The sequence below is a fragment of the Acanthopagrus latus genome, chromosome 8, assembly GCF_904848185.1.
Source record: "Acanthopagrus latus isolate v.2019 chromosome 8, fAcaLat1.1, whole genome shotgun sequence".
In the NCBI taxonomy this organism is placed as follows: Eukaryota; Metazoa; Chordata; class Actinopteri; order Spariformes; family Sparidae; genus Acanthopagrus; species Acanthopagrus latus.
This window is the reverse complement of record NC_051046.1, coordinates 26,823,270-26,953,335: the sequence shown is the minus strand read 5'-3', so window position 1 is coordinate 26,953,335 and position 130,066 is coordinate 26,823,270. Positions and strand designations below refer to the sequence as shown.

At 41.9% G+C, this 130,066-nt stretch overlaps 2 protein-coding genes and 1 long non-coding RNA gene across 5 annotated transcripts; 1 reads left to right on the top strand and 2 right to left on the bottom strand.

The window, feature by feature from the left end:
* Window positions 1-11,606: 11,606 nt before the first annotated feature.
* On the bottom strand, window positions 11,607-99,824 carry nrn1la (neuritin 1-like a). The gene is made up of 3 exons (XM_037105827.1): window positions 99,583-99,824; window positions 40,651-40,795; window positions 11,607-16,253 (listed from the first exon to the last, which is right to left on the bottom strand). Exons 1-3 carry the CDS (start codon window positions 99,638-99,640, stop codon window positions 15,956-15,958), a joined length of 501 nt encoding a protein of 166 aa, XP_036961722.1. The 5' UTR covers window positions 99,641-99,824; the 3' UTR covers window positions 11,607-15,955.
* Window positions 22,871-35,475, top strand: LOC119023725. Its single transcript, XR_005076323.1, has 3 exons — window positions 22,871-22,965; window positions 26,324-26,582; window positions 34,889-35,475. It is a non-coding gene; the product is annotated as an uncharacterized LOC119023725 (long non-coding RNA).
* Window positions 99,825-101,386: 1,562 nt separating the features above from the next.
* edc4 (enhancer of mRNA decapping 4) lies at window positions 101,387-129,342 on the bottom strand. 3 transcript variants are annotated; one of them, XM_037107688.1, is made up of 30 exons: window positions 129,095-129,341; window positions 124,310-124,472; window positions 124,035-124,146; window positions 123,408-123,507; window positions 122,857-123,043; window positions 122,436-122,583; window positions 121,792-121,896; window positions 121,398-121,510; window positions 121,154-121,237; window positions 120,619-120,714; window positions 120,322-120,421; window positions 119,859-120,039; window positions 119,234-119,300; window positions 118,877-118,968; window positions 118,243-118,427; window positions 117,083-117,162; window positions 115,955-116,087; window positions 115,563-115,858; window positions 115,190-115,420; window positions 114,818-114,919; window positions 114,482-114,625; window positions 114,150-114,186; window positions 113,688-113,835; window positions 113,269-113,424; window positions 112,532-112,647; window positions 112,266-112,431; window positions 110,499-110,685; window positions 109,422-109,641; window positions 108,455-108,618; window positions 101,387-103,900 (listed from the first exon to the last, which is right to left on the bottom strand). In XM_037107688.1, the coding sequence occupies exons 1-30, from the start codon at window positions 129,180-129,182 to the stop codon at window positions 103,717-103,719; spliced, it is 4,185 nt and encodes a 1,394-aa protein (XP_036963583.1). In that variant the 5' UTR covers window positions 129,183-129,341; the 3' UTR covers window positions 101,387-103,716. The 3 variants fall into 3 exon arrangements, with proteins under 3 accessions (XP_036963583.1, XP_036963584.1, XP_036963582.1); XM_037107689.1 differs by having other exon boundaries at window positions 118,243-118,424; XM_037107687.1 differs by having other exon boundaries at window positions 115,563-116,087; window positions 118,243-118,424; window positions 129,095-129,342.
* Window positions 129,343-130,066: the final 724 nt, after the last annotated feature.

Below are 130,066 nucleotides of genomic sequence, written 5' to 3'. Positions count from 1 at the left end.
TGAGGCATCCGGCACTAATAAAATATTCATCTGGAAAAACCATCTAAATAACTGCGAGCAACTCCTGCATAACATGCACAGTTTTCACCTGAGACTCTCCCTCACGCTCCCTCATAATATATTGTGGTGTTAGAGCGCAGAGTGGGCATGAATGAGGTCCAGAGAGATACAAACACACTCAGAGCTCGAGTTACGCTCTCACCACCAGTCTTTTTCTGTAGCCTTCTCTTGTTTTAGGCTTGCGTTTACAGCTTGAGGGCCCCCGTCTGACTGAACAGGAAAGAATCTTCAAGGACTTATAAATATATATATAAATATATAATAATAAATATAATATAACTGTACTTACAGTGTCAGGATCACAGTGATAGTTGTTATCTAATAATAATGGGCTACGTATGCTGACATATGCAAAGCAGAAATGTTTGCTTTGTACATGATGACATAATGATAGAATCACACCCATAACTTGCCAGTAATGGGGCTAATGCGCTACAAACTTCAGTAAGCATTACAGATATACTGTATATTGCTTTAAACAGACAATGGTAATGGTTACTGAACCAATAAAATTTGGTATTATTACGGTTATTATGTTATTATGAAATCTATAGTCCAACCAGATAGGGGGCAGCAATACATCAGAGTAATTGTTTAAAAAAAAAAAGGTTCAAAAAACATGTACAACTTCTGCTACAGTAACTGTAGCTGCCATTAGCTAGTTAGCCGAGTTAGCCGTGCAACTAACAGTCCTTTTATTAATACTCTGCCTGTTATGAGAGCTCAAAACTGGGGTTGGTGTTCTCACCACTAGAACAGAAGCTTTGGACAGCCAAACTTAACCTACTGGGACTGTAGACGTAACACGTAACATTGGACATAACATCAACAGTTATATCTTCACATTCTGTTGTTGGTTTCACTTAATTCAAATTTTCAAATTCAAAAAATGTCATTGACTTTTAGTTAGCAGATCAAGGAGGATGCGGATGCATGACATGATCCACTGGACACAATAATACAGTAAATTGTATTGCCTAGGTCACTGAAAAACATCTGAGAAAAGACACTGGTGCTCAGAACAAAAACGACATGTGGACGCTTAGTTACAGAGTGAGCTCCAAGAAAATACATCTCCCGAAGAACCTCTTGGTACAATAGCTTCAGAGTCAGACTCTACGTTTTTAAAATTGGTAAACTCCCATTAATGTATCAGAGAAATACTCAAGTGCAATCTATGTACAGGGAAGCTGAGAGGAGTAACCTGAAGAAACACCTGGAGAAGGTTCTCATTAACACCAACCAATGTGAGAGGAGCTGTAGCTTCTTAGCAGCTGAGCAGTGGCACTTCCCCCCGCTCTGCCCCACCCTCCATACAAGCCCATAGCTAATGTCATGTTTGGATTTGATGGTGAGCCCCCTATCGGGAGAAGTTACATAATGTAAATTTGACTGTAAGATATGGCCAAATGTTACACTGATTTATAAATACTTACATTTTAAAATGCCAGGTTGTTTTTCTGCTGTTATTTTGGTGGAAGTGACACTTAAATAGTGTTACCAGTAATGCATTACTATACACAGATAGTAATATTTTTTTCTCACTACTTTCAAATAAAGGACTGAATAATTACTATTCACTAACAAACACCACACTATTGTTGAGCGTAAAAGTCATTGTATTTGAATTGATAGAAGGCTTGATGAGGGTTGGGAGGGGGGTGGAGGTAGGTGGATGAACAGAAGGAGGGTCTTTCTAGGAACCAGGGAGGTTGAGACTCAGAGAGGGGGTACGTCTCGATGAGCGTGTCTTCATTAACCCCTGTGGTTCCTGCGCTTAAATGGCCAGGGTCTGAATCTGGACAGTGTTCTTGCTGCGAGATGGCGGTGTTGAAAGCTGGCCTGCTTATTGATCCTGTGGGGGAGGATGGAGGAGACGTAGATGGTCTTCGGGGGGGGGAGGGTTGAGAACTTGAGACGAAAGGGCGAACAACAGTCAGGCTTTCCTATATAGGTCTGCACAGGTGATTGGATTGGAATGGCACAGGTGTTGCGTTAAAGGGACCTAGGCAGGTTTGGTTAGATGACTTGGGTGGCAAATTAGCGACAGCGAGAGGTGTGGTCTAGTTCCTGAACTCTAGTTATAACAACTTTACTTTTGCTGATATCCATCTCTAGTATAAATATTTATAATTTATAATAGTTTTCTGTTTTCAAAGAGGGAAAGTTTAAATTCATTTTTTGGGTGACTTTCTTTAAATAAAAGGTAAAGTTTAGACAGGTTTTTAACATTGACCTAACCTAAACTGCTTAAAATGCACAAATTAGAAATATCAGTATTTTGGGATATTTGTCCATTTGCAGTTAAGAAAATCTCACAAGCAAGCTGCGTGGGTATATGATATGAAAATCAATATATTCCTACCCCATACAGTGAAGATGTTCTTAAATATAAATGTGCATAAGTGTAAAATGAATTATTCACACTTGCACAATTTATGCTATATCTTGAAATATATGGTATGGACATACAGTATATATAACTCACTGGAGAGACACATACACGGAGACAATGTAAATATTTATTACCTCATATATCAGATATATGTATGGGTTACACTACAGTACACATCCTCAGCTCATTGTATGCAAACAGCAGCAAAAGGTCAGGAGGTGGTGTTCCCACTTTAGCACAACGTCTCTTACCACATTAACCCAGGAGATATTTTAGGAGGCCCTGAGGGTAAAACTATCCCTGCGGTGGTTTAGCATGAACGCCAGGATCCGAGGCAGTGCGAGAGTATCCTGAATCATGTTTCACATAATGGCCATAACGTGGAAAAATAGTGTTCCTGGAAACCCACTATGAAGCCCTTACCCAAGGGAAAAACAGCAAACCTAGGAGTTATTTTCTGGAAAGAGACACATTCGTGTTTGCGTGCGACTTCTTTATGGGTTGTCGGAGAGAAATCTCATATGAGAAGATTCGATCAAAGCGATGCTGTGCGTTTCAGCGTTTGTGCTCATACCCAGCTGCTGTTACAGAGAGCAGCAGAACGTTTTCCCCTTCAGCTGGTGGGACTCGTTATTGCCAGGCACAACGCTGTACGTTCACTTCGCCAGCTTCATTCCAGACACGTTCAGCCACCGGCTCCTTGATGGTGTTTGCTGCAGTGAGACCTCAAAATGTAACCGCAAATTCTTTGCCAAAAAAAAAAAAAAAAAAAAGAATCCATCCCCAAAAACATCACGTTATTTGCACCAGACACACTTTTCATTCTTATTTCTAAGAATGAGTCGTGAATGTTCGAGCTCTTTAAACTGTGGCAGATTCTCTCTGTCATGCCCGGGATACAATTCTGCCGTTGGATGTGTTGACTTTTCTGGCCGCAGGAAATGAAGAATCAAAGTTTAAGAGTGAAGTCCAATCTGACTCCCACACAGCACAGAGGACGCCCCGTCCAGAAAAAAAAAAAAAAAACCTGCACTCAGCAATGTTAGACCTTTTCCAACTCTATGACTTTGCTCTCCTTTGGTATAAAGCATCACAGACAAGAATGTTGTTCTGCTATCTGATGTCACCTTAAAGGATTTTCGGGGAACTGAAGTTCATGAATGTTCAAACACTTATCTCTTGCTTCCATTTGGAGCTGTAAACACGCTGAGCTGCCCGGCGATCCTTTAATCTGGAGTCACGAAATGCCACGTGGGGAAAAAAAAAAAAAAAGAATCAGAACAGCTTTTCAGAGACAGGCATGTCACACATCTGTGTTTTAAATTTAAATCACGACACAGATCCTCCTCAAAAGTGAGAGGAGAGGCAGGTGTGCATTCGCATGTGAGTCAACATTTTTGGAAAAAAACATAATTGGATTACTTTCTGGCTGCGAGTTCGATGAGAAGATCAATACAACTCTCGGATGAAAGCAAATAAATGTGTTTCTTTATTCCTTGTAGTTAGAATTTAATGACAAATTAAAGTAATGTGCAAACAATTTTTTGGTGTACCTCAACAGATAAACACTTATCTGGCCGGCGCTTAGGATCATAATTAACTTTTATATTTATTATTTAATTTTTGTTTGTTTTATAAAGGGCACAGAAAAAGAAAGCCATTGGGCAATGGTAGGAAGACGCGTACCGTTCTATGAAGGTGGAAACACGAGCTACCGCTACAGCATTAGAAACACCAGCAGCGTGAGACGACCAGACAGGTTATAATTGAGATTAGATCATCTAAAACACGCCTCATTTGGACGCCAGGCTGCAAGTGTGTCCTGAGACGTGGGTTTAAAGCCCTCATTTCACAGGGATTAAACATACAATATGTAATTACTGCCGCCAGGGGTTTCTCAATCAAAACTGAAGACATTTGCCAAGTGCAGAGCAGAGTGTTGGGGGGGGCAGAGACTCCGCTCAGATGCTCAGAGTCAGAGCTGTGTACTGGGAGGACAGCTCAGAGATGTAGCTGTAGATTTAGCTTTGGGTTAGGAGAAATGGGTTTTTTTGCGTTACGTTGCAGACCCCCGGGGACTTTGCTGGCACCACCTGGTAAGTGTTTGAGTGAGAGAGGCTGCAAAGGGGCTGAAACAGTATAATAAAAATGGGACAGCACTTTGTGGCATTTGACTTTGCATTCAGATTTTGGACTTATTATTTAGCCTATTAAAAATACAGCCAAATGATACAAATAAAAACTGGGAGTCCACATAAACACACACAGAAATGTTCGTTGAAATGTTCATTGAGACATTTATGGGAAACGGTTCCACTTCAGCGGCTTATTGCTTTTTGGTTGTTTAATAAGCAGAGTGATATGAGTAGAGAATCACTTAACGTTCAGATGTCAGGTTTTGATTTAGAAAATTTCCGTTTATGAAAAATGTTGTATTAAGAATAATAAAAACAGTGGCAGTTCTAGGGGGAGGGCAACAGGGGCCAGTGCCGATGTAACTCTGAGCCCGGACCCCCCTGTGGCCCCCCTGACAGGGAGTCTGCATAAATACTACACTGACAGAATTTTTGCAAGGCGGAAATAAAGTGTCTCAGCAGTTTAGTACCCAATTAAAAATGTTGAAATTGTAAACCCTGTCTCAAGTCCCGTTTATCCCTTGTCTGAATAAAGTATTTGTCTTTTTTTCCCAGTTGTATGTGCCCCTCTAACAAAAAAGCCGGCCCCAACCTGGCCCTCTAATAAAACTGGTCTATAATTGCCACTGAATAAATATCATCCCGAGTATTGCTGTTTTTGAAAACATTTTCTGGCGTCCCTGGTAATCCCACGGTGACCCATGGTAACCCTGTGTTTAATGTTACAATGCTATGAACTGTGGGTAATTCCCTTTGGCAAAATCAGAAATGTGGAGCAGAAAGAAGAGGGAGAACCGGAGTCTGTGGTGAGTGCTGAGTTGATTTGAGGTTAACTGTAATCCACACACACACACACACACACACACACACACACACACACACACACACACACACACACATACACAGACTCCCTAGGTGCTTGCCATTGCTCACCAGCATACGGCTAATGTACGTGAAGTATTCTTAGAGAACAGAAGTAATGACAGTAAACTTGTGTATTTCTCAGGGTTTGAAAATAACATGAATACACAGCTCAACAAAAAATGTAAGAAAGGTTGTTTCAGACATTTTAATGCAGGAATCTCACATCAATCTTCAACACTGATGGATGTTTAAAACACACTGTTTTGGTTTTCTTTGACATGTGAGCTTGGCTGATGGGGGAGCTTTGTTTTCAACTCGTCCGACCTTCTGTCTTTCTTGGCTGGCTGATTTATTTTCAGCTACAGCACCACATTCCCAGATCTCAGCAATTCATGTCATTCCCAAAGTGTTGACCAAAGGTATAAACATAAAAAAAAAAAAAAAAAAAAAAAAAAAATGGAATCGTAAAAAACAAGAATAATCACTTGAATGGATAGGTGCCAGTGTTTGTTGAGTTCAAATCCCCTAATTTTACTAAGAATCTGTATACGAGAGAGCAAACTGTCAAAACCAGTGGGAACGCAGCTTCGAAGATACGGAGCAAAGCAATCTGTACGACATCACATGCATAAAAAACTGCTTTTCACCCAGGCTTAAATCTTGTATTCCAGCCCTGGTATCGCTTAAAACTTGTCCTCTCAAAATGTTGTCTCGCAGATGATTTCTGTTTGAATTTTTGGGGTGTTTTTTTTTTTTTTTTTTTTTGTCAAAGTTTGTCAATGACATCCTGTGCTTGGCCTTGTTTGTCATGATGAGGAGCTTTAGAGGAAACACACACACACACACTGAAGTAAAATGCCTGTAGAAAGGATGCGGTCCAAACAGAGCACACAACCTTGTCACGAGGAGCTCTTATTTCCTATTTTCCAATGAGCTTTTAACCATTTTCTGTCCTTTAAGCACCCATCGCTTTCACCCGAGCACTTAATCTCCCATCCAGAACCCGTCTTTGCAACCTTAGAGAGCAATATAAACACACTCCATCAGTCAGTCAGCACCAGTTTAATGATTTTCTATAAAGGTAGCAAAACCTTCTACATATGGATGAATAGAAGGATGGAAATACCTGTCAGATGAGTAGATAGCTGGGTCATTAATGGGCAAACCAAAAGGAAGGAAGGAGGGAAGAGGTACAAGTGGGAGAGAAGCAGACATCAAAATACAGCCAATGACAAAATACAGAAATTCTTCACAAAGATTTTTTTTTGGAAAGCAGAAAATGCCTGGCCTCGCGTACCGAAGTACAATACAGAGCTTTTTGTTTCTGTCCACGGGAAAAACACAGCTATGTGATCTGTATGTGCGCAGAGCCTTTGTTGTGTAGCGTCTGCTTTCATCCCGGGAAAAGTCCATCCTTCATCCATGATCCCAGATGTTTGGATCTCCATTCTGTTTGATGGGAAGCCCAAAGAAGCATGGGCCGCGCCACTTTAAAGCCACCCTGCATTTTTTATTTTTTTTTTTTCATCTCTCAGCTTTACATACTGCAGGTATATGGTTGATGTATGGGGTCGACATCTGTCACATGATCATAGATGTACACGCCGGCTTTAGTTTCTCACACAGAAAAAGGCGAAGGGAGGGCTCAGCGCTGCATGCTATCCCGACAAACCGGCAAAGTCAGTGAGCGACATTCAGATCAAAAAGCGTCCGAGAGGAGTGGTTTAATCAGTAACAACGAAGTGTACAACATGTTGTGTGTATGGACGAATGATTAATTCAACAAGCTAATTTACACCACAGTGAGATATTTGATCTCTCTCTCTCTCTCTCTCTCTCTCTCTTCCCATACACACACTTGCGCACAACCTTGACCACAGAGTACAATCACTATTTGCTGTAAAATTACAATAAAGTGAGAAAAGGACAAACACTCTACTTAAACATCTCCATGGAGTTAATGCTGAGCTGCTTTTTTTCTTCTTCTTTTATTTTCTTTTTGTACAGTCACAATACTGTGCATTTGACTAAAGGTGGCAATCAAGTGACGGGATCGACTTCCAGTGAGACTAGTCAGTTTAACAACACAGTATGTGTACTCGGTTTGGCCTATTCACCTTATTTCTAGTCCCATGATACCATGTGTGCGCTATAGAGAACCAAATCACCAGAAACCAAAGTTCTCTCCTTAAGTCATTTTTTACAATATTTTAATTGAGTTCATCTTTATGGTTGTTTGGGCGGAATTTTTCTTTTCTCTCTTGCCACAGTGTTAGGTTTACGCACAGAAACCACTTGATTAGGGTTAGAAAAAAAATAATAACTTGTTGTGGCTGACACACTCAGGCATGGAAAGTAGAATGGAAGTAGTTTTGATCAGGACAAAAACATCTCCCCAAACAAGTCTCCCCAGGAGGAGTCCTAAATACAAAAAAACATCCAGATCTCAGCTTCTGTTGTTTAAGGTAATAAATAAGCGTGTCATATGAGTGTGATATGCCTTTTGTATAAATGTCAAATCTCGGATGCACCTGTGGTTTGCAGATACTGTGACCGGGGTGGTTCTGGGCGACTGTGGAAACACACTGTAGCGTGGCAACATACTTGACTCTGTGGTGGAGAACCTGCTGCATCTGTAGACACATTTAGATCATTCACTCTAATCTAACGAAAACGCGACGATTCCTAGCAACACGCCCGTGAAAACATAATCATAATTATTATGCTCCTCCTGATGTATCCTCATAAATCACAGGATGTATCTCCACATCTTTTATTTCTCGGCGCAGAAGACCTGTCGCATATTGCTTATCCCCACAGATGGTTAAGTGGAAGGAATAATGGAACGGTTTCACCCATAACTCACGCAGGATATCATGGGCCTATGAATAACATGGACAAGACGTAAAGCACAACTAATAGAAAATGTTAAAGCTTCAAAAGTAGCACTTGCAGGGCATATATGACATTGTCTATACACATATGAAATATATTACTGCTATATACATTGATATTCATAGAGCTGTAATTATTCACACTATACACAGTGATGCAACCTAACTCAGTGTCAGTCCGTGTATTTCTTGTCGTAAATCAGTGATTTCACTTTTAATGTTTTGAAATAGCTGTGTGTGTGTGTGTGTGTGTGTGTGTGTGTGTGTGTGTGTGTGTGTGTGTGTGTGTGTGTGTGTGTGTGTGTGTTTACAGAGACTGGAGGCATTTAGATGTATTTCATTTCTCTCTTCTCCTTTCTGTTCACAGTATGTGAAGATAAAAAGGGAAAAAAAAACCTGGAATTCATTTTTCTTATTTTATCAACGCTCTCGTCAGTCTTCACAGAATGCATCTACAGGTCAGTGCCATCCTTATCTTGTACTTAACTTTCTCCTCAGGTTTTTAATTCCTCTTTTGTCTTATCAGTAATTAAAAAAAACGGAGAGGTCTCAGGTTTTGGGGATTGTGTCTGAAAACACAGCTGTACTTGCAGCCGCTTGCTGAAGGCCAGTGTATGAATCTGGATCCCAGGTGAGAGTGAGTCTGTCTGACTTGTCTCCGGTCTGATCTGTTCCACTTAAACCTCCAGTCAAAATGTCATGAATTTTTCACTGTTGCCATCTGCCACCTAACACGTGTTTGCTCTAAGTCGCCGCTCTCTCTGTTGGTTTGACCACAGCATTATGGTGACATGTTCTTCAAAGTGAACGTCAAACATTTTCTGCGGAACGGCATTCGCAGTCTTTTTGAGAGTTAAGAGTGGAAATCGACCCCGCTCCAATGTTCGAAGCTAACATCATTTACTGGATACGGCTTATACTGTAGGTCTGGTTCTAATTAATCATCTGTCTCACCTTTTGTCTTTCCTCAATCTTTTGCATGAGCCAAGAGCGATGTAGTAGGAAGACTATATCAGCTGTAGCTAATATGGACTTTACATTTGTTGCACCAAGTAAAGATAAGCCTAGTCTTAAATCAGGATAAAATCCCAGTTCCTCCCTTCAAAAAACATGAACGTGCAATGCCCGACTGCAGCGACTGCCCCATAGCTCTTGCTACAGGCCGGCTAGGCGATGTGTTAGCCGCTAGTTCACTATGTTCAACATGCTCTCTTAAAATTTTAGACTAATAAGTACATGAACAAACAAGTTTGCTAAATGCCAGATGCCACAACCATGAAAAGACAAGCAAAATGCCCCCCCCCGTACCGCAGTCTGAAAAGGCAACCAAGCGCAACAGTTACTCATGTTGGGTGCTTCATGTTTATGTTAGCTGCCAAATGTTAGTCGCTACAGGAGTGTGCTGCTGCCACAGCGGCTCTTGTACTGGGTTCAGGGGCAGTGTGCTTTGTGCTACTCGGTTAGCGGCTGAGCGACAGCCTGTCGCCATCGCCGCCGCTGCTCCCTCATTTTTTGGCTTAGTGCTACTGAGTTATCGAGCCACGGAAGAGCAGGGCTGTATCCCTGTTCATCGCAGATTATACCTGACACCCACGTCTCACTCACATCATGAACATGGTGTCAATATAGTATCGTAGAACTGGGGAATTCTGGCTACACTTTCTCTACCAATCTTGAGCCACCAGCTCCCTAATAGCTTTAGCATTGCACCTGCCTAGCCCTGTGGAAGACGTTAATGTGCGATGAGTGCAGGGAGGCAGGCATGTAGCAATGCTGCATAGGCTGACGGATAAGACGATTGGATGGCCCCATTACTGCTTTTTTTTCTTTTATTTGTCAGAGCATTTGAATTATTTATTACCATTGAAATGTTGAGATTTTCTACAAACATAACAAAATATCTAGTTTCTTGTTTAACAATCCGAGCTTTAACTACAGCCCGTCTTATTCATGAGTTTCCATGGGAATGCCCACACAATTATGGCCTAAATTTAGCCTGCACACCTGCTCCTGACCTAACTAACAGGTCCGACTTAGAGCGGCAACTTAGAACCGACTTAGCTTAAGACCAGATGAAAGCTCTTTTGGTCTAACCAACCTCTGGATTGCAAGTCAGATGTGTTGTTGCAGCTCAGCAAGACCAATAAGTCATAACAGACTGTGTCACATTGAATTTGAGGGCTTATCTTTGACAAGGAATTTCAAAGGGTTTAAATTTGATTTAAAAAAAAAGAATTAAAAAAACAAAGCCCCGGCTCTAAACACATTTATCCCCTCCACCAGAGGAAGAGTGAACAAAGTTGCAACGTCTTTGTTGTGACATGAAGCAAACGGTTTATGTAAAATCTTCTCCTAATGTGAAAGAACATTAGCACTAACAACCGCGCAATATAGAGGCTACCAGTCGTCGCTGCCATTTGTTCACAGTAATAACACCAAATATACTGGACCATTAATGTGACAATGATGCATTGGTGTTTAAGAAAGTTTCCCTTTCTCTTGTAGTCGTTTGTGTCCAATTTAACTTATTTGTCAGAGCACCAAGCTGTTGCCGGAGGCGAAGATATGTACAGTCCCAAACGCGGTGCTGGAAAATAATTCCCTGCTCTGCTCTGGTCAATAACGTTGCATTACCCTGCAGCATTATTGAAAACCAGTCTGAAATCGCATTTGTCCACCTGCCGTACATGAAAGATATTTTCTCATAAAAGAGATGTTGTGAGCTTTTTTCATGTTTTAGGGCACCTCTGCGCAAAAACACGCTTTAAAATCCAATCTGAAGCAGTTATTTTCCCATAAAACAAAGCTATCGCTGTGGCCATGATGACTTAACTCACTATATTTACACAGTCACATCCAATGTGATTTTCCTGTGAGGCCTCAAGTTTATGGTTTACTAAGATTAATACTCCAGTGACAACATCTTATACGAACTCCGTGGAGATGGTTTTCAAATTGCCGCACCTTGGTGAATCAGCCATTGAGGCCTCTAATTGCTAATTCTGTCAGTTTAATTAAAGTTCAGAACTGCAGCCACCTCTTTAAACCATCCAAGCATAACTCTGGGCTAAGTCCCTTATGTGTTAAAAAAAAAATAGCTTTGGGCTGATTAGAGTTTTTTTTTTCCTTTTGAAAGAGTGCTCTCTTTATTTCTGCTCAAGCACTTTGGCCTTACGCTTCCTCGCAGTGTATTCAACGACTGGGGTCCAATCGCTACTGGGTTTATTCTCTACACATTCCAGTGGATGAAATCCAGTGTCAAGATGTAACATTGGTCCAAGGTTTATTTTCTTTCATGTGACAGGAATAACAAAATATTTCAACCAGAAGTCTATTTTGGAAATTGAGGTCACAAGCCAAATAGGATCAATAGAACTGTCACTATTGTTCATCATAACAGTCTCATATGTATCTGTTGAATGCAGCCCTGAAGGTGTGCTTAATGAACTTGCTGCTGGCAAGGTAGAGAGGTTCAGTCAGCTGTTGAGGTGAAACGAGGTTCTGCATCAATGTCTTTGTCTAATCTACTTTTATCTACCTCTTCCTCTCTTGAAGTGTGCATTAACGTTGCAGCCTTTGAGAAATGTTTTTCGCACCTTACCACATTCGAGAGTGAGTCTTAAATGTCGGCCCTGCTTTGATTTCATTTTGGTGAAGAAAGAAACGTAAACCTGCAAACTAAAGCCCTCTGTGTAAGACACGCTCGCTTGCGAGACAGGTGGATTCAGTCTTCAATAGGCAGACCTGTGTTTGTTTTCCAGGTGTACTCATCCCTCCCTCTGTCCGTCTGTCTCTAATCTGATCGTATTCCTGATCCCGGGCCAGACAGAAACAACTGTTACCCACAGCCACTTAGAATAACAAGCAGCTTCAGCAGGCCTGCAGGGCCGAACTACGACTCCTGGAGCATGAAATACACTTGGCACGCGAGAGGATCGTGAGTGTGAGTGGAGAACATATTGGTCCCACACTGTAGGGCTGCGGCGCAGGATGCCAAGAAGAAGCCCCCGGAGGATTTCATACCTGGGCAAGCACCAGATAAAAACTACTCCAGAACACTTCGCTTCAGCTCACAAGTGGTGAAGCTGTCATGCTGTTTTTGGTTAATAAGAAATTCATGTCATTTCTGTTCATTTTATCACATAAAATAAAATGTATGTTTTATTTTATCTTATTTTTTTTTTAATCTGACTCTATTTGTTATAATTTTTTTCTCTTGGCAAATATATCAGTCGTATCTAAATCATTCATATATATCTTCTGGTTTTATATGAAGTCTAATTTTAGATTTTAGAGGGCTTCGGAGTTCGTTTCCACAACTGCAGTTGAGACTGTATGCAAATGTTTCTTTCATCATCCCTAATTTATTCAGTTTTCGAGGTCCTATATGATCCTATGGGGCAACAGTAGCCTACACGTTCAGTATGAAGACAAATTGCAGGAGCCATTATTCCCAGATGGATGACATTGATATTTCAATTCCCATGGATGATTTTTTATTTTTTATTTTTTTTCTCAAGAGCAGCTAAAAGACGATCTAGTTTTTCGTACCATCCGGAAGCATTTTTCTGCGTCCCAAAGCATTCATAGACAAATCAGTACACCTAAAGCAAATATGCAGTATGTAGAAATTATATGTACCACTTTTTGAGCTCTCAGCGATTCCTCTATTTGCAGAATTTTTTTGTGTTTCAGGGCCTTGAGCATTCTGTAGTGACCCTCCAAATGACGAGTATTTGTACACTGTATTGAGCCAGGATTCTGTGTAGAATCCTTGAATGAAGAATTGAAAACCTTGAGATTGAACTTGGAATGGCCCAGCGAAAAATATGCATGGATAAAGAGTTGTCCACAATAAATAGATAAATAAACGGCATTGGTTTAAAAAGAGCGGTTGGAGTACATTTGTCATTGTGTTGTAAAACGTTCACGAGTTCATGGATAAGAAATTGGCAAAAATTGTAAAAAAAAAAAAAACCCAAAAAGATTCAAGAATGTTAAAGAGTCATATCTACTTCATTTCTGGTGATTGTTACTAATGTGATTGAGTTTCTTTTTGGAGAAGTGATCTGAGTCAAAGGCCTTTGCTTGTCAAGTCAACCAACACACAGGGACATGCAGAGAGAGAGCATGTGTGAGATGCAAGAAAAGAGAGCAAGAAGGACTAACAGGTGAATGTGTTTGTGTGGAGGTCCGAAGGTGTACAGAGACAGTTTGGATTTGTTTGTGATAACTGACTCATTTCTTTGCCAACTAAGCAACCAATCGTGAATGAATGAAATAGGCCTAGAGTCAAGAAAGGGGATAAGCAGGCTAATGCTATCCCTCTGAATTTACAAAGTTTCACTAGAACTTTGTTGCAAACATGAAATTTCGATTATTGGAACCGCAGCAGCTTCACGTTCTACTACTATGTGCAGTTTGTTAATTGCATGTACTTTAGGGTTTAGCTTATCTGCTAAAATGCAAACATAATTTAATATATTGAATTTAAACTATGCTAACGGAGGCACCCCAGGCTCAGAATTCATCTAGTGGTGCTGGGTAACCACTAAGCTCTGTGAATATTCCCCCCTGCTGACAGATACATATGGGCTGCTGATCTTCTCTGAAGGACTTGATCACTTTGGAAAACAGGTACTGCTCCGTTTGGTTTTGTGCTCTTGCTTAAGTTTTCGGTGTCTACATTCACAAGCATCGACCTGCAGCGATTGTATTTCTGACGCATCTTTTCTTCAAGTTATCGTAGCATGATTATCGACTAGTACATAGTGTGGTTTTGGTCACTTAAAACTAAAAAGAAAAGCACAGGAAAGCTACTTAATTGGTTGCAAAATGTGAGGTTTAATAGGAAAACCTGTGATACAATACATTAGTTTATTTTTGTTAATTTTTGCCTCATAACTGAAGTAACACTCCTTTTACCTGTTCCAGGTGCGTCTCTTAATTTAGAGGTTAAGGAGCGTATTCATCAGACTAGTTCTTATATAGAGTGTTAAAGGGTCTGTAGCCTAAAACTTTCTGGTCATCATTTTTTGTTGTATCTTAGAGGTTAAAGGTTTCTAGAGTGACTCAAGATAAATAATATTAAGTTAAGCACAGTTATCTAAGTTGATTGCCACTTACACAATGCATTTTAGCTTTCTTCAAAGTTCTTGAAGAGCCATTATTATTTAACGTTCCTCTTGCTCTATGTTGCAATATTGGATCAATTTATAGATATTGTTTATTACTGTTCATATGTGAGCAGATGGTAACATGGTGTAAAAAATGAGACCCTCACCCTGGCACTCTCTCTGGCCTAGACAACCTTGTGGATGATTTGTTCAAGCTGTTTAAAGAAGCTCTATTCTTCTTTTTCATATTTTTCCTCTCCTTCTGTGTTGATTATGTCCTTGTGCATGTAAACAATGTTGAAAGTTAAATAGGTCATAGTCAGTAACAACAGAAGCTCCTCTCTCCCACAGAAAACACAGCTCCTGAAACGCCTCGCCAGCAGTCCCTCCGTGACTTTGTGACATCACACTACATCACAGAGTTGCATAATTTATGCTTGGCATGTAAGAACTGATTTAGCACAGCTGCTCTTTTGTCATTTACAGAGGTGATTCAGGCATGTGTGCGCTGACCATTCAGAGGACACTTTTATTCAGTATTCTGGAGTAGGGCCTTAAAGGTACAGGAGCTAAATATCATAGGAGCATCTTAAGCTTCGGCAATGTGAAAAAGTCCTGACTGAGATGGGAGATACATGTAGAGCATAATTTTGAGAGGGATTTCATCTAATGTGGGATTTGATTTGAAAAAGAGAATATGAGAAAGAATGGATACAAATCTCTCCGAGTTCAGCAAATTAAACTATCCACAAACTGAAGCAGACAGGTCGAATTTACTATACAATAAAAACTATTCTTAAAGTTTTAGGTCTTAGCTGACATGTTTGGACATTGAAGCGACGGGCTTCGACATAGGCTGCGCTCGGAGAACAAGCTGAAAAGAGAAATTAACGTTAAGCCAGTTGTGGACTTACTGCAGCACAGCGCACCCACTGAGACAGATTTAAAGATATCTTGCAAACCAGGTATGCTTTACGTATCCAGTGCTTCACACTGTAAAGCTGAGACGTGATTGTACTAAGCTAGTTGTGACATTGGGCTTTTTTATCACAGTTTTCAGGTTTATAAGGTTGGACCTCACCGTTTCTCTCTTAGTTCTCTCATAAAGACCGACTCCCCCCTGGAACCAGCGGATAATGTAATGTAGGGGGATAGGAGATACAGACAGATGGCACATGGCTGCTGTATGCATCTGTTTAACTATGTATGTGTTTACAGGTCTGTTTGGATCGCAGTTGTGTTTCTTGTGTGTGTCTGAGAGACTGACTGAAAGGCAGAATATGCATTAAAAGACACAGGCAGTTTAAAGATAGATTATCAAAAAGACTGCTGGGTCTCTGACATGCAGTTTAGAAATACTCAACCTCTGGCAGAGTATAGGAAAGAGAACTGTGGAAAGTCTATGGACATGTGGAGAGAAAAGAAAAAAAAAACAAAAAAAAAACACAGAGTTTATATCTATTCACACCAGTTCCATTTCTTTTGGGGTAGTTATATCCAAAACAGCAGCAGCAGCAGAGGAGACAGTAGCACGAGAAGGTGGAGGCAGCCTGCCAGATGATCAGCGCGCCCTCTTAGAGACTCCTGGTTGATCTCTTCCTGGTTGGATGAGCCACGCGGGGAAACCGAGGCCACTGGGTGGTTGTTGCGGTTGGAGCACATGTCGTAGAGGTTTCCTGAGAACTGCATCTTCTTGGATTCCTGGCGGAGAGATTCCCAGACAGCTGCCGCCTCGTCTGGACAGCCAGCCATCGCCATGTTGGCGCAGTCATGGAACTGATCCCACGACCTGGGGAAAGGAAGAGGAGGAGGAGGAGACAGATGAAGATACATAGGTTGAAATAGGACAATCCTTCAAGGGTCTGTACATCGTCAGTTGCCAGTGATAGCGTATACAACCAGATATCTCCAACATTTCCAATATGTCGTCTTCTGCCGTGGTGATTTCTCCTGCGTTACTGTGTCAGTCTTGGTATTATCACAAAGCCATTTGCCATTTCATTTGCAAGTCGTTCACATCTTCATGCTAGCATTGAAGTCACTGAATGAATAAGAACAATGCACCATTACATGGCCACGAGTGGTGTTTCATGTGCTAACATTAGCAGCGTGTGTTACTATACTGCCGCCAGTCTGCACTGATATTGCTGGAGCAGTACCAAGTCAACCAACTGCAATGCCGGAGTTCAATTTGGGGCTTCAAATGCCATCAAATGTGACTGTCCTGCACAAATGAGCCATAACAATTTAAAGTTAGCAAGCTGGCTAGTTAGCGCATGAGACAATAGGTTGTTATAAAGAAAAGGACAGAACAGAGTTCTCAAAATCCTTAATTTGAATTTTGCTTCTGAAAATCTACATTTTGGAGTTTGTAGCACTCAGTCTTTGCCCTACTTTTCTGTACCAGCAACTGGAACTGGAGGCTAGGGGTATGTTGTTGGGGCAAAAGGTGAGTTGGGATTGGGCCCAAACGCCAAAACTTATATCAAAACTAAAACCAAATGAGCAAAAAGGTGATAGTAGGTCCCAATGCCCTCGCCCCTCAGCACCTCTCTGGACTCCTTCACCCAAACACACCTGCCAGAACCTCCAGTCCTCAGACACTGGCCTGCTCTTTATTCTCCACACCAGACTCCATTACCCTCAGAGGCTTCAGAGTCTCCACCCAAACCCTCTGGATTGCTCTCATGGACAACACTACATGTCTGGACATGTTTGAAAAACTCCTCAAGCACCACCTGTTCACTACAGCCTACAACCGCTCTTCACTGTGCATCCCCGGGGGACACACATCTTTGGGACGTGTTTTATTTGTATGTTTGTCTGTAGTGTTTATTCTACTGTGTAAAGAATACTTGGCTCTTGTGAAAGGCTCTATATATATCCACACTATTTTTTTTAAATTAAATTACCAGAGGCAAAGTTTTTATGATACATGAATGTATAGAACTTGTTGACCCAAAATATGGCACCAAATAAACTTAAGATATTATTTCAGATATTTCTCACCAGCTAACTTAATTTATTTATTTATTTATTTTTGTTTAAATCTGCAGCACCACTGGCAACTTTTTATTACTTGAAATAATAAAAATATAATGACTTAAGTGGCTAGTGGTTTTCAGCTGAATATCTCGTAAACCATTGAACCAGTTAACCATTAATGGTGCGCACATTCTTTACCTCAAGAGAATAAACTGTAATGACTTTGGTGTTCTTCTGAGTTTTCATCGCACACCATCATCCGTCCAACACTTTATGGGCAAATACTTGCAAAACTGATGACATTCCTATCAGCCTCAGCTGTGCTTGGTGTCTGCTGACGCATTAAAATAGTTGCTAAACATCATGCCGAACATCAGCATATTAGCATCGTCACTTAAGTTAACATTCAACTCGCTGCTGACGTCTCTTAACTTCACTGAATTAATATCCAAAATATTTTAATTTCACACCCTAGTGTGAAGCACCGGCAGCAATAATCTCCTTCTGACACATGCTTATCCTCACTACTGTATGCTCACATGAACGATTTAAACAATAGAGCTGTGAAAATAACTGAGAAAGATTTAGTGACAGTGAAGCATTGGTTCACTGAGTAAATCAAATTCAGTGCATTTGTTTGCCCCCTTTACTACATTTTGCGGTTGCCAAGAGACCATCTGCTGATCTCCACTGCTCTGAGAGCAAAGGTCGCCCTGTGGGTTAGACTGAAATGTGGAGAAACCTTCATTAGTTCAAGGGCTGGAAACGCTATCACGGACTGGCTGTTTGTTGAACCACTGCGGCGTTACATCTATCAGAAGCAGAACTGACTTTTGAAAGACCTTCTTAGACCTGACAAGTGCAACAAAAGGAGAAAAAAGACCAGAAAGGAGTAGAGCAGGGGAAGATGATGAAGAGGAGACGGGAGGAAATGATCTTACACAGAGCTCTGGAATATAAACATCTCTTTTTCAGTGAAACACAACATTAAACTGTAGTTTAATAACCTTCATCCACACACCACATCCAAAGCTCTCTCTGTCTGAGTGTAATTGGCTGCTAATTCTCCCTCTCATCATGAATGTGTTGGCTAACTTGTCTCTGAGGTAACGAATGGCTGAGTGTTAACTAGACAGGAGCGAGGGAGGGAGGGCTGGTGGAGGAAGCGGGAACAGATGGCTCTGCTCAAAATTCGCCTGACACGAAACACTTAAAAAACACTTAAACACACAAAAAACCCCCCACAAAGGTCCGTATAAATAATACTTACCCAAATAGCATGTCCCAGTGCCACAGCAAAAGAGCTTTACACTATGTCATCCTGATACACAATACACACTGCACAATGCCTTACACTTGTGAATATCCTCGTTTACTGCATCGTGTCTACTCTGAACCTGAAGTGAACAGTCCAATGTACTCTACGTCAGATGGTCAGATAAAAAGATTGATATCAATTTATTCTCTCCATTACGAACAAAGTCTGGTCCATGACTTGTTTAGCCTGATAGCCCACTAGCTAAATATCTCCATCAACTGGCAGTCGCCCAATAAAGCTTTGCACCTATAATTTTCCCTAAAATAACTCCTGGCGAGGACTTGTTAACCCCAGTGCTTCAGTGGGACGTAGATGCAGCCATCAAGTGCATTTTTAAAACAAGTCAGCCGGAAACATTAATAAGTCAACTGGCAACAGCGTTTTAAACTGATTCATGGAGCTAATGTCAGCTTCATTATCTAGTCAGCTGCAGCTGATAAAATCTAATGGCTGCAGTTGTGAACTCAGCTGGAAGAATGGCAGGATAGAATTGAGAATGCTGATTTTATTTACTTCTGAAATCAGGAACCCAATGGTTCCAGTATTACTAAGAATTTCAAGAGATGACTCTGCCCCAGTTGATGGAAATTGCCATACGTATTAAATCACCAACTAGAATGACATTCCAAAGAGCCCCGTTTTACCTGTTGTTGCTGTATATCTGAAATTGCCTTTCCCAGTCTAACCCATGAATTCAAACAATTGTTGAACCACCATGTAGATGACCTGTAACTGCAGCTATTAACTAGAAAACACAATGGGTCCGCACCATTTAGACTTACTTGGTCCAAGTTTAGCTTAGATAACAGTATCACTGAAAGTGAACACTAAACTGAGGAAATATTCAGGCGCCTGGCTTCAGAACATCCCTTCTAGAGAGTAACAGGTGCAAAAACTCATTGTAATTCCTCCATCTTTATTAACATTAACTTTATGCATATGAAATGCATATGAAAGGTGGAACAACAACAAAAAATGCATAAAGCCACATAGATTTGCATAATTTCAAAATGTAAAACTGATACAAACTATATGTTACTAGATTTGAAATCTTATTGGCTGCATGATGCATCAGTCACCTGGGGACTGTCATTTAAGTGGCTCATCACTAATTGGCTTTTGTGTGTTCTGTGGGTGGGTGTAGAAGCTCCAATCTACTCAAATAAGCTGTCAATCAAAAGGCTGCCATCTCAGGAGCTCTCATACAGAGGAAAATGTCTTTGTCTGCCATTAGGTTACCATTTAATCATGAAATACCATATGTCTTGGACTGAATATGTCACTGAAAGTGATTTTAGTGGACATTTGGGATTAAGAGAAGACAGTTTGTGCTGGAGTTTGATGTACAACTGAAATGTTCGTACACTTTATTGGTAAATTGGCAAAAACTTTGTAAATGTTAGATTGTTAGCACATTCGTTTGTTTTTATCTTACTGTTGTGGTTTAATCTTGAAATAATTTGTATGAGTAGAATCACTTAGCTGTGTTAGCTTAGCTGTGTTGGTATTATAAGGCAAACTAGTTGGACCAATATCAAATTTTATATAATTTTGAATTTCAAACCACCAATACTGTAACTGCTTAACCAGTGTGTCCCACACATTCATTTCTTTGATAGCAACATTGGCCACCACATAATGATTTTCACATCCCGTTCTCACTCACTCAAGACAGTGCACCCGTCATTGAATGGCATGATGATACTCAGATACAGTGGATGGCGGTGTGGTTTTTAGTTTGCTGGTAAAACAACGAAGAGGAAGAGGAGGAGTATTTAATGTGGTTGGCTTGAACATAACTTCCTCTGCAAAGACAGCGGCTGGCCTCATCGTTGAGAACAAGAACAAGCTGAGCCAGGCCTTGAAGCCACTTTTCCTTGTGGTCAGAACGTGTACCTACATCGTCACGTGCTGCAAAAAGACTTCACCCCATAAGATATCACTGTGCACAAATAACTCAAGTTTATCCCCATTCGAGTTAGCTCAAGTAAGATTATCACCCAGTTAAACATGACATGATAAAACTTGAATCTGATGAAAATGAAAAACTGTATCTGCATTTATTTAGCATCTGTTTTGACAAGATCTTTCTAGTTTTATTGTTATCAATGTATGAAATGACTTTTGTTTGTGTTACCATAACGTGCTGACTAGTTAATTCATCACAGATTAAAAATGATAAGCCTTTCATGACAGAAGGCTTAAAAAACGTTCTCCAACTAAAACAGTTCAAGTAACTATCATTGAACTTTATTTTTTTTCTTTTTAACCTTATTCATACTTGTATTCATTGTAACTGTGAAATAAAGTTGTGAAAAAAATAATGACTTGCTTGCTGCAAGACACAAAATGCTGGCAGAAAGGGAAGAAACAAGAAAACTTCTCCTAATTTCGACATGATTAATCCAAGATGGCTGTTCCTCTGGTAGTCTTGCAGTGACAACAAACAATGGCCCAAAAACTACTTTTGTTGTGTCATGTTTTAGTCCACATATAAAATTAAATCAAATGTAACTGCAGTTATGACCATTTTGTCAATGGCATGTTGACACGTCTGTGCTTCTCTCCACGTTAGAGACTAAGAGACAGCCTGTGAGACATTCTTGATAGCTCTTCACTCATATTTGCCACTGCAAGGCTAACATGAGTTCTTTTCTGATTGGCTGCTTGAATTGAAGGTCTGACTCTAATTTCAAACTTCTCATCAGAGTTCAAGTTCGACTGCTGCTCAATTTCGCCAGATGTCAGGGCTGTTACTTTTAACCACGTACACGGCATGTCATTACAGAGCTAAAGGCAGCTTTGCACAGAGGTTGTCCTGATGTAAGCGTGCATTTACAGCACGCTGCACCCAGATCAAGCACGTCTTTAGTTCAGCTTGTAAGGTTCATGGGAGAGACAAGGATCTAATGCATTGTGGGTGAGTCCAGCTGCCTCTGAATGGAGCAGTTTAGCAGTTGTGATTTATTACTGCTGTTGATGAGGGATTGATTACCAGAATCTAATCCAGACAAATAAGATCAGTCATGATGGAATGGGACGCTCTCCTCCATCCTGCATTGTGATGCCCCGAAGGCTTACATCATTACCAAGTGTGGCTGTAATTCTCACCTGAAGTGAACTCCTGAGTCATAACTCTTACTAAAATCCCTTTAAAAAGAAAGAAATGACGACGTTTTCTCATTTTGAGGACATTTGCTGCTGATTAGAAGTACAAAAATGCAAGCAGTTACACAGACGCACATATTTTCTGTCTGCATCTGACAGATTCCAGGACGCATCCAGTCTGTTTGCCGTCACGTGCTGTGTACACAAATCTAATTTCTTCAGGCCCGTCTTCACCCACTCATTCAAAGAATGTTGTGACTGTCGACACAGCAAGGAAGACACACACATGAACACACCCACGGCGTTTCTACAAAATCTTCCGCCAACACCGCTGCAGGTCTGGCCCTCTTGATGACTCTGCATGTGTGTGTGTGTGTGTGTGTGTGTTTGGCCCGTGTCCAGGGCTTAAACACTCCAGTGTTTCACCTCTGACAGAACGCTGCTGGAGGAGGATGTCTGCTTACCTGCTGCTGTGGGAGAAGCTGCTGATGGAGGGGAGGAGGTTGCTGTGGGGGTACCAGCATCTGGTTATTTTCTTTGTACGTGTGTGTGTGTGTGTGTGTGTGTGTGTGTAAGAGTGTATGACAAAGTCTGAAATAGAAAGAGACGGCGTCATGTGCAGCGGTGCAGAGATTTCGGTTTGTACGGTCGGAACTTGTGTGTGTCCTCCTGCAGTGTGTATGTAGGTGTAGGTGTGTGGGTCTTGTGCTCAAGTCACAGGTGGTGCAGAGACAGCAGAAAACGCATTGAGGACACTGACAGACAACCAGCTGCTTTCACAATAATAAAACCTCCTGAGAGTACGTCTGTTCTGCAGCTAACATGCTGCTGCTGACATCCGGAAACCTCCAAACCCCAGCTCTGGGCTCGTTTTTTTTTTTGTTGTTTTTTTTTTTAAATTTAACTTGAAATATAAATGGCAATGTGGTCAACTGAGTGTTTGTGGCCCTGTGTCGCAGCATTTCCTGACATATGGGGCACATTTAGCTGAACAAAGTTGTTTCAGGAAATCGGAGAAGTGCAAGGGAGGAGAGCAGGGAAACCGCAGAGCATCATGGGACGTGGATGAGGGAACACAAGGAACTAAAAGGTACTGCGTGTTCAACTCCGATGACACAGTCTGCACCATGTACATCGGAGAATCATGAGCTAGAGCAGAGTTTTCCACTTTAGGGTCAAGAGCAAATGCATAATGACAGGAAAGATTCATTTAGATATGTGTTAGAGAGGCTAACAGCAGCTCGTACGGGTACAAAAGTGACGGAATACACAGAGGAGCTGAAAAAACCAGTAAAGTAGATGACATTGGGCAGATCATAGGACTAAAGTCTTTAGTACACTGAGTGTGTATAGAGCTACAGTTACAGAGTATAATCAATTTACATTCGATCAAGATAATTAGCTTCAGAACGCACTTAAGTCAAAGCAGAGAGCAGGATAGGCTGCTTCTAATTTGCCGTCTTGTGGAGAGTTAGATGAGAAGCCTCCCATGTCTGTACTATAAACATGAAGCTGACACCAGCAGCCGCTTAGCATAAATTAGCATAAAGAATGGAGGCAGGCGAAAACAACCAGCCTGACTCTGTTCAAAGCGTGTCCGCAATTGCCCTCCCTCAAAACTGTCACGCATCGGCACGGGTCCAAAGCTCGTACTTTTCTGAGTCTGTCTGAGTCGGAGGCAGCATATCACTAAAGTCACTGCCGACTGTAACCTGCTGACCATGACTGAAGCTTGTTCGCTCAGTTGGTCGAGCAGCTAGCCGGACTACCTAGGAGTAGTTTGTGTTCACCATGCTAGCACAGGAGCTTTGGCCTGTTGGGAGAAAGAGGTTTTCAGCCCTGGGGCTAGCTAGTTAGCATGCTAACTTAAGAAGCTCTCTGCAGCACAATGAACAGACATCTTTGCCATGATGTCAAAGCTGTTATTTCATCACATTTTGGTGATCATTTTAGTACTTTTTAAAAAACTTTTTTTTTTTTTTTTTTTTATCTAAAATTCATCCATATTGCACCTTACAGCCAGAATTACATCCGCACTACTGGTGGACAGATTCATGTTAAATCAATCAGTGCCAAATTCCCATTCCTCCTGACAGCACATCTTTCCAGTCAGGTGATAGACACAATGACTCAGGGCAACACACACCGACTGGCAATATTTGTAACGCAAAATACCCAACCTACAGGGCAACACGTTTAACCTGAAGAAAAGATAAAAAAAGAAAAGAATATACCTAAGAGCCACACAGTGGTCTGTGTTTGCCTGACAGCCAGATACCCTGCGGCAGCTAGCTGTTAGCATGCCAGCACTACATAGCTTAACTACAATTTGCTGTAACTTGCTGGTAGTTAAACTACATTTGTATTTTGTGCTGCATCAAGTAATTCAACTACTTTTTGGGTCATTTTTTGTAGTTTAACCACTGAATTTACAGGCTACAATTTTGACCAATAACATGAAATATTTTTTATTCAAAAAAGCTATAACCTATATAATAGAAATTTTATTTTTCTTTGAAAAAAGGCATGAAACACGTCGTGACATGCCAAGCCAACGCTGCCTCTAATTGGCTTGCCCTGGCAGCACTCAAATGCTTCACAGAGTGGGTGGGTCTTTGTGCCAAGGGAGGCAGTGATCATATGGCACAACCATGTCATGGACAACCCTCCTGCTACCCCAAATGTGCCCCCTAACACACCAGCCCAACCCTGGCCATATTTGAGCATGTACATGTTGGATACAGATGCATCTACAGACACGACCTACGTGTTCACATGTGAGCCCTGCAAGCCGAAAACAACAATTATTTTGACTTTTTTTTTTTTTTTACTTTTTCCTCTCGAGTTGAGAGGCAAATTTCTTCCGGCATGTGAATTTTTTGTAGGCTATTATATTTTGTTTCACACACACCATGTGTTGATTTATTTAACACTGAATTAAATGAGTATAAGTAGTTGCTAGAGCTACTTTTTTTAACAGTAGTTTTACAAACTACATTTCTCCAGGGGTAGAAATGTAGTTTGCTCTACATTCCCAACACTGCCAGCGCTGCACTTCATCATGGAGAGTTGAACAGAACAGATCTTGGTTATCACAGCCAAAATGTACTATTTACGACCAGCCGACCTCCATGCTGCTAAACATTGTCAATTAACACTGTACAATTAACATGATATAATATACATCACCATCACAGTTCCCACTTCCCTCCCATCTACACTTGCATTTCTTATTTGGTAATATTTCAATCTAAGAAAACTAGTTTAACAAGATTATTAACTAGCCCCAAACTATCTTGGAACATTCAGCAAGTTTCCCAGTCATCTTTCACAACAGAGCTGGAAATAACGCAAAATGGATTCCAAAGTGATTTTGTCGAAGTCTTCAGTAATGTGGATCTTTTTTTTTTTTTTTCACATCCTGCAGAATCCTCAGAAAGCATCGCGACTATTTTGTCCAAGGTTGTTTTACTAAAGGTTAAAAAAAAACAACCCCTGTCGCAGCCTCTCAGCTCCGGTGGGTTGCAAGAAGCAAATAAATGAAAAGAATTCAGCTATTTTTGATGAGTTTGACAAAGCTTTTATACTAAAATCATCACACTTCAGCTGCAGTGGCCTTCATCAGGGTTACCGGGTTGGCGTGCTTCAAGAAGGCTTCCTTCACCTTGTTGAAGTTGAAAAACACTTTATATTTCCCACTCACACAATGCTTGATCCATGCAGTGTCTCTGCAGTAAAGGCTTAAACAGTAAATAACTATTTTTATACATGTTAAAGAACCAATTTTATGCAGAATTTGTGAGCGGCAGACACTTTTACAGATCTGTAACCCCACTTTCTTGTATATGTGGCAGCTTTTTTGTCAAAATGAAAAGAGGAAGAACTGAAACGCCTCCTTTTTGCCCCTTTCAACCATATCTAAATCTACTCCAGAAAGCGACGCAGAACTTGGGAATATTATGGTGTCTTTGTTTGGCGTTCGGTTGAAATCCTAACTGCTGCATCCTAAATGAGCTGTAGAGCTCAAAGTGACTTCAAACTGAGGCAGGAATAGGAATAGAGACGCAGCAATGAGATGCGATGAAAGCATGAATGGCCTTATCTAAATCTGTAGAGGATAAAAATATAAAGGCAGATGGAAACACTGCTGAGTGAAGGGAGGGGGGGTAGTCTGCTGAGGGGAAGGGGTGCGGAGCTTTGTGGGCCCTGTTCGACAGTCTTTAAGTAAGTACATCATAAAATAATTGTTCATTAATACAGTAGAGAAATTAAAAAAAAGAAACATCTAGCATGTGGTTGTGAAAGCATTGTTCTTTCGTTTTTACACCTTGTGGTATACCCAACATAATCTTAGTATTAATTAATCCTATGACGGTCTACTCAACTGAGAGTTTATGGTATTTTTCTCACATGACTAATATAATAACCGTCAGTCTGTGCATCCACAGTTACTCCAGATAGCAGAGAGGAGATCTGTGTGCCAGTCGCAAGTGCTGAAAGGGTGCAAAGGCTGAAAAGAGTCGGTGGATTATTCATAAAACACCCACATCTCCGCACCGAGCACAGAGACCGGCCTCCGCCCGCTGCAGTAACCACCAAGAAACACAATGCCAAAGGAATCAGTCTTCAAAAAGGTTGTGGGATTGGAACCCACAACCTCCAAGCTGTGAGGCAACAGTGCCTGTACCCTGTGAGCTGGGTTCCAAAGTGAGTGAATCATTTTTTTCTGATAACATCCATCGCAGCGGCTGGTGGACATCCAGCTTTTGTTTGTGCGGCTGTAACCATGGAAACACAGGTTACATTTTTACCTTGCTCTTCTTTATACTTCAAAAAATACTTCAGCTGAACAGATTCTATGACGAGTTTTCTGAGTGTTGTGCTTCGGCTACATCCTGTAATTAAGGCGAGACCTTTCTTCAGACTTTGTAGAGTTAAACTTCTTAAAACGAATGGTCGTGTCCTTTCCTGGGGCTGTTTTAAATGTTTTGTTGCGGCACAGTTTGTGTATCCCGAAATTACTGATTTATTTAAATCTATGAGATTCTTGGATAAGTCTTTAATCCCTCTGATTAAGCCCATCCTATCGAGTATCCACTGTATGACTCATGGTGTCACTAATTTGTCCCTGACATGTTTAGTCAACATAATAGATCTGGGGGTTTTTATATTGTGAGTCCGCCTCATTCACACTCTTTTGTTTGTCGAGCTGAAAGACCCTGCTTAGTAAGGATAATGTGAGACGCATCAGTGACCTTTTCCTCATTGCTGTGTAGCATCAGAGTTTCTTCAGATCTCTAGCTGACCTGATAAAATCTACAGATCAGACCACATAAAAACTTGGTCTGTACTGGGGGCACTGAACCCAACTGCCTACCTTAACTGCATGGTCATAACTATCTGTCATATGATGGGGGGGCCGTATCCCTTTGCGCTTTACTGTCTTTATTATCATTGTTTTATGTTCGACATCAGTACATCAGAGCAGGATAGATGAGGGTGCTTGACATGATTCATAGGAGACAGAAAATACTCTAAATGTTATTATTGCCTCAGCCAGGAATAAAATAACTCTCTGATAACTGATACAGTTTGACTGATACGGGCCGCAACACTCACCTAGTCCCTGACGGCCCAGTCAGAGCTGCTAGCAGCACAGCTAACTGTGCTATCTCACTAGCGGCAGCTACAGTTGGCAGTGGTTAGTGGTTCCTCTGGTGATATGCTGCCCCCTCTGTGTTTTGAGGGCAGTGGTCGACTCTTGAATATTGCACCTTTACAATGTCTGATTTTAAAGAAAACTTATTCTGATGTAACTTCTTCTCCCCCTGCTCCATCATTCTTGTCTATCTGCGGGATGCCTCTTAGTTTTCTAAAGGGGGGTACACACATAAGGATTTTATAAATCTTAAGAGATTTTTTATCTGTAGCGCCCCCACATTTATCGCACTGTGTGTGGTGTGCTCCGATATTCTCAGCACAGGACACCACACACATAAAGATTATCTGTCTCACGGCCGATCTCCGAGCCAGAAATATCGCGAGATCAAACGTGATCTACAGTAACCAATGGCAACAACCCCAGCGCCACCGGGCTCTTCATAAACGGAAAAGAGCATAGACTGTATATAAAAAGAGTAAATAAACGTTTTAAAACATGAAAGATATGGCAGACACATAAGAAGGAATGTGAGCTTTTCTGACAACACACAATACTCGCATTCACCACCAGTATGACAGTTAACGGTAGCGCATAACGATTAACAGTAGCGCCGATGCTAATCCCATTAAAAACATTAAAATGGCTAATTCAAACACCCCCATAGGAAAAGTTAGCTCTCGCCTCTGTTTTTATTTAGGTCCGCTTCCGTGTTCCTCAGTCAGCTGGTTGGCTACGTTGCATTTCACGTCACATTTCACACTTTCCCCACACACATGAGGATTTTTCGTCGTAAATATTGAACAAGTTTAACATTTCCAATTGTCTGCCGCGACCCATTTCCGAGCAAATTATCGGGACAAATTGACTTTTAACAAACCACAGACCTCAGGATAATCGAATAAGATAATCTTGTAAGAGAAGATAATCTTCCATGGTCAGGAAGGGGTGAAATCGGAGCAAAATCAGCCCGATTATCATTATGTGTGTACCCCCCCCTCACTCTGTATTGATGTTAGAATGATTGATATTTGGGATTCTTTAACTGGTGCTCTCCCACATTCCCTCTATATTCACATGGAGAGCTGTTTGCTGTGTTACTCTTCTCTCTGAGTGTGCGTAACAATAACCTCTGCCTCTAACAGCAGTAGGTTTTCTGTTTTTCTCTCCAGATCCATTCCTTCATGGTGAATATCAGGTATCTGTGAGCATAAGATATGCTGTGATGCGTCATTGCACTGTGAGTCACTGGCGAGGTATGGGCTGGTTATTGATTTGCGTAAAGTGGGTGTGTGTTTATGCTTGTGGGTACCCAACGGAGGGGCATGGACCGCATCCTACTTTGTGCTTGTCCCACTAACAATAGCCTGTGTGAGTACAGGCGCAGCAGTACGGGCTGCACGATTCTTGCTAAAATGTGAATCACGATTTTTTTTCTCCCCAAGTATTTAGATCACGATTCTCTCACACAATTTCTCATTTGTCCAACAAAAAGTTTTATTGCGTTTAAGCAATAAAACTAGCTGTCTACAGGGCTTTCAACAGAAGACAAGGCATATATCAAAGTTCTGGACTGGGGACCTGAAGGATATGGCGATGCATGGTTTAATAGCGCTTTCAATCTTCCTCTGTGATCCCATTCCAATGTAATTCCTGATATTTGCAATATTAAAATCATATTTGAATTGTTAAGTCTCAGATTTAAACATATTATTTGTATTTACTATGCACGTATTCACTGTATACGCAGGCTGTGTGCAGTGGTTGTTATACGTTCTGTCCACTAGAGGGCATTTACACTTTGGAGCCGTCCACACCAGCCCGGTTAATTTTGCAACTGTGAAGTTATGTTCCCAGTTTTACTGTTCTATCCGCATGCAACCGTGCTTTTGGAACACTGACACCGTGGTCTTTTGAAACCGGGGTCCAGGGTGAGCAGGGTTTTCAGCCCATTCAAGTTTCAGTGATTGCGTGTGGAGATGACAACCGCGAATATTTCCGTTGCTTACGTCAGAGCTGAGCGCATGCCTTTGTAAATACTGTGCGTGCAGCAATATAAACACAGAGTAATGACAGTTAGAAGGTGGTTAGAGGTTGTTAACAATCTAGAACTAACCCTAGTTAACCAGCTCAGTCCATACAAACGATTCCCCCCTGCGACTCGCCATTGTTGTTATATGTTTTGGCATTTGCCGCGCTTTCCCATTCCGGTTTTAAACTATTTTGATTGGTTAAAATAGCCTTCCCGTTTTATGTTACATCACCACCTATTGCTGTGGCATATGTATTACACGTATATTGCATCAATTGGTGGCGGATTTACGGTTGCATGTGTACAAAGTTATTTTTATTACACCCGTGTGGACGCGTTTTTTTATATTTAACAAAACCTCGGTTGCAAAATTAACCGGGCTGGTGTGGACAAGGCCTAACGTAGCAACTTTAAACTAGTAGCACAAAAAGTAACACAAAAGCAGCGTGACCTGAATGCACACCTAGATAACCCACACATCCAGACTCCTTTATCTATTATCATGGAGAGTTATCACAACGGATTAGTTATTTGGTATATGATCACTTTAAACATGCAATTGCAATGCAAAATGTGTAAAGTTTTCTTTAAATGAATAACTGCATTTTGCTGTGCAATATAAATACACACCTACAGTAGCTAAATGCAAAACACTATTGCTGCCAAATTATCTGAACTATACTGAAAGTCCATAAACTGGAGATTTTAAAACATGAACAGGTTTGTTCAAACAGAGATATCTACCATTTGAGAAATTTGGCTCCTTTCTTTGTGCAACAAAAATGATCCCTTGCATGAATGTAAAACTCAATATGAAATACCACTGGAGTTACTGGCCATCTTAATTAATTTTTCTCAATGAACAGGAGATTTTTGTGGATACAGTTGTCTGGGTTGTTCAATAGTCTTTACATGTGTAGGCACTGAGGTTAACTTTCACATTGAAGTGATTGACCTCTCCAGTGTCTGATAAAGTCTGATCCAGCATTTATATTCATTCCTAAAACATTTCATTTGGCAGTTCTTCTGTTGGCATCTGCAGTGTAGTTCCTATAGGCAACGCCTATGACAAACAGGAGAGCAGTTTTTGTGCTGACTGCTATAGAGTTGTTGTGCGCGCACCAGAAGCGTTACACATGAGGGAATGACGTTTAGCTCGTCAGACATTTTCTCAATGTTGATGGACCAAAAAGGAAAAAGAGACATTGTTCTCCAGTCCCGAATCTCAAGACTGAGTCAAGTGTGTGCAACATCAGTGTGACTTCAGTCCAAGTCACAAACTCGAGTCCCCATCTCTGATGTGGGCCAGATGACGGTGTCTGGTAGTCTGTCTGGAAGTGATTTAATTGATTTGACAAATAATCATGCAGCCCTACACAGCAGGCCACACCGGTTCCTTTAACTAGCTGGAGAAAATGCCCTTATTACATACATTGGACTGGTCTCAGCTCAACTCATACACTCATGCACGAGCTTAGAGTCTTCACTGTGGCATATCATTTGATGGTATTATATGCTACTTAAATAAACAGTCCACATGGGACTCACTAAAAACGTGGTATTTGGGGACATAGTAGTGAACGCTCCAGCCCATACTCTGACTGCACATTGCTTTCCAATCATTTGTGTATTTAACTTCATCTATGTGCATTTCCTTGCTTTTCAGGACTGTTTGGGTTGCTTAATGAGAATTTTCCTGCTGGAAAACCTCTTGGAAATGTAGGTCTTGCAATAATAATAGTATAAAAGCACTCAAGAATGCATCACCTGAAATGATGCGCTGACCAAGTAGACAAAAAACTTTGCTTTTGTGTAGGTGACCACAGTTACGTGTCCCATGTGAAAGCAGTAGTAGTTGTTTTAGGTTTTAGGTATTTAAAAGGAAATTTCCAATTTTCAGGGGCAGTTTGGTTAAGTGTAGGCAGTAAAAGTACTTGGTTAGGTTTAGGTAATTAAACTACAGTAATATGTTTCCAGAAAGACTATGTTCTGGATTTAAATCAATATGTCAACATTTATAGTTGGTTTTACGCGGGACAGGGCCGGGCAGAAAAAAATCATCTCTATCTGGAGTTACAGGTGGCGAGGCACACAACACCCTGAAACACCATGTTTTTTGGGAGTCTCCAGTCGATACAGGCCAAGTAACACTTGCATTAGCAGCTTATGCTTCTTTCCTTTTGGTCACGGAATCCTTGTACTTTTTTATTTAAAGCGCCCACACACTGCTTTTAAAAATAACAAATTCAAAGGGATGATACTGACCCTGGGACTGAGACACAGTTCACTCAGTCTGTACATGTGGGAGAGCTGTATTGATAGAAAAAAGTATATGTATATATATATATAGATATAGATATATGTATAGATATATAGATATATAGATATATATATATATATATATATATATATATATATATATAGAGAGAGAGAGAGAGAGAGATAGAGAGAGAGAGAGAGAGAAAGCTTGTGTTGCCAAGTTCCTTTTTTTTTCTATTTGTGTAAGACAGGCCATTATAACTACTTAATGAAATTATTCAAAGCTGATAACAAGTGGTTTAACCATTACTAAATGCATTATTGATAACCCATAAACACTTCAGAAGTTGCCTCATTGTGTGCTTCCTTCTCTTTATCTGAGCCTCCCGTCTTCTTTTTAAAGCTGCAGCAAAAGGTTACTGTTTAAGTCTATTGTGCCTAATTCCTCTGCATCTTTAGCCCCAAATATTCCCTTTTCACCTAACCTCTTCTCGATTCACGGCGAATGATTGCAGCCGCATAATGCCTATTGTGAATATGAGGAATAAAAGCAGTGCTGCACTCCTGGGAGCACTCTGACAATGGAGCAGCCTTGGCCTAGATGCAAATCATAGCCTCTTATTCAGACTACACTGTAGCGCGCGTGTGTGTGTGTGTGTGTGTGTGTGTGTGTGTGTGTGTGTGTGTGTGTGTGTGTGTGCATGCGAACATTTGAATGTGCTTGTGGATCTTCAGAGGGGAGCGCCATGCTACCTCCTCATTAAGTGGCTCTGATAGAAGTACTAAAACCATATTCCTGAGCAGAGAGAGGAAGCTGAAAAGGAAAACAGAGAGGAGGGATGGAAGGAGGTGGAAGAGGAGAGGAGAGAGAGAGAGCAAACAAAGAGAGGAAGAGAGGCAAGTAGAGAGGGATGAGAGAGAGCAAAAATTAGGAGAAAGAAGAAGTGAGGTGAGGACACAGAGAGTGTAGATTGGAGAGAGGTGGGTATGTGGACCTTGTGTGTGTGTGTGTGTGTGTGTGTGTGTGTAGGAGTGAGAGAGAGAGGGAGCTCTTATGTCCCAGCATTAGGCAACACTCACACTAAGGTGGCTGGGTTGCAGGATTAGTAGTTTAATTGGTACCTCAAGGAATAGAAGAGACTTAACAACAGTGGAGTGGTACCACGGGTGGGCTGCAGGGCCACGGTGACACAAACACATGCGCGCGCACACACGCACACACGCACACATGCACACACACACTTCCAGAAGTTGTTATTCTCCTTGTGAGAAAATTCTCGAACCATTCTTGTGCCCTTAATTTGATCAAAACCCTGGTCCTAAAATGTTGAGCATAAGGGTACTGAACATAAATACACATGAATGCACACATCATTCTTGCATAGATGAAATAATGCAGAGAAAGGAAGAGAATGAAAGTGGGTGCACTTCATCAAAAAGTTGGATGCCCCCTTTTCCGAAACCTTTCCCACACGGAAATTGGGGGTCTCTGTTTGAATTTCCTGCAACTTATCCGAAATCAACGAGCCAGCATTCACTTCCAGTTCACGTTGTGAAAGAAGGAGCCAGGGTTTGACCTTCTCTCTCAAGTTCTCTTTTTTTCAGTCTCTGTGCAACTTCTTTTGAATAGTGAACAACTGAATGCAACACTATGGCTACAGGAGAGACTGTCTGAAAATGCATGCTGCCACCCCTGTGTCTAAACAATGCCCCCTCTCTGTAGGACAGACGGCTTTTCGTTCCACCCTCGAGTGTGGGTATTTGGACGAACTACTTATTTTCAAGGCGAAGGTTCCTTAATCTATATGGTAGTTTCTGCATGCTAATGTGTTCACAATGACAATGCTAAAGTGTTAACAGGTGTCACAGGTTAAATGCTAACATAGACCATATTAATTTTTTTTTGTTGTTTTTTTTTTTTTTTTGCTAGACCTGCCCTACTCTTTCTCTGACTGGTTGCCTTGGTTGGTTGGGTTCTTTATGCTTGGAGTCAAACTGTTAGCGAATAGTGCAGTTCTGGTTCTGGCAGTTTACGAGCTGTAGTCCGCCCGGTTATCTCGCCAATCTGGTCGATCCCTTCCTCGTCTTCTGCTGCTCCTCTTGTGTCATTCACCTCTGTGGCTGGCTGCTTGTTTTACAAAACCAAACACAGGCACAACCCATGAACACCGGACAACCACTGAATATACAGTCAGGAAACAGCACGCTAGCTGCTAATTCTGATGTCATTCAACAAGAAATTCATAGTGGCCCACTCACCATCCTCCCTCAGTGTGGTTGTCCAGCAGGTGACCAGGGCACCCAGGGGTGTGTCGGGGAGGACGGCCAAGAATAGGTCTCACTGATCTCCCTCCCTCATGTTGTCTAGTGGTCTACCAGTACCATACGAATATCTCCTTTTTTTTTGGATGTTAAGAAGGCACCTATCAGTTGTACGGTACCCTGTCATTTTTTTACACCTTCTTCCATCAGTACACTTGATGGATGTATTCATAATTGAGTACTCAAACCATATAGCTGTTGTGGCCTTCGTTATATGAAAACGATAGATGCAAGTCGATCAGAAGCTTGCAGTGGGGGCAGGTCTTGCAAGAATCACCAGCGGGATCCATAATGACGGCGCTCAGGGAGGGAGGCTCAAAACGCCAGAATACTGTTATGTTGCAGTGCTCAAGGTTGCAGGACCTACACATGTAGAGAATCAGCAACAAAAAGGATGACGGATCTGGAGTGACATTGGTCCAAACAACATATGTGATAACCATTTATCTAACGTTAGTATTCAACCAAAGCCAAGCTAACGTTGCCATTTGTTTACATACAGTTTCAATTCCAGCTTTAAATAAATGTGAATGTGAATTCAAATGTGAATTGATATTTGAGAAAAAAAACATAAGCTAGTGTATCATGTAACACTATCACATGGTAATGTTAGCTTAGAGTCGCTAATGGGTTATCAAATATGTTGTTTTACATTGAAATAGAGGTGTCCTACGAATTTTCACTATTCATTGTCTTTTGAGTGGCTGATGATTTGACATTTGTCATGCTTTTTTTCTTCAGGTACAGACTTCAACTAACCAACTGGACAGACTGCAATTTTGACCTCATGGTTGGTGCCGGATGTAAAGTCAGAGGACCACTAAAGCTATTACAAATCATCCCGAGGGAGACAAGAAAGTCTGCAGTAAATGTCATGGAAATCCATACTATAATTTATCCTCACAGGAGGATGTATTCAAAATAACTCAATTAGGTTTTCCTCAAGGACTATAGTGTCATGCTTTGTGGGCCTGTTATGTTTTGAACAAAAGGAAGATCCTCCCTGGATTCCCTGGAGTCAGTTCCACTGAGTCACACGCAGTGAGCTGAGCACCAGCACTTCCCTCTGAACTATCTAATGTCTGTAAGCTGTTTTATATAGAGCAGGTACGCTGTCACCGCCTGATCAGGCTCTTTAGTTTGCAAAAGCCTCATTCATAATGTAGTGAGAAAAGAGTGCCGGTCACAATTCCTGTTATGTTGCATTAAATAGCTACTTATCTTGTCAGCTCTGCAGTAGAGCAACTTTATTTGAGTGAAACACCTACGTTGACTTTTTTGGTTGACCTCTGCTGTTCCCAGTATCTGTGTACAGCGTGCTGTGATGAGTAAAGAGTTCGGTATGATTTTGCTACGGTACAAATTTCTCTCGACAGAAACAGCTGCACTCAGAACAGCGATCCTATTCTGAGAGCCTTCACACATTATGGCTCCTTTGCCTGGTCGAGAGGATACGACTTCTTGGGAAGATGGATGGCAGAGGCATGTATAAATAGAGTGGTGCGATGATGACAGAGAGAAAGGCGGGAAATGATGGATAGATACAGGATATAGAGAAATGGAGAGGTGAGAGGAAATCAAAGGTGGGGAGGAGAGAAGGGAAGTGAGAGATGTTCTGCATTTTTAATCAGCATCACCAGGCCTCCAGCAGAAACAATGAGAGGCTAAAAAGAGAGCTGCAGAGTGAATATATGCTGTAGAGGAGGAGGGCAGCACTGTGAGGGGCCAGGTGTTTAAATCAAACAGAATCCTATACAGAATCAGAACATCCTTGGTATGTGTTTTGACTCATATGCTAATTTGGTCAATAAAGTTTTTTTTTAAAAAAAGTTAAAGAAACCCCTCCCAACACCCAAACACACTTTCAAGTCCAGTAAAATGCTGCACTCATTCAATATTTTTTTTATTAGTCTACCACTCCAGCGTATGATGACAAACTCTGTCCAGCTGATGCAACACCAGCGTTTGCTGGGAGAGTAATCAACTGGACTCTCTCTCTTGCAGCGTGAGTCGCAGGCGGTGTGTGACTAGCATGGTAACGATACTGGTTTTCAAAGTTATCTTGATGAGTCTGCATTTTTCCACAAAGAAAGACGAGACGAAGTGAACAAGAAAACACTTGCCTGGAGTTTTTCACTTGCAGGTTAATAAAACTGGTGACCGTGTGTCACTTCTTTGGTATTTAAATGTTTCTCCTATACAGTATGTTGTGATTAAAGCTGAAAATGGAACATTAGCTGTGCCATATAACTACCAGCCTTATCTTTTAAACTATATAGTATGTCTCTTACTGAATACTAAAGCATGTAACGTTCATTACAGCTCTGTGTTAAACACACAGAGAGTAAAGCAGGGTTTCTTAAATTATGGATGATAGAAAACTACTAAAAGTCAGAATGTATTGCTTTTAGGAAGCTGTGTAGGGGCCTCGCACATTATTGTGTCCCTTATTTCTCGTTGTTACGTCTTTAACTGTTAAATAATTGAATTAGAGATTCCTATCAACTTATGTAAGTTATACGGGCTATGATTCTCACATTTTACCGCTGTCACAGGACACAACCAGCCAGAGGTCAGGAATAGTTTTATCTACTTTTGAGAGATGTAATGACTTGAGCAACAAGTTTATTACTGTTTATTTCATATTTATTTATCTTTATCTTTACACTTACAGGAAGGACTTTATACTGTAGTTTAAAAGCACTCAGCTTGAAGGTGCTGCAGTTAGCAATATTTTTTATTTTTTTTTTACATCAGTGTCAAATGAACTGTGATGGCGGTGTATACAACAAATGATGCGATGAACAAGATAAACACATTGGAAAGTGATTTCCCCTTCAGCTTCAAGAGACACCTGGCAGAGTTGTGGCAATCTAGCAGTCATGCTCCTTAAATCACCGTTATCTGTTTGTATGAATGGAGGACTCAGTAGTCCTCTCATATAATCATAGTCAGTAAAATCATTTTTTATCTTATCAGGGACTATATCACCATCCTGTGATGTGTGCCTGTCAAAGGCTCATTCTCTCACGCTCTGAATGGCAAATGAAAATTTAGTTTGCAACAATGGAGGAAGAAATATCAAGAGTCATGATGTCAGTTCGGTGCGACAGCATCTTCAGTATCCACTGTGCAGAATTCCCTTTTCCATGTCAGATGTATCATACAGACAGCTTACCTTACTGTACCAGCACTGTTCTCTTATTTATGTAGGTAATGACACTGAGGAGTCTATTTTAAACCATGTTGTAAATTTAACACCTTTAAAGCCTCCGTCCATTATTGTACACCTGTGTAAGGGATTATGCCTGATGAGGCGTTCATCATCAGGATGATGTGGAGGCCAGAACTATTCGATGTGCAGTGGAATCCAATAATTCCTGATTATAGACCCCTGGGAGGGCATTATCATGCGTATACCATGGTCACTTGCCAATGAGAAACAAGTCAATTCATTTATATTTTCAATATAAATAACTCTAACCCCAAATCTAAAGTTTTTCACAAGCGTTAACTCTGTTTATCTGGCAACAGCTGAGGGCTGGACTAATAGCTGGAACAATAACAACAATTTCAAAAGGATATGGAATAATGACGTTGTTCACTACATCAGTAAATAGGACTAACCTACACTTAGCAACAGAAGATGAAATATTCCTCTCACCTCATGGGACTGTTTGGCTCAGCTGTCACCGAGAACAGTGATTCCCAGAGTGCAGGCCTACCTAACCCTAACCCACTGGTGGGCCGTGAATGTACTGCAGGTAGGCCTCGAGAGGTCATTTACAACAGGCTGAAGAAAGAAAAAAAAAGAATCGGAACCAGGGGCGTCACTAGGAGTGTAAAACATCCAGGGCTTTAGCCCCGCAGATAGAGTCTTTTTGAACAGGGTTTCAGGGATTTCTTTCCCAGGAAATTTTGAAAGTTGGGCTGTTAAGGATGCAGTTTCTACGTAGTTTGAGAAGGAAAGGAAGGCCAATCATTGGGTCCTCATCGTCATATTTTAATCACAAATAAAGCTAATTTTCCCACACTATAGGCCTACTGAGTAATGTTTACATTAAAGATGTTATAGCCTGTAATAAGACCTGGGCTGTGTGTGTAGGCTGTTAGAGCAGGTAGCACATTCCCTGTTATAATTTCTTGGCTTCATTGTCTATCTGCATTACGCCTACAGTAGGCTTTGTAGGGTATTAAGAGAAAAAAAATTGTCATTTAACAGAGACTGCACACCCAGACTACACCCACCACCACAGCTCTGATCTGATTTACCACAGCGGGCAAAATTGGAAATTAAAATTAGAATAATTAACACATACGCCTACACGGCGTCAAGGTGAAGATATAGAGGTTGAATTCATGGCAGGACTGCTGAATCTGTGCAAGCAAGCTATCCCTGCTCCTCCTCAGGGGCTGGGGAGATGATGTCTCACTCTCCACGTCTTCTTGCTCTGGCTGCGACTTTTAATTCCAAAGAACCTCTGTATATCCAGAATAACTATAAACCTCTGTATGTCCATAATAACTAACTACTATAAACCTCCGTATGTCCATGATAAGTAACTACTATAAACCTCTGTATGTCCATAATAACTAACTACTATAAACCTCCGTATGTCCATGATAACTAACTACTATAAACCTCCGTATGTCCATAATAACTGACTACTATAAACCTCCGTATGTCCATGATAAGTAACTACTATAAACCTCCGTATGTCCATAATAACTAACTACTATAAACCTCCGTATGTCCATAATAACTAACTACTATAAACCTCTGTATGTCCATAATAACTAACTACTATAAACCTCTGTATATCCAGAATAACTAACTACTATAAACCTCCGTATGTCCATGATAAGTAACTACTATAAACCTCCGTATGTCCATAATAACTAACTACTATAAACCTCCGTATGTCCATAATAACTAACTACTATAAACCTCCGTATGTCCATAATAACTAACTACTATAAACCTCCGTATGTCCATAATAACTAACTACTATAAACCTCCGTATGTCCATAATAACTGACTACTATAAACCTCCGTATGTCCATAATAACTGACTACTATAAACCTCCGTATGTCCATAATAACTAACTACTATAAACCTCCGTATGTCCATAATAACTGACTACTATAAACCTCCGTATGTCCATAATAACTGACTACTATAAACCTCCGTATGTCCATAATAACTGACTACTATAAACCTCCGTATGTCCATAATAACTAACTACTATAAACCTCCGTATGTCCATAATAACTAACTACTATAAACCTCCGTATGTCCATAATAACTGACTACTATAAACCTCCGTATGTCCATGATAAGTAACTACTATAAACCTCCGTATGTCCATAATAACTAACTACTATAAACCTCCGTATGTCCATAATAACTAACTACTATAAACCTCTGTAAGTTCATTAACTACTATAAATGCTGCAATGGTACTAAACAGTAGGCTAATAGACGGGCTCTGGTAATATCAGTGATGCATAGAGGGGGAAATAATAACACTGATGCTGAATTTGCAACAAATTATTCTGATTCTGCCCATATATGAGCATAAGCCATAAAGAAAGCCAGGTCAGCTTCTGCAGTTTGTGCTGGTCACAATGTTGCATTTGTGGCTGCTCGCCTTTCAGTATTCAACCACATAAAAACCTCTGGGGCTATTTTCATCATTAGGCGATTATATTTCATTTTCTTTTGTAAGGGTACAGAGATCCGGGGCTATTTCTAAAACATCCAGGGCTATATCCTTGATCAGAGTTGTGATTACAACTTTGTAATTTGTAAAAATTCTAACTTCACATTGGGCTGGGTCATTCTTGAGTTTGGAAATGGCTCAGCTACTTATGTTAACAAGATTCAGTCAAAAATTTCAAAAACATTGTGCAGGCTTGAAAAATGTAATTTGACCGTACGTTTAACAAGACCTATTATTAAACATACAATAGGTCTTGTCAATATACTTCTATATACAGACCGTTTCACTGGAACTACTTGAATACTTCCATAGGTGTTTGTATATCAGGAGTTAATTGACACCCTGCAGCCAATCACAATTGAGTATTCGCCCAGTTTATAACATGTGAGCAGGTCCTGAGCAGGTCCAGTGAGGGATTAGCTAGCCACGACTTCGATCTGCGGTATTGTACAGATGTACATCCTGGATGCTCCCTATTGATATCAGATAGCAGGATGACTTGGTGGAATTGTAAAACGCTTGTCTAAACTAAAGACTTGCATACTCGGTTCCTGCTCAAAAGAGTGTGTACTGCTTTCCCTTCAAGAGCTGTCTTTGTTTTCTAAACCCTCTCTCCTAAACTGAACACACTGACTAATACTGACCCTAAACTGCCCCATGAGGTTTAGAAATGCACATTTCAATACTGAAACTTGGCAGACTTTCTGTTGAGCTGACTCAGCGCTTTGGGATTTTAATGTGTTTGATGTGGAACCGCGTGTGTGTTCGTGGACACTGACCTGCAGATGGAGTGTATCTCGTGTGTGTCTTCATCCTTGCGGGCGCTGTCCGTCAGACTGTCGCCCAGAGCCATCAGACACTGAGCGAAACCCTTATAGATGGAGTTACACTTCCTGGCTTCTGCACCAGGACACGGGCCCAGCACTGGGAAACACACACACACAACCAAACACACACACAGAAAAGATCAATTGAACGTGAATGCGCCATGTGACATGGAGTGAGAAATCATCAGAGATATCAGTGCATCATTTGACATTAAATATATTCTGTGTCTCTTTGCTAATAGCTGCAGCTGTTGGACCCGAGTGAGATAGAGACTGTCATCTTTCTGTTTCAGTGACGGACTCAGGCCCTGAGTATTATCCATCACACACACAGAGCTACAGACAGCTGCGTTTCCATCTGTAATCCTTTCCCCTCTCACTCATTCATTGTTTAAAGGCGGCCGCTGATCGATTGCTCACATCAAAGACGAGACAAGTCAGGGCTTGTTGACCAGGAAATGGGAACACAGCAGGGGAGAAAAGCCCAGTCCAACACGCATTCATCCTCAGAGATCGCGTTCACGCAGAACAATACGCACACACAGGCTGTTTCAATTCAGCCAAGACCCAATTAACCAAGTGAGTTAAAGGAACACCGCTAGAGTGAATCCGTCTGCTGCGCATCACACAAGCGCCGTAATCTGCAAAAACACATAGCGGCGAACGGCACAGACTTGACTCTGCTGCACACGAAGCTGACAGCGCCTCCTCAGTTCATGGCTGATTAGCTAACCCTCCGCTGTATTCTTTTTTGACTGCAGACATCGGCTCAGGGTGCAAAAAAGATTCCACATGTGCAGCGTGCCTCAGCCAGTTCTCAGCAACTTTATAAAATCTGACATGTGCCCAGATGTCCGCTTTTAAATACTGGGCGAGCTTTTCTTTTTAATTAGTCCGCTTGCTGCTGATCTCTGCCTCCCTCTGACATATCGCCTAGTGTAAGAAACATTAGGCCCAAATCCAACACACCCCTTGCTCCTAGCCCCAGCCCTAGGGTGTCATTCCTGTTGGGATAGAGGAGTAAGGTGGAGAGTTAAGGTATCATAACCCTCCCAGCTGAGCGTTTATGAACTCTCTTTGTCTTCTCAATGAATTAAAGTATTTTTCTTTCTAAAGAGCATAAAACGATCGCGACCATGTTTGCTCATGTCTCGGTAGCTAACATGCAGGCTCACTAAATTTAGCATTGTCATCTCTGATTTTTGCATGATAGTCCCGCATTTTTGAGGTATTTCAGTGTTGCATCCCGGCCTTGGTTGGCATATGACACCTGAAATGTAAAGTTGCTGCACTTGCTCTTTTTTATCTAATGACTCAGACTTATGTCTGAAACTTGGGGGCAGGTGATCAAGCTGCAAACACAAAATTCAAATATCATCAACTCAACTCAAACAGTTGCCTATTTACCCTTCCATCATACACAGAGCAACATTAGCATTGAATTAGAGTTTCTGTTTATGACCACCTTCATCTCTCCTTTTGGCTTTTGGCCTCATTTTCACCAGCCAGTTGTTGACTTTGTCTGGCTGCTGTTTGAACTTCAGTCAACTTGTAAATGTTGGGAAGCGTCTTTGCTGAAAACCTCTGCCAGCTGTGGCCAAAACCGACACAGCTGAGCACCATGATTGTGAAGGCCGGAATAGCAGAACAATGTCAGAAAGAAGTGAAAACAGTGAGGGGAGCTGCAGAGTTTGGTAATAATTCTGCGTGTCAATACAAACAACCCCTTTCTCATTACACAAATCTCAACACAAATGTAAATGCACTGCCTCTAAACTTTACATGCACTGCTGCGGAAACCCAAATCTGAAAAGTGACAACAAGTGTTAGGTGTCAAGCAGCTCACGCAGCATCGTGGCAGTTGTCAGCATGGATTGTCAGGACACATTATGACTGAAAACAAATGAGGTGAGGTGTTTTACTGTCAATTCTAACTACCTCTGAAGTTTAAAGTTGGAAATGACGTGCATGACAGTCTGAGTTTGGCAGGAGAGCGAGGAAGCAGAATTTGACACAAACACAAAAAAATGTCATTTCCACGAAACAGTGACTTTATGTATTTCAATCACACAACATGTTTCGAAATTTTTCAAACATCATTCACATTTTTTAAATTTATGGATTACCTAACACTAATTTAACCATAAAATGTATGTAGAAGAATTAGGTGGACATTTTATGTGTGACTGAAGACATAAGTTAAGCGTTTCAGGGAAATTATTTTTTTAGTGTATATTATAGATGCATTTCAGTGGCAGGTGTGAAATAATGGGCCTTGTTCCCCTTTAATGTTGCCTACAATAATTTCAATTTTGAGGTAACAAATCACAACATGACGGATCATTTATAAATGTAACCCCACCAAAAAATTACAGTCCAAACAGGAGCCAGACAAGAAATCTGTTGCTCATGTTGTGGAGAACTGGAGCCAGGCCCCTTCTGGTCGGCTCCATGGGACCTTTTAACTGAAAAAAAACTTTTTATGCCAGTGAATGGAGAGAGCCACATGATAATAATTGTGCCATGAATTACACATACTGTGTGATGCTTGTCAATTTAAAAGATAATTCTCCAATCAAAAAAGTCATAGTTTCTCGTAAAGAAACTAAAACATCATCTGGTTTTGTGTCTCGCATAAAACATAATTCAAACACCAATATAGCCGAAACGAAGGTGAACATCCCAACGACTGCAGTTATGTGAAAGGGTAGTTTGTAAGTTGTTTGAGCAGCTAATATACAGGAGCAGCTCTAAAATGATTAAGCTACAGTCTTTGGTGACCATTCAATGAGATGGCGTCACTGACACGACTGTTGAGAGGGAACTGTATTTACCTGTTTTCACAGTCTTTCTTAGTTGAAAAGTTTTAAGTTGACAGACGTCATATGTCTAGTTCATGGCACAATTCAAACGGGGTCAGAAATGTATTTGTCTCTCTCCTTTCACCTCCATTTTTAAGTGTTTTTGCCGAAAATAAGGTCCAATGAGGGAACTAGAAGAGGCGTGACTCTCTATTGGAGCTTCGTCCTCTGCTGGAGCTTCTGACTTATCAAAGTCAGTGTATGCTTCGTGTTTTCACACACACACACACACACACATACACTGGCCTTGAGTCTCATAAGTCATTTACTTTGTACATAGATATTTACAGCATCTCATCAAAGCCCCAAAGCTGTTTGTTGAGTCTGACTTGAGGAGGAAAAAAATCCTCCAGGGAGATTTATATTTGTTTGATGTCTTTTGAAATAATTATTAGCAATCATTCAATCGTTTTGGTGTTTTAGCACCACTTACAGAGTACTGAAATCACAGTGAACTCCTCTTATGTACACACTGCGGAGAGCTGGACGTGGGCACTGTTGTTTGATTAGGCTGATCTTTTCTCATCTTTTTAAGCAGCGGCAAATGAATGTAAATCGGAGTCCCTGAGAAGAGCTGGAGGAGAGGTAAAGTGCCATGAGAACAGAAGATAGAATTATTCCATCACAGGCTTTTTTACATTTTCAATCTCGCTTGCCTCATTCATCAGAAAGCTTCTTCATCCTTTCTCGACATTTCCAACCTGTTTTCAGAGATTTAAATTAGGCCCACCACACACATCTCGAGATTTATCAATGATTTAAATAGAGTTTTGTATGCAGGATTAAGAATTTGTATCTGAGCTCGAAATGTAGCAACAGGAAGACCCTGCCTTATAAACGTTTCTATAATACTAATTTGATTTTTTTTTTTGATGTATCAGTCTGAGACTTGGGGCTGGGTATGGGACTCATATCAGTGTGTGGCTGGGTTTGGGCAATTAAAGCAATTTTGCTGGATTATGTGAGTAAAGTAAACACATCGTGTCTTTTGCTTCAGTTCACTGTGGACTTTATTTGCATTTAACCAACATCGCCAGTCTTTTCTCTAAAGTAATAATCCTTAAGATTACCATGAAATTAAATGTGTTTTTTAAAGTCAGCATTTTTTCTGCAATCGCCATTGTGATGTATTTACACATTTACCAATTACCTCTATATACATTAGTGGAAGTGGTGGAGTCTGCCGTTCCAGCCGTGGGATCAAATGGATCACAAGGGATTTGCAAGCATGTAATCCAACACTGATCTCATTAATATCAGACTAAGTGTTAACTGCTCACTCTCCTGCAGCCGCGTCAGAGCTGTGTCGAGTTACTGCTAATGCAAGTGCAATAGACTGCAGCCAGGTCAGCGTTATTGGCCAAGTATGTTTAAACATAGAACAATCCCGGTTTCTCTTTGCTTTTAATGTCACATTCAAACCGATCAACTGGTGAAAAATTGCTTATTTTATGCATTGTGAAGCAGTGACAGGAAACACAGTGTATTTGTGATTGTAATGATTCATGAAAACAGAATTTTCAAGACAGACAGGTCATTTTTGGCATGTTTAATCACTGGATCATTTATATTCAGTGAGTGCTTGCTATACCCTATGGTTGGTAAGTTAGTCCAGGGGTATATTTTGTTATATTTGGAGAAAATCTCTCAACATCCTGACAGTAAGCAAAAATCCAAATGCTCTGACAGAGAATACAAAAAAATCCAGTTGCTGTGGCTGTCATAGGTGTCTAATAAGCCCAACCAATAGTCCCATTCAGCCTATATAATGCCTATCCCTCTCTGTATACCTATGTGCCTACCTGCATGCTCTCTGCACTCACTGTGCTTAACTGGCTGATATATTACTAAAGCTACTATTAACAAGCTAGTTGCCAAAGAATGGTCAATGTTAACATGCTGAGTACAACAGTGACAGCCATGATTTCCCTTTATGTTCATTATGATAAAGTTAGGTGTTTTCTTAAATGTGAACGACACATGAGGAAAGACTTGATACAGTCAGCAATGACAACATTCAGTACGTTTACATGCACATCTTAGTCGGATTACAGCCACAGTTCGACTATGCAACTCAATCAGACAACTGCTATTGTCCAAGTATACATGCCAGTGAGAAAATGGAATTACTGGCCGAAGCATGTCATACCCCCGGTACGATAGGTGGCGCTGTACCCATTTCAACAAGTGGCAATGGAGCCACCTCCAGTTGACCTCTTTATGTCACCAGCAACAACAATCTCTGCCTCGGCATTCAAGACAGATGGCGTACAAAGAGCGAGATGAAGCTACATATTTGTATATTCCGTATAAAGTGTACATGATAATTACACAAACTAGATGCACAATGGCGCTCTTGCTTGCGGTGATTTCAGAGGAAACATGTTGCCGCCACCGTCCTTCTATTTCCGGCTCACGGCCCCGGGAAAAAAATCTCGAGCCTGCACAGAACGCAAAATCCGAATCCGATCTGATGTAACATATACATGCACGAGTATTGCGACCAGCAATTGAATAATCTAGGTGTTTTAATCCGACTACAAGAAATCCTCTCGTAGATCTGAGCTCGCGGTACACAGCCCCTGAGCCAAAGAACTGAGCCCCTGCACAGACTCGTTCAGAAACTAATGATAGCAAAAAGCACACCTACATCAGTAAGGAGTAACAATCTCACTTAGCGACTACACATTCTGAGCTATGATTCAGTAACGACAAGTTGTTTTTCCTTATGGTGACTTAAGAAATGTGACCGGTGTGGGGTTTACATGTCCTGGGGCCCGAGGAGCCATTAATCAGCTCTGTGTGTGTTTTGCAGGTTAGCTAGAGGAGGAGGCCCCTACAGAGTACTAAAACTGAGTTTGGCTCTCATGCCAGACGTTAGGAGATGTTCATATACATGACCATGTAAGGACAGAGAGATTTTGGTCTCTTTTTGGGTGCGAGGAGTGACAGCAACAGAGTTAGATGATTTACAGGAGATGAGCAGGGAGGTAGACCAACTCCTCTTTCTCCTATTGGATAGATGGACCCTAAATCCACCCAAGTGACCAATTAGAAGAAGAAGAAGGTAGGTGCAGGCGAGAAAGCGGGGTGGTAACTTTAAGAATTCCGATATCAAAGGTTCTAGAGGATTTATGGTGGAGCAGAGGGCAAAATCTGAGGCAGAACTTTGTCAGATATTGGGGAACACCAGGGTGCAGCCACACTGGTTTGGATGCAAGCTTGTCATCTGTTTCAATAAAGATTCACTTCATCACCAAACTACACACCGACGCTTCTGATGAGGACAGCCCAGAAACAAACAGTGGCCTTTTTGAACATTTGGTACATATGTGACAAATACTTAGCTTGTGTTTATGATTGTGGTATTGTTTATGTTGTTGATGTATTTAATGAAGTAAAAAAAAATCTGTGTTATGTCACTAACTAACCACTTACACATCTCTTAGTTGGCCAAATGCAAATTAGCATCATATAACGGGAGTTGGACAGAACAAATGACCAGGATGTGCCCGCTAACTGACGCAGCAGTATTTCTTCAATCCACAACCTAAATTGTCCTCATAGCAATTTTCTCCTGCAGCCTCATTGATTGAGAATGACGTCGGCAGGACAGATACATTTACTTAGTGACTGATCATACTGAATAATGTAGTCGGGGGGGTAGTAGTCTTTACATCCCAATCCCTGACAATGTGGGAGAGGAGAAGAAGAGAGGCAAGTTAAAGAGAAAAGGTGGAGAAGAGACAAGTGATCAATGGATGAATCATCACACCATCTGACGTGTGTCAAGAAAATCTAAACTGGCATTTGAATGGAAACAGAAATTAAAGTATTCAATAAATGACTGACACACACCTTTCTGCAATATATTTGTTTTAAGGCTGATGCATCATTCCCCTCGTGTCTTCTTACCTCGATCCTAACTTTGCTCCTCTCTCTTGGGAGAGCGATGGAGAAGGTGGAGACAAAAAAGCGGTGCGGTGAATTGTTATGGCAGCTTCTTTCTTTTGCCATCTGTTGCTTCTTCCTGTCTTTCTTCTGTTTGAATCAAACTATTTACTCATTCATCTCGAAGCTGCTGTCTCACAACGAGCAGTGCACACCAATGACTACCTGCCTATTGAGTTACAGTGTTTGAATAGTCACCACTGCATATACATGAGCGAGTGTGACACAGAGTGGAACTCACTCTCATGGGAAATAGAGCTGATGGAAACTGTGGTCTTCAATCTTAAAACAGATCCACAAACAATCATTCAGTGTGTGTACAGAGATGATGATTCATTGTTTATCACGCAATCTTGTCAATTATAAGTGTTGGAAACGTGGTGGAAGAAGTACAAGGATTCTTAAGTTAAAAAAAATTACATCTAATTACAATTAAATGTCCTGTAATTATACGTCCACTCCAATATGAAAGAATTTTAGTTGAATTTCATTTTCAAAAAAATGATTTGAAATTATCAACAGAATATGAAGAAATAACTAATAATAAGTTTTATTGACAGAGGTTCTCAGTCACCCAGGTGATGCTAATTCTAGGTGCTGGATTGTAGGCAACTGCACTGGGCTTGTTCTCTTCTAACTAACTGGAGGGGAGTTGCAGGCTTTCAAACTCTGCGTGGGAGTGTCATTAAGGACACATCTGAACTCTGAGTTTCAGAGACGTAAAGGACAGAAGTGGCCTGTAGAAGAACAGAAGAAGTCTCTTGGATGAGAGGTGAAATGTCTTCAAAAAGCTGAAACACGTCCACTTGCCTCACTGGCATTGCCACTGTTAATCAAGCGAACTAGCTAACGGCAGCTACAGTTAACAGCCATTGGCTGTTACTCTGGTGATGTATTGTCCAATATTTGTCAGCTTCATGTACATACAGGATAAACAGTAAATGTTATGGTAACAGTGGTGGGTCCCTAGGTGAGTCCAACATGTCTTTAATAAAAGCAGGAAAGACAAGAGTGAATGTGTAGATGTTTTTAAACTGCATAGATTATGACTAACAATTGGAATCCCATTTGAATTTTACGGAGATGAGCAAAAACATGATACAGTAACTCTAGTTAAGCTAAACCTGAGTGTTTGAGACAGAGGGGGATTATGGTTGTGGGCAGGATGAAATCATTGATGTGTTTTGGGGCGTTTAAGCATGTAGCCATATTCTAGTAGTAACCCAAAATAAGACGCTGAACCCAGAATGTGTCCCCTTTAATACATCCTCAGCTTTATTAGAAATGAATGACTGTTTCATGATATCAATTCAGTTTCCTTTATGTTACAAGCTCCTGGCGATTGTTGCTGGAGTTGTCTGGTGGGTCAGCAAAAGACCTGCATCAGACCTGCTTCAGTAGAAGGGATGAGCGAGCACACCATCACCTATATTTGTTCAACCAATTGAATTATCTATTTTGGTTTCCATGTGGTGGAGTGTGGTGGGTCTTAAACTGGAAGTTGTTCATTTAAGTCTGAAATTGATATGAGTTGATGTGAAGTTGCTATATTCATTATTTATAACCGCCTCAGAACTGAGCCTCAGATCAATGTTTTTCATCACAGGAGTAAGAGAACTATTTACAGGAATAGCTCTTTAATAATTGCCCAATGGGGCAAGGTTATTGACATATTTTGCCCAGATGATATTCTTGATTCAGGTATTCACTCAACCCTATTAAATGATGTTGATTCCCAGTTGGACTCCATGTTCCTCTTTCATCATAGGGAGGGTCAGTGCTTTCTATTTAGATTTTTGTCATTGCTTCTTTGCCCTTTTTTAAAAATATATATTTTCCCATAGTTATTATCAGGTATTATTATCAGGGATGTAACAATACATGTTCACCCTGAAACTGCCTCAGTAAATCACACTCTGGCAAAACACAGACTCAAGTCCAGAAGAACAGCTGTTTTCCAACAGCCATGGAGCAAAAAAAAAAAAAAAAGCAGAAGAAGACACAAGATGAAGTAGAACACACCGTGACTGACTATTCACTATGACAAGTTCAAATGATCTCAAAAGACCTGCCTGCTTCTTTTTAAATCAGCAATGTGGGAACATTTCAGGTTCCCAGTGTACAAAGCAAGCGCTGGAGAGTAAGTGATGGATCGGACAAGGATGGTGTGTTGGCATTATTCAGTTTACTGTCGAAGCACAGGGACCCAAATGCAAACCAAAAAATAAATAAATAAAAAGGCAGACAATAAAAAGCAAGAATCTAAGGGCAGGAAACCACACTAAGTACAAACTAGGGTGGCACAAGGAACACGGACACAGTCAAGACACCAGGAGCGAGCACGGGGAGTAGAGAAACCTGGAATATCCACATTTAAGAAGAGACTCTTCACTTTTTCTTCTTAAAAGAAAATACTCAGGCTGATTAAGGAATTATCAAATAGTTAGTGATTAATTTCATAGTTGACAACTAATCAATTGACTGTTGCATCTCTCATCATTTATACAATGAGGCCAGTCTCTTTCTTTGCTAACATCATCATCCAAGTGTAACCTCAAAATGAGCTCTTCACCTTAGTCTGACACGCAGCTTTTCTCTCCGCCTTTCTTTTAAACTATATCTCGCTTAAAACAAGCTAGTGCAGCAGTCAGTAGTAATATACTAACATGGCAGCAGGACAGAGAAGCATGCTGTCAGTCTGGTGGGGTGGCGGTTGTGATGTTAACTGACTCACAAATAAAGTCGGTCTGTCGTCACTACACAGGGTAGTTCGCCAAAATGATTAAGAAATCAAATGAAAATCTATAAGTTGTTGACACCTCCGTCGATGTAAAACTAAACCCCGACCGCAAATAAGTGTTTTAGTAAGAGTAACACAGTCCCATAGGCTGTCATGACTGGCAACACAAAAAGCTGAGACGACGGTTAGAGTTAGCTCGTCCCAGAGCGGCCTCATCGTGACTTGTTGACAGCACGGCTCTTCTGAAGAGCGAGATCATTTCGGAGCCGGTAGAGGTGGATATCTCAGCCGAGCTGAGATGCCCCCCCCCCCGCCCTTCAAGGGTGTGACAGCCACAGATGCATCATGTCATGATTAGTGTACAAGACGGCGGGGATAATGCTCCTGAAGAGTGTGACTGTCCCAGAAGTGGCTTGTCGTGTTGAGTAAAAGTCAGAGCGGAGCCTCGGCTGGAGCCTGGCAGGTGAACAGGAGATACTAATTGGGCCAGACACCGCATCACCACAACTCTCCCCCCTCTCCCCAGAGACCTGCTGATTAATATTTAATAAACCAGACCTTCTCCCACCTCCCCATTCACTCCGTATGGGTTGCTGTTTTTTTGTTGTTTTTTTTTTTTTTCTTGAGGAAACCTATTGATTTCAGGCAGGGCTGTTCACGGTGCCTGAAGATTATTGGCTTCACTCATCTCCATCAAGTTTTAATGAAGACCTCAGGAGGAAAAAGAGCTGGAGAAAAAAAAAAAAGGTGCGAGAGAAAAAGAGGTGAAGATGGAGAGGAGGAGAAAGTGGACAAGAAAGCTAGACTTGGTAGTGATGGACAAAGGGGTCATTGAGAACATCTGGAGAATATTTAGGGAAATTATCATTGGAATTACAAGGAAAAACTAGTATTTTAGTATTTTGTTAAAAGTATGAGGTCACTGCCTAACACACAGGGAGCTTAACAATCCCTTTTTAATGTTAGAAAAGTTCCACTACCTCCACAGGCAACAAAACAACATGTTGCATCTCATTTGTTCAGTACAAAAACAGAGTTGTAAAAATGGCAATATGTGGTTTGGACTTACATCATATCCATCTGCTCTGCACCATCTTCAGTCAGGTATCAGTGAGCACATGTTTTAGGCTTTGGTCTCTGTGCGGGCACCAACCAAACTTGGCGACCTCACTATGAAGTGCACCATGCACAGTTGCAGCTCCTGAATGGTGTTCGCCAAGAAATAGTTTCCATACATAACTCACCTTGAAAACACAAATTGTTGAACCTGGTTCTCTTCAAAGGAATTTGAAGAGAACCAGGTCACATATTTCTGTCTGTCTCTAAAAGAGAGTAGCGACCATGTCCTACCCGAACTCGTCAAGCGCGCTGTTTTCAACGTCCGAAGCTGTGTTGAGACTGAAGATTTGCGATGGACCCGGACATCATCTCTAAATTTTTATCAAATCGGGGTTGGGTGTCCATGCTCTGCCGTGAGGCACTGATTTGGATTTTTAAATTTCCCTTGAAAGCGACCCTCTTCAGAAATGTCCTATATGGTTATCTCCACCAGTGACTATTCAAACTGAAATTAGTTCTTGGATGCAACTGGGAAATCAAGGCAGGGAAGCACATCTGTTCAACTGGCAGGACTTTGTATTTTCTGGTTTGGCTGGTAAACTAAATATCTGTTTTCAAGGCCTGATTGAACCTTTTTCACCTCATGCTGAGGTCGCAGGGGGGGTCTGACACGGCCAAGTGGTTCAACTCTAATGGCTGTGTTTTAACACTGTGTGGCCTCACAGCAAGAACGATCCCAAGGGACAAATGAATGGACTTAACTGTGTGTGGTTCTCTTACATAAGAACCTTTGTGTCAGGATCCTGTATACTGACCACAGGTTTTCATGTATTTAGAGCCTTTTTGGTTGTCCCATGATCTAAAGACCAAAGTTTCCCGTTGACTTACGTTTCCATTTAGGGACCATATACGACTGAGAGTTTCATCAGCAATTCTACAATTAACATGTAAAAATACCATAACAACCTCTGACTGACAATGTCATCATGCCATTATAACTTTTGGTTATTGGCACAAAATGCCAAATAAAGCTGATGCTGATGAGGAATGTCCTTAGTTTAGCTGGTATTTGGTCATAAACCAAAGTACTAGACAAACTAAAACTCTGATCTCACAGTGGTGCTAGACGAAAAGTGAAGGGGCCACCAGAGGTTTTATTTATCCTGAGGAGAGTTAAACGACTGTACCAAAGTTCATGGCCATGCTGCCAATAGTTATTGAGACATTTCAGTCAAAACCAAAAGTGTAAACTTCACGGTGCTGGAGGAATAATTCAGAAGATCAGCACGGTCATTAGTAAGGATGTCCCAATTCAATTACGTTATTGGAAATCAGGGCTGATCACGTGGTTTCAGAGTCAATCGGAATCCGAGGTGTGTGTGTGTGTACATATATATATATATATATATATATATATATATATATATATATATATATATATATATATACACACATATATATATATATATATATATATATATATATTCTCATTATTTCTAACAGATCTATTCACCTAGTTTGTGTAATTATCATGTACACCATATAAAAAATGTAAAAAGATGTAGCTTCGTCTCGCTCTTCGTACGCCATCTTTCTCGAATGTTGGAATAAGAAACAGCCATATGAAAGTATTTACTTTGTTTCAACAAAATTTTTAATTAAGGAATAGATGAAATCCGGATCAAAGTGATGGCTAAATTGACCAGGACACATTACTACCTTAGTGCCATGTTAGCTAGCGTGGCTTAAAAGCAACAACACAGAAATGTACGTACATTTGCTAGCACTCTTGAGAGATGTGTAACCAGTCAGCGATGATCAACTCTGCAAACTCAACCCCGAATGTCCCTGGGCCTGTTACCTTCAGATCAGAGACTGTTATTGGGTTAGTTCCGCTAGACTCGTGCAGTTGAAAGGCCGATAAAGACTCCTAAAAAGACTCCTGGACATGGCCAGCAGGCTGACATCCATTGATGTACATTCACTGGATCTGGATCTGGCTCTGATACCTCTTTAGTGGATGCAGGAATACGTTTCATTCCCCTTAGAGGGCATAAGCAGGTAAGGAAAATAAATCACTGAATAAGTCTAAGACAGAGCCAACAGAATTTAAATAGTCTGGCTCCACAGAGAATTATTAAAGATTTTGCAGGACTCCCCATTAGTCAGTGGCAAGAATCTGTCAAGGTTAGTGCAGATGTGCGCTCACTGGCATGAATTTGAATGGACGGCCCCAGCAGGGCCGAGCTGAAGACAGCTGGTTTAAAATTTGGGATCGAAATGTCCCTGCTTTCAAGATCCAGACCTCATGACATGAAGACACAGGCCAACAAAGACAGGGATGTTAAGTAGAAAGGATACTTAAGCGAGGACAGAAGAAGAAAAAAGAAGGAGAGAGGTGGGAGAAAAAAAAAAAACTACTAATACTTATTAGAAGTATAACTCTGCGGGGTTGCATGGGACACATCAGTGCTGAGGGGAGCCTGCAGATCAATGAAGGGACAGCTGATCAACTGCTTCCCAACCTGCCTTGATTAATATTTCAAATCTGAACTAAGACTGAGCCCAGGGAGAGTGAGAGAGCAGTGGGAGCAGAGAGGTGGAGTGAATGATTGATATGGACAGCGAGAAAAATATACAGGCTGTGCAGGCTTGATTGTGATCGGAGAGAGATAAAAGGGATAAAAGCGATGAAGACACGTAGAGAAGCAGTTTTCTGAGGGAGCTGATGAATTGCACTGATAAATAATATTTGACCGGCTGAATTGTTTAGGACTATTGATGTCAGGAAACGTTGCCCTCACTGCAACAAATATTGTGTGATAAAATGTCAGTGTGAGAATGTTCCGAGATAAGACGGGTGTTATCTGACATTTTGTCGCTGTCAACAAATCCCAGGAAAGGACGAACAGCGTGCAAGTCCTGCTTTGGATACTTCACCACTTTTCAACCCTTTATGATCTTGTTCATTCATACCCATTAAGATGTAAATCTTCAAAAAAAACGCGTCGAAAAACAGCTAGTTTCATTTTCCAAACAGGAGAAAATGATGTCGTAAAACAGCTGGGATTCACTGAAATAGATGAGAGTGTAGCCGTTGGAGCAGGTTTCGCTTTTGTTTCTGCTGTGCGCCCCTCGCTTTGGGGGCAATTTGCTGAAACAAAATTTCGCCGCTGCTAAGGGGGAGATACTAAATCCAAGTTTTTAGGTACTTTTGGGGAAAACAAATGCAACTCTTCATTTGCAACATGGCAACATTTCAACTGAAACATTTCCAGTGGTGTGTTGTTTTTTGTTGTGTTTTTTTCCTTTCCCTTAAGCATCGGGGCACTGAAAACAAGCTATTTTACTCCAAGAATATAAAGGGCCTCTCAGTGATTATGTTGCAACAAATGTGTCCCATCCTTGTTTGTTTTTCATCAGCCCTCTCCTCAGTGAGTAGAGAATTCAGCAGCGTGCCGCTTCGGTGAGACGGGACAGTGTGGCTTTTCTAATGACAGAAACCAAAATGTTCTGGTTTGAGAGTTTTGTCCGACTATCAGAAAGGTTTTCCCCGATATAACATCACATTCATCATTATTTCCATTAATTTCAGCCTGTATTGTCTAATGAATTCTTGCTGATTTCTGATCAGACTTTGGTCTTAAAATGGTTTCTATCAGGATTTCCTTATTGGTATGTTATAGCCTGCATATAGTGTGTTTTAGATCTAATACAGCATTATAATTACAAAAAAAATTATGTAATAAGTGGATTTTTTTTTTAGCTGTGATTATAACTGTTTGTTTGAGCAACAAAGTGATTGAACTATGTACCACTCTTGCTAACCGACTTGGGTTTAAGATTGTGGGGTCATGAAAAGGCAGGGGATGCTAGATGACGTCAGGTTATGAGGAGACTCTCTGCAAGCTCCAACCAAGTTTGGGCAGAGCAGAATGAAATAAATTCACCAAATTGATCTGTGATCAATCATCCACTTCACATGTTGTTGCTGTGCGAGGCCTTTGCAAGACGCTAGAAATGCGCTGCAAGTGCTCCTCTCCCGCATGCTTTATTTTTTTCCTAGCAGTTTTGGGAAGTTTAAATATTCTCAACTTTTAAGCACACAGCGCAGCACCGAGTTGTTCCACTTTTTCCGTTAATTACATTTGACCGCACACGTTTGATCACACTCCACGGCTCCAGCTGTTTTGTTCAAGGCAATTTTGAAGCTGTACGCTGAGCAAAGTACCTTTCTCTGAACCGTAACCTGGATACCTGAAGGTTTTAGTGGAGCCGTCACGATGCATGTGCAAACACGCTAGCAACTGCAAAACACAAGCGAGCTAAGCGTCCTGGTTAGCGACTTCCATTGATGGCATGAATTTTCAAACTGTTCGTAAGATGTACGACACTGACTTCCCTCCGAAAAGCGCGCTGAGGCCAACAGTGAAGCATCGTTACGGGTGAGTCACTCTATCATGCGAGAGGATGCTGGCGTCAATATCTCCGCTTCTCAATCCGTAGCAAAACTGTTTTTTTTTTCTGTTGGAAAAAGAAAGCCAAGTTGTCCCTACAAGCTTTGGGGCTGTGAAAGCTGCACACCTGAACAACTGACTCCACGGACTCACCTTTCTCCGCCAATCAGCTGTTAGCCTTGCCGACCAGCTGTTAGCCTAGCAATGCTAACTGTCAAACCACTTTGTTAAGTGGTAAGAAGATGAAAGAGGCCTTCGTTGAGGCAGCTGACTCCTTGTTTCAGGATTTTAAAAACAAACTAGAAATATCATCATCGATCAAAGCTCTTCAGCTATCAAGAAGTACAGTTACACGGCGCAGTGAAGTAATGGCAGCCTGACACGGCAGCTTCGGAGAGACATCGCAGACTGCGAGTGTTTCTCACTGCAGTTAGACGAGTCTACAGACAGATCTGACTGAAGAAGAGGAGCTATTACATCACTGCCCATGAAAGAACGCACGCGGGGAGAGTTCACTTTTCAGTCATTCAAACACTTTATGGAGAAGACCAGCAGCTCCCGGTGTGTAAACTGTGTGCAGTATTGATGGCTGTTTGTCATCCATGTGTGTTACTGCCGTCAATTTTTATATGCGGTACCAAGGGTTACATTACTCTCTCATTATCAGTTATGCATTGTGTTATATAAAGTATACTCAGTGTATGTTTAGTATCATTTTGACCTGGTCATTTTGAAAGTAGCTCACTAGCTAAAACAGTGTGGGCATCCAGCGTCCCTGTTGGCAACACTCGTGTTTAGAAGAAACTCTATGATATATTTTGATGTTCCTCAGTGGCTCTGATCCAGACTATGGCCGTGTTCAAAATCACATACTAACATATACTGCATACTACAGAATGTTATTAACAGCAGACCGTTCACACTGAGCCAGCACGTCTCCTCTGCATCACACAACTACACATACATTGAAACAACATTGTTTGCCATAAATGTAAGTCAACATTATTCCTCAATGCAGCCAGTATTATATATGATCCAGTATTACCCAGTATTTCTTTTAAAGCAAATTAAAAGGTGAAAGGTAAAGAGACATGGTAAAGGCTGCTGTTTATGGCTCATGATTGATTTTTAAGCATGAATTATTAAGGTGAAATAACGGAGCAATGTTAGCAGCTACCGTCGGTACGCTTTAACAAGCTGAGGAGCTCGCTGCTGAGCCCAGGCAGCTGAGAGTGGAAAGAGCCAGGAGCGCGAGGAGGATTTGTGTGTTTACCTAAAGCAGCGCTACAAATGGAAAATAAACAGAATAAGTGCAGTACAGTAAACAAAATGTTCATCAGTTCATCATCATCATCTGCTCTGTGTGACCGGAGGCCAGAGGGGACTAGGCACAAGGATGAAACGTACATTAGGAGGTGACTTTGAACACACCCTATAACTTCAGGATGAGAGACACAGCAGGCAGGGACATGAGAGATGTTCAGCGCGTGAAAAGCGGCAGAGTGTTTAACATCAGCAGTAGAATAAAAACAAAAAAAAAAGAATATTTTGGTATCTTACTCTGAATGAACCAAAGAATTCTACAGCGTCCATGTCATTGTTCCTCGACATCAGACGGGCACTGATGGTGGAAGCTAGATAAGACATATATATTTATATATTTAAAGGCTCTCTATGTAACAATTTGTTACATTTTGCATGTATTAATCCCTTTTTTGATGGACATATATGAGCAGATTGTAACATGACGTCAAAAATAAGACCTTTCCCGTCTCTCTTGGTTGCCTATACAAGACATTAGCTGTTAAATCCTGCTGGACTGTGGATTGCTTTGTGAAGGACTCAGGTCGGATTTGCTGCGACAGTCCACAGGATGTGACTTCATGAACATTCTCAAGTGTCTCTTCTCAGAGCCTCTCTCTGCTCCGCTAACAGACGGCAACAGCAGCTAATGTTGATGGTGTCTGCTTACATAAACAGCCAGGTTCAACAGAGCCCCTTCAAATACATTAATATGCTAGTTCACTGATAACTGAAAGAGCACATTTATTAAGTTTCATAAGTTTGTGACCTCCGCCCTTTGCTTTATGGTGGTTTGATCAACTGCATGTGTGGTAATCTGACACAGGCTGTCGTTCATGGCTGACCTACAGTCAGTAGTTTAAACAATAGAGACGTTAGATATTTCTTATGTCTATATGTTTTAAGTGCATCACATCAAAGGTCACTCTTTATGTAACACAGCAAATAACTAAGCCGCAGTAACATGAGCCAGATGATTGCAAGTCGTTTTGAAATTCAATGTCTTTGCCCTTGATCACAAGTTATGTAATCGAAATAAATACACACACGGTATATAACTGACTTGTCATTCAAAAGTGTAGGGACATATAATGTTTTCTTCAAAGCGTTTAAAGATGTCTGAGTGGGCAAAAGTATTTCTTTGTGTTTGTATTTTCAGGGGAAAATACTCAGAGATCAACGTGGCATGTGTCCTCAAGGGACAAAACGATGTCAAGCTCATTAAATTAAGTAATATATAGCGACAGCGCGCACAGTGATTTATGTCGTTGTTTTGAAAGATGTGACACATTTTTTTTTTTACCTTGGAGAGGTTTTTCACATTTATTAAGATTGTTTGGGACACTCAAAGAGACTCTTTTAATGTGTTTGATTTGTTCTCTCAGAGGTGCCAGACGGCTCACCTTTTCCCCTTCACATACATCACCACTGCTTTGAAACTTATCTCCACTTATCAAGAGGAGTTCATGAAAGTAAATATATTTTTATAATTAAAACATAAAAAGGCATATGCTGGCTTCTGTGTTTAAGAATCACTCTGACAGATCAGTATATATCATGACTGTTAGGGCTGTATATTCTTTGCTCAGAAATGTTATTTGAACACACATCAGTGTGGTCAAACTTTTACAGTTTTACTTTATGTGGTTTATTGACATTCACTGCATGAATCCCATTTTTCAGCAGCACAGGATATTAACTGTGGTGCACCGGTATTTACAGTGTCAGCTGTTTCTCTTACATGACTGGAGCCCACACTCGTTTGTGATTACACCCGGGTCTTGTTTCGTGTGGTCGGACATGTTTGCTGTGCCTGTTACCAAACCCTGCAGCAATATCACGGTGAACTGCACATCCTGCCTTTGCAACACCCATACTACCATGCTATTTAGTATGCCAGAAAAAAAAGATTTAGTATGTCCCAATATGAAGTATGTGAAATGCAGTATGCCAAAAATACCAGGATGTTCTACTATATCCGGTCACATTTTGCAGCACGAAAGCCAGCATGCTTTTTCTGGCTAATCTGACGCGCGATTCTCCGCACAGCGAATGATGCATCACATACGTCACGCAAGGATAAACAAAGCAGAGCGAGCACGAACCTTTGGCGGCTTACTGACCCCGCATTGCTCCTGATGAGCAGTTAGCAGCCTCCACAATCAGTGTATGAATGTGTGTGTGAATGTGACAAGAGTTACAAAGCGCCTCGAGTGGCCTTGTGTGGTCAAACGCTATAGAAATGCATGTCCATTAACCATATGACCATTACAGATGAAAACACATTAATGTGTAAGCGTTCTTTGTACTCCATAATTTAGAGCTATGGCTGCGACAGATATAGGAGAAAGAGGGTCAAAGCTCAAGGCGCACTGTCACGAAGAAGTTGTACAGTATGTCTCAATTGTATGCGTACTGTATGTAAAATTATGCACTTTGAAAGGGCAGCTGCAGTACATGCTGAAAGGAAAAAAAAGAAAAAGTTAGCAATTCCAAAAGCATCCTCTACTAATGCAGCACAGAGACCACATAAACCTCTGATCATCAGCGAAAGTCAACTCTGATACAATGATTCCAAAAACTACAAAATCTATGAGCCTCAGCTGTTGTTGCGATGAAGAAGAAGAAGAAGAAGAAGAAGAAGAAGAAGATAGCCAGAGGCTCAAATCTAAGACAGTTTCATTAACCATATGATTCCATTATTGACCAAGAATCTGATGTTCGGTTTCACTTTCTTTAATCTCTCTCTTATTCCTTTTCAGCAGTCATGTCTGGTTCACACTTGACAGGAAGCAGCTTTAACACAAGAGTGTGTGTTGCATAGATGTGTATAGAACTAGATAATGAACACAGAGAATGTTAACTGCTTGCATGCCTCATTCACCCCAACATTTTTCTAGCCTCCCCGTCTACTTCCTGGTGGGTGTGGCCCTCTGAATATGGCCCCGCCCATGAGTCCCACCTCACATGGTGATGACATCACAGATTTTTGAATTGCTTTTCTCTGCTCGTGGACAGCTTACAAAAATAAAACCTCCGTGGATACAAATGAAACAATAGAAAGAGTCATAGTTTGCAGTTTGAGGTGTCCTGTCAACAGTTTCACAAATGTCCCTTATATAATGGTGCTCTGTGGGAAAATATTGGGAATCTTTCACTGCAATACTGCAAGTGGCCACTGGGAGACACTTGATTCAAGGCTGAGTGGTGCCCTTGTATCCTAGTATGTCATACAGTCACGGTATGTTCCCATGGTCTTCTATTCCCAGAATCCAAAGTTCCTCCTTTATTCGTCAGCTCAATATTCTGTCAACACACATTAACCCTCCCACTGTGTTCGGGTCAGAACCCTAACCTGACCCTGATCTGACTATTGGAACATAGGATTGCTCACCAGGGCCCATGCTCAGTAGGGGCCCTTTCTGAGCTACTCTTTGGCTCGACCTGACTGACTGACTGACAGGCTGACTGACTGACTGACTGACTGACTGCTGGGCTGTGCAATGGAGAGAAAGCACAAATTGGGTTCATTAAAAAGCAAGAAGTGAGAAAGCCGGAAAAGTTTAATTGCATCCTGCGCTCCTCTTACATCTTACTTCCTGTCTTGCTCATCCTTTCAACACAGCTGACATTAATGGCGCGTATGACTCGATCCTTGGCCAGCACCTGATGAACACAGTAAGCTCTGTAGCATACCTCAGCCACCAGCCACAGATTTTCAACCAAAGGACTGGTGCTTCAAAGTTTGTTCAACCTGAACCTTTTAAGAGTCAGTCTGCTCTTCCACAGGCATGAGAGCTGCCATAGTCACATCATTCAGTAACTGTATAAATCTCCAATTTCCCAGCATTGCTTAGCATAACTATGGCAGTCTTTCATTGACTCTGTACAGGAGTTGTGCTGGTGTCACTCTGGAACCAGTAATGCTGGCACGGCTACAGTTCTTTGGCTGTCAAGATGCAGAGAACTGGTTCCAGAGTAGGCACTGGCTCTGAACCAGGACCTTAACCATATTGGTCAAAAAGGGGTTAAAATGAGCTTATGCCTCTTTTCAACCAAGGCAATCCAGGTGCTGGTTTGGAGCCAGTGCCTATTCTGGAACCATTCAAGAAAAGTAGTTCCAATTCTTTGCTGGTATCAAACAAAGAACCACCAACTTATATCAGTGGCCGGGAGCAGGGTTATTGTGACCCAGCACCAAGTAAAAACACTTATGACTGCCTTTTTTTAATCAAAAAACATAGCTAGAGTGTTGCATGTTCTGATTTATCAGTGGGACGACCAAGAGGACCGGTCAACACCAGCCATTGTGGAAATGCAAAGCCAAGAGCAACACAAAGAGTCGATTGTAGTCTGCCATAGTTGCTCCAAAGCTGTGGAAACTGGAAAAGCAAACCAGCTCTTAAACGATTTGCAAACCTGCACTAACACCAGCCCAGCACTCGGTTCACTTTTGATGAAAGGTGGTAATAATAGAGCACTTTAAAAGATGAAGTCAAGACATCAACATTTTTCCTCTGTCAGTTAATACTCAGTCATTGAAATAACAGGAATAGATCGGTTTTCTTTATCCCTGAGATATGCCACTAAAACATGCAGCCCGCGAGAAGCGCCTTGTGTCGTCCTCAGTGCTGAGACATCTGAATATGACAGGCAACTTGTGTCTTCTCTGTATGTTTTCTTAGACATAAGCATACTTGCTGACAATTTCTGTTCATGGATATATCACTTACTTTACAGATGTGAATTTAAAAAGGAGAGCACGTAGGTACACATGTGGCCGGTTTTTGTTCCCATTATGCGCCATATAACTCCATACGGATGACTTGTTTATCTTTTCTGTTCACGAAATTGCTCGTGGAGCATTTGAGCGACTGAAAGTGAGCTAGTTGATGTCAAACAGTCTTTGTGAACCTCTGCCATTCTACCAGCTCTATCAGTGCGTGTGCGATGGCTTCGGCTCGGGTTTTGTTTACATTTATGCAAGTAGAGAAAATACGTCAAAGTTATTTTTTTTTCCCCCTCTACTTCACTTTCAAAGTGTCGTGCTGCGTGGAGCCGCGGGAACACAGTGGCGCCCTGCTGACAGCACAGTCTTCAGAGCAGGCACAGGGCGGCTGCCATGTTCACACTCACATACACCCAACGCCTGAGATGGACACAGTCGCCGTAATGTCTCCAGAAGTTTGGTAAAACAACACAGATGGCTTCCAGACAAGACTGACACACAATACTATACACACACAGACACACACAGGCAGACAGACAGACAGACAGACACACACACACACACACACACAATGTACTGATCTATTCATGAGTCTGGTCGTGCAGAGGCTGGCAAGATCACTGCTGACTGGGCTGAAATGCTGCTGATGCCTGCTGCTCACCTCACCTGATAAACACACACATACGCGCGCACACACATACATACACGCACACACAAAGACACACAGAGCCGCGTCTCAGGGGAGCACATTCGCATTGATTAGACCTGCAGCTATTTTTCTTCAGATGTCAATCCATGCCTGAATGATGCACATGGCTCTCCAGGACCTCCCCCACCTCCTCCACACACACACACACACACACACACACACAAAGTGAACATATAGCAGTCAGTGTGTTTCGATGATGCTATGGGAACTTTCACTATGGAGACTATGGCCTCTGACGTGCCTCCTCTCGAAACATATGTAGAGCTAATGATGTTAGCCAGGGTAACAGGGCACATTGCATGAGAAACAGCGTCCCATTGAGACCGTGGAGACTGTTTACATCTCTTTTCTGTGTGTATGTGAGTCTGTGTGTTTATACACTCGTGTGGGAGTTTTCTCACGTAATTCATTGAATAACAAAACAGACGGTAAATTAGTGTACGAATATGCACGGATACAGTATATTATTCCTCTGTGTGTGTGTACGTGTGCATGCGTGCGTGTGTGTGTGTGTGTGTTACTCTCCCTCCCTGTGTGTTCATGGGACCAGAAGTGAACAACAACACCTTATAATTAGACTGGTCCAGGTCAGGTGACTCCCTGGTGTGACTGGGAAACCTGCTCCATGGTACCTTTCCATTAGCACCTTTGTGTGCGCACGCACTTTACCAGTGACTGCTCTGTAGGGGGGGTGACGAGAATGAATGGAAATGAAGGCAAAAAGAAAAAGAAATGAAAGGAATAAGGAAGGGGGGGGGAGGGGAAGGCATCCAATCAGCAGGTCCTTCATTAGTGAAAGGTAACTGGCCTGGCGGAGAGTGTAACCTGTGAAACGGGAGGGAGAGCACACAGAGCGCCTCAGTGGGCAAGTTCAATGCTTGTTAACATGAAACGATAGCATGAAAGGGATGGAGAGAGGGAGGAACGGCTCCTTCATAGACTTAATTTTACAGCCGTTTGAAGCCTCATTCTGAAGCGCTGAAGTTCCTCCCACACAGGACTCCTTTTCCTCCCCCTCAGATGACAACTGTTTAAATTAAGGCTCATGTTTTATCCACATGGAAATGTTTTCGCCGAGTTAAAATTAATGTGTTAGTTACATAAACTCCGCCAACCGCAGATGAGCCGTGTTGATGTCACTGAAGCACGACACCTGCTATAAAAGAAATGTTTAATTTCTCGAAGTCTCTCTCTCGCTCCTTTCCTGTTTTACATGACGGTTTTATCTGTGAATAATTTCTGAAAGGTTTTGTAACATGAATACGAAATAACGCGCAAGAAAATGTTATTATGACTCCTATCACTTTGATTCATTTATTTTTTAGTGAGTCGTAGCGGGTCTTGCCCCTGAGAGCTTTACCAGTGGTGGGAGAAGTATTCAGATCAGTGTAGACCACAATTAGCAGTCCTGCCTTCAAATTCTTACTTTAACTGGCATTAGGATAATTTTATGCTTTAACTTATCGGTCTGCATCAAGCACCAATTGCACAGCGTAGCGGCTCTATTTCACTATTCGTTCTGCAACCGGGCTGGATTTTCCAGCTAAAATGGTAGTCACATCACCGCACCAAGGAAGTGTGTCTTCCCATTGTGCAACCAAACAGGAGGAGGCATTTGTTTTCCCCGGTCACCATCTCCAGGTAGCAGTGGAACAACTGGAGAAAAAAAAAAAGAAGAAGAAGAAGAAGCCAGCTGATGGAGGAGGCCCAGAAGGGGAAGAGGGAGATTGACAGAGAGCGAGGTAAAGCAAGAGTGACCAGACGGACGTTCACGCTGCAGAGAGCGCTGGTGTTGTGTCAAAGTCTGTTCCCCTGCTGATAAGTGTTGCCCCTTACCACTGGGACTTCAGACGGTTCGAGACTTGCATTCTTTCTATTAGATCAGTAACTAACAAAACCTGCCTTCTTATTAATACAACAGAGTGTTTAATGTTGCCTTTTCATTGCACTGTGATCAGGGTTTCAGGTCAAACTGGAATTCTCACAAGTGTTTTGTTGTTTTCAGACAGTAGCCCAGCTGCTAGTGGTAGCCATGTTGTTAATGCTGTGTTTGTGACAGTGGTGCCAACAGTAAGTTGTCTATTTTTGCATCAGTACCAGCATCCAATTGTACTCAATGTAAAAGTACTCACTGTGTGGAATAGCATAATGTTATTATATATTATTGGACTATAATGATGTATTTGTTTATGTGTTTAATGTTGTAACTGTACAGTCATATTAAAGGAGGAGCAAAATTGTAATGTTCGTATATTGTTGGGTAGCTTAATCTATAATATGATATCATGATTTATTGATTATATTGTATTAATAATGACCTATCATGAACCTAGATAGGGCTGTCATGATATCGGACTTTCAACACACCACAATTATTGTGGCCTGAAGAATTCGCAAAAATCATATTACGGCAACACATTTTGCAAATAGTAATAATGATAATGCTATCAGTCAAATGCATCTATCTAACTTTGTTCACTGTGTGTTGTGGCTCCTTTTTGGCAAATTAATCGCACTCAAAATAGAAGTGTGGGGAGGAGGAGAGAGTCCAACCACAATTGTTCATATGCACACAAAAACAAAACTGGAAATGGAAACGAAGCAAGAACTGAGAGAAATGGAAATAATTAAAGGGGCAGTGTGTTATTTACATGATATCATCATAGATGTATAATTAATATGTCTTTACTTTTTCTTGTCGCTATATTGTGACACCCTTAGATATAAGGGGGCCCACATTCATTTAAAGGTTACAGACCACCGTATCCCAGGCAGATTTTGTCACCATGAGAGAGTCACAATGGTACAAGATACAGTAAAGAAACTTTAGAGATATGCAGTTGAGCTCAAAATTGAACTGCTGAACTGCTTCCTGTCATGAGTACTGAGTACACATGTGGTAATGTAGTAACGGCCACTGAGTAGTAATGCGTCAACACCTGAACATGGTGACAGGCATTGTGAATGGTGTGATCCCAACACAAGATGGTGTACAGTTTGAATCTGCAACTAGCGATAAATCTGTCAGACTAACGCAGTGGACTACGTGGTGTTCCTCTGAGAAGCTGTGGAGTAAACTTATCACAAGTTCGTGCGTGTGAGTGACCAGAGGGTTGTCCGTGTGATCCCCAGACCCAACAGCTTAACTCAGGCAGGCGAAAGTAACACAACAGTCCTTGCCTGTCCCTTATTAACGCCTCTGAGTTGCCCTTTATGTTGGAAAGCTGTGTTTATTCACTTTTGTTTTCATTTGTTTAAACTCTTCACTGTATTTGGATGTAAACTTGGCCAGTGTATCCTGTTTTTATTCCAACTTGGTCAGGATTGACGAACCTGAACACGAGTGGGAGAGCAGGTTAGGACTTTATCATCTTTAAATCCATATCTTTACAAACACCAGCAGGTGAAGGGAAAGCCGCAGAGTTAAAAAACAAAAAAATGATGCAGCCTGACCATGGAAAGAAAAAGACGGAGCGAGATACATAAAAATATGTATATAATACTGTATATACTGCCTTCATTCCACACGCCTGTCAGTCCAACCCTCGCTCTCTGTCAGACTGGTTTATTAGCTGTGGTGTTCCTGCTGTGGACTTGTTGAGGAAAACATCTACTTATTAGTGTGCTTCAGGGACAGTCTCATGCATTCTTCTTCTCTGCTGTTATATGCTGTTTGCCCAGTCCATGTGAACTCAGCGACACACCGGCTGTGCCCCTCTCTTTGGCATCAGCTTTATCAGTATGCAAATGTCATGTATAGTCATGCACGCTATTACTACACTGTGTTTTGATGACTGTAACACCTTCTTTGCCTGCCTCAGCAAATCTGCTTCTCTTCCAGCTCCAGCTGGTCCTGAATCTGCAGGAAGGTTTTTAACAAGAAGGAGAAAAAGAAAAACGTAATTCCCTCACAACTCCAGTTTTAGCTTCTCGAGATTGGCTCTTTGTCATTTACACTGATTTGAAAATGATGCTTCCTTCCTGAAATGTTTCGGTCACATCGTTCTATACTTAGAGATGTTGCTCTCTCTGGCCACTGGTATGAGTCTCAGATCACCAACACAGGGAGTTCTCTCCACTGCAAGGTCAACACTGACAAATAAAGGAGCTTTTGCTGTTGTTGCTCCCTGCTTCTTTGGCTTCCTCTTGGTCTGGCACATATTATTGTGTGGGTCATTCTGCTTGTTTGTGCTTCCACTCTCCTCCTTTCTCATGTAAATCACTGTGTAACTTCTCTTTCCAAAAGCGAAGACAACATATGCTTGCCTGTCTGCTATAAATAAAAATTCATAGATACACAGTTTACACAAACGAAGGCACAAGTGGGCTTACAAGTATGGAATACACAGATACACACACACACATGCACACAAACAATCTATGAATCCAAACAAAAGTCAGTAATAGAAGCACGTGTTTCAGTGACAGGTGGTCGATTGTTTCACCACAGCGGCTCCAAACAAACACATGATGCTCGCACCTTCAAAAATCATCTCATGTGCTGGAGACATGTTGTCGGACTAGCCGTCATTACTGCATTAATTATAAGTGTTCTGCATTATTTTTTCATCTTTACATCGTTCCGTGCACATTTCATGCCATTGGGAAATTCATGGACTAGCTGCTAGAAATCAGACAGCAACTTCACTTATCTAGACAGGTATGAAGGGAAAACACAAATGAGCTAAAAACAAAACAAAAAAAGGACAGTCCAGGCCCACGGCACATGTACGCACTCGTCTCATTCGCAGCTCCATAAATCATATTTTTCGATAACGCTGAACAAGGCAATCTGACTAATCTGCCTTTTTAGCAGCAAAGCTCCAATGGCAATGTCAGTTGGTGGTTTTGTTCCAGATTGTAACATGTCCAAAATTGCCATGGAGCATTGTGCATTCATGGTACTGAGTCGATGAATGCACGAAGAGACTTGCATACGAATGGGGAGAGAGATATAACCATACCTTCAAAGGTCACTGGGACATAAAAACAGCACGTATAGAATCACCAGTGAAATCTAATGAAAAAAATTTGGATTGTTGACTTCGCCCCAAAATAAGGTTTAATGCAAGTTGCTCCCAAACCGTGTCTCAGCCTTTTCTATTCAAATTACTGTAAGTGTTTTGTGCCTCCCCTCATACTGTGACTGGTTGAGCTTTGAGTATAGTGCTAATGCTAGCTTGCTGATGTGCAAAAAATAAGGATGAACTGCCTCACAGAACTGCTTGCATGGCTCAATAAATACACAAGTTGTATTGTTCTAAACTGATTTCGGGGTGGGGGTGCACATATTTTCTCTTAGCCGCTGACAAAAACCAATTCACATGGCCGTTACCGATAAAACAGCAAATCAAGCAAATTTCTTACCCTGCAGTTTATGCACACCTGAGGGTAAGAGCAGCTAAGGTGTGCAGAGTAAACATGGATGATTCAATATTCAGTAGCTCTGATCGGATTTGTTGAGTTTAACCGACTGCGACTACACTCAACCTTCCTCTTCTCTGAACCCATGCAGAACATTGCAAATTGCAAACATGCTGGCCTTCTCTGAAACCGCTCTGTGGTCCACGCCGCGTGGATCTACCCAGCTGAAGCAGTTTGGCGTCATGAGTGTGACCTCAGTTTTTCTCCTCTGTGTCTATAGAGGTGCATGCCACCACCTACTGTACTGGAGAGTGCAGGTGCTCCGCTCAGTTAAGCCGACAAAAGCAATTTGGGTTCGTATTACTGACTCTATTTATCAGCTATAATTTCATTCTTGATGATGTAATTTTTCCATAATCAGTCACATATACAGTATCTCCCGCATCCCTAGATTTTAGCGTAGAGTTCTATTTTCACGAAAGAACTCTGAGAAGAACGGCTCCAGGGGCTGCAGATGATATAAACAGAAACTGAAAGCTTTATCCTGCTTTTTTTATTTTTTCACAAATATGTACTGTAGGAGCGGGAAGAAGTAATTTCTTGTCCGGACGCAGACTCTGAGGAAGTTACTGCATTTGCAGACTGCTCCAGCCCTGATCTTTATATGTTTGGTGCATTAGATATCTGGCAGGAGCGAGATGTTTAATACCAACTGGGGCGGACTTGCACAACTTTCCCTCTACAGCGGAGATGAAATGAAAAATAACTCACAGAGTTTACGCAACGCTTTTAAGTCTGATACAGCTTGTGATCACTGATTAAATTGGTTTAAATAGCAGGGTGGTCTGAGTGTGTGTGTGTGTCCTCTGGTTTGATATAAATTGGTTAAATTGGCGCTTGTAGCGTTATTTTTGCAGCTTTGCTCCAGTGCAGGGCAGGTGCTCATAAGGGAGAAGTATTTGAAAGAGAAAGATGTCTTTTATCCCTCGTATCAATAAGCAGATGCCTTCTCCCCACCTCTGGATGATGTATCAAAGGACCGAACAAGAAAGTCTTGGAAGCAGTTTTGGCCCCTGCTGACTGGTGACTGTAGGTGAATGAATATTCACTGATAAACTACACGCTGGAGGTCACAGCTGGAGCCTATCACCCGGGCTGCGTTCACCCTGCGGTGTAATACGGCTGCTTCTCCTCGTCCTCCTCATGGGACAGTTAAAATCCTTTACACATGCTAATGAGTCACACCGACAGCCTATTCTAATACCCGGCAAACGCGAAGCGCTGATTCAGATTCGGAGGAACACTGCACAACACTGCCCGCCATAATGCGATGCTGTAATGTCACGACACTTGGAGCCACGTTCCACTCGTGTACAAAGCATAAGGCAACAAGAAAGCCAAAGAATTTCAGGTTAAAGTTAGAGCAAGAAATTACAAACAGGGGGTTCAGCGATGGCGCTTATCGTTGGTCTGTAATTAATGTTGCTGCGGTTACATGGTTACACTCAACACGCTATGTCAGCAGAACATCCACTTCCACTTTGTATGCCGCTGTAGTTGTTCCTGCATTCTTGACGGCAACAATTTTCTCAGGAAATCAATGGGGCTGTGCAACAGTTATGCACCAAGACCCGCTGCAATTTAACCAAAGGGCTAACAAATGGATTAGCTGTTTCGTTATAGTAGCTTGTACTACAAGGGGCAATATAGTCACTGCTAAAAGATCTAAAAGGAGATACAAACCGGCTGATTTATCCTATATATATTTTGCTAGTTTGCTCAAACCAGCACAAACCTTCAAACAGCTGTGATTGTGCTCCCACTGGGACCCATCAGCACGTCGGCAGCCACCATCATGTATGTTGCATCCCATCATATATTCAGGCACACAGTAAACACACACTGACAGGTGGACTTCACCCAATTGATTGTCAGCCGCCGCCGCTGCTGCTGCCTGTCGATATTTTTCAGAGCAGTGGACTGATATCTTCATTCCTGTGGCCTCCCCACCTCCTTCTGGTCCTCTCCACTGTTCTCCACCGGCAGTGGATTGACACTCAGCCTTGCTGCTGTTTGGCACTCGTTGTGTAAAATAGGTGCTGCTCACGGCCGTCGCAGGAGACTGAAAACCGGAGCTGCCTGCCGGCTAAACAAGAGGGCTCATCACTCTGCTCTGCTGCAATGAGTAAAAACACATTTTGGTAGTCATTTCATGTCGTTGTCAGGTCTAATCAGTGAATGCATTCCTTCAGCAAAAATCAACACTCCAAACTTTCACCTCGACCTAGTACTGGAGTTGTAGCTTGGTACATAGGCTGCTTATCACTGCACATCTGTCTCCACTACAACAGGCAGGAAAACACCAGAGAAATCACTGAGCCCACTGAGGCTATTAGCCGAGGTTTGCTAATTGTCCTAATTGTTGCTCTGACCTAATCCTGAACCACAACAGGCTCTTGCTGAAGACAAACACCACAAACGAGTTGGCAGATTCAGAAATTAAGATTTTGCGGTGGTGTGTTGTGCAGCTTTGAAACAAGACATCATGTCTGACAGACAATTTGTCTGTTCCTTCAGTGTGCTTGTACGGTCAGAGACGACTGCATCACTTTTGTCGCATGTAATCCGTGCCATCAGTGTTACTGTGTGTTTGGGTATACACTATTGCATTACTTGCTCACTTATTTTGTTGTACGATGGACTCCACAATGACAAGCTAGAAGGAGCCACAGCCCAGAGTTTCAGGAGTTACGTTTCACTTCTCACATCACGAGTGTAAGGAGAGTTGAAGGCAGCTTTTTTTTTTTACATAATGCTAGTGTGGAACCTTGTAACATTAATGAGGGAAGAGGAGTTGGTTACCTCGCTGACAAGTTAGAGGTGTGCTGCCTGTCGCCTGCAACTCTCCATCCATCACCTCCTTCTTGTTCCATTATTCCCACAGACTGAATAAAGCTACTCTGTGACTTATTTCAAACTGATCCACTGTCAGCAAACGCAGAAAACGACAGCTGTATGCTCTGTGGACACATTTCCGATCCATCATAGTGTCAGGATAGTTTGTACGTATGCTTGTATGCGCAAACTATCTTAACACTATGATCCTTTCAGTAATGAGTAATGTAACGCGTTAATATTTTCAAACCAGTCATCAGATTAAAGTCACTTAATCAAGTCACTGTGCGTTACTATTATTTTCGTCATTTTCCTTAGTTAGAATATATGTTTTTGCTTCTTCCTGCGTCTCAGGGAGTGACGTCACGCACGCCACAACTCGTGTTTTTCAGCAGCTCTCGTGTAACACCACGCGGCGACACAAACAACAATGGAGGGAGGAGAGAGGTGTTCATTTGCTTAGCTGGAAATACAGCCATCATTTTGAGTGCGTGTCAGCTAAAGATGAGAATATTGCGGTTCGTTTTACACTCAAAGTACTGTCAAGCCTCAAAACCACAACGTCAAATTTGAAGAAACATTCGGTAGTCGCAGCGCAGCACAGCTAAGTTAACAGAGCAACGAGATCCCTGCTACTGTTGATGCCGTGCTGGGCATTATTGTTAAAAATGCACCTCCAATAAAGTGAGTATTGGCAAAACCAGTTGTCATTTTTATGTTGAGGCAGCGGGGGTGTCGTCAGCAGCCGCTAGATGTAACTAATAAAGTAACTTCTAATCTAAGTTAGTTACTTTTAAAAACAAGTAATCAGTAAAGTAACTAACTTCCTTTTTAAAGGGGTAATCACATGACTTTTTCAAGGTAACTGTGGCAACACTGTTTGTATATAACATTAGTTACGTCATTTACATACTTTAACTTACTAATGTAATATATCACATACAAACAAATGACTCTTAATGGGACATGTACTCCAGTGTCTGATGGGGGAGTCCAGTGAAGGACCCACCTCGACCTCCCCCTGACTCTGCCTTCTCATTCTACCTTCTAGAGGAGATGTGAGAGGAAACCTTGACCAGGCTGCTGTATTTGATGTGTTGGCAGCAAGGACGGGCTGTGAATACTCAGAATGACTCTGACCGAATTGAATCAAACGTACAACAAATAAAAAAAATGTCACGATTTATAATTAACAATACGTTTTTCTTTTTTGAAAAAAATGTATTAAACAAATCAAATACAGTGATGAAGCTATACTAGTTCTGCTTTTGTGAAAAATAATCCCCTTCATCTACCTTCCTCCTGTATCTACCTACCAGTTTATTCATACGTTATGTTGAAAAAAGAAAAAATCCCTGTACCAAGGCTGAGTCCACAAAGTCATTAATTTTCAATGCGGCAGCTTCACAAAGTGTCTCTTGATGACATCACAGTCAAGGGTTTCTGGTCCCTCTGACACACGAAAGTTAAAATCGCTGTATTTACGGAAGCAGTGCTCGCGGTCTCCGAGTCATTAACACTGCACCGCGCCGCATTAGCACTGCAACATCCTCCAAACGCTCAGCCTTTTCTCTGCGCTCCTCTCACTTCGCCAAGCAAATCCGCCGCACAGAGGCCAGGTCCATCCTCTCTTTTCCAAGGCACTAGATGCCGTTAGCAGTGGCAGTTAACAGAGCGAGGTGAAATGACTGCAGCGGGCTGCCGTAGTGTTCGGTGACTGCGTGTTGCTGATGGGTGTACTGTGTCTCCACCAGGCCATACAGTATATCTGTCTGTGGCATTCGGATCAATAAGCGAGTGTAAACCTCTGGAGCGAGAGGTGGAGACACAAGTACAGCACTGCTCCGTGTTGTCCTTTCTTTTGCTCCTGAAATTAACATTTTAATTTCTATGTAACACAAACTCTCATGTATTCATTCATTCACAACAGCAGCATTCTGTGTGTACTATCGCTAGAGGAAATCCCAATTTGGTATGGGATTTACAGAGTAAAAGCTGCGTAATAAGGCTTTGTCTTGGCTTTAAGTTGCTGGTGCATAGCCAATTACTCTGACAGACTGCCAAACCTATATTTCCCACCGACAAACAAACATCGCGGCTGTGATTAAGGTATGTTGAAGCCCAAACAGGCCAGCAGCACAGCTAACAGAGCTGGACAAGATTAGAGGGAGTCTGAAATGAACGCCGGCCAATACCGCTGAATTTTGGCATAACGACCGTCTCAATCAGCTGCTCTGGCAGACAGGCAGCTAACAAGGTGACTAGTGGAAAAAGATTCGTTCTCGAAATGCATTTAAATGATTGAAGGCGCTCACAAATCTGTCTGATTAAGCACAGAGATCGAAAATCTTCCGGACAAGTGATGTAGTTGATCCGCCAGATACATCATTTCACAACTAACATACACACATAGAGCTGTGCACATGCTGCTCTGTTAACTCTGACCTTCAGCTAGTCAATAAAAATCAGATGACCACGCTCAGCTGATTACGTTTGGCATCTGATTTGCATTTCTTTTAGACTTCTGATCTGAAAACTGTTGGTTTTCAGACACTTAGGATTAAAGACACCCCAGCGTTGTTTTTGTCGTCATTAAAATCTCACTCTTATTGTTATGGTGCTGACTTCAGCTCCTCTAAGCATTGTGAGGCTGCCGCAGCTGCTCATTGTCAGGGTTTAGCTTCAGTCCAGTGGCTAAAACACTGGATGAAAATAAAACATTGATATTTCGTGGGATCGATGACTTGGCATATGACATCGGTTTTGTTCTAAATCCTAATAAACACCAAAGAGAGACGTCTGAAAGTAACATTAGCTTGACAGATTTAAATGTCAGTGTGCTGGGCTGCGTGTTTTCGTGGTTTGTCCCGCTTGTTTTATTGTCACTTCTTAGTATTGTCTCACCTTTCATGGTGGGTGTAGCTGAATTTCTGGTATTTCAACTTTCTTCTTTGGTAATGTCAGTGAAAATTACTGAAACACAAGATACTGCTTATTTGAACGGGCGATGGAGGGTGCAGTTGAAGTTTTATTGAACACCCTGCATGTATTAAACTTGCTGCCAGAGTCGGAGTTGCTCCCGCTAACTCATTAACAGCGGTGTTGCTTTTGAAAGAAACTTGTAACAAGATTACCAACACGAAACGTAAATTGTTAGCCTGCATTACAGCGTTACCTACTGAATAAAGGAACTGATAAAGTACTTTTGAGTTACCAAAAACCTTTGTGATTCCTTGTATGTGTTGCTGCTTATGTTGTCCAGTGGATGGACGTGTGAATTACATGTTTTACGAACTGTAATCTGTAAGGCTAAAAAATGGCAGCTAACAATCAGACACGTCTCTTGAGTTAATTTTGAATTTGAATTTGAGTTTTGGACTTTGGGCTTCGGATATCATGATATCGTTAAAGCTGTTTTTTGTTCTTTTACCTACCTGCCTGTGTCTTGCGTTTGGGTGCCTTTGTGCAAAAAACTTTAAAAAAAAAAACAAAAACAAATTTCAAAATCTCTCCAGCTTTGGAGCCAAAAATTGAATTTGCAACTAAAACTTAACGTCTGTTCTACAGTCTATGGCGTTCAACTTCTTTCTGACATTAACCTGACGTCTGGTGCCAGCTGGGCGCCGTATCTGCTCCGGCCATCTGGCTGGCTGAATTACACCTGCGCACTGACACAACCCAACCGCAGGTACTGTAAACATTCGAAGGTGGCTGCGTACTGCCTGCCAAGAAGTAGGAGAGAAACAGAAACGGTGCCAATGCATCAGCGATTTCCTTTTTTTTATTGTTGGGGGGTTTTTTTTCTGAAAACAAGGGCAGGAACAGGAAAACATGATGATATTTCATCCGGCGCATATTTGGAAATGTAACTAAATACGCATTATGTTACTCGGTACAACAAAAAATGACCCGATTAGTCAAATACGTTACCTTGTAACCAACACTGATGAACACTTGAGTAAAAGCCTTGAAAATACAGCTCAGCCTGAGATTAAAAATAGCTCTCAAATAGTATTCCAACTTTAAGTGTAGGTGGGTTTACCCTCCACTAAGTTTCTGGTGCTGCGCTGCATTATTTCATCACACCGAGCGGCACGTTACTGCCTAATAAAGTTGGACAGGAACACATCCGATTTTCTGCATTTTTTGGAAATATTCAGAGTTCCGTCGATGAATATGTATAAGGCTCGGTCTGAACCGCGGCGGCACATGTGTAAAGTGAATTCCTCCAGAGACCGGCTCTGATGGGTACAACCTCACGCTCACAGAAGACGATCTGACGGGGAAAAATCTCTGAGCAGGAGTGACTGATGCACTTATCTGAGGAACAGAGAGTGAAAGAGAAAGAGGGAAAAGCTGGGGAGAATTTTAAGAGAGGACCGCGCAAAATGGGAAGAAAGTTAGAGGAGGCTCTGGGGAAAGCTGGGACGGTGGAGTGAGAGAGAAAGGTTGGAGAGGAGAGGGGCAAGGAGGGAGGAAGGCGGGGGGGGGGGGTTGGTGGAGGAGGAGAAGACACCTTGAGAAGGAGAAAGAAGAGGGGGAGTGAATGACAGACGGCGGAGGAAAAAGTGCCGACACTCAAATCAGGTGCAAGTTTTCTGCCGTGGAACTTAGTTCAACCTAACTGTGTCGCAGCTGTGAGGGGAAGGAAAGTGCAGGGAGACAGAGAGGAGGCAGATACAGAAGCGAAGGAGACGGAGGGAGCGAGGAGAGAGATGGAGACGGACAGAGAGATGCAGAAAATGAGACGGAGACAAAGTCGTTCTGCCACGGCGAATATCTGTCAGTCTCTCGTTTGCGACAAAGAAGGCAGCGATGTGTGGCCATGATTGTTCTTGGTGATTTCCCTACTGGTCCCGCATGCACACACACACACACACACACACCATTGTAAGCGTCAACAACACACACACTCGGAGCACCGCGGTAGTGATTAGATAGGCCTTTGAACGAATGCCTCTTGTCGAGTAATGCCTGTTCACCTTTCAGAAAAGTGTGCTTGCATGCATGCGCGGGTGTGGGTGTGTGTGTGTGAGTGCTTGCGTGTGTGCTTGTGCCAAGTGGCTGGGGATCCTCCAGGCGTTTAAAAGCTGAATGCGTCCCCCGGCCTGCGCGAACACACACACACACACACACACACACACAAAAAGACGCGCACCTCAGTGACTGTTGCACCTCGGGAGGCGGAGGATCTAATCACTTTGGCAGGAAGCTTTTAACATCAGTGCCAGTGTTTTATTCTGAAGAGCTGCTCCCATCAGCCCCTCTGCGCATCACGGCGGGGCCTGACAATAGAACAAACGCGCCCGGCCACGGGAGAGGAGCGAGGGGAGTAGGGCCACAAGAAGTTTTCATCCAAAAATTGCAAAAATCCGTCAGCCGTTTCTGAGAAAAGGTACCCCTCATCATGGAATATAGATGAAGTCTGAAGCTTATAAGTAATGAATTAAATGTCACCGGTGTCTCAACCTTTTTGCATCTTTTAGGCTGCTTGACTTGACAGCCTTCGTTTGCTTGTCCTCCGCCCTCCGTCAGTTCAGACCCGGCTGCCAGGTAATTAAAATCAAATTAGTGTCAACTTTCTGTCCAACTGATTCCAGCTCTTTTCACTTGTCTTTGCCTGATGGCTGTGTCAGCTACGTGGGCGTTTAACTGCAACCTGCTGAGCAGTAAACTCGATTCCTCGCGGCCACGTAAAAAGAAATCAGGGGAAGATTAAATGCTTACAAAAACATTTGCTAAAAGTGAAAAACTAAAAATAGCGGCTGCCCTGTGACTGGCTCCGCCTCCGAGAGGTCCGTTTGGCAGGAGCCGAACACTTAGTTAGTGCCTTTGAGCAGAAGCGCTTCAGTTTAAAGGAGTTTGTTTTCATTCCTTCATGCCAATCCCGGAGATAATTACCTTGTTTATATTCCGCTCTCTGTGGCCGTTCATCATTCTACCCAAATCTTATGCAAATGCGTCCACGCTCTAATTATCACGGTTTCTGTCCAAATTATGCACAGTTACAATGTGCGCTTTATTCAGTACAGTAAGTGCCTATGCAGCGTTATGAGGCGGTGTGTTCAGGAATACACAACATTATGTAACAGCCTATCAGAGAGCACTGAAATGGCACAAATAGAGCTCCAGACTGCACAGCACGGCGAGGAAGCCTCATCATCCGTCGCCACACGGAGCACATTTAGTTTATGTGGCAGCGACGCAAAGTGGCTCCTCGCATTAAAGGAGAATCTGATGATGCTCTCTGCGCCAAACTGCTCTCAAAACAAATATTGAAGCGTAAATCTGTGACTCTTAGCGAATGTGACGGAGCATCTAATAGCGTCGCTGCCGGGAGGTTTACATCTTTATCTCCCCGCGGTGGAAATTTGATTTGACATTGTTTAGTCTGAGTTTATTGAAATTGGGTGTTAGAGGCGGTGGCGCGGACCTGCGTTAAACAACGTGGGAGGACAACAAATGCGCTGAGTGCTCCAACCGAGGGTTCGAGCTGTTTCGGGCAAGCAAAACAAAATCCCGAAGGAAAACCATCAGCGATCAGTCACCAGGTCCACTGATTGAAGAACCGAATTCTGAAGACCTTCACGCTATAGTTATTTCTGCGATGATGCCGGAAGGCCGCTTCATACGGTTGAATGATCAGGTTGTTTTTATTTCTCTTCTGGGGCAGCAAACGCAACACACAGCCTTTCGGTAACGATTAAATTTCAAACTGAACTTATTTACACACTTCATGGCTCATTAAAGCAATGACAGTGTTGTCTAACACCATGAGTGAAGGAAACAAGAGAGCAGGGAAGGAACTTGTGATACTGGGAACATTTGTAAAAAGAGGTAAAAAAGACGAAGACTGGATGGGGAACGTAAAACATGACACACCAGGAGAGAACCTACAAAATAAAACAGGAAATAACGGAACTAAAAACCCATTTTTATGACACAATGATCAGGTTTGATAATCAGCATTAATCCATCAGAATTAGTTTAACCCAATAAAATAAAGTTACCCACTGCGTTTCACCTCGCACGCACACGAGCACTTAAAGCCTCACCTCGCACAAACGCGGCGCAAAACAGCCCCGCACAGGTGCTGCTGTGGTCATTTCATTCTTCGCACACGCCGGCCTTTGCGTAGCAGGAGAGCTTGCGAGCGAGGGAGGCGGGATTGTGCAGAGAGTGGGAGGAAGGAGAGGTGCAATCCGGTGTGCTATGTGGGGGGGGAGTCTTGTGCAAGTGTCTCCCAGGGAAATTTCCCTAAGCATTCCCAAGCCTGAAGAAATGTGCGGTCCCTCCACCATGTTCTGGTTTTGTCCCATGGGTGGTCTTCCAGCTGGGTGGGTCTGGAACATCTCCACAACGTTGCCCCACCCCCCGCCCCCCAGGAGATGACCTATCGTGTTTTCCTCTGAGCTCCCTGTCAGATGTTGAAGCTCCTCACCCTTTCCTGATGCTAAAGGAGCTCTTTTCAGTGGCTGTCATCCTCAGTCTCATCCCTACTCCACTCGAAGCTCATAGCTCATGAAGTTGTTTTTTAAGACTTTAACTAGACTGACTGGATAATCACAAGCTTCTCCCTCAATCTCGGTTCCCGTGACAGTCCAGTAAAATGTCTACATCACCAGCTGGTCTGTAAAACTCAGGTTCTATGGTACACTGACCCTGGTCTGGGGCAGAATCTTACTGTTGAAGCCCGTTGTTCTCTAGCAAAGCACCATGGCCTCAAATCTGGAGGACCTGGCAATGTTAACACAAAAAGTCTTTGTCAACAGGTCCAACTTCATCCATGCTTCTCATCAGCAGAATGTGGATGCTAAATGTCCACGACGTTGGTATTGGGGGACAAAGATTTTGTCTCTGATACGGGATTACTGTGTGTAAGCAGCTAGTGTTACTACACAGCCACAAACAAACCTCTGGCCAGTGGACTAAGTTACATGTTTGCAGCTAATGCTGCTCACTCCGAGTCCTTGTAATCTCATATGATTTTCAAATCAAGCTCTAAACCTGACCTGTGATGTTTTTTTACCTGGTTACTAGGAAATGAGCCACGTCAGCATCTGTTTTCACTCCCAATTCAAGTTGAAGCCAGCCCGGCTTTGGTCATAATTTCATTTCGACTGAGGGCACGCTGCTGATAAAACCTTTGTTTTCTTCTTAGTATGACTTTTTAGTGGACTTTGTGTGGTGGTGGGCCTTTTTTGGCCATAGCAGAATCCAAACACTAGTTTGGGTCCACCACGATTGTCTTCTTCCCGTATTTGAGTCAAAAACCTGACGTCACGTCCGCAGGACTGCGCGGGAAATTCCGACCATGAATTGCAGTACATTGTGCAGCACACAGCCTGTTCAAGGTAATGAAGAGATACGTGGGTGGGCTCCTTCTTTTTGGTTTTGAGCGCTTCATCACCCATTAGCATTAAAAAACTTAAAGTGCATGTTTATTTTTTCACAAATCCTGCTCCATGTCCCTTTAAGCATCCAACAGGCAATGGTCTACAATGGTGTTTTAGTGTCTTTCAGCTCATCTTCGTTTTTTGTTTTTTTGTCTCACAACATTTCCTTCATGCTCACTGCTCTTATTGACATTTCATAACAACAGTTGTTTTCTGTGCAGAAGCAATAAAAGTGATTGTACACTATCTGCCCGCCACAAACGAGCAGAAAAACAAAGTTAGCAGCCAGCTGGTGAGCATAGCGGAGCGTTTACTAAAGGTGTTAATAGTAGAGCCTGACTCACCGGTGGCAGGGTGATGTGAGGTCACAGACCTATGGATCAGTGACCCAGTTAATCTGTCAAATACTCCATTCAAGAACATTTTGGAGGGAAGTGACTTACTTCCTTATTTGATTAGTTAAACACTTACTGAATATATCCAGGCTGACCTCCCCCTCTCCTTTAACCTATGACCCGAGTGACCCTCAGAGTCATTACAGCCACCAAACACATTTTTGTCCTTTTCCCATGAGGCACGGAGTATTGATTTACAATAAGTTAACATGTTTGAGGAAACACAGGCTGCTTCCTAATTTAACAGAATATAGATGTGTGTGTTGTTCAGTAGTGGTGTTGCAAGTTTAACTCCATTTCTCAGTCGCATGGTGGTAGTTTTCTGAATGAAAAAGCAAAAAAGGCCATTTTCTTGCCGTTTCTTTCTACTTGTGATAAACAGAGGTGGAAAGACTACTGGACATTTGTATTCAAATACGAGTATTTACATGACTAGAATATTACTCAATTACAAGTAAAGCTGCTGGTATTAAAATAATACTTAAGTAAAAATACAGAGTATTCCTCTCAAACGTTACTCATTAGCTACTCACTGAGTATTAGTTTTTAAAACATTTTAAAAGCAACTTTTTAAACATTGCTGTTTAATGCATTATCAGAAGCAGGCATTCAGTCAGAGGGGTTTCTGTTCCTCCAACTCCTGCTCTGTTCTGCTCGGTGGTCGTGGTGAAACCTGCCGGTGCCAGCATGAAGTGAATGTCAGAGGGGGCAATTCATTTTTTTAATGATATAAACTAATTCACCCATCACAACATAACTGTAGTGTTTCAACACAAAAGAAAATAAATGTATTAATCAGAGCGCCAGCAAACAAGAACAAGCTGACCGATAAATATTTTTTGAATCTCATTGTCAAAAAGTTGATGCGAGAATGGATGGGGGAGGGACACTCTGCTGTACTCTCTGCCGTGATTGGTTGTCATCTTGAAACAGCTAATCAGAGCGGCCCTAAATGCTGTATGGTAAGCAACTGGACTCATTTCAGTTCTCATCCAAGAGACCTGGCTGGGTTGTACTGCAAACAGCCGCGATACAGCTGTGCTCCCACCAGAAAAAACACCGCCCTCTTCAGCTCACGCAGCTAGAGGTGGGCAATACTGCAGATTTTGGTATCGATCCAATACCAAGTAATTACAGGGCCAGTATTGCCAATACCAATACTTTTTACTTGAAAATTCCTGATCAGTGAATGATTTTGTACTTTTGCCTTTAATTAGCTGATCATGATGATGATGATGATGATAAAACACAGGACAAAGATTTTAGCCAAATAAGAAAATGATATTTAACATAATTAAATCTATAATCTGCATGTAGCTGAAATAGGAATACCAAAATTCCTTCAACAAATACACAGAAGGGTTATTATATTCTTATATTCTGCCATATTCATACTTCAGAGTGAACCTGAGTGAGCGGAGTGAGAGAGGTGTAGAGGAGCGCTGCACATAAGGACAGAGAGAGACGCTGCCATCACACAAACTCTGTGAACAAATACGAGTGATTTGCTGAACTTACAAAAAAGAAACTGCAACAAAAATAAAGATCTCATCGCGCTAGTATTGATCTGATACCAATACTCACCTTGGTATCGATACTATTGATATTTGGATCGATCTGCCCACCCTCAGCTGCAGCTGTCTCTGGGCCGGGCAGAGCAGACAGGAGGGGTGTATGGGAGACAGCCCCTCAGCTCGCACACCTAATCATAGCAGAGCGCACAGCAGAATCTCAAATAGAGGGGGCAGAAATACAACTGAGGGGGCTAAACCCCCCTCGGACACCTCGTGGCAACGGGTCCAGCCTGCTGCACCGTTTTCGTTTGTCCGTGTGTCAGGGTTTCTATTGGCCTGTTCGTGATTGGATAGCCTTACTGACTACGCAATTGTAAGGTTTAGATCAAATCAAATTGTAGTCAGTACTCCAATCCAAGTAAGAGACTTTACAGGTACACTGAAAAATGACTTGATTACAGTTTAAGTTACTTCCACCCCTTTTAAATAGGGTCAGGCAAAATTAAGTTAAAGTGTCTACAGACAACATTTTCCTAATGACATGCCACTCAAGTGAAGTAAGATGTTTTTGACAAATACACTTTCTGATCCTGATTTCGACTTTCTGCGGTGAATTTCTAGTAGATCTTAAAGGTTAGAGGAACATATAAGGGATTCTGTAGAGAGATAGCTTATTGTTGAGTCTATTATTGTGCATTAGGTTAGCGATTTGACAACCTGTGAATGATACTCAACCATCAACTGTCTTTCTCCAAAATTGTTTACGTGCGTTAACATGCACACACACACACACACACACACACACACACACACACACACACACACACACGGACTGGAAATGGAAACAAAGGACAGCAGATTGGATTCCAACACGGAGGGAGTTCCACTTCATTCTCTGCCCAGGATGCAATCACTCCTCCAAAATTTGACATAAAAAATAGATGTTTGCTGTTATATTAATGTTTAAAATGTCATATTTTTAACCTTCATCTTTAAACCAAGCTTTTCAACACTGCATCACTCATGATGAGGATCGCATCAACCTTCACACTTTCATTTGATTATGTTAAGTTATCTATGGCTGACTGAGTTACACGAATCAGTTCACAGGGCCGCACATGGACTGTAACAATTTCAGCCATTTTCTAAACTAATTGACAAATTGAACATATGTCCTACTGGCGTGCTCTTGGGCAAAGCACTTAACCCTGTAACTTCCCTCCAGGGGCGCTGAGCTGTCCGCAGCGATGCCAGCAGCAGATGGGTAAATGGAGTGACTAACGCTCTGCAGTGGAAATGCATCTGACCGACGAGAATGTGAATCTGATAAAACACACCTCGCATGCATACACATGGAGCTGATGTTCGCAGTCCTGCAGCAGAGGCCGCCGGTCGGTGCATTATTCAGCCTAAAAGCTTGTAAAGCAGAGCTCACAATGGAGCGGTGATGAAAGTTTGATGTTTAAAGAAACAGTTTAGTTTGCCTGTGTTATGTAAAGAAGCAAAGCAGCAGGCAAGAGACGGGGCGTAAGACGGGAGGGGAGAGAAGAGAGAGGAGCCGCAGCACAGACACGGGACACGAGGACAAACACGATGAGTGACAGTGAGGAACAAGAGCAGAGAGAGACGGAGAATCCTAGAAAACCAGGAAGCAGAATGAAAGAGAGTGAAATGCAAAGCAACTAGACTGTGTGTGTGTGTGTGTGTGTGTGTGTGTGTGTGTGTGTGTGTGTGTGCGCGTGTGTTGTGTGTACAAGAGGGAGAGGGAGAGAGAGATCTCAGATGAATTAATGAAGCGCTCCCTGAGGCACAAGCTAACATCTCCAGATGAGACACAAGTTACAACCTCTCAGACCAAACCCGAGTCAGCAGAACAGAGAGGAGGATTACAGGGCAGAGACAAACAGCAGCCTGCAGCACACAGCACAGAGCCGGTCCTCAACCCAGACACACTCTGTGGCCTGATACTGCTCTGGGATGAAAATCTTTCTACCTTAGGAAAATGACAACTTTTTTAGGAAACAAGATGATGGAGAAAAACAGTCCCGGAAGCTGTGGTCCAGCACCTTGGTGTAACTTTAATGGATTCAAACTATTTCACTTACTTCATTTTCCTGGAAGACTTGTTTTAAAGTGGTCTAAAAAAAATAAATAAATAAATAAAACAACACAGCAGTGCTCGATACAGCTCATGAGGCGTGTTCTCCTCTCAACTGGTTTGAAGAGATGTTACGTACACCCTCAACAGCACACGGTCTTTGAACCCACTGCAGACAAGGTGCACGCTAACACTTATAGCTTGGCAGCTACAGTGAAGACTTCAGCTTGTAAACAGTGTTTATTTCTGTGTTCTTCTCCATTTTATTATACAATTGCAGCATCTTGAAATTTGCATATTGCACTCAGTCATATGGTGATTTGGGTAATATTTTGATAGTCCAACCCTAATCAAGACGTCAGGTCTTCTCTGTTTTTAAATACAATCATTGACCACCTCATGTGACTAAAAAAAAACCCCTACATATATCTTTGGTGAGGACATTTTAATCGGACGAGAAAGATCTTCATTGATTGATTAATTGATTGATATTAAGTCATAATCAAACTAAATGAATCTCGTTTTCATGACTGAATAAACAAACTGACTTTAAAGGGGCAACTGAGTTTCAGACTGGCGGACCCTGCCACCTTTCTAACTTCAAACAGTGTTCTGGGACCTGATTTTCCTCTGAGAACACAGTGTTTGTTCACTTATGGAAAACATAAATATTCCTGAGTTTGTGTTATTACTTCAGTAATATTGCAGTAGGAGTCTGAAACACACACACTGCCCCTGTAATACTATATTGATCTTAAGTGCATCTTTTTACAGTTGCTTTTGAGTCCCCTTAATCATCAGTATGATGTGAAGATTGCTTCGAGTTTGTCTCCCACAGTTAATTACTTAATTACCGACGCCTGTCGTTTTTAAATCGACCTGACATTTGAACTCGACATAACAGGAGCAGATGCCTTGTATTAGTCTTCAGCGGCGTCCCATTCGGATATTAGCTCGGTCAATTATCATGACAAATTCTGTAATCATCGCTGTTATGATCGATCGTGTTGTTGTTGTCGTCCTCTTTGATGTTTCCCTCGCCTCTCCACGCTCCACCTCCTCCCTGCCTCTCCGTCTAAAGTCAGAGGAAATGAAGCGTGCTGTCCCATTGATCCGGCAGATCACACACGCATGCATACACACAGAAAAACGCAGCAGCTCTCACTCTCCCTCTCCCTCACACACACACACACACACACACACACCGCCCTCCTGTGAATAAGACAAAGTGGGAGGTATATTGTGGTGGACGGAGCCACTGACCTCCTTGTTGAGTTAATGAGCTTTTATTGACTCCAGCACCTGAAGCTGCTGCTGTAACTTATCACTGTTAGCACCTCTCTCCCCAGACGAACAGCGCACAGGGGAGCGAACGCACACATGCAAGCGAACACACACGCGGGCATCTGTTTGCATGGGTAAAGATCCATGGAGATGCAGGGACACACACACACACACACACACACACACACACACACCTTGAGCTCCCAGTGTGTAAACCTACAGCAGCTCAAGTGATTCAAAAACACAGAAGCACTCCGTCAGCATAAACAGGGCTTTAAAGGGGCCACTGTGTGGTTTTGGAGAAGAAATTCAAACTCAGATTTATTTTTAACAGGAATGAGGTAATAATGCAAATTCAAAAAATAGATTTGAAAAGTGGCAGGGTCCGCCACACATGAACAAAGTATAAATTGTGGTGTAACAAAGAAACAAAGTTTGTTTAATTAGTTTGTTTAGGCAGAAAAAAAAATAAGTCAGTGAAGATCTTTCTCTTCTTAGGGGCGGCTGCAGCTCGTCTAGAATTCGGAAGGTCGCTGGTACGAATCCCCGGCACCCCCAGCTGCACGTCGGCAAGTGTCAGTTGGCACCTTGCATGGCAGCCTCTGCCATCAGTGTATGAATGAATGTGAGAGCGGCTGAGCGTGACAAGTGTTGCAAAGAGCTTTGAGCGCTCTGTGGACTGGAGAGGCACTAAAGCAATGCATGTCCATTTACATTCACACTCAAATGTATTCCCCAAAACTACATAATGCACCTTAAGATATAGTTCATAGTTTGTGTACATTATTTCTGTCAAATTGTTAAAGACTTTGTATTTACATACTTCTAATTCTACTGCATTAATCCGATATTTGAGAGGCCCTATTGTGCATTTTACTCCCTTATAATAATTTGACAGATTTAGTCACAAGTTACTTTACAAATTCAGAAAACAATCAGTCCACTCATGAATTAGTTGATGGACAGAAAATCAACTTGGAGCTGTTCTGATCAAAGTACATACACTACATGAGTGACAAACATGAGGATTTGCTGCTTGCTTTATTTGAATTCTTTTAACATATGTTTAATGGTGTTGATGTTGGACAAAATGAGCATTGTGCAGATATCTCTTTGACCCTGGAAAAATGTGAAGGCATTTCTCACTACTTTCAGAACTTTTCACAAACTCTACAATGAATCAGTCCTATGAAAATAGTTCAAACTATTCATTGAACCCAGAGGACAGAAGATCTTTTGCCACGTGACGCTGGCAAAACAGGAAGTACGGAAGCAACTTTCTGTATCTGAATTCATCATCTTACTTCTTTGAACTTTGAAGATTTGAGTTTTATATTACTATTACATTATTATATTTCTGCCTCTGGTGTGTCAGGTAGGTTATGAATGCAAAGTCAGGATAATAAAAGATATAAAGATACAAAAGATCCTGACTGGCATCAGCAGCATCAGCTCTTCTCATGTCTCGTTATTATCAGAGTCTGATCATATTTAAATACACATCTGAAACAAAGTCAGCATTTAACACTCACTTCACGTCTAAATCAAACCTATTTTGTTTATCGTGTAAATGAAAGAAGACACATTTGAATTTTTTGTAATCTGTGCAAATTATTAACCAATAAATCCACCCTCTGTCAAGGTTTCATAGGTTATTGTATTTTTCATGGAACTGGACTTTGGAATTATGCCTTAAACTTCTAATATCAATCAGCAAATCTGTCCAGCTCAACACCATGTCAAACTTTATCTTAAAATATTGATCAGAAACTTGAGCACAGTGTCAAAAATGAATAATTACAACAGGTTTCGCAAAGGTAAAGAGACTTCTGTCGCAGGTCACTGACTGCTTCAGGAAGGACCCGGCTGACGGAGCAGCATCCACACAGACGGAGTGAGAAAAAGCAAACACCGGCAAGAAACAGATCAACTATGAATTTAATTTACAAGGCAACTAACACAGGAGCGACAACAGCGCACCACTGCCCACTGAAACGAGCCACGAAGTTCCTCCCTGCAGTCATCCTCCTGCTTCAGACCTGAGTCTCCATCTTGAATTCACTTTCATTCTTTCATTTATCTTATCTCTTCTTTAATTAGTGTAAGGTGACACAGTGCAAAGAAAGGGTGACAAATCGAAAAAATTAGACTGGGAGCTGCGATCCTGTCATCTATTTTAGTTTAGTTATTTCCTGTTTTATGTTGAATGAGACTCTCTCCTCATGTGGCATGTTAGTTTTACACTTCCTGTATATCTCAGGCCTTGTGTCAGTGTGACAAACATAATTAGTCCCTGTGATGTTGGTCTGTTTCCCTGTTAGCTGTCAGGTTGTCTGTGTCTTATGTTTGTGTTTCCTACTTCTTGGAGCTTCTTCTTCTTCTTCTTGCCAGTCTTTGTTTGGATCCAGCTTAACATCATTGAAGAACAATTTCTCCCAAAAATGCAATTCTTTAATTTACCACTCACTCCCATGCCGATGTAATGCCGCCTGCAGTTTCGCAGTCGAGAGACTGATTTGAGAAGATGTTCTTTGCACTACGTTTCAAGCAGATATCTTCGCTGTAAGATTCTAAGCTGAACGTGCGCGCTTCGCCTGAAGTGTGTGCACGAGCAGGAGAACGCTGCAACTCTGTTTTTGCTTTGAAGCTCCAGGAATGTTTTGTGGACTACGAAACTTCACCTGACGTTCCATCAGAAAAGGGAGGTGAGTAGTTCATGACTGAATTTCCTTTTTTTGGGTGTACTAAAGCTCGCCTTTTGTTCCTAATACCTCGGGTCCTTTGTCGCAAAAACCTGACGGTTGACAAAGTTATAAGACAGAGGTCACAAACAGGCAGACCACAGTCAGGGTCCGGATCTATAACTCAGCAATTATTTAGAATGAGGACATTTTGACAGAGTGTTTGGACGAGAGGCAGCAGTCGGATAAAGAGGTGAGTTAGAGAAGAGCTATTTCACATGGCGCGCTCTAGAAAGAGGGGAAAGGACTTTTTTACTGTTCGGTCTTCCCAGGGACACTTTAAAACCAGTCTGTCTCATGTGTCTGAGACCGTGGTTATTATTTAAAGGAGCATCGTGAAGCACCACTATGAGATCACAAAGAAATAAAGAAAATAAACATAGTGGAGCTCGCAAAACAAGGGAAAGAATAAAGAATGAAAGAAAAAGAGGAGCAAGAGCTGTTCTGTTGTTAACATTGCTGCGCATTTGAATCTCAATTCAATAATCCTGATTTAGACCTAACAGTCACAGGGTATACTTTGAATTTGTTAGTTTGTGTGGGAGGACTACATTTAGACGTTTGTGTGTGTTTGCGTGACGATGTGTTGCGTATTTGTGTGACCGGAGGAATGTGTGAGGAGGAGGAGGACGAGAGAGGTGAAAAAATAGTGAAGAAAATAAAAATAAAAAATCATCCGAAGGAAGAAAATGGGGTGACGTGTACCTACACACACAGTGTATATTGATACTAATAACACTTCGAGGCAGTGACGTCGTCACAGATCATCTCTCAGCTGGGAGGGTTTAGGACGGATGGATGGATTTTTCTCTCATCGTCGTCAGTTGAAGTGAAATTCAAATCTGCCATCGCGAAAAAAAGATGAAAGATGCTCCGTTTGCTGCCGACTCCTTCAGTCTGACACTTCACGTCTGCTCCCTCAAGACCACAAACACTCACACACACACACACACACACACACACACACACACACACGCCAAGACGCAAACATGAAGCAGCCCTCCTCTGGGAACAAACTCCTCTGGTGTATACAGCGCTGAAATCTAATCCTCCACCTCCTGTCCCGCGGGCTGAACGTTGTTGTGTGTTGTTATGCATCCACAAAAGGACTTAAACGCATACATGTGCATTATTAATGGCACAACAATCTGAGTGGATCCTTTTAAAAGCGCGTGACTCAGCTCCCAGTCAATAATTAGCTCTGTTTGCGCGCGTGCGATGGCGCTGTGTGATAACCCGGGGATGTGTTGGTAAGAGTGTTAATTTTCCTCCACATTTACATTTCAGAGCACTCAGTTTATTAGGACTGGACCTGTGGCTGTGCCACTTTATCAACACATTTGCATATGTGTGTGTTTACGGCCATGTGTTTGTGAGTGTGTGTGTGAGTGTGTGTGTGTGTGTGTGTGTGCTGTACGAGCGTCTGGAGAGACTCTTGTGCTGTCTGACTGTCCGCTGCTTCGGCTGCACTTCTTTACACTCTGCTGACCAGGCAGAGTGTTTCAAAGCATCTATAACTCTAACGTAATGTGACCGCGCGTAGATTGTTTCTGTGATTATGGCATCTGTTAAGTTATTGTGATGACACGGGGTCTTGTTTAGAGGAAATTGAATATTAGACTTTGTGTTGCTTTCAGCTCACTCTCTCCGCAGCTTCCCATCCTGCAGACACTTGATTTAAAGTTATGCTCCTTAAGATTCTCGTATTCACTCTCTGTTTTTTCAATATGTGGCCAGTGTAAGGGCTCGGTCACGTAAAGCCAGTTGATTGCACAGATTATCACTGCACTGCAAAAAGACCAGAGTGGCAGGAGATGTTGGTGTGTGTCCCTGTCTCTCTCTCCTCAGTTCCTCCTTCTTGTCCTCTCTCTACTCTCAGTCTTCTCTGGTCCCATCCTGGGACCTCTCCCTCCCTCTCTCTCTCCCTCTCTCTCCCTCTCTCCCTCTCTCTCTCCCTCCCTCTCTCTCTCCCTCCCCCTCTCTCTCTCTCTCTCCCCTGGCTCTTGGTGAATTGTTCCAGATGTTTCAGACGCGGATCTTTGCCTTCCGACAGACTCAGCCTCTCCTCTCGCCTCTCTCTTTCTCCATTGTCATCCTTGTCACGATCCGACTTTGCGGCGGCGGTGTCCCGTCGTATTGGTGTGGAAACCAAGGGACCGAGTCACTTGACGTCACCTCGGATCTGCATATATTTTTTCACAGTGTCTTTATAATTTCGTCTCACTGATTATCCATGCTGTTTCTCCAAGTTTAACGTTCAGACCGAGAGAAACCAAAAGTTTATGGTGCGTTTCATTTGGTCACCATAACTTATGGGACAGAGTCAGAGAGTGGGGAAGGAAGTCGGCTAATAAGACTAAACGTTAAACATGACTAGAACTTTAAAACATTGCCTCCTCTGTGGTAGTGTTCACGTTACACGCTAGGCAAATTTCTGTACTGTGCATTTCCAGCCCACTGGATAGCAAACAGGGGAACGGGGCAGCTGTAGAACATTATAGAGAACTACAAGAGGAAACAGAGTGTGCAAGAGTTTTGACAGCGCTTTAGAAATAAGTTCATAAGGTGCAAGTACACGATGAAAAACTCAACCAAGGACCAGACATCCCTTTTAAACAGTTACTGACGTGTATTTCTCCGAGTTTTTTTGTAAATAAAATACAAAGTGATGGAAGCGAGCACCAGCGTCTCACAACGTTTGAGCTCGGGTTGTGCTCAGGTCACCCGTTGTTTCTAAGCGTCTGCGGAGGTTGACTCAGTTGTGAACAACTCAGGCAGACAGACAAAAGTGTCTCCCTCGGCCTTCACATCTTTGATGACTTTAGTTTGATTTTCCCATTGGCTTGCTCGTCTCTTTCTTTTCTTTTCTTTTTTTTTATTACCGTGTCTGGTTTATCTCAACTGTCTGGTTTCAGCAGGAGTCTGCAGTTGCTCTTTCAACTTCTCCTCTAAGCCTCAGAGCCCTCGGCCCTGCAGCCACAGGCCTGGACTCTGACTCCGTCCGCCTCACCTTCCCCGCCGCACCGCAGACACGCAGGCGTCCATGCATACAAGCACACACACGACCCAACACACACACACACACACACACAGGCACGCGGGGGCAGGTGCGCGGCTGCATATACGCTCATCCACCGAGGCATGCGCATCTTTTTTTAATGCTCATGTCACTTCACATCCTCACAGGTTTTGAACATTTATTCAAACAACTTCCTCCTTTCCTCATCTGAAGCAGGATGCAAACAGAAACACTGGGAAAGCACTTGAAATAAACTGAACGGCTCAGAAAGCTGCAAAGCGCTGTTGCTGAATGCAAATCAGTAACATCGTTACAGTGGTTTCTTTTTGGGAGATATAGTTATTTTTCTTTCTTTCCAAGAGTGACGTGAGAAGATTAATATCAGTCTCTTTTTTTTTTTCTTTTTTTTTTTGCTAAGTATGGAGCCAGAGCCCGGCGTGATTAGCTTAGTTTAGCATTACAGCCGCGCCGGGCGAAACAGCCGTACGTTGTGTCTCACTTGTTTTGTTTGTACAGGTTTTTGAACTTTTTCTGCTGGTCTTTGCTGGGCTCTGCTGCCAGGATCCTGACTCCAGGTTAATGCACATATGATTGATGTGAATCAGGGCGCCGTCTAGCTCAGTGGGTAGAGCTGGCGTCCCATGCACAGAGGACATGTCCTCACTGCAGCAGCCCCAGGTTTGAGTTCCATATGCGACACACTGTTACATCAATGTTGATTTGGGATGGGGGTTCAACTGCAAAGTAAGTTTTTATCACTATTTTTTTACACTTTGTAAACTTTCACCTGTATGGCTGTTTTTTTGATGGGTTCTCTTGCATGACAACTGCTCAAAATCTGCACGCTCAGGCAGCACTACACCTGCGGTTACAAATCGCTGCACTCGCTACACAATCGTAAACCTTTAGATGGCCAAAAATATTTTCAACATTTTAATACAAGCCTCTGCACATCTATGGCCATTGCCGAAGTATGAAAATGCCTTGATACAGTGTATGATGATTTAGGTTAACGACCCTGTGAAGTGGATATTACTAATACTAGGCATCTAAAGCCTTGAAAATGCAGTTATTATGATACTGTCTCACTTATGCGTCTTCCAGTGGGCCCTGGAGGTATCACCCATAATGGTTTCCCCAGGAACTCTTGTGTGTGTGTGTGTGTGTGTATATTCATCCTGTTTGTCCTGCCCGAGACGAGTACAGTATCAGTCTAAAGATGCTACATAATCTGTCCATTCATTACACTAACAGGCTCTATTACATTTCAGCCCATTTAGAGGAATCCCTGATTACATTTTGACAAATGACGACAGCGTCAGTTGCTGCCGGCCCCCCGTGTCTCTGTTTACACTGCTAATGTCTTCCCTCCCCTCTCCTGTGCGGGAAACAGACTTCCGCCTCATTCGTCCTTCAGCGAGCGGCACGCCTTCTGTGCACTCTTGTCTGTCCTCTTCCACTCCCGTCTTCCGTCCTCTCCCCGGTGGGTTTTATTCAAAGTTTCCAGAGTTGGAGGGGGCTTCTGCAGGATGTCCTGCGCTGACTTCAGATCGTATTAAATTGAATTGTCCGGAGGCTGTGGCCAGTGATCCATGATGGTTCGCCTTTTTCTGACAGGCCTGATAAATACAGGTCCTGATCTCTTTCTGCTGCTCTACCCCTCTCTCCATCCTCCTTCTCTCCATCTTACCAGCTCCGTCCTCTGTCTCCACTTGCCCTCTGCCTCTCCGCCTCACCTCCCTAACACTTCCTTTACTTCGCTCTTGTTCCGTAAACTGCATTGCATTTCTTTTTCTTTTTTTTTTTCTTCTACTTTTCTCTCTTTCTCTCGCTCCTTTCAGACTGAAAGCTAATGTTCCCTGCACCGCTTCGCTATAGAAGTGTGTATTCATGTGCGTGTGTGTGTGTTTGGAGGCAGACTCAAAGGCAAGGGCTCTGCTGACCTTGGACACACTGCGCTCTCCACTTTGCAAACAACCTTCCTATACGCTCTCTGTGCACACACTGTAGGATGAAATGTGTGTGTCGCGTGTGGAAGGGGGAGTTTTGGAGGAATGTATGTACGCACACACACACACACGCAGATGACACGTGCACTTGGATTCAGACACACACAGGCAGTAGAGTACGAACACACGGTAAGGGCAGGAGATGAATTACATTAGAGTGATTACAGTAGAGGACGGTGGCTCCTTCATACAGTAAATGTGTGGGTGCATGCATTACAGCGTCTTTAAACTCTTTGTGTGTGTGTGTGTGTGTGTGTGTGTGTGCCCTAGTGTGTATGAATATTCATGGTCAGTGTAGTTTTGGGATAAGGGGAAGAGAGTCGTGCTCTGCAGGTGCTTCGTTGCGTAGTGTTTTGTCAGAGGAACCTCACACACACACACACACACACACACACACACACTCTTCAATCTCTTAAAAATTCACAAGCACAAGCAAACCCCGTGAAGGCACAGCTGAATCCTGAACCAATAAAGGCAACTGGGTGCGTAGACAACAACATATGCATGCGCGCACACACACACACACACACACACACGTTTTTGTCCCTCATTTCAATATTGTCACCCTCTCCTTGATCTCCTCAAGAGGTGTAGGTGTGTGTTTGTGTGTGTATGCATTTAAGTAAAGAATGACTGTGTGTGCACGTGTAGCTAAGAATCTTTTGGGATCAAGACCGCTTAAACAAGCTTTTTGTGTGTGTGTGTGTGTGTGTGTGTGTGTCATGTATTACTGTCCTAACCATTAGTTTAGTTAGCGGACGGAAAACCGAGCACACAGAGAACATTACAGCACACACTCACGGAGACCGAGGGGGAGGTGGAGGTAAAGACGGCTAGAGAACATGTAGGAGGTGTGTGAGCAGGAGGCTGAAAGATGAGGGAAACATAAAGTCTGCAAACAAGACGGGGGAAATTAGAAAAGAGAGTATGAAGGTTGAAAATTCAGAAAGACTTCTGATTTTTTGAGTCCAGTGCAAGAAACGCAGACTCCGCTGCCGCCAACAGAAACTGGCTTTTAAAAAATGGCCAAATCGCACTAGTATAGTAGTAAATGGGATTAATTATCACATTCATCTAGTAAAGTGAACGTTGAAAAAGTAACTGAACATCCATTATTGTTAAAGTCAGGGGGAAAAAAAAACACAAGCGCAAGACACAAGCAGGCAGGTCATTATAGATAAAAAGCAAGCTTTAATGAAGAGCTGATTAAAAATCCAGAGTCTGAACTAAAACAGCACGAAATCAAAAAAAACCCAACATAGATACAAGATACAAAAGGAATGAGACAGACAAAAGAAAGAAAGAAAAACGAGGGAGCAGGCAGGAGCACATCCAGGAATAAAAAAGTAAAACAAATCAAAAAATAGAGAAGTAAAAAGCCAACGAAGAGCTGGAAACACGAGGAAACGGACTGACGCTGAGATACAGGCTGCAGAAAAACAGCCAAAAAAACAAAAAACAAAGACAAGATAAAAAAATATGAGGAGTAATATCTGGCCCTCAGCCTCACTGGTACAACAGTGGGTGATAAAGACAGATGAAGTTGAGCAAGTTAAGACGCCACTCGGAGAATACACACCCTGCACACACAAGGAGGCCTGCGGATTTCCACTCAGCGATCCTGCACAGCGCGGCCGCTGCACTGAACTACTGTTACACAGTCAAAGTTTAACACTGCTGCAGCGACTTCCTGATTTATTGCGTTCTGTGTGATGTCACACTGTGGCTGCAGCTCTGTATTAATGACAGCCATGGTTTAGGAGTATTGAAAATATTGTTATCTGCTAAAGGGGTGGGCTGCAGAGGAAAAAAAAAAAAAAAAAAAAAAGGTTGTGAACCACTGCATCAATTAGCTGTGATTGTTTCTGAGGCTTTAACAGCCTCTCAGTGAGCTTTACACCAGGTCCAGGACGCCACAGCGCACACAGTATATCTGAGCTGACAGCGGCGCGATCGCTCCCCAGCGAGCAGAGCTTCGATGCAACGAGCTGCTGATCTGAACGCCGATGATTCAGCGCGCTCGTGCTCGGCTGTGGGATTGATCAGAATCCGAACTGATGCGAAGAGGAGACGACGCGCGAGCTGCTACCTGCTTCATTTTTGAAAATCAGGGCAGACAGCGTACGTCTCCATGGTGATCCAACTTCAGAACTGTTTCAGAAGCTGTTATAGTGTGAATTGTACGGGTGCCAGTAAGCATGACAATCATATTCTGCTACCGGGGTGGATGAGGTCAGGATATCATCCAAACTGTGTTCTGCAGCCTGCACTGTAAAATCAAAATTACACTACAGTAGATTAATAATGTTAAAGACAATTTAAATGTAATAGTTTACCTGCTAATTCTAAAGTGACTGGTCTCCTGACTTTTTATAGTCAACTTTTAAAATGTACAGTGCAGATCTCCACTTTTCTGAGACATTAAGGGTTCAGATTTGCCTTCAGTCCAACAAAACTACCAGCCACTCATCGCTGAGACACGCTGTGATGTCACAGATCTGGGTGTGGGCCATCAGGCGAATCTGAGCTGAGGAATGCTGCAGTCCGGTGTTTGACTGTGGACGAGACAAAGTGCTGGTCCGACAGTCAAATGAAAGATTTCTTCATATATAAACGTGAGGTTCTATATTATGAAACTGTTTCTGTCGCCAGTTTTCAGCACAGATCTCGACGGTGAACACGGCCCAAGCTCAGACAGAAGCGGGACACTTCACTTCACCCGTACTGTGAAGGAGGAGCACAACAGCCAAACCATTCCCACCTCATCTTTGGGGCAAATCATTACTGAGATATTTCCTCACTTGTAATCTCATGGGATCACATGTCAGTCAATCAGCGGACCACGAGATGTGTTTGTCTGACTCCATGAGGAACTCCCCCAAGTCCTCCGATAAAAAAACATAACGACTCCTGGACATAAAGCAGCTCTGCTTTGATTTCAAACATGTGACGCAGGATTCACGCAATCACATTTATCAATAGTTTGGACCCCCTGATGAAAAGAACGGAGGGTGGACGGAAAGCAGTGGGAAAAAAAAAAAAGTGAAGGAGGAGATGATGAAAGAAGCAGAGAGATGAGAGATGGAGTGAGTTTAAAATGAAAAGGAAGAGCAGCGATGGCACGGAGATAAAAAAAAAAAAAAAGACTGCAGAGACGTGAGAAGTTAGAAGAAACGAGGAAATGAGGTTCGCTAGAAGTGAGGAAGGAAAGACGAAGGGGGGGATGAAGGAAGCAGGAGGAGAAAAGGGAAGGAGGAAGAGGATGGGAGGAGGGTGCAGTGTGGTGGACACAGCTGTGAATGTGTGTTCGGGGAGAGACTGTGATCTTTGAGAGCCGGATGGGGAGAGGAAGAGGGGGAGGAGGGGGAGGAGGAGGAGGAGGGGGAGGAGGAGGAGGAGGAGGAGGAGGAGGAGGGGGGGGGAGGCACAGACAGTTTTCCATGAGACTTTTAAACCTATTTTAATGAGGAATCCTCCACTTCATGTGTCTCTGCTGCAGTTAAAAAAGAAAAAAAAAGAAAAAAAAACACCTCAGAAACGCTGCAGTCGACCAACAGAGAGGGAGGTGTGAGAGAGAGAGAGAGAGAGAGAGAGAGAGAGAGAGAGGGAGAGTTTCCTGAGGAGAACAATTAAAAGCCAAATATAATCTCCCTCCAGCCTATGGACGGCTTTTAATGTGATTATTGGGGCGCTGATGGCGTAGAGCGGACACCTGCACCCAGGGGAGACCTCTCCGTTGCCTATGGCCCTAACACTCGCAGCTTGTAGAGCAGAGGCAGAGGAGACAGATATGAGATGAAGCTCCCTGTGTAATGAAACATGCAGTGTTTTCAACGCTACAGCTCTTAGATGAGGTTTTACCATCCATCCATCCATCCATTATCTGTACATTATATGTACGCCACTTAATCCTCTGCAGGGTCGCGGGGGGGCTGGAGCCTATCCCAGCTGACTTAGGGCGAAGGCAGGGGACACCCTGGACAGGTCGCTAGTCTATCACAGGGCTACACATAGAGACAAACAACCAGGCACACTCTCATTCACACCTACGGACAATTTAGAATAATCAATTAATCTCAGCATGTTTTTGGACTGTGGGAGGAAGCCGGAGTAACCGGTGAAAACCCACGCTGCACAGGGAGAACATGCAAACTCCACACAGAAAGATCCCAGGCGTCCCAACCGGGATGCGAACCGGGGATCTTCTCATGTCATTATCCGTAACCGCTTATCCCTTAGGTTTTACCATTTAAAAAAATATATATATTCTTATCAATTTTTTTTTTTTGCTTTTGAGAAAATGATGAGAATTCAACACCACTCTTTTGTCTGTGCAGTAAACGTGTAGCTTAAACCAGTGACAAGTTAGCTTAGCTTAGCATAAAGACCGGAAACGGAGGGACAATTCTGCTGGTTCTGCCCAAACGTAAGATGATAAACACATTATTTCTTGCTGGTTTGATAAAACCAAAGTGTGAAAGTGTCGGGCAACCATCGGAGACCCGGGGAAGTGACTGGTCTCGGCCCAGAAATGCTCCAGGACAGAAGCAACGCCGTTTTGCTCAGTGCTAAACAGCAATTGTTAGCATGCTTACACTCTAAAGTCAGTTGCTGTATTCACACACCAGTTTTGTGTTAGTTGCTGGTTGTATTGTTAATAGCAAACATTATCATGCTAACACTCTAAAGTAAGTCAAATGTTGATTTTCCATTAGCATGCTAACACTCTAGACTGAGTCGAATGTCACTTCTGTGCATCAGTTTTGTGTTTACTGCTTAATAGCAAACATTATCATGCTAACACTATAAGCTAAGTTAATTGTTTTTATTTTTTACACATTTGTTTGTGCTAAGCTCCTATTGTTAGCATGCTAACACTCTAAACTAAGTCAAAAGTTGTTACTTCAGGTTTTGTTTTTTAGCACTAACTAGCTAATTGTTACCATGCTAACATATTACATTTTGAAAAGTCAAGTGTCGTTATTATGCAGTACATAAGTTTTGTGTTAAGTGCAAATTAACAAAGTTAAGCATGATAAAATGCTAATCTTAGATGACAACCATGGTAAACATTACACCTGCTATAAATCATTATGTGAGTGTTGACCCTGTGAACATGTTAGCATCAGCATTTAGCTACTAGACTCTTGTTTGTTTGTCTAAGTTTTGCACACTTTGCTTTGTCGCCTGGTTGGTGGTTCATGCCTATAACTATTTCGTAGACTACCTCTGAATGTTGTGTTTCATATATTGATCAGTGCCAATACTGTCAGATCACTGTGATCAGATCGTGTTTAATATGTTGATAACATCACTGTAGGTGTCAGCATCCCAGCATGGTCCTTTTTCACAGCAGACTTTTTGACGCATTGTTTTTCCTCCTCTGACGTGTCAAAAATACCTATACTTTTGGTTGTGGCTTAATCAGAATATCATTTCTTTGTTTTTCCACGTAAGAGCAGCCCTCTCGAGGCTGCCGAGGAAGAGCGCCAAACCTGAAGCATGTTGAAATCCAGCACAGCTGCCACTCAAAGTCTTTATGCGGTTTGTGCCAGTATGTGCGCAGATTACATTTCCTCACGATTCCTCCCGTGAGACTGAGCGAAGATACATTGAAATAACCGTATACACTGATGCACTCTGTGTGACACACAAGGATAGGCGCTCTGTGTTGTAAAGATCCATCTGGATCAAAGAACGATATAAATACTGATCCAGTGAGGAGAAAAAAAAAAAAAATCCTATTTATATTTTTGCAGGTGTAGTTGAAGTATTGAGAGATGATTTTCTTTTTAATACGGTGCTTCTGATCTTCACATAAGATATTTTAAGGTGTTGTAAGTGATGTTTGAGTCAAAGGTGACAGGAATCTGCTCTGGGACACACCAACCCACACAGCAGCACACATCAGTGTACACTCATCATCATCATCTCTCTCTCTCTCTCTCTCTCTCTCTCTCTCTCTCACGCACACACACACACACACACACAGTTTGATAGGAACAAAGTAATAGCTCCATGTAAAAATATCAGCCCATATTAATACATAACGAGCCTGGTCTCTGCCTGTGTGTCAGTAACGTGACTGTGCTGAGTGAATGAGGCAGATGACAGACAGACAGCAGCAGCAGTGGCGGCAGCAGGAGAGTTTCCTGGTCAGGCTCAGATGCTGGGCTGAGCGCAGCCTCCAGAGACTGTGCAGGGCAGGGGAGGGGGACAGATGCGAATCATTTATCATTTATCCCCATCGGTGGGACTTTTTCTTTTTTCCTTTACCCCAACGGTGTAACGCTCCCTCGGGAGCCCTCATCCACCCCCCTCCTCTTCAGCGCTCTGACATCAGCAGCAGCATGGGATGATGATCAGTGGTGATGAGGAGGATGACGGCTTTTAACATGGATTAGACGTGTTTTCAAATTAGAAAAAGTCAGCGAAAGTCTAGTATTTTTGCCTAATTAAAGGACCGCTCCACCAATTTCACATGTCAGGTTCAGCTTAAAATGAAGAGCGGGGGGAGAAAAAAAAAGTGTCCTGCAGCTCCAAAGTTTGTGAATTTACCAACCGCATATAATGCATTATGGGAAATGTAGGGTCCTTTTTTAAAAGCTTGATTCACTCAAGGAGATAAAGATAAACCCGTCTTTCGTTAAGTGATCTGAACTTTATGGAAGTGCGATAGGAAACAGCCGGAGTGCCCCTTTAATTCAACATGCTTCACTTTGAACACACTCACAAATCTCCTGTAGTATCTCCCGCCTGTTTGAAATGAATGAATCTACCTATCATGCTAACGAACGTGGCTGGGCTCCGGCACTGAGAGACAGCGCGCGCTCTCGCTCTCTCTCTCTCTCTCGGCTCCGCTCCAGCTGTTCACCAGCAGCTGGTTGTCGGGCGGAACAGAGCCGGGAAGACGCGGCCACAACACGCTTAGTGGAAATCACGACGGCGGCGTGCGTAACGATCGTGGATCCAACTTTTAGGGAGCAGATCCTCTCCCGGCCCGCCGCAGTCACAAAAAAAGCTTCAGGCTGCTTTTACGAGCTCTCCCCCTGGTCGGATCGCTCCCGCATGTTCGGCGGGGCAGCTGCGGGACCCTCTGACTTGCAGCGCACAGAGACGCGGAGTCAGGTCAGGAAGGTCGGAAGGACGCAGTTTATGTCAGCTGAGAATCTACACGCGCAGAGATGAGACATTTAAAAGCCGGAGTCCAGGTATTGCAGCATCCGGTTACGCACAGCGGCGCGCAGCCAAAACTACTCCAGAAGCCCTGGCCGCTGCGGTGGAAGTTGTGCATTGCTGATGATTAAGAGTTTCGATAGAATCATATCAGTTTTTATTTATTTTTTGGCGGGGGTACTCACCCAGCAGCAAAGCAACAGGCAAGAAGAGGAGGCACGCTGAGTTCATCAGAGATGCCATGCTGACCCGACAAGTCGTCCTCCGTCCCTCACAAGTTTCACGGCTCTTTTTTTTTCCTGTTTTTTTTTTCTTTTCTTTTTTTCTTTTTCTTTTTTTGTTGTAGTTCACAGGAATTCCCAAGTTGCGGTTAGAAAAAGAAAAGGCAGCGCACCCTGTCCCGCTCCTCGGTGCTGCTCAAAGTGTTTCCCTGCTGTCCTCCGCGCAGCTCTGTGCTCCACTGTGAGAGGAGAGCAGCCACGGTGCGCTCATCCGCTCCGCTGAAGGGGAGGGCGCGTCCGTGCCGAGGAGGAGGAGGGGGGAGACAGGAGGAGGAGGGAGGAGGAGAGGCCCCGGTGGAGGAGTGGATGGACAGGTGGATGCTGGGGGTGATGTGGGGAATTCAGGTACTTCGCTTTGGTTTCATCGCAGGTGAAGTCCTGCATTCTGAATCCCATCGAAGTTAAAGTGTTATCAGCTAAATGTAATCCGAGTGTCGCTCTGCAGGGGAACTGTCCTTGTGGTTAAAGTTGTATTATAGATACCACTTTATAATAACCAGCACTGATGAATGGTACATTTCTATCCAATCAAACCTTAGTTAATAGTTATTTCACTGTTAACAAACAATGAAATGCTTTATAAACCATTCACGAAGCAACTGTTTATCTAAAGTCAGAACTGATGTGTAGAATAGTTTGTAAATGAAACATTAACTGGACGACCATTACAAAGTTGCAACTGATGTTTCTAATCCTCTGTTTAGTGAATGGTTTACAAAGCCTCTCACTGGTTGGTAACAGTGAGATAAATACTAACTGCAGTTTTATTATAAGGCTGCACAGATTCTACATGAAGCATGTTATTGTTACCACGGCTCCTGGTGTCTGAGAGTTACCAAACATAATTTCACCATTGAAATGGCTCGGTGTCGTATGTCTTAACCCCACTTGAGCGTTGAAGTCGAACAAACCATCTGAGAAGTTTAAAAGTGGGAAAGGTGTCTACGGCAGAGCTGGTAAGCACTCACACAAACCTATACTTTAATCCACGTCATTGTCAAGCACAAGCTGCTAAATAAGTGTTCGCCTCGGAGTCGAGCACAGGTAGTAACTGGCATCAAATGTAAATCCGAGCAGGTGCTTGTCTAAATTGTGCCTGAAGGGTAACTCCACCAATTTTGCACATTAAAGCGTGTTTACAGGTCTTGGGGAGTACTGCTACATCTGTGAACAAGTAGTATTGAGCCTCCTGTGGGTCCTGAAAAGGCTTCATGAAATCTGATAAATTGCCTCCACTCAGCGGCTAAGGTGAATTGAGGATTTGGAAAAAAATGCACTCCTATGGCACTGATGGACTCATTATGTACCGTTTAAAAACAAAGAGCAAAATCAACACAGCAGAACTACACGCATCACCTTTTTTATTCCACATTCTTCTTACTTCTTTAAACCTGGTGCCTACATTACCCACAGTTCTCCACTGAGTGACACCATAATGCAATCAGCAGCTTCATCTGGACCCACAAAAGCCTGTATACTACTTTTTTCACACATGCAGGAGTATTCCAAGACCTGTAAAGACAATTCAATGTGTTAAGTTGGTGGAGTTACCCTTTGAGAACAGTATTTGACTAACTGCATTAGTTACTCTGAGGACAGATGTTCACTCGCTCTCAGCCAGTGATGCTGCTGTAGGAAGCAGCTCACTTGAACTTCTGTCAGGACTGTTTTCTGGAAGAACGCAACATGAAAATAAAGACACAATAAATTGAGCAAGTCTTTTTATTCCAAAAATGTTTAGGGTAAAAGAAACTGTAAAAGATACACAACATAACTGTCCAAGCAGAGGAACACAAAGTCGAGAAAAAAATGACATACACTGTAGCCTCGGTCACGTTTCTCACGCACAGCTCCCACCTCAGGGTCAAGTGGGAGTCAACCTGTCCTTCAACTCTGAGGACAATAAACCAGGGTCTGCAACTGAAAGCTGAAGGTGCTCAAAATAGTTCTCCTCTCTCTGGTACATGAGCATTCAAATATCTGTCCAAATCAACTGTCTTGGTAGCCAAATATTTGCAAACAAAACGTACAGATCCTCCTCTGCTGTGCTGCGAGAGCTTTAACTTCAGAACCAGCCACACACGAGCGTTCATGACATAAATGCTTGTTGAAGTTAAATGGAACCGCTATCTGAGAATGCTTGGGATCAAATTAAATTAAATCATGGAGAATGCTATAAGGCACTTGCTAGACAGATCCAACTTCACAGATTCTAAACACAGAGGTCAAATGAACAGAACTTTTATTTTACAATCAGCGGAACAGGGCGGCCACCCTGCGATGAAACAATGATGTGTGTAATTGGGCTGTACACAACTTATCATACACTTTAAAGATGAACAAAGGGTGCATTTACAACCTAAAGGTGGGCTTTTCAGTGTTTACTGTAAGAGCAGGAATGAATGATATTAATTCGAAACCTAAACAACAAGCAGGGTGAATAACTGCAGTCCAACTAAGTGCTGCCTCCTACAGCCTATGAGAAGTACCTGCACATTAAGTTTACAAACATTATTTGGAATAGCCTGATAAAATAACATCATCAGTAACAATTATGTTTCGGAAGTGTTTTATCATGTATTATAACTAGTTTGATGAATCTTAAAGCATGTATACAAGTCTTACAAATACTAAATGTTTATATAAAAAAGGGGGCTGACATACAGAAGAAAACATGGGGAGAGGTCTCATCATTTACAGGACAGAGCTGTACACATGGACGGCTGCCTAACTCGCTGTCGGGCTCCAAACATTTCTGATTTTACAAGGGAATTCTTTTCAGCCTGGAGACCTTCACAAATATCTGTTACATCTGAAAAATGGTATTTCTCATCCTTTAATCTTGTTTGTATTTTTCCAAATGGCTCATTAGAATGATTTGTGGAAACAAGGCCAGATGGAAAAACTATAACGAGATATGCTTTTCATCCTGAATGCTTCAAACATGGGATCAAATTCCATTAACTTTATGTTCAACAACGTGTTGATCCTCTCAAAGCACTGACAAACATTTGGCTTGGCGAGGTTGTCGTCTCCAACCTATTAAGAAGTAACTGAAAGCAAATATGCAACCAACAGAAAATGGCTTCGGGTGTTACATACTTCTGGTTGCCGGGATAAGCTTGGTTGTTTGAGAAAACTAAACTGAGGGCAGCGTAATCCTGCAGCAACTGAATTCCAAGTTGGCTCAAGCGAGGATGCTGGTCTGTATTTAAAAAAAGAAATGTGTCCAAGCCTGCTGTTTTTCTCTTAAGGCCAAAATACAAGGCGACATTTTGAGGCGAAACATGTCTTCTTTAACTTTGTTCCTTCTGCTGTTTAGTATCCCAAAAGCATGGGAAAAAACATATCTGACTGATGGGTCAAAGGAACATGAGTAGAACAAAAGAAATGGCGATGTTTGGTCTGGTAAACCACTGAGCTGAACATTCTTTGAGTCTTATGCACATTTGGATGAAGTGACATGAAAGGGGTGTCAGGTATGATGTGTCTGGGAGACGGGGACGACCAGAACTCTCACTGGCTGTCGTTTCTAAGGGATAAAAGGATGAGAGACAACCGTGATGCCTCTTGTTTGGGGGGGAAAAGCAGCAGTAACAAAAGTCTGGAAGAATCTACAGTGAACTTCTAAGTCATCTGGACCATTATTATCTTCCACTGAAGGTCTGTCCAGGACAAAAACAAAGTGAGCAACAAAAACAGTTTCTATAACCTAACTTGACACTGGTGCAGGACGAGCAGGGGGAGGAATGGGAACGGTGGGAGAAAGAGCTGGATTAAGGGTTGTGTTGAGGGACAGGTGGGCTGGCAGGAACTTTCTTGAACCAAGTCAGAGGTTTCAAACTGAGTCATTTAGGAGCTTTCATCCTCCGCCTCCAACAAACAGCACATCCCATCTGCAAGCTCCAAGAAACCGCTCAAACAGAGCTGAAGCTGTCCTTGCTGCCCTCTCCTCTAAAAACATTCGACAACAAAAATTAACTCATGATCGGTATCTACGAGGAAACGGCTGCTCTGCACCACACTTTAGATGACGGACTAGTGGTTGACGAGACCCTGCAGCATCATCATCAGGCGCCGCGCCCTCTTGTTGAGTGGGCTGTGGGGCTCCTGCTGCAGGAAGGTGAAGAGTTTCGGTCTGACCTGGGCCAGCACGGCGGCCATGTGGTCTCTTGTCAGGGGGTCACCATGGTCCAGGTTCATCACTGCATCCTCCAGGTAGCTAGACAGGGACACAGAGGAAAGAGATGTCAGATAATCATGACAGAAGGTGCCTCAAACTTCCAGCCAGGGACAGGTAATCAAATGTAGGCATGAGGTATAATTATTAAATGCTGGGTGAGGATGTTCTGCCATGAGTGTGGGAGAAATGACAGTATTGGTCTATAATGCATTTTTTCTATTCCGAATCCACATGGAGGACCCATGCTGTGGTGAAATAAACATTGAAAATGCCCTGATGCTGCAAAGGCCACAAGTACAACACATTTTTTGCCTGCAAGGGCAGAAAATATGAGCTTTGTTTTTCCAACCATCTAGCAAAGGGACAGTACAGCAGTTTTCCACTGCCTAGCTTGTAGTTTTCTTCTCTCACATCCACTTGAGGTTACATATGCTAGCAGCCTTAAGCTCACACAGAGTTAACTACATTTTACACAAAATGATTAATGAATGAAAGTAACCGTTGGCCAGCTCACTGTTTCGATGTAAACACGCAGCACATAAAAAAAATACAATCTGAAATGGAACTCTCAGAACATCGCCTGGATACCCATTTCAGACCAAATATGCAGATATTAGCTAACGTTACTGGCTATCAATAACATTTCAGCAGTGCAAGTTAGTTGTTACTAGTAAGTTACTAGCCTACACTAAGTGTATGAAGTTAAAAAATATCTAATTGTTCAATCTACTGTGTGCAGATTTGGGTCACTCATAAATTAATGACCGGGTTTGTTTTGTACTTCTTAGAGTGTGTCACATGATCTGTGATGTCACCCACTGAAACTCTTTGGCCCTCTGCTTTTTCAAGATGTAGATAGATAGATAGATAGATAGATAGATAGATAGATAGATAGATAGATAGATAGATAGATAGATAGATAGATAGATAGATAGATAGATAGATAGATAGATAGAAAACTGCACAAGATTAAAGTGGAAGATTTACAATCGGAACAATTCAGCTATAACAAACTGTTGAAGGATAACATGCATAGACTTTGCCCCCTGCAGCTGCTCCGAGGGTCAAAACATGGAGAGGCTGGCTCTACACATTTCTACCCATCTTTTGCTGTTTGAATGTCAAGCAATGTCCTTGATTATCTCCCTGGCGGCCAGCCCATTGTGTGAATGTGTACCTTCTGTTTTCATTCAAATATCACAGCAGAAATTGAAATGTGCCACAATCACCTGTGCCCTGTCCTCTTACTGAGACAACACTACATTTAGTTCCTCAATTAATTGGTTTAGTCAGACATCTGGTGGTCAGACTCTCCAGCAGCGCTGCCCTCCCACCATCACTGTCTTTGCGGTTTAAATGACCATTCGTCTCCACGTCTGGAGCATTACCTGATCCCAGTCGACATCAGAGCTGTTCCCACAATGCCAGCTGGCCTCTATCCAGAATTCCCCACGAAACACACACACCTACCTATCAAGTCCCCATATCACTGCCGTCACACTCTTTTAAAAAGGAACAGTAAATGTCACAGGACCAACACCACAGATACTGACGGGCTGGTTAATGTCCTGCTGAGATAATCTATTAACTAAATCGTGTCAAGCCCCTTCACACACACATTAAGTTTCTGTTAATGGTCCCTCTGTTCACATTATTCTCACATTGATTTGGACAACAATGTGTTTTTAAACCAGCTAACGATCCTGCTAACAATCCTCTCTGGTCCCAACAATCCTACCACTTCTTTTGTTTCTCTCTGGGAATCTGTCACGTCTTCTTCTGAGATACCATCAATCAGCAGTACAAAAAAGAAGGATCATTTATCTTGTGCAAAGCCACAAAAACATACTGTGCAGAAGTGTTATTCTAACAGTAACTGACTTCTCTTTACTGCATGAGAGTGGAGTTTTCCTACATGGCTCGAAAACAATGAGCCATCAAAGTAGAGAATATTATATAAATATCATTTTAAGTTGTTAAATTCATCTTGTCTGGATTCTATTAGCCATCAAAGTAGAACATATTATATAAATATAATTTTAACTTGTTAAATTCATCTTGACTGGATTCTATCTTCTATCTGAACTCTACCATGACTGTTCTCTGTCCTTATAATGCCTCAGACTGAGCCACACCCTACTGCCCTCATCTCTCTCTCCAGATGGCACAGCAGTACCAGAGGGCTGTACTTGCTGTAGCGGGCAGCTGCAATGTAAATGCAGAAGCAGACAGGTGATCCAGACACAGAGCAGTGTTATAAAGGGACTCTGATAGATAAAGAGGTTTTCTGGGGCAGAAAAGATCGAGGAGAGATGGGCTGCAGTGATTCATAGAAACAGAAAAGGACATAAAATGAGGGAGTCCAGGGCTCTCTGAGGAGACATATTCACACACCTTGAGAACAACAAAGCACAACACTTTACTGTCAAAAGAGTAGAAAAAACACATGGAAGTGCAATTGTGAACAGCAGAATAAAAAGATGCAGGAAAGACAGAATGAAGAGAACAAGAGAGAACAGCTAAAAATTGCAAAGCTATTCACAGGATCATCCGTGCTCCCCGGACAGCCATGTAGTGAGGCTACAGACGGAGCAGGGTGATGGGGTCAGCAGTTTAGCACCGTTTAGCACTCAGGAGATTGGGAATAATGGGCATTCAACAGAGATGAAGAGAGATTGGGAGCAAAACTTTCACCAAAGAAGGGCTTTTATTACTGATTGACTGTAGCACAGAGTGTAAGAGAGAAGGCGTGTAATGTAATTCAAAACATGTTCACAGCATTTGTTTTGAAAGAAAATTAACTTTAAATGAAGACATTTTGGGAAGAAGGCACGTTTGTACAGTTCACAGGTTTTCCATTAAAAGCAATGACATTTTCCAAAACTGCAAATTATGCCTGCTGGATTGCAAGACAGGTCTTACATCAAACTACAGTGGTGTGAGATTATATACTGCAAATATTATGAAAAGTAAACAGGTTAGAACCACAGATATTTGTATCACATCTCAGTGATAAGATCCTGTACTTATTTTTCTTGCCATGTGCAAAAGAATACTGAGAGGTTATCGACAGCTAATGAAAATCATCAATAATTTTGTTATTGCGAGACTGATACAACTTCTCAGAATAAACACACAATGAAAATAAAAAGAGTGGTGCATTTATTAAGAACATGTATTTGTCATTATGTGGAGAGCAGAATGTGCGCAAGCCCATGGAGCTAATATGTTGCGTCAAGTAAGGGGGACAGATTAAAATGTATTTGTAAGAAACAGACAGAATCTGAAGGTAGCTTGAAAACTAAAGGGGCAGCATAACCACTAATTGCTGCTCACTAAACTCTTTGGCTATGACTACCGGCTGCTGTTAGCAGGTATCTCAGGTAGACAAGTGGCCCCATTAGATGACTGGAGTCTGCCAGCACTGTGATCAACATGGGCCAGATTAACTGACCTCAGCCACCTTCCATGAACATGGCTTGGACACCAGACTGGGACTGAACACAAAGTCTCTAAGCTCAACAGCTGCAGTACAATGGTGATTTGCAGTGGCTGTGATCATAACTAAGAAATAAACTAAGAGAAGACACAGCAGATAAGAAATGGATGCATTAAGCAACAGATTACAGAGAGATTCAAGCATCAGCAGCGGATAAAAACATTATGTCGACCTGGAGTATTTTCACATCTTCTCAGTGAATTGAAGATTTAAAACCAAAACCAAGACTGTTTATGAGTTCTATTTTGTTTATGTCAAATTTGAATGAAGCGTGTTTTATGATGAGTTAATGGGGGCACTTAACCACATCTTGGTTTGACAAATAATTTGCAATGTCATCTTAGAACTCAAAAGGTCTACAGTTGTATTTGTTAGTTTAGTAAGGAAAATAGGTGTAAATATTTCTTCTTCTTGGCATTTTGTGAGTTTATTTAAAGTTTACCTTGTAGGCTGAGAAGCGAAGTTGCTAATTGAAAATCTCCCAGCTGAAACTATGAGAGCTATTAAACTATTAGATGGTACAAAGTGGTATTACTCGAGGAGACGGGCCTGAGCTAGCTTGTTAGCATGCTAACTTCAGTAGACATCTCTGCAAAACAGTACAATGATGTCTTGACATTATGTTCGCATGTTGGTTCGCATCCCATGTTTTAAACTAAATTTCTGGTCATATCTTTAAAAAAAAAAAAGTTGCTCCTTTAAACACAATATTGTCATAGATCTTCCATTAATTATTACTGCTTTACAAACATGAGAACACATTTGTTTTGTTTTTTTAAATGTGGTACTATAGCCAGAGAAAGATTTATAGTAGTTGAGTTTCCATTGATTAATTCACCATCACACGGGTAGTTAAGACTTTGCTAATAATCATTTATTATGCTCTGACATCTCAGACATTGTCACTGTCATCAGAGTTTATATCTCAATTAGGAAAACATTGTGTGTCTATTGTGTTCCACATGATCCACAATGCATAACTGCAAACTGAATAATATTCCTCAAGAAGGGAACAGAGATATTATGGATGCCAGTGAAATAGAAAATCAAATACTGTACCAGCATTCATATTGAAATAAGTTTGTTTTCCTTACCTGATTTTGAGCTCAGAGCGGGTTGTAAGGTTGGAGGACAGCTGCTGGATGAGTGACAGCAGCACTGGCTGGCTGAGAGGGCAGGGGTGCTGACCAAACACCTGCTGAGAGTCGATGGTCTCACACACGTACAGGACCAAGTTCAGATCTGTTGCTGACAGGGCCTGGAGGAAAGGAGGAGAGGAATCTTTTCATTCATATAAACAATTTTTTATCAAACTCAGATTTAAATAGCTCTTTCCATACAAGAAATCTAGAAGAAAACATTTCAATCTGCAGTGGACTGCCTAAAGAAAGGAGTGTCCACTGACTCTGAAGCAAGAAAAACCTTTAGCCACAAACTACTTCCAGCTTAGTGGCTGTGAATTACTTGTAATATTAGCCACAGAAATGTCTGAAGATGCAGTGCTGTCATATTAATTGTTTAAATCACAATGTTATTCAGAACGCAAAAAACACAAGACATTCCCATGCCACAACAATCTGGTGGGAAGTAAATCACAGATCTAATGAAGGCATGAGCCTAAGCAAGCTATTCTCATGTTTGTTAAGTGTCAATCCACAAGTCCATGAGTTAAGAACTGAACTCTTTGTACATGAACATGGATGATAACAAACAGCCAGAGAGACGGAATCGAGGGGATCAGAGAAAAAAGCTAAACGAGTTGTTTGAGGCAATTACAGCATGTTCTGGTGCAAAGCCACTCGGGATAAAACGCAAGCACAAGACACAAGTGTGTGCAGCACGGCTAAAGCACTGGTGGTGCCTGTGGGAAGTAGTTGTAGTCAATTTGCTTTCTGGGCCTTGGAGCCCTGGTGGGCCCTTTGAGTGTGAGTGTGTATGATTACAAGTTAGGTTAGGGTGTTTGCATTCATTAGCAGTGAGAAAATAGAGCTCAGCTGCAGAGGCTGCAATATGTACAGAGCTACACCTGAATATATCTGTGTGTGTCTGTGTGTGTGTTACCTGCTGAAAAGCCTGGTTGAGCTGGCCCTGCTGGAGGAGCTGCAGGATGTTTGCCTGCTGTGTCTGGTAGTCGAGGTGTGCTGTGGGGACGGGTGTGCCGGCTGCTGACCTCATCGCCTGCATGATACTGGAGGTGACCACCGCCTGCTGCTCCTTCATTGCAAGGCTCACCTCCCCTTTGACAATTCGCTGCACATGGCTAAGAATAGACTCCTGCAAACTGGGGAGGATATGTACAAAAGAAAAAATATGAGGACAGAAAGAGGGTTTATCCTCCATATTGTACGGTTCTGGACAGATGGCTTTGTCAAGACTCAAAGAGCCTATGTACCACATCTGAGTCTGATATCAGAAGAAATTCTGTCATTCAATCATTTTTTGTTGGTGTAATGTTGTCTCTATGTTGGCACAAAGTTTGATTTGATGGTTGAAACATACAAGTGATTGCTTTGAATGTTGTATTGTGAAAAAAAATGTCTAGCTCTGCACAGTCCAGCATTGTCATTTCCCTTTTCAAGATTTTAAAGTTTTAGTTGGCAAACTACTTTCTCTCCGCTCCGCCCCCGACAAATCTATAAACTCTAGAGGCCATGAAATTAATTGAAGAGGGAACAAGAGACTGGATCGAATTTATGTTCTTACATTAGCCCCAGGATTAAGCTTTGCTTGTTTCTGCTCTCCAATCCATTACGCACCTGCTCAATAGACAGTGGATAAGGCTGGGGCTGCTGGCAGAGTCATCTGCTGATATGCATATCTGATATTCAAAATATCCACTTGAAATGTCAATCAATGTTATCAGATCAATCACTGCAAGTAATATCAGTTAACAGCAGGAGTCAACTTGATGGTTGAAGCCCATAGTACTAAGTGGGGTTCACTGTCAGTGTTTTTTCTGTATAAATAAAATAGACACACTACATTGGCAAGATCATATTTATTGAATTATGTAAATGTATTAAAATGATGGATAAGGAGAGAAGAAAGAAAAAATTGTTAATTGTTTAGAGGTGATTCAGTTCTTTCTAATCATCAGACTGCCAAGTGTAATCAATGAGGGATAGTTCCGATACTTACTTTCCCACCATCATCTGGATCTGATGCTGGACCTCTGCCCGGACGTTAGCTGTGATGTTATTGGCCAGCTGATCAGAGGAGCTTTGGAAGCCGTCGATCATCTGCTGGAGCTGGCCAATCATGGGGTCCCGTGCCTCCTGCTCCCTCTGCTTTCTGTTCTTCATATGGGTCTCAAGCTGTTGGATGTCTACGAAGATGAAAGTTGACAGAAAATTGGTTCTTCCCATCACACGAGCAAATACATCACTTAAAACTACTTGAAGCTAGATTTAAAACCAATAACTGGCCCTTTCTAATCTCAGACAAGATGTAAAAAGTAAACAGGCAGATAGAAGGCTAGTAATAATAACTCAATAAGGTGATCAAGGTTGTTTTTTCTAAAATACACCCTTTTCATGAATGGCAACCAACAGAAATATTAACTTCTATTCATCGTAATAAAGCAGTAATGCAGATATTGTAAATCAATCCAATTATGTTTTCTTAATTATATGCATATCCATAAATATGACACATTAGGAAAACACTGGTACACTTTCATGTATTAGACAAACTTAACATAATGCATCCACACCAGAGGGAAAACCTGGTATTACCATCTGTCCTGAGCGATCACAAGCGTCAAGCTTCAAGCCCATCAGTTCAGACTAGCACCAACATGCATGTTGGCACAAACAATTAAGTCATGTTTAACACATTAAAGTTTCTCCTAACTCTACAGCTAACAAAACTGAGTCTGGGTTCTTCCTCCATGGGAATTAGTAGTCTATATTGGTTCCCCTTTACGTTACGTTAAAATTTGAAATCTGATATTTGATATCCTTTTATAAATTAAGTGTAATTGGTAAAGTCAGTTTAAAGAGTGCATTCAAACAGCTGCTAAAGTTTGGGAGGTAGGTCTGACGTTAGAAGCAGATAAGCTGGTTCAGGGGTGTCATGACAAATTGACACTTTTACAAGGAAAGAAAAAACATTACATACTGTTTTTAATGCAGAATTTATAAGAAGCCACCGGTGACTTTGAATTAGCCGTTGCCGCTTTGCGTTTAGTTTGTTAAATGGCTCATCGTTCAACAACTCTCAAAATTGGGGGTTCATAACTGACAATGCTAAAAGCTTGAAAAGTAACAATGAAAATGTTAATGCAGCATTTGCAAAGTATCAGTCAATGTTTATACACAAAACACTAAACCCTGATTTGGTCACGGATTAATTTTAATTTGGAACAAGCTCAAATGCTCAGATGGTTACTATGGCCCTAAGTTACTGCAGGCTAACTGTGTGTGTCTCCCCTTTGTACATGTGACAGCCTTGGTAAATTTTTAAAGAAAATTTAGCTGCCAGCTTCCAGAGCACAGTCTCAAAATAAATAGTCAGCTCATCAACACATCAGTGGCCTGGCTCAAACTGAAAAGGCATCATTACAAAAGCTGTCCCTGAGCTTTTCGAAAGAGGTGGTTACTTCATTAGACTTTCACATAAACAGACCTTGGTTTAAGAGCTACAGAGGGGGAACAACCATCACGAAGAGCGCACCAGCACAAAGAGTCTATATAAGACACCCGCCATTGTGAGCCATCAGAGGAGGTTCAACAGACAGTCCAAGACTCTCAGGCATCTTTGCTTATAGTGAATGGATAGAAGTTAGGTCCATTTGCACTTACTGCTTTTTGAACTCGTGTTACAATAGCTGCAGCTGTCTCCTCTATATTTTGATATCTATATGCTGACAAAACCACAACATTTGTTGAATAAAGATTAACTTACATTCTTGTGTGCCTTGCTTAAAGCTGTCGTTGATTTGTTGAAACATGGACTGGCAGCCTCTTTCAAAAACTGGCAGCACGGTGCTCTGGAAAGCATCTTTATAGGCTGTTTGGATTGGCCCCTGCATCGCTTCAGCTGCTGCTCGGCCCATTGCGTCCGTTGTGTTCTGCAAACAGGAAGCAGGTGCCATGAGAAATGAAGGAGACAAGAGAGGTGTGATGTGATGAAGATTTAAGACCAGATAGGATACAGGGTCAGTCGCTTACCTTAGATTTGACCACCTTGCTGACATTGTCCTTCAGGGTGACCTCCACAGCGGTCAGCTTTGCAGCAATTGTATTATTCAGCTGACCGGTCACTGGCTCGAGACTCTTGGAGATTGCTGGAGAGGGGAAATAATTAATTAGCAAGACAGATTAGCAACAACTCCCCTATAATTAGGCATGAGATCAAGGCTGGAAGAAAAGGAAAGGAACGTCTCATTCGCAAATTAGAGGGCAGCAGAGGGGAGGCGAGAAAACATCTCTCCAAAGACTTAATTTTAGCATTGCAGTCCAACACACCTCAGCTGCCTTTATAATATCTAATTCATCATATGCCTCGGATGATCTCAGGAGTCAAGATAACGCTGTAATTTATTGATGTATAGCCTAGTGTGCACATGGTCCATTTTTTCCATGCTGCAAAACAAAATTCTGCAGTGTAGACACAAGAAAGAGGTCTTCTGAACCAAGCACACATTTGCAAGTGGATGGTGAAGAGAATGGGGAAAAGAAGCCATGGACAGGAAACACTACATAAGCAAAGTGTTGAGATTTAACACATTGAAAAATCTTCCAAGTCTGCAACTGGCAAACAACGAAATGGTGCAATACCACCATCATCTGGTAGCAAGTGTGGAGGGCACTCCAAAACAGTCCACTTTATATCAGCATAGAAAAGCTCTGTTCTGAGATCTGAACACCTCCTTCACAGTAGCATGTTTTTGTGCGTGCTTCCTTACTTTGCGGGACTGTTTTCTTCATTTCATCTCGTAGAACTTTGTCCATTCTGTTGGTTAACACCGAGCTGAGGGTGTGGCTGAGCTGCTGGCTGAGCTGATCCTGAAGCTGCTGCTGATGATTCTGACTCTCTGCCAGAACTCGCTCTAGTCTGCGCTCTGAGGTCATGAAATGTCAAGGCTCACAAGAATATTAAGGATCATCATAAAGACCTGCATGTGTACTCTTCTAATAACTTTGTAAGGATTTTTCAGAGAAGGCCTTTGGTTCCAAATGTCATTTACTATAAAAAAACATTTCATGGCCTTGATTGACCTACAAGTATTTCAGTTAACTCAAGGATCCATTTTTAAATAGTTGCATGACAGTTGTTCACTTTGCCAAGTGTACTAAAGTGGGCTCAAGTAAGTATGGAGGATACGTTCTTGTTCCTGATGGTTTGTCAGGACATGCTCAACCTGAGCCATGATGGAGCTCTGCATGGCTTCAATCTGACCACGCAGTTCAGTTAACTCCCTCTGCTGGCTACGCAGGAGCATCAACAACTCGTCCTGTACTTCTGCATTCATCTACAAGGTGATAGGGAGAATGGTTATAAAAGAAGACAGATTAGACAAAAGGAAAGTGCTGCCAAAACATGGGAATTGTGATTATAACAGTACTTTTGAGTAAATCAGTAGAGAAATATTTGATAAGGAACAGCAACTTTATAAGCTGATGGCTAAGCAAGTTATTCTTATATTTTCCTGTAAGGCAAAAATGGTTAAAAGGTAGGTAGAATGTGTTTTGATTTAAAAGTACAAAATTACTTTTCTTCCATTCATATTTTCATTGTGGTAGTTAATGAATATAAAAGAAGCTAACCAATATGTGAGCACCTTACCTGACCAGAGTCCAAGTGCCTGGACTGAGAGGACTCACTGAGGAGACAGAATGTGAGAGCAATTTAATAATAATGCTCCAACAAATGACCCAAATGTATTATTTACCAGTTGATGTGAGGAGCAGGGTATATAAAACGGCACTTAACAATCTAACAGTAATTTTAGTAAGTTATTAGTCACTTTTCATAGACACTGTACACATTTTCATCCCCTAACACTACTCATTTCTGCTGTACTGAAAACATCAGTCTCAAGATTCACGTCTTCTCAATTCTACAAAATAGTTTTTATTCCACACCCACTTCATCTTCTCTATCAAACATCGACATACCTGTCATCTTTCTTGGTCTTTCTCTTAAGTTTTGGCGAGCTTCGTGGCGAGGTTTTCCAGTCCTTAACGGGTAATCTATGAGAGGAGCGAGCGCCACAATTCCCTGAGGATGATGCCAGGCTGGCCACTTCATCATCAGGGTCACTGGATCACACACAGAAACACACAAAATAAGATGCTCGATACAAATCTTGGAAAAGGTCTATAAAATTGGAACATTATTGTATATTAAAGACAGTGCTGAATTTGTGTTATGCCATGTTTCTTTTCATAATGACACTAGACATGTCTATGTTTATTTGCATAATGAAAGAGATGGTGGGTTTCTTATGTTACCTCTGGTCTGCACCAGCATCCTGACTGTCGTTCTGTGTGAGGTGATAGGAGCGTCGATGGTAGGGGGAGCTCAAGTGTCTGTCCTTCGACTCCTCTCTTGAACTATAAGACACGGGACACAAACTTCTTTTTATGAATATATTTCATACTGCTTTTACAGTTTCAACGTAGATGTTAAAGATAAACTGAACATGTCATACTGTAAAGGCCATGTCTTCTATGTGCGTTAACTGAATGTGTTTCTTGACAAACACTAATTCGATTACAGGTTTTACTTATTTGTTACATACTTCCTAAGTAGTGGTGAGATTTTTAACTTCCTTTTATTCCATGTACATCTTTTGAGATAGTTATTTTCATAGGGATTCTTACCAGTCACTCAGACCATTGTCCCTGAGACTGTTCCTGGTTTCTCTGGTGATGTCAGGTGCAGCCGGCCAAGGTGTGTGGCTAACGCTGCCATCTGAGGACCCTCCTCCAACCCCAGGGTTCTCCTGTGATAATGCGTTCTCAAGAAGAGATGGCGTGTTGCTGAGTCTGGGCTCGGACTCTACTGCCCCGCCCACTGGCCCATCTGCACCTCCAAGTTCAAGGGGCAACAGGCTGAGACAGAAAACACATTTTTTTTGGTGTTTATCTCCATCAGTGACTTAAAGTGTAAAGGAATTCTTGAACATTTTGCTTGCGAACATTAAGCCAACATTCATTTTTACTTAAAGTTATGTTATCATTGCTTGTAATGTACCTGTTGTTGTTGGCTGTGCGTGGTGAGGTGAGTAGGTGGAGGGCAGATGCAGCAGACGCCATGCTGTCTGTTTGGAGAGCAGACAGAGGTGAGGCCTCCAAGCTGGACACCAGTCCACGCTGAAGCTGCAGGGTTTGGGATGCAATCTCCGGCATGTCCTGGGACATGGCTGTGGAGGCTGAAGAGATGACGTCAGGGGAGCGAGCTCTGGTTGGAGAGGCCAGAGGTGGCAGGAGGGGAGAATCCAGAACCTGAGGTGCATCAAGTGAAAGCGGACCACTGGGGGAGGCTAAAACCTGGAGACGGAGAAGAGCAGTATAATGAAAAAAATGTATTATGTAATTTAGAGTATAAAGAAGTTTGTAGAAGTTGCAGATTGAGTTGGGTCCTACCTGGAGGTTCTCCAGTCCAGGCAGCAGCACCGCAGATGCAGCTCTTGGGCTGCTGGCAGAAGTGGAGAGTGCTAGACTGCTACTGCTGTTGTTCTCTGCTCTGTTGGGACTGTGACTGACATCGTCCATAGCCCTGTACATAGTTAAACAGACTCACTTTACTCAGGGACACATGTTCACATGTGTGACCAGAGGAGTCAGAAATTATGTGCATAATTAAATCTATTAGTGAAATATAGTTTGGATATCAAATAAACAGAGGAAGCCAAAAGCTGATATGCATCAATAATCTGCAGGATAGGGATTGGGGCAATATGGGCATTTTTTCACTAGTTATGCACACTAGTTTCGTGGGTCTCATACAGCACAGCATGTAAAACAGGCAATCAAGGAGATAGATAGATAGATATACTTTATTAATCCCAAGCTGGGAAATTTTGGATAATGAATAATAATAATTTTATATATATATATATATATATATATATATATATATATATATATATATATATATATATATATATATATATATATATATATATATATATATATATATATATATATATATATATATATATATAAAAAAATAGATAATGAATGTGTGTGAAATAGAGAGCATCCACGTCAATTTACGTGACAATGTAAGGAATATGAAAAAAGCAATGGATGATATGGAGGTACCGAGCGTGGGCTGTGTCTCAGACACACTTCAGTTGGCTATACTCAAGGGTCTGCTGTCTCAGCGCAGTGACATAGACTAACCTGCTAATGCAAGGAACGTGGTAGGCCAATGTTGCAATTGCGTATGAAGAATGAGAAAGAGCCATATGAAAGTATATACTTTGTTTCAACAAAATGACAAACCTATTAAGGAAGAGCTTGGATGCAGGTACTTTTTTCTTAATGCAGCTGTATTATCCAGGAAAATATTAGTTAGAGCTAAGTATCGGATCGGGACTTGTATCAGCATTTACTAAATATTAAAATGACTCGGATCTGTATTGGGGTTAAAAGAAATAAAAAATGATCGATCTAACAGAGATTAGTCTGTACCATAGATCCTGTTCACCTCAGATTTTTTTTTTTTTTTGCAATCTTGTCACTTCTACATTGCACAGAAAAGCTCACCTGTTAGTGGAGTCAGAGTTGCTGCTAATCGCTGTCACAATGGTCAGACTGCTGGCACTGCTGCCAGGAGATGCTGGAACCTGGAGAGTGAGAAAAATAAGTGATCTAACCATGGTTGCCACATTTTCATCTTGCCTTATTGTCACTGCCATACATTACTGGTATGGGTTGTTACACCATTTATAATAGCAAGAAAACTATGAACTATACTTAACTATCAGATTTAAAAATTCCAATGAGGGGATGTTACCATGTGCGACCAAAACTTCCACCAGGAAAAATAACCAAATCTAAAATTCAAATAATGACACCTTATTCTAATTGTTTCATGTAAGGTTTTGTCAAAAATCGCACCATTTGCACGAACCAGACACTGTGAAGACATTAAATCATGAACTCCTCAGCGCAATCGAGAAGGCTAGAATGATACGGCTGAGGGTACCAGTCATGTGGTGAAAATTCAGTAAAAATTCAACAGAACTGAAAGCTGGAGGCAGGCAAGATTTCAACAAGGGCAAAGATCTTTGGGCATCTCACCATATGATAATGTTGTTGCTCCAAAATGTGCGAATAAGGCATCATAACAGAATTATACTGAGTATAATGCCTTTTTGAGTTTCCCTCACCACTAGCCATGATTCTGTTGTTTCCATAGAGGTGCAGGACTTACATATTCCAGTGAAAATGAGGCCACAGTAAGAATAAATGTTACAGGAGAAAAAATGCCTTGAAACTTCTTGGGTCTCAGAAGGTTACTGACGAAAAACTTTCAAAAAAAAAAAAAAAAGAGAGCTGTTTGACTCCCCGTCTCTCATTTCACACGTGGATGAAACTGAAAATCTTACTTTATCTTTAGCTGTCTGAGTTCAAACAGCCAAAGGTAAAGCAGGTTTTCAGTTTGTATGGACTGTGTATTCACAGGGTCATGGCTTGTGTCTGCTGAATGCTGATACATGGGAGGTTAAAAAAGGAGGCGCTTTTCATGGTGTGAGATAATGCAAGTTGAGGCACAAAAAATGTCTGAACACTCATTTGCTAAGGAGTTTTGACTATTCTGATGACTATATGTTGGAATGACACTCAGACACCAACCAGACATACCAGACCAACTGTTTATCAAAGCTGGAGGAGCAGATTCCAAAGCTCCTGAAGGTTCTTACCGAAGTGCTTGGTGTCATGAAAGCATCTGGAGTCATCAGTTTGGGCATCACTCCGCTACTGGTACCAGAATTTGACAGGAAGTCAGTGGGAGCAGGAAGCGATGGGATCTTCCTGAGGTCTGTTTGAGAGCCATTTCCTGATTCCTTGTCAGAGCTCTGGTCTGTGAGATGGTCTGAAAACCCTGCTGGATACACAGAATGTGAAGAGGGCTCATATTGTGTGCCAACACTGCAACACCGAACAATTAAAGAAAGCACAATCACTTAGAAAATCAAAACAAATGACAGAGTAGAACTTTATCATAAAATGAACATTAACAGTGGAAATCTATACTCTATAATGTACAAACAAGTTTGGTAAAAAATGATCAATCATGCTGTTCTTCAGCTCAAATAAAGGTGTTGTACTTTTGACATGACAACTACTGTGTATAGTGACAAACCTAAATCCAGTTTAAATACATTTCAACTGAAATAAATCGCAAATACTCTTAACACCATCTTAACAGTCTCCAGATGTCTACAAATGTACACAATGGGAACAAAACCTATGTAAAAATAAAGAGGCATCATTTCCATGGATTGGGATTTGTCTGTCCCCACTTTATGTTTAAGTGTTGGGACTGTGACATACCAAAACCATCCTGAGAATCAGAGTGGGGCAGGAAGACTGCAGAGCTGGAACCCAAGTTGGGCTGAAACCAGATCTGAACATCCTGCAGACTCCTGAAAACACACAGAATTATGAGTAATGTTTGCCAGTTGCATGCTTCTTGCATAAGACTCCACAAACATGTATGCTCATCCCCTGTTACGCTGACCTGCATTGGAAACATCATGATTTACTTAATTGCTATCAATACAATTTGATGTTTGTTATAATGGACCATCTGTATGAGAAATAGGCCCCTAGGATCATTTAAGCTTTATTCTATTTCACTTCAGCTATAATTGTCTTAACACTGACATCAGCCATTGGGAGGAAACTTACTTGGTGTGAACACAGTAGAGTTTTATTTGAATCCCAGACTTGGACTCTGTGGGTCCTTGAGTGCCCTCTGGAAGAAAACACATACATATAAAAGTTGTGCTGCAACTTGTCTTGTAAAATCAATACTGCTACATATTTAATGCACTATTTAATTCAGCAGGGTTCCCAAAAAGATCTCAAATGAACGCTTGAAAAAATTAATTGCCTTGTTTTAAAGATTAAAACATGCATGTGTGTTGGCCCTTGGAATATGATGGGAAAAAAATGCATGGTAACAGAAATGATCAAAGGACAACAGCAGTGAAAAGATTAAGATAAGATGTAATGTTCGTTTATTGACGACCCCCCCACCCCCCCCGGGAGAAATGTGCAGGTAACACAGCCATACAGAGGGAACTAAGTAACAGCACAAGAGTAATTTAAAAGAAATAGAGATAACCAATAAAGAGATACTGTAATAAAATAACATTTTCAATAGAAAATAAAATAAAAAAAAAATATATATATAGTTTTTGTTTCAAAAATGTGTGTCTATGTGTGTGTGTGTGTGTGTGTGTGTGTGTGTGTGTGTGTGTGTGTGTGTGTGTGTGTGTGTGTGTGTGTGTGAGAGAGTGCACATGCTCACCTGTTGTCAGGCTCTCGCTCTCCTCCTCTGCAGGGAGGACTTCAGTGTGTCTTAGCCGGCTGTGGGTGACATCCCGGACCCCAAAGCTGAGCACAGGGTGGGTGAGTAGAAACTCTGATACCGCTGTGAAAGTGGCCTTGCCTTTCTCCAGGTCCTGCCTCAGCTCCATCACATACAGAACCTGGCAAATGATGAAATCAGCCAAATATGAAACCAGGCACAGGATTAAATGGTAATATGGGTAGCAAGAAAAAATGTTTGGTCTAGACACAAGAACACAGAACACTTTAAAAATGTAACATGCAGCACAAGGCCACAGTCTCTGTACATGGGGCTCATGCTACTCCTACTGACCTACTGGAGCACCCATAGGCATCAATATGAAATTGAGACTGCATCATAGCCATAAAAATCCTTGTAGTATGTTTAAACTGCACAACTAATTTGACAACTTAGTGCTGACCTTCCTCTGTACATCTGTGAGGATGAGATACTCGGAAGAGAGGTCCAGACTGGCTTTCAGACTGGGCATAACTGAGGAGTTGAAGAGATCTGGAGAAAATCTGAAAAAAAACAAACAAACAAACAAACAAAACACCACCATTAGCATCTGCAAATGTAAATTAATGGGATAAGCTTTCAGACAGAAATAATCCTCTAAATTAAATTCAGACTTATCTGAAGCACGTATTTGATGTTAGCACATTCAAAGCCTAATCAACAGGACACAGTGCATAAAAATGATGAGTAAAGCACTAACCTGATGGTCTGTAAACACGTCCAGGAAACAGTGCACCACATTTTCAACTCTTGGTTCTGATCCGCTCCAGTTATTAGGAACCGCCAGAAAGGAACCCTATAAAGAGCACAGTAAAAGTGAGCAGATGTTACAAAGGAGAGGAGAAAAGAATGTGAACAAATGAAGATTCAAACAGCAACTGCCTAAGACAGATATATACACATATCATTCACACTGAAAGCCAGGGTTCTCCCCAAACTGTGGAATAATGGCGCTGCGCCGCTATACTGCTACCTCAGCACCACTACACTAATTTTCAAATCAAGGGTGTTTATTTCCTATATCTTTAACGATATGCAACCTGACTGCATCCATAACAGCTGACAACCGGGATCCTTTCTTTTTATACGGGACACAATGATTAAGTGATTCTACTACTACTTAGCAGCTTTATAGCGGGTTTTTGTGGGCTGCCACGGTCTTCTCGTAGTGAACAACAAGTGTCCCACTCTGATACATAACCTGGAAAGCTGTGTGTGCAGCAGTATATACTTACTCTGGGTCCTGCCTCTTGTGGTTGTCACAAAAAAGAAGGCAGGACAGGGGGCGTCCTCCGTGAGGCCGCAATTCATGAAGACATCTTGAAGACAGAGAATAACAAAGATCAGTTAGTGACAGAGAATGTCATGGAACTCAACTTTTAAATTCCTGAAGAATGTACATTCAAATTAAATGATAAAGGCGATATAGCAAATGAGAGATACATGAATATTCATTTAAAAGAAAGTGTTCTTGCTTACCTTGGTTTATCCTGCCCCCCTTCTATGTATATCTGCCAAAACTTGATATATCCATCATGGCTGGCTGTGGCTAACACGGTTCCATCTGGAGACAGGGCTCCTTCACTAACTCGCTGGAAACAACATACACAATCAGCACTACAATGATTATTTGTAACAAACCAAAAGACAAACAGCAAACCATTACATGCTTTATTTGCTGTGGTAACAAACCAAAAGATAAACAGCAAACCATTATATGCTTTATATTCTGTGGTTTTACTTCTTCAGATGAAGATATCTAGAATCATCAGTAATCAACATGGTTCCACTTAGTCAGAAAATCCTCATTGTAATACACTGATCACTTTACTGATTAAGGACAGTGACATGATTGTTTATCCTGACCCCCTACCTGCGTATGTCCCTTGACTGTGATGAGGCCTTCTTTTAGGTCTGTTGCATCGATAGGCCAGCTGCTGTTATTGGCCCTCAAGACCTCCAGGTCCCACACCTCTGCCTAGATGGAGAGGACAAAAAGTCAGGTATGCAAAGTTAACACTTTTCACTTTCCCTTTTCTTACCCTGAACAAATCTGATACCTAAATACAGAGTACAGATTTGACACGAGGGTTCTTTTTGTTTGTAACGGTCAAATTGCATGCGTGTATGACCACATCATGGGATCATTCCCCTATGTCACATGTGTCAAACTGATCCAGTAAAGGGCCGCTGTGGCTGCAGGTTTTCATTCCAACCAAGCAAGAACACATCTGATTTGGATCAGCCAACCAATCAGCCAACCAAGTAAGAACACACCTGATTTGGATCAGGTGTGTTCTTGCTTGGTTGGAATGAAAACCTGCAGCTACAGCGGCCCTTTACTGGATCAGTTTGACACCACTGCCCTATGTACAACTTGACATTCAGCATCTATACATACTACTTTGAACAACTGAATACGTAGATGGGCAAATTTGACTGTATTGTTTGTAAACAAATGTTTCAAGTTACGGAAACAGTGTCTAAGACAAACATTTCTGTGTTAAACTCTGGTACCCTGTCTTCATGAAGGAGGGCTAAGGTCTGGCTAGTGTCGTCCTGGTTGTCCTCATTGTCATCCTGGATGAATGGGCACCATATTAGGCGACGGTGGGAGTTTAGTGGTGTGTCCTCTGGCCGTCGGATATGAACCACCACCTGATCACTGTAGGGAGGATTGGTTAAGGAGGAAAACGGTAGAAAGGCCATTCTCTGACTGATATGTTTCTGTGATTACTTTAGCCAAAGCAGGCTGTGATATCACAACGGTCTGTGTTAAATCACAAAGTAGTTTGGGGTGCTTGGTGTGATTACTTGCACCAGAAGTACAAGCAGAAATAAGAGGAAACAAACAGTGCAAAGATAAGCAGTAACACCCTACAGACACACACGGACCTCCTACACACTCCTTATCAGTTTCTCCCACATGTCAGGATACAGTATCTTGCTTCCAGTGCAGGTGAGCTGCCAGACCATCAGGTTACCCGCTTCATCGACACAACCCAACAGGGAGGAGTCAAGGTGGGCAAAAGCCAGATCTGTGACAGCTCCAGTGAAGCCCTTCAGCAGGGAGCGCTCAGCAAAACCCACGCTCAGGACACGAATCATTGCATGGTTGTTGGCTCCTGAGAGGGGAGGTGTTTTGTTTTTAAAGGATACACCAACAGCAACTACAGACTCATATTTCATCATGTTATATAAAAATAACAAAACAAAAAAACTGTTTAAGCAGAATAATAGAAAAATACTCTATCCACTGTATCTATATTTCTAGACATTGCCAGATGTAGAATGTAATGTTATGGTTACATGGTTACTGCTTGGCAACTACTTTGGTTAACAATTTTCAATATCCAAAATGAAAGCAGAGTATTACAAACACCACATACAAGGTACCAAAAGCCTTAGTGTCTGTGGTAGTAGTTCAAGTGCTAATTAATGTTTATCTCATTTGATGGTAGAAATAAACAGGCATTGCAGGACCCTCACCTCTGATGGCATAGGCCAGGAAGGAGTTGGAAACAGCTATCAGCCTGCCATAATAATACTTGTGCTCCCAGTCGTACTTTGCAACAGGTTGAATCTTCACCTGAATAATAAAACAGATTCAGCATTCAGGATTAGGGGTGTCAAGATTCTCCAAATCTTCGATTCAATTACATTTTCGATTCTCAGGTCACGGTTCGGTTAGGTTTGATTCAATTTGATTATCTTTTTTAAAGCACAGGTTGCTATGCCATTTTTAGACTAGACTTTTATGCGATATAATATCTGACCTTTGTTCGCAATGTACCACACTACATTGTCAAATTTAAAACATTTTTTAACAGCATTATGTAACAATGACTTATGTCTTAAGTCAATTGGAAACTTAATCAATCTTTTATTGCTATGAGGCTGTGGTCTCCAAAAACCAAGACATAAAAATTGTTAACTTCTGTGACAATATACTGCATATTCCTTTAAAAATTAAAACGTTTCCTTTTTAGGGATTCAGGGAGTTGAAATTTCATAAGCACAGTAACTCGTCACTACCAATGCTGTGGGCGTCATGTTTTTGAGATTAATACATTGACAGGACTTTCATTTATTGTTGCTGATGATTTGGCCTCTTACCTTGTTGCTGCCACGAGCCTTGCTGTTGATGCTGGAATCTTGACTCGCAACAATCTCCACATTTATAGAGGTGATGGGGATACAGGTGGAGCCATCGTCACCAGAAAGGCAGCTGTGAGTGCAGCACAGCATTGAAAGTCAAAATCTATTCATTTTCTTAAAATCAGTGCAGTGTCTCCACATTTAGACATAATAAAGTAAACATCTATATATGCTTCATGGGGCAAAATTAGCTGCAAAATTGTGCAAGTGCATGTTTCCCAGAAACCACTCACATTATCTGAGACTCCTGCGCAGTGCTGAGGTCTGTGGAGATGGGTCTGGTAGAGTCTGACATGGTTGTCCGATCAGTGCTTCCCAGAAGACCTGCTGCTCCCAATAACCCGTTCAGCTCTCCATTAAAAGATGGCATTCTCTGGCCATCACTGGATTGCGCATCTGAGAAAAGACAATGAATGCAGAAGTTATGCTGTGATGCACTGTACAAGGATGTTAATTCAGAGCCATTTTGCAGACCAGCAGGGACATCCATAGTTATTTTAGCTGCTTTGATCCAGGTTCCCTGCCCTTCCTAACGAAACTCACATCACAAATGAAACCACCTACTTGCAGCCTTGATTTTCTCCCCACCAAGTTTATTAGTTCATGAGGTGAGGTTTTTGACATTGCTGGACCCAGTATTTTCACACACTCTTTTAAACATGCTGTGGTCCAGCCTCTTTTAAAGAAACCAAACCTCAACCCTTCTGTTGTTAACAATTTTAGGCCAATTTCCAAGCTTCTGTTTTTGTCCAAGGCTTTAGAGAAAGTAGTTTCTATGCAACTTTTAGCTTTCATGTCTCACAACATCATCAAACTGCCAACGACCCTCTTTTAGCAGCAGATAGGGGAGATAGCGCAATTTTAATCCTTTTAGATTTAAGTGCAGCAACACTGTTGATCATGCAATTTTATTAGACCACCTGAAAACCTGGGTCTGCGTCAAGGATACTGCTTTTAGTTGGTTTTATTCTTACCTTTTAGACAGAATCTTCTCGGTCACCACAGGTAATTATTTCTCAACTACAACTCCAATTACCAACGGTGTAGCACAAGGTTCTATTTTAGGTTTGATTTTATTTTCTATGTATGTGTTCCCACTTGGCCAGATTATTAAATACCATAATGCAGATGCAGACGACACACAAATATACATTCCGCTGAGGCCCGGTGACCCTGGAAGCCTAGCTGCTATTTTAGACTGTCTTAAAGATGTCAACAGTTGGATGGCCCAAAATTTCTCACAGCTTAACAGCACCAAAACAGAAATCATATTGTTCACCCCCCCAACAACATTAGTCATTATCAACAAGCCCTGGTCCCCTCTCTGTCAACATAAAAACCACTGCAAGAAACCACGGCGTACTTTTTGATTCTTATCTGTCTTTTATCCCTCATGTCAATAAACTGGTCCAGTCCTGCTTCTATCAACTACACTCTGTCTGTAGAATAAAACACATGCTCACACCCCCAATCCGGAAAAAGTCATTCATGCATTCATCTTTTCCAGACTAGATTACTGCAACTCCCTTCTCTCCGGCATAAATCAAAAAATCACTCGCTCGCCTCCAACTGGTACAGAATTCAGCAGCTAGGCTTCTAACTGGTTTTAATCAGCGTCAACACATCACTCCAATATTAGCTTCCATCCACTGGCTTTCTGTCTGTTTTAGAACTGATTTTAAGATTTTACTGATCACTTTAAAGCATGGTCAGGTCTGGCTCAAAGCTATATTACAAATATTTTACCTCCCTATGAGACAGCTTGCAGCTTTAGATCCTCAGGCGGGGCCCTCCTAACCATTACAATGTCGAGACAAAAAACTTATACTATTTTATTCATTCCATTTCTTTTATTTCACCTAATTTTTAATTTCATCTCTATCATTTCACCTGCTTTACTAATTTGTATCATTACCTCTGTTATTTCAACTATTTCATGCAATCTATTTTATCGTCCTTTGTAATTGTAAATTGTATTCTTGCTTTGATCTGTCAAAGCACTTTGTAAACCATGGTTTTAAAAGTGCTATACAATTAAAGCTCTTCTTCTTCTTCTTCTTCTTCTTCTTATTATTATTATTATTAGTATTATTATCATCATCATCATCATCATTACTGAAAGCCCAAATGTGATGTCCCTTGGCATGTTCTAATGTTCCTTTTCCATTAAATAACTAACTCTTAATTATTGCTTTTCTTAATAAGTCAACTGCCAGTATCCAAGAAAAAAATTGGCTACCTGTGCATTTCAGCCCACACAGTTCTATTAACAGCCATAAGGATTTACACGATCTGAAATCTGTTTGTATTATTGGTCAATGGTTAAAAAAAGAAAAGAAAAAGTATGTTCAGACATACTGAACTGTAAAATTAAGTTGTGTAGCTGAAGCATAGCGTACATTTTCTTCATATGACACAGGCCTATAACTTGACAGCATTGCTGTCTTAGCCCTAATCCACATGTAGACAGTTATTTTTGGAAACAGGGCGAATTATCAAATCAAGCATTTTGGCACCTTATCAGAAAAACACCTACGTCCATACTGACACACCTGAAAAAGCATATCCCAATGCCATTCAGTGATGTGCATGCCCGTGCTGAAGCAGACTGTATACAGGTAATTGACTGCTCAGTCACAGGTAATACTCTAAATTAGGCAGCAAAATGTGACTGCTCTTCAAAGAGTCTTCCTGTATAAGGTTATTTTTAATAACAAGTTGTCAACAGCTTTTTTTGTCCGTCTTATCCGTCACTGTATTGTCAAGGTCTGTTTGTGTCCTTATATCCATCCCCTTAATATACAAATAATCCAAGTTTACATTTGCCATTGGCCCTACATACACTGATAAGGCTCGATCAGGAAGTGAAATAAGGTGCCCATGTCATCGTTTTCAAATCTTGTGAAAAGAAAGATAAACAACATAAAGAACAATAAACACTGAAAACAGAGTTTCTGAATATCTGCACCCTCAAAAGAGTTTTCCAAAAAGCATGTTGTTAGCTACTTTAAACACAGTTTGTGTGTCTACAAGCCAAAACGCATCAAAAAGCTTTGATTTAAGAAATACCTGTGCATGTGGACAGGGCCTTTGTGAGTGTTTGCACTTTATCTTAGAAATGACTTTGTTTTAAAGTGTGCAATGTAAAAAACAAAACAAAAAAAAAAAACTGAATTCCATCCTTTGATCATTTATTAAGCTGTTAATCAAATGCAGCCCTAGTTTGGTTTTGTCATCACTTATACTGTTTATAAATGTCAAACAATAAAACACAACACGCCCTCTCCACTTTATTACATCTTTATTAAAAAGGAGTCAGCTAGTGCTAATGGAAAGCTGTCCTGTAACATAAATACATCTGCTATAAGGAAGAATATGTATCATATTTGCACATGTTCATAGACCACTATATTTAACAAATTACTTCATTTGACAATATCATAAATGTTAGTTTTTTTTTAAAAATAATTTAATACCTATATTGGTTTGGAGAGTAACAATTTCTATTGAAAATTACTATTTTTGTATCTGATGCAATTCTAAAGTTAGAAGAATGATGTCTGTAAAAAGCTCATCAAACCATTGTCCCTTGCAGACTCAAATCAATCCCCCTCTTGTGAAGCACAATGTTTTTACTTTCACATTTATGTACATTGGAGCAGTGAAAAAATCACAGGCACAGCTATTCACATTAATTTACATGCACTTCCTGGGACAGTCACAAAGAGCTGTGATTGGAGGAATTAATTGCACCTGGTCTTTCCTACAAAATTTCCAAATGCCTCCTGTTAAAAAGATCTACATAAACAGCCATTTTAGTAGTTCAACTGTCTGTTGAGGAAGGTCACATGATTTTCCAGCAGAAGATCCTCATCTATAACAAAACAACCTCCTCTAAAATTCATGATACATGTACATTACATTTAGGAGCAGGGCGTGTATTTCATTAATCCCCTGGAATATCAATCATATCCCAGGGGTTCAACTTTGGTTATTATTAGGACACAATGATTCAGTTCTGATTCAGTGATTTAAATCGTATATGTAGCTTTATAAACGTTGCCAACATCTTCAATCAGACTATGACAAAAAGAAACCCAATAATGATCCAACTCCTATATGTATTTGTTTTCCAAACTGTCAACTGTTTCTACTCCTCCTCAGTCTACAACCATACACAAATTTGTTTAGTGTGTGCTAACAAACAGGACCACGATACACACTGGTAACTTATGGACACCTACTTTTTCTTTCCTCCAACTTCCCTCAAGACGGCTGTGTCTTTGTTAACGTCCTCTATCACTTTAGACAAGCGCGAGATTCTAAAAAAGGGACTAAGTGAAGGTACCACAAACAAACAAGGTGTGTGTGTATGTGTGCATGTGTATGTGTGTGTTGTATCAAAACAGCCATTAAAACTGACCTTCTACGCAGTTATGGAGGCTCGAGCTAATGCTTGATAGCAGCAAAATATTTAAAGCTAAACGTGCGATATAAAGATAACGTTACACCTATGTCGCTTTGACGTCAATGCCACAAATGCGCAGGTAATACAGCGATCATTTGGAATAAACAAAACATTCATTGCACTTTATCGTCACTTGGCAGCAGAAGACCCAGATTCCCCACACCAGAAAATAGACTGAGACATAAGCTAACTATAGCTCGAAACGTAGCTAACACTTGGGATGATAAAATACTAGAGTCCTTTCCGACGCAGTTAGCGCTCTAACATTACGACGAGCCACAACGCATTCGTTTCTCCCTGGAAATGAGTGACAAAACATAGCTATTTGTGTAAATTTGTTGATATTCAAGTTGTTTCAATCCAAAAGGGGTGCCGTTTAATAACAGGTAGTGAAACTGCTTTTGGGCTAACTTTACTCCAGCACAGCAGCGCGCTAAACCAACTCGCGTTAGCTAGGTACCACTTTAGCTAGCTAGCTAGCTAGCTAGCATTCGATTAGCTCCTGCGGCCTTAACTAGCGCAGCAGCTTTTCATTCCCGGTTCAACTTACCGGTGCCGTTCCCGGGACGGTCGAGCTTGAGGATGTCCCGGAGATGCTGGGTCGCACCCTCGATATCTATGTTAGAGTTGGACGCCATGTGTGAGGGAAAGGGGGAGGCTGGGTTAATTTGGGGGGAGAAAATGATTTCTTGTTTGATGGGATGCTGTCAATGTTCCCTTCGTTCACCCAGAGCAACCGTCTAAACTTCCGCTGTGTCCGTGCCGTATCCTCCGTGCCGTCTCTCTGTCAGGTCATTGGTTCCTACCTCAAATTCTACGGAGGCTCAAAATGGGTTCAGACACTACGAGGCATAATGTCGCCCTCCACTGTCAGAAATAATACATTTTCTCCCTTTATCCTTTTTTTTTGTATTCTTGTGCATCTTGGTCATTTTACCTGCTACTTGTTCTATTGTATATGACAAACCAGACCACATCAGATCAAACCCTTGACGTGCAATCATACAACTGATTAGACATTTCATGAACGTGACCATGGAATTACAGTTAATCATACATATTGTAATGATAACCTCAAAACCTCAACGTGTTTTACACTAGAGTTACCAGTTGTTGTATTCATTTTGACTGCATTAAGGCCGCTCACTGAGGCCTCCGGCTGGTACAGTATTTTGATATCACATCCAGGACGCGTGTTTGAAGAAATTCACAGCCCCCACAGCCTTGAACTTTCTATCCCCAAGCACTGCAAACCTTGAATAGAAAGTCTATCTTCAATTACAGCAGGCGATGATAAACATTGTATTGACTACCTGTGTTCCCTTATGCTTTTCTTTACCAGTCATTTTGGTTGCTGCTTTTTAAGGTGTAAATGACAGTTTTTTTATATTCCTGATATATATATTTTTTAATATTCCTGTGCAAATGACATGATAGTGATAATTATAGAAAGGTTAGTGGTGACAGCTATTCCAATTCATATTCTCAAGGCAGTGAGGAGCCTCCTTTTTAGTATATAAGT

Coding starts and splice junctions, on each gene's coding strand:
- nrn1la (XM_037105827.1), bottom strand. CDS start 99,640: ATGGCATCTCTGATGAACTCAGCGTGCCTCCTCTTCTTGCCTGTTGCT. Junction 40,796..99,582: donor GCCTGTTGCTTTGCTGCTGG/GTGAGTACCCCC, acceptor TGTGTTTCCCAG/TGCTGGGCCCGTGTCCTGGT. Junction 16,254..40,650: donor GAGATACACTCCATCTGCAG/GTCAGTGTCCAC, acceptor TCCTTTCCCCAG/GTCGTGGGATCAGTTCCATG.
- edc4 (XM_037107687.1), bottom strand. CDS start 129,182: ATGGCGTCCAACTCTAACATAGATATCGAGGGTGCGACCCAGCATCTC. Junction 116,088..117,082: donor AACTCTGACTCCACTAACAG/GTGAGCTTTTCT, acceptor AACTATGTACAG/GGCTATGGACGATGTCAGTC. Junction 114,187..114,481: donor AAGACCAAGAAAGATGACAG/GTATGTCGATGT, acceptor CTGTCTCCTCAG/TGAGTCCTCTCAGTCCAGGC.